This window comes from Pelophylax lessonae (assembly GCF_965119305.1).
Source record: "Pelophylax lessonae genome assembly, chromosome: 4".
Taxonomy (NCBI): Eukaryota; Metazoa; Chordata; class Amphibia; order Anura; family Ranidae; genus Pelophylax; species Pelophylax lessonae.
Genome location: NC_138771.1, coordinates 608,300,952 through 608,422,847, shown reverse-complemented (window position 1 = coordinate 608,422,847; position 121,896 = coordinate 608,300,952). Strand labels below are relative to the sequence as shown.

General features: G+C 45.4%; 1 protein-coding gene across 1 annotated transcript; it reads right to left on the bottom strand.

The window, feature by feature from the left end:
* Positions 1–2,428: 2,428 nt before the first annotated feature.
* On the bottom strand, positions 2,429–86,660 carry PALM3 (paralemmin 3). The gene is made up of 6 exons (XM_082255953.1): positions 86,556–86,660; positions 14,496–14,547; positions 11,709–11,789; positions 9,762–9,883; positions 6,936–7,002; positions 2,429–4,272 (listed from the first exon to the last, which is right to left on the bottom strand). The coding sequence occupies exons 2-6, from the start codon at positions 14,538–14,540 to the stop codon at positions 2,884–2,886; spliced, it is 1,704 nt and encodes a 567-aa protein (XP_082112079.1). The 5' UTR covers positions 14,541–14,547; positions 86,556–86,660; the 3' UTR covers positions 2,429–2,883.
* Positions 86,661–121,896: the final 35,236 nt, after the last annotated feature.

Below are 121,896 nucleotides of genomic sequence, written 5' to 3'. Positions count from 1 at the left end.
GGCTTAGGGCTTGTGTTGATGATTTCAGTTTGAGATGCTTCCAAGATCATCATTGATAGGTGCATTTGACTTGCTGTTGACCTGCATTGCCATAGGCTTGCACGGGAATGCAAAACCCACTTGAAGAGATCAAAGCCTTCCAAACAGACCCTACTGGCCCGGGGACACAGCCCTGCAGGCTACAAACAATACAGTCCGATTATACAATCTCTGTACAATGTCCTTTAAACTGGCCATACTCCTATAAATCTGATTGTACAATATCCTTCAGAATTACCATAAGTATGTAAATTGATGGTCTACCTTAACAACTCCAATTTAGATCTACTCAAGCAGGTCCTTGTACCACATAGTCTTTGATATATCTAAAGTAGATTGTACAGTCAGTTTGTGAGATGCATGGTCAACTTTAGTTTACTATCAACTATGCAAGGCGAGGACCCACCTCAATAATAATCCTTTAAGTTTCTAAGCTAGCAATACACAGCTAGATTTACTCTCATTCAACCCTTGGGTGCTTGCAGGTCATGGTTTAAATGTTAGCTGATTCAGCAGGAGTTGGCCAAACCTCCAGCTGTCTATGACCAGCCTTTGGCTCCTTTCACACAGGTGGACTGATCGGGTCCGCCTGTCAGTTTTTTCAGTAACCCCGACTGGACCACCCATTGCCCCCTATGGAGCAGCGAGAGTCAATGAACATGTGTCCAATGACACCCGATGATATCCGATCCAATCCTTTCCACTAAAAACAGACGGATGGGGATCCATTCCCCATCCTTCTGGCGGATCGGATGGCAGTCGGGTGTAAATGGACACATTACACCTGATCACCCATAGAGAACAGCGGGCTGGCTGCATAAGGTATCCCCCTGCTCAGCGGGGATCAGCAGATAGATTCCCTGCTGAGCAGGTGGACTCCTGGAGGAGTCTACACCATGTCAAAGGGGCCATATCCAGTCTACACAGACAGGCCTTTGCCCTACAATTGTTGGTAGATCTAAAGGAGACTGTACATCTATATTGTAGGTGGTCAGCGTAAAGTTGACCAGGATAGATATACCAAGAACTATGTTGTACAAGGGCATGCTTGATTGGATACAACTATGTTGTGAAAGGATCTGCATGACTGGATACAAATTAAATATATTGTTTAGGTCTTTCCACATACTACATAGTTTTGGTAAAGTTAAATAAAATTGTGCAGAGTTTGTACAATCAGATCCTAATGTGTTTTGTCACCTTAGGTCCGACTCAAAAAGCTGTTCATAGGAGTTTTCTCTGCTTTGCTCCTGCATAAGCTATGCTGTCAGTCAGCATGATGAAATAGAGGAGGGGGCCTAGACATGCTGCTTGCAAGCGTGTTGTGCTCCTGAAGTTATATAATTTGAACATTAAAGTGTATTTAAACCCAAGAACAAAAAATGTAATATATTGCAGCTTACAAGTCCTCAAATGAGGTTGCAGCATTCGTTTTCTTTTTTCCTCCTTATTTTTCACCAGGTGATCCTACCAGTAACATATTTCCTGTTCTAGGGTGACAACACTCACTCACTGTACCATTTCAATGGAGGAGCAGCCTTGACACCCTAGGACAGCACTACACCTCTGCATCTCCCCATCTCCTTAACACAGGGGAGAGGTGTTCTGTAGTTCACATAAATGACTTGGACAGTCCTGATAATACTGCATGAGATAATACTGCAGAATTCACACTCACTGGCTCTCAGGCAGGATCAATCGGTATCGAACAGATATAACAAAACACTTTCGATGGTATATTTAAAGTGGAATTTCACTCTCTCAATCAACATTGACTATTTTTAATCCTTATGCTGCTAGCATTAGTAAATAAATAGGAAAGTATATTATATTTACTTTATATTTAAGTCCTGGTTTCCAGGTCTAGGTAAATGATCTTCTACATCCCAGGCATCATCAGGAAGGGAGGAGGGGTTTTCTTATCTAAGTACGTCCTCCTGCCTGCAAGTCTGGGCTAAGGGCAGATGGACTCCAGGAAGTATATGCTAGATGAATCATAGGCCCTCTGTCAATATGGCTATGGCCAGAAATGCTAGGGCAGGCATGTCCAACCTGCGGCCCGGAACCGCAGGCAATGCAGCCCACTGCCCCCTGACAATTTTTTTTTTTGCTGGGGAGAAAGGAAGTCGAGTCGGGGGCACAGCCACAGAGGTAGCCTCGGAGGGGATCATCCACTAGCTGTGTTAAATTAGTGCTGGGGGGAGGGGGGCGCGGCAGCACGGGAAGGGTGTGGCAGTGTTTTATCACTTATATACCTTAACTAATAGCATATATTTTATATGCGGCCCGAGAAAATTTCTCTACACTCAATGTGGCCCAGAGAAGCCAAAAGGTTGGACACCCATGTGCTAGGGGGTGTTTTTTTAGGGTGATTTTTTTAGCAAAATAAAGCATGGAGACATGGATAGATGGCTGAGTTTGCTTTATATATTAAAACTGAATAAAATAGCTCTTTTTGTTTGTGGTGCTCAGATGCCGCGTAGTTCCGCTGTACCAAAACATAAGGAGGCAAGTAAGAGAAGTTTATTGTTAGGGTTTACATACACTGTAACTTCTCTACCACTGCAACAATAAAATGTATATTGCTACATGGTGATATTTTATGAATAACAAAATATATATTTTAAACCATATAGCACGTTTCGATTAAACGAGTTCTTCTTTAAGAAAAAAAAAAAAAAAAAGGACCAATCCTAGATTACAAATTCTATAAATGAGAGATCATTCTCCTATATAATGTATGTTACAGTTCCCTGACCTATATACACACTATTTATCAAAGCTGGGATTACTCATGAATCATGTTTAGGGCATTTCTGAAACTCTACTGCATCATTGTTCATCTCACATGACCACACAACACTGGCATGTCTTCTTTTTCGTTGGTGTGCTCTTATCCCGTGTCTCGGCCGTGTTGGCTCCTTGGTTGGCATCAGTCTCTTGAGGTTTTCGCAATAGGGGCTGGCTTTCAGGGGCAGTGTTGGTTTCTCTGGTCCCAGGCTGACTGGAGGCTGATGGGCCTTGTGGAGAATTAGAGGAGCGTTGCTCATGTCCTGAGGGAGTTACCACTATGACTTGAGATATCTGGGCTTGGTTACCTTGAGTCTGGCCTTCAGGTAACAGTGACTGGCTAGGAATTTGGTCTGTACATGGCAGTGGTGTGTGTACCTCCTGGTCACTAGGTGGAAGCACCGAGCTCTGATTGTTTTCTAAAGGCATAGAGGCTGAATCCAGAGTCTGTTCCTCAAAATGCAATATGGAGCCCTGATTTAAGCCATCTGGTGTCTCAAACTCTGTGCAAACTGCCACAGGCTTCTCTGCTTCTTCTTGGATGTCCAGTAAAACAGAATGTGCTCTTTCTATCTCCAAAAATACAATCCCTTCATCTGCGGTGTGCCCTTGTTCATGGCTAATCAACATCGAAACTTTGCCTTCCTCAAGATTCTGGCTATCATTGTTTTGCATCTGTGACTCTGGGCTGAGCTGTTCCTTAGATAAAGATGACTGGTCACCATCCTGGTTCTGATGATCGGCTATTAGTTGGTCTCCAAGGTTCACCAGTTTTGTAATTTCATCCAGCAGTGATTCCTTGCCATTCTCGTTAGGTTTGAACACATCGTTGTTCAAGTTTTCCATTGAATGTGAGCCATCTGTAGTCTGACTAACATTTCCTAACTCCTTTGTAGGATTCCTCAGGTTTTGGTCTTCCTGCTCCAAGGTCTTCTCCAGGGAATCCAGCTGCTGGTTTGGAATACTTTGGACTTTATCAACAATATCCCCATCCAGGCTGACTTCTTGAGGATTCTCGCCTGGATCCTGATGTTCTCCTTTCTGATCTTGAAGTTCCTGGCTGTGTCCTGAATTCTGGATTTCGTTTTCTTTATTGAGAATTTCCTGGCTACTATCTGCATCTTTTTGAACAAAACCATCCACATTTTGGCTTGGATGTGTCTGTTTATCATCGGGTTCCTTTGAGTCTGAAAGTTCTACATCCGGGTTGTGTTCGTCTTTATGATTTTCTAATACATTTTTAGATCGAGGAGCTGGGACAGGACGTTCATCCTTCTCTATGCTAGAGGTGGGGTCTTTCTGGGATACAGTGAGCTTTTCTCCATGACTGTCACCTGGTTGGTCAGCTTCTTCTGTAATTGGATGTTCTTTAAGATTTTCGTTTTGATCAACTTGTGTTGGGCTTCTTTCACCATTCACAAGTTCTTTGTGCACCGTAATATCCTGAAATTAAATTTAGGTACATTTCAGTCAAAAGCAAAACAGTTACAAGGCAGGTTTATGTGCCATGGCATTAATATGGTAGGACAGGCCATCATGCTGTGCTAGGTCATATGGCCATACCTCCCAACTTTTTTAGATAGGAATGAGAGACACATACCTGTGTTTACCCGAAAATAAGACCGGGTCTTATATTAATTTTGGCTACAAAAAACACACTAGGGCTTATTTTCAGGGGATGTCTTATTTATTTATGGTATGTAAAAAGACGTTTCATAAAGGGATTGTAACCCTAAAATAAATAAATATCCTGATCCTTTAAAGCATGGTAGACAGCACAGTGCTTGTGTTGTGTCATTTAGCCCTCTTCATGTTCTTCATGTTCTAAAAACCTGGGATAAAATAATAAAATGTTAAAAAAAAGTTCTCTCCCCCTCTCTCCCTGTCAGCTCAGGAGTCAGCATTATGACATTCTGTAATCCCAAAAAAAAACCTTGGATAAAGTCATTGTAAAAATATGTAATCGATTTTGTAAAAAGATTATGTAATGTGCAGTGTGTCTCCTTTTGTAACTTTATTGTGGAAAATACCTTATTTACAGTGCCGCTGGGCACTCACGTGACCCTCCAGAGCTTTACTTTCCCTCTCCAAATACTGCAGAAGGAGGGGCTGAGATCAAGGAAATTTACTAGGGCTTATTTTTGGGGTAGGGCTTATATTGCAGCCATCCCTGAAAATCATGCTAGGGCTTATTTTCAGGGAAACAGGGTATTTGCAAAAGTATGAAGGCATAGGACACCCCCCTACCACGACCCCTTAACCGCTCCTTGCCCTCAATGCACTGTAGATGGGTGGCCACTGTAGGCAAGGTGACGTACCTGTGCGTCGCTGCACATTTCCGGGTTTAGAGCGCGCGCATGCACGTCCCCCCCTCCTGCTGTGATTGTACAAGCAAGTCGGGGCCAATGATCACAGCCGAGGCCTGCTGATCAGCTGTGTGCAATCACAGCTCAAGACTCTGTGTTGGTAAACAATACAGAGCTCTGTACAGAGGAGTGATCTGTCAGTTTCTCACCCATAGTAAAAAGCAGCATACTATAATCACATTACACATAATTAGGCACACATTTAACCCCTTGATCCCTCCAGATGTTAACCCCTTCCAAGCCAGTGTCATTAGAACAGTGACAGTGTATTAGTATTATCACCGATCACTATATTAATGTCACTGGTGATGTCAGTGGTTCCCGTCAGTGTCAGATTACCCGTCGCACTATCGCTGCCCTATTATAAGTCACTGATTGGCCACCATTAGTAGCATAGAAAAAAAAATAACTTAAAAATTACAGTATATTAACCATCATTTGTAGGCGCTATAACTTTCATGCAAACCAACCAATATACAGTTATTGAGATTTTTTTTTAAATCAACAATATGTAGCAGAATATATTTTGGCCAAAAGTTATAAAGAAATTCAATTTTTTAAATTTTTTTATTGGATATGTTTTATATTAGAAAGTAAAAAATATTGTTTTTTTTTTTTTTTAAGTTTTGGTCTTTTTTCGTTTAGATTGCAAAAAATAAAAAACCCAGTGGTGATAAAATACAACCATAAGAAAGCTCTATTTGTGTAAAAAAAATGATATCAATTTTCGTTTGGGTACAGTGTTGCATGATTGAGCATTTGCCAGTTAAAGTAGCGCGGATAGCAAAAAAATTGCTTGGTCATGAAGGGGGTAAAATCTTCTGGAGCTCAAGTGTTAAAGGAAAATTAAAATAGAAAAAAAAAAAAATATTAGTAATCCCCCAGGTGCTTGTTTTTTTTTTTTTTTGTGCAGGCCAGACATTCCTAACTCCACCGCAAGTGTCTAACTGCAGGTTCTGTAGTTATGCATGCCCCAAGAGACTCCTGTGACTTAGCTGATTTTATAATGATACGTATATAATTATATAGGGCTGGGTTCACACTGATGTGAATTGAATGCGGGTTTCCCCGCACCCAATTCGCATGACAGGTGAGTGTGACTGGCTCTCAATGGAGCTGGTTCACACACCTCCAGGGGGGCCCGCGGAGCGCACTGGAAAAAGGTCCTGTGTGTGTTTGGTTCCGATTCAGGTGCGAATAAAGGCAAAAATGTGGAGCTGATTCACCCCTGAAACAGTGAACGGGGATGCACCCGTGACCGCATTAACGTGAACCCAGCCTAACAAAATAAATCTACATGGGATGCCATGAATGATGTAGCAGGACTTAACGTTATACTGTCTTTGTCCCCTACTGGATGTAGTTGGACTGCGTGCCTGGCTGGCTATGTGCGCCAGAAAAATTTTAAGTGGGATTATAGATTTAAAGCTGAACTTCAGGAATTAGCAGCAAGGTGCATGTCACCTCCTGAACTTATCACTAATACATACCTCCTCAGGGAGCTCTGAAGCTGAACCTACTTGTCTCAGTTCCTTCGGCAGCAGAGTCCATGCAGCTGCTATGCCCGCCCTTCCCCTCCTCTTGCCCAATCACAAAAGTCTTTGTATTATGTGAAGTCACCCACAAAATACAAAGGCTTCTGTGAACTGGCATCAGAGGAGAGGGGCGGGCAGAGCTGCTGTGTGTGCTGTACTTCAGGAATAAAGCTTTATACTACTGGTTTAGAAAGATAGATGTTACCTGGACTTTCGCTACTTTCAAAGGCCTCAGTTCTGGGTTTTCCAGATACACCAGTTCTGATTGAAGACTGGAATAATAAAAATATGAGCAAAATAAGTATTTAAAAACAAATTAATAAATTCTATTATTAATAAACATTTCTTCAAACCCTTGTTTCTGAAATCATGGGCCTCAGACCCTACTTACATGGGCCATGACAGCAAAAGTTTACAGGCAGCACAGAGGAAAGGAGATATGCATGCACCTCCTATTACAGCAGGCTGATATAACAGCTTTCTGTAATGCCAGGCTTAGAGAAGAGTGCTCAGTGTGTGTGTGTGTGGGTGGGGGGGGTACACAAGTGATCAGTGTATGAGGGGTGTGGGGGGTAGGGATAGACCGATATGGTTTTTTCAGGGCCGATACCGATAGTTTGGTCACAACATATCGGTATCAGCCGATATGGGCTGATATTTTGTACATTTAAAGTTTTGAAAAATAAAGACAATTTTTGACACAAATCTGGTACTGAACATGTTCCTTTTTGTTTAATGCTTAATGGTTGGCTTGCTGGTACCCTTTGGTGGGTGGCTGGCTGGCTCCTTGTGGTGGGTGGCTGGCTGGCACCCTGTGGTGGGTGGGTGGCTGGCTGGCACCCTGTGGTGGCTGGCTGGCTGGCACCCTGTGGCGGGTGGCTGGCTGGCACCCTGTGGTGGGTGGCTGGCTGGCACCCTGTGGTGGGTGGGTGGCTGGCACCCTGTGGTGGGTGGCTGGCTGGCTGCCCCCTGTAGTGGATGGCTGGCTGGTTGGCACCCTGTGGTGGGTGGCTGGCTGGCACCCTGTGGTGGGTGGCTGGCTGGCACCCTGTGGTGGATGGCTGGCTGTCTGGCACATTGTGGTGGGTGGCTGGCTGGGATTTACTACCACTTTAAGGACTATGATAGCACCCTGCTGGGAACTATGCTGTGCCTGTGTGTAGTGACAAATCATTCCGGTTGCTGCAAGTGTTGCTGAGCCTGTTACTGCCAGTGATACTGCATCTGTTACTGAGCCTGCTACTGCCAGTGATACTGCACCTGTTACTGAGCCTGTTACTGCCAGTGATACTGCACCTGTTACTGAGCCTGTTACTACCAGTGATACTGCACCTGTTGCTGAGCCTGTTACTGCTAATGATACTGCACCTGTCATTGAGCTTGTTATTGCCAGTGATACTGAACCTGGTATTGAGCCTGTTACTGCCAGTGATACTGTACCTGTTACGGAGCCTATTACTGCTAGTGATACTGCACCTGTTACTGAGCCTGTTACTGCTAGTGATACCACACCTGTTACCTAGCCTGTTACTGCCAGTGATACTGCACCTGTTACTGAGCCTGTTACTGCTAGTGATACTGCACTTGTTACTGAGTCTGTTACTGCCAGTGATACTGCACCTGTTACTGAGCTTATTACTGCTAGTGATACTGCTCCTGTTACTGAGGCTTTTACTGCTAGTGATTCTGATTCTGCACTTGGTACTGAGCCTGTTACTGCCAGTGATACTGCACCTGTTACTGCCAGTGATACTGCACCTGTTACTGAGCCTGTTACTGAACCTGTTACTGCTAGTGAAACTGCATCTGTTACTGAGCTTGTGACTGCTTGTGATTACCAATATTCTATAGCGCTACTCTATTTTTTTTATAGTATTCTATACCTGTTGCCATAAGTATTAATAAATTAGTGAGCATCTGTGTTCTGCAAGCAACCTTGTACCGTACTCCTGGTGCAGGTGGGAGCAGAGTCTGGCAGCTAAAGAGGAGCACAAAAGTGAGCAATGGAACAGCAGTGCAGTGGGTGCAGAAGTCAGCAGTGTGAGTGGGGCGCAGGGAGGAGCAGTGTAAAAGTGGTGCAGGAGGGGTGCAGAGATGGGCAGTGTAAGAGGAGTGCATGGGTAATGCAATGGGAAACAGTGTAAGAGGGGTTCATAGGAGTGCAGAGCTAATCAATGTAAGATGGGTGCAGAGATGAGCAGTGGCAGAAGGGGGTGCAGTAGTGGAAGAGGGGTGCAGACATAGGTGGAGGATAAGAGGTGCAGTGGTAAGTGGTGATGTCACTTGCTATTTAAATAAATGCTCAGACAAAGTACCAGCTTTCTGTCTATATTCTGAAAGCAAAAAAAAAAACAAATTTAATGGAAAAGTTTAGGTTTTTAAAAATGATTGTGCTCAAGTTTAAATGTGTTTCTTTGTGGCACAGAAATTAAAGTATTCTTTGTGGGTACATGGAACGTGTGTATATAGCAAGTAGGTTCAGGTTCCAGTTAGCTTTGCCCTTTAAACCCCTTCCACTGTCAGTGCAGCCCTCATTATTGTTCTCCTTGAAGTACCCAGGGTACCCCAAGTCTTTCACAGTCCTACTATAGGAATGACTCTCACAAATCCATTCTTTGTTGGGATCTATCATTTTTATTTTATTTACAATGTTTTTTGCTTTATTACAAATGCAAAATAAAATTAAAATTAGCAGTATACTTGAATGTAAACACATGCATTATGTTTGTGGGGTTTTTTTTATTTTTTTTTATTCGCCCATTGGTATTTGTCTTTGCTGACACTTTGGTAATACAGTAAGTGTCTTCTTGGGTCCCAGTTACATCGTTACATAGTTAGTCTGGTTGAAAAAAGACACAAGTCCATCTAGTTCAACCAATTAAATGGGGAAAAAAAATTATAAAATTTGGTAACAATTTTCCTATTTGGGTCCTCGGAATAAAGAGAACCTCATGCAAACCAATCCTGTGTACAAAGATTTGGGCTCTTGCACATCTATTTTGTTGAACCATGAAATGGTCCATGGACTCACCTTTCCAGCTGTTGTTCGAGGTCCTTTATTTGACCTTCTGTCTCACTCAATGGATTCTCTGCTTCTACTCCTGCTGTAGGAACCAGGCCATCCATCAGCCAGCGATCTCGTAGGGACTTTCTCTGTGGACACGAGAAAAGCAAAAGAGAAGCTCCATCACTGATATCTCTGAGGGAGGCTAAACTAATAGTTTGTGGAACATGGAAGCACAGAAAAGCGGAACAGAAGCTCGAAGGGAACCAGGTACATTCTGAGATTAAGCCCTTTCCGCCCGGCCTTTAGCAGAATGATGGCTGAGCGGGGATCAGTTATCCTGCCTGAACGTCATATGAAGTCCATCAGGATTAACTTGCTCGTGCGCGCCCCCTGGGACGTGCAGAGCGGCGATCAGTGGTGCAGTGTGTCGGAGCAATCTGGGTAAAGAGCCTACAACGTAGGCTCTTTACACCTGAACAGCTGTGACCAATCACAGCTGATTGCAGCAGTAACCAGGAAGTGTCAGTAATTGGCCTTCCTCAGGCGCGAATAGAGGAGAGCTGATCAGCGGCTCTTCTGACAAGGGGGGTCTGCTCTGATAATCAGCGCATTGATTATCAGCGCAGCCCCCATCAGAGGTGCCCATCCCAGATGCCAATTAGTTCCCAACAGATGCCAATCAGTGCCCATCACAGATATCAATCAGTGCCCATCACAAATGCCAATCAGTGCCGATAATAAATGCCAATTAGTGCCCATCAGTAAGGCCTGTCAGTGCCTCCTCATCAGTGTTGCCCATTAGTCTCACCTATCAGTGCCCATCAGTGCTGTCTATCAGTACCCACCATTGCCTATTAGTGACCATCAGTACCGCCTATCAGTGCCCATCAGAGCCACCTATCAGTAACAATTTGGTAACAATTTTTCCTATTTGGGTCCTCGTAATAAAGAGAACCTCAAGCAAACCAATCCTGTGTACAAAGATTTGGGCTCTTGCACATCTACTTTGTTAAACCATTAAATAGTCCATGGACTCACCTTTCAAGCTGTTGTTTGAGGTCCTTTATTTGACCTTCTGTCTCACTCAATTGGTTCTCTGCTTCTACTCCTGCCCATCATTAATGCCTGTCATCAGTGTTGCCCATCAGTCTCACCTATTAGTGCCCATCAGTGCTGTCTATCAGTGCCCATCAGTGCCGCCTATCAGTGCCCATCAGCGCTGCATATCAGTGCTGTCTATCAGTGCTGCATATTAGTGCCTCCTCATCAGTGCCACCTTAACAGTGCCTCCTCATCAGTCCCCATCAGTGCAGCCTCATCAGTAAAGGAGAAAACATACTTATTTACAAAATTTTATAACATAAATGAAGAAAAACTTCAGTCTTTTTTTTTTTTTTATTTATTTATTTAGCAAAAAATAAAAACCCAGAGGTGATCAAATGCCACCCACCAAAAGAAAGCTCTGTTTGTGGGGAAGAAAATGATAAAAATGTTATATGGGTACAGTGTAGCATGACTGCGCAATTGTCATTCAAAATGTGACAGCACTGAAAGCTGAAAATTGGTCTGGGCAGGAAGGGGGGTGAAAGTGCCTGGTATTGAAGTGGTTAAATGGGTTACCAGTTCTGACACAAATGTGGAACAGGCCATGCGCCATGGTGGACATGCAGGAATCTACATGCTCAGAACCCCCACCAATCACGTGTATGAATAGTGATTAAAACAGCTGGGTGTCCTGGCGTGTACAATGTATGGGCTTCTTTTTTAGGGCAGAACCAGGGAACACTGGTCTACTAGCACCCCAGGAAGACATTCGGGTCCATGACTGAGCAAGAAATGGTGACCACATTCTCTGCATGACAAACCAAGGACACCCCTGATGGATGTACAGACAGCTCACACACATCACAAAGGTACAAAATACACACCTGTAATAAATCTCAGAAGAACACCGGCAGTTTGTCCCATTACCTTTAACTGATGCAGTTTGATTCTCTGCTGGTCCAGCTCCCTCTGGATTCTGTCCACCTCGCTCAGGATCCTGCGCTTCTCCTGTCAAAGCAAAGCAGGCAATTAGATCGTATGTCCATCATGTAAAAGGTTTTAGACCCCGTTCACACTGGGGCGACCTGTCAGGCGACCTGGTCGCCTGACAGGTCGCCTGCCATAGAGAAGCTGTGGACCCGTTCTAATAGGAGCGACACAAGTCGCTCCGACTTAGAAAAAGGGTCCGGAGCTTCTTTGGGGCGACCTGGAGCGACCTGCATTGACTTCAATGTTATGAAGTCCGTGCCGGCCGCTCCTGTGAGGTCGCCCCGGCAAGTCGGATCGCCCCAGTGTGAACGGGGTCTTAGGGTGTATTATTTATTTATTACTTGTGTCTCCCTAAACTGTGCGCATCAATAGAAACACACAGCCCTGTAGCCTAGGATGGGATGGAATGTGGAAGAGTTAGAACCTCTGTCATGTTTTTATTATGGCTGGCTGTGTCTCTGCTTGGGAAAATCACTATTTGTCCTTTGGCCCATTGTGACCAAAACAAAAAGGTTTCAGCTGTAACCAGTGACAGGGTGACCTATCAGTAGCAACATCTTTTCCAGTGAAAAGTTTTTTGAGTCACATGTCTAAGTTTTACAGGTACATGCTGCCAGACAGGAATCCAGAAAACACATTAACCCTACATTCACACCTGCGCTCTTTTTTGTTTTTGGTTTTTCAGAAACGCACTAAAGTCCATTTAACATTGTTTCCTATGGTTCATATTCACATCTATGCGTTTTTTAGCCAGTGCGTATTTGGAAATGACCAGGGACTTTTTTTCCCGCAGCAGATTGAGTTTTGTGTGTAATAGACTTCAATGGAGTCGCACCAGAAATGCAAGTGTTGTCTTTTTGATGTGTTTTGCATTTTTTTCCCCCTTTAAAACACTGTATGTAACTGATTGCTAAAGAGCGGGCCAGGAAGCTGGCCGCCGCATCCTTAACAACCGATGAGTCATAAGCTGTCAGCAGGGGGAAGAAAAGAATTGTAGAAAATGATGTGCCCCCACCCAATCCATACCAGGTCCTTTGTGTCTGGTATAGATTTGGAGGGAAACGCCACGTCAAAATTAAAAAAAAAAATGTTGTGGGCCCCCCTCCCCAAAATCCACACCAGGGAGGGGACGATCAAGTTTTGGGGCAGAGGAGGCTCTGTCCCTCCCAACCCTAAAGCACCTTGTTTGGGGACAAGGGCCTCTTCCCCACAACCCTGGGCTGTGGTTGTGGGGGTCTGCAGGCGGGGGGGCTTATCAGAATCTGGAAGCCCCCTTAACAAGGGGGCCCCCAGATCCCAGACCCCCCCCCATGTGAATGGGTATGGCGTACATTGTACCCCTACCCATTCACTAAAAATGTGTAAAAGTGAATAAAAACAGTAAAAGAGTTTTTGACAATTCCTTTATTAAAAAATAAAAAAATAATGTCCCCCGATGTAGATCCATCATCAATCATGATGCTGCCACCACCGTTGGACCCCAAAAAAAACTCCGCTCAGCATGAACGCTCCCGCGGTCTGCCTGCCCCACTGTGTGACATTTCTTAAATAGTTATGGGGCAGGGCCACCTGGTGACGTCACCTGCTGGCACCACCCCTCTGTGCCGTCGGCGGCCCAGCATGCACTGGCCGATGGCGTTTTTACCGTCCCACTCCTTAGCAACCAGCTATATGCAGTGATTTAAAAGGGACATTAAAAAAAAAAAAAACACAAAACGCAAAATGCATGAAAAATGCATGCAAAAATGCATCAAAATGCGGATTTAAAAACACAAAACGCACCTGAAAAATGCATCAACCGTATAGATGTGAATTTAGACCTAAAAAGGCATTGAAAACACACTGAAAAAGCATACCCCGTTTAAAAGCACACCAGTGTGAAGGGGCCCCAAGGGCTCTTCCATATTTACGATGCCCTCTGAAAAGCAATCTGCTTTTGGATCCCTTTCAGGGGGCATTAGACAAGCGGTGGGGAGGCATTATATAATCTTCTCAATGCTTGATTTAATCCTATAAATGACACACTATGGGCTCTTTCGCATTGGGGGGTGTAAAAACAGGTGGCTGAGCTGCAGTTTTACCACACCCTGACCCTTACCCCGGCCGCCCACCCGAATCCTAACATTACAGCTGGTCAAAGTTCCCAATTGAAATCAATGGGGCTCCACCACATCCATGAGTCAAATGGTCCCAGAATGTAAAATTGCTGTTTGTCAATTGACAAAAAAAAGAAAAAACGAGGGGCATCAGGAGGTGACCGTAGCACCATCAGCCTTTGCTTTAAACAAATATCCACCACGGATCACTTTTCAGAGGGCGGTCTGAAAGAAACCTATGTGCCACAATTGCGTGCATAGACTGTGGTTGTGGTGTGGCCCCATAGACTTGCATGGATCACGGTCAGCTGCGATAATGCCTGTGGAATGCGACATGCTAATTTCTGCCGCCATGGCGAAGCACAACACCGTGGCCTCAGCATGCGTACAGCACTGAGCAGCTGCATGTCAGTGTTCAGGGGGGCAGTCAGTGGACAGAAAAAACGCAGCTCAACCACCTGGTTTTACCTCCCCCAGGCTGCTCCAGTGAATGAGCCCTTAGCCTGCCATTATTGCTCTGACCTCCTATAGTGAATCTGTACAGGACGCATGCTGGTGGAATCACTCGCTCTCCTCCTGTGCAGTGGAGTGTTAGCTCTGCAGGACAAATCTGACATGTTTTACTTACCGTGATTCCATGCAGGCGCTGGCTGTAGATCTGAGTCTCCTCCATCTTGACACTGTAGAGGAAAAATAAATATCATGTATGAAACGGTTCGCAGTGTCACCACTTCCTTTCACAGCTTCTTCCTGCCACAAAACTCTTCTATTTACTAGATGTGCACCAGATCTTCTATTTACTCTATGCAGGTGGATTAGAAGACTGTACAGAGCAAATATAATAAGCCCCTCCTCATAACACTAAGCCCCACCCCTATTTCATGTGCCTGTTACCATGGCAGCTATAAGAAGTCGGGCTGTGCTATACTCACGCTGGCCTGCTGAGATGTACTTAACCAGCTGTGCTGGTCACACCTAACTCCCCCCCACAACCTAACTCTCTAATGTTTCCATGGCAACATGCAAAACAACACAAAGAAGGCCTCACAGGGGAATTCTGTCCTACACCATGTTGTTGTCAAACTATACCAAGTTACTGAAGCACTTTTAAAAGACCTTTAGTAAACCTAGTGTCCCTGTAATGATATACAGCAAACAACACTTGTATTGTTATCCGCCATTGCTGTTCCTGGGCATGAGCCCTTCCACAACTCTAAAAGTCACTCACATAGAAGAAATATGAATTCACTGCTTGTGTGTGATAGAGGATGTCACGTCCTATGTAGGGTTTCTCCTCAACTCTCCTATCCCTTCCAGCATGTCCCCAGTGTCTGACCATTTCCTGTAACATGTCCTCTGCCTTTTCCACCATGTCCCCAGTGTCTGACCATTTCCTGTAACATGTCCTCTGCCTTTTCCACCATGTCCCCAGTGTCTGACCATTTCCTGTAACATGTCCTCCGCCTTTTCCACCATGTCCCCAGTGTCTGACCATTTCCTGTAACATGTCCTCCGCCTTTTCCACCATGTCCCCAGTGTCTGACCATTTCCTGTAATATGTCCTCCGCCTTTTCCACCATGTCCCCAGTGTCTGACCATTTCCTGTAACATGTCCTCCGCCTTTTCCACCATGTCCCCAGTGTCTGACCATTTCCTGTAACATGTCCTCCGCCTTTTCCACCATGTCCCCAGTGTCTGACCATTTCCTGTAACATGTCCTCCGCCTTTTCCACCATGTCCCCAGTGTCTGACCATTTCCTGTAATATGTCCTCCGCCTTTTCCACCATGTTCCCTGTGTCTGACCATTCCCTGTAATATGTCCTCCGCCTTTTCCACCATGTCCCCAGTGTCTGACCATTTCCTGTAACATGTCCTCCGCCTTTTCCACCATGTCCCCAGTGTCTGACCATTTCCTGTAACATGTCCTCCGCCTTTTCCACCATGTCCCCAGTGTCTGACCATTTCCTGTAATATGTCCTCCGCCTTTTCCACCATGTCCCCAGTGTCTGACCATTTCCTGTAACATGTCCTCCGCCTTTTCCACCATGTCCCCAGTGTCTGACCATTCCCTGTAACATGTCCTCCGCCTCTTCCACCATGTCCCTGGTGTCTGACCATTCCCTGTAATATGTCCTCTGCCTCTTCCACCATGTCCCCAGTGTCTGACCATTTCCTGTAACATGTCCTCCTTCTTCTCCTGTATGTCCCCATTGTCTGACCATTTCCAGTAACATGCCCTCTGTCTCCTACAACATGTCCCCAGTGCCTGACCATTTCCTGGAACATGTCCTCTATATCCTCCAGAATGTCCCCGGTGTCTGACCATTTCCTGGAACATGTCCTCTCTCTCCTACAACATGTCCCCAGTGTCTGACCATTTCTTGGAACAGGAACATGTCCTCTGTCTCCTCCATGATGTCCCCAGTGTCTGACCATTTTCTGGAACATGTCCTGACTCTCCTCCGGCATGTCCCCAGTGTATGACTATTCCCTAGAACATGTCCTCTGTCTCTTCCAGCATGTCCCCATTGTCTAACCATTTCCGGTAACAGGTCCTTTTCCAGTATGTCCCCAGTGTCTGACCGTTTCCTGTAACATGTCCTCTGTCTCCTCCAGTATGTCCCCAGTATCTGACCGTTTCCTGTAACATGTCCTCTGTCTTCTCCAGTATGTCCCCAGTGTCTGACTGTTTCCTATAACATGTCCTCTGTCTCCTCCAGTATGTCCCCAGTGTCTGACCGTTTCCTATAACATGTCCTGTGCCTCCTCCAGTATGTCCCCAGTGTCTGACCGTTTCCTGTAACATGTCCTCTGTCTCCTCCAGTATGTCCCCAGTGTCTGACCGTTTCCTATAACATGTCCTGTGTCTCCTACAACATGTCCCCAGTATCTGACCATTTCCTATAACAGATTCTCTCTCTCCTCCAGCATGGTCCCGGTGTCTGACCATTTCTTATAACATGTCCTCTGTCTCCTACATGTCCCCAGTGTCTGACCATTTCCTATAACATGTCCTCTGTCTCCTCCAGCATGGCCCCAGTGTCTGACTGTTTCCTGTAACATGCCCTCTGTCTCTTACAACATGTCCCCAGTGTTTGACCAGTTCCTGTAACATGTCCACCGTCTTCTCCAGTATGTCCCCATTGTCTGACCATTTCCTGTAACATGTCCTCTGTCTCCTACAACATGTCCCCAGTGTTTGACCAGTTCCTGTAACATGTCCACCGTCTTCTCCAGTATGTCCCCATTGTCTGACCATTTCCGGTAAGAGGTCCTCCGTCTCCTCCAGTATGTCCCCAGTGTCTGACTATTTCCTGGAACATGTCCTCTGTCTCCTTCATCATGTCCCCAGTGTCTGACCATTTTCTGTAACATGTCCTCTATCTCCTCCAGTATGTTCCCAGTGTCTGACCATTTCTCATAAATTGTCCTGTGTCTCCAACAGTATGTCCTCAATGTCTGACCATTTCATGTAACATGTCTCCTCAAGCATGTCCCCATTGTCTGACCATTTCCTGTAACATGTCCTCTGTCTCCTCCAGTATGTCCCCAGTGTCTGACTATTTCCTGTAACATGTCATCTGTCTCCTCCAGTATGTCCCCATTGTCTGACCATTTCCTGTAACATGTCCTCTGTCTCCTCCAGTATGTCCCCAGTGTCTGACCATTTCCTGTAACATGTCCTCTGTCTCCTCCAGTATGTCCCCAGTGTCTGACTATTTCCTGTAACATGTCCTCTGTCTCCTCCAGTATGTCCCCAGTGTCTGACCATTTCCTGTAACATGTCCTCTGTCTCCTCCAGTATGTCCCCATTGTCTGACCATTTCCTGTAACATACTTGTGGCAAGCACTATTCATATAGTCACTTGGATTGTCTTGTGGACAGTCGGGTTAGGTGGAATTATGGTCAGATAATCATTATCTTCACTACATTGACTCCTCCCTATTAATAATCGTCTTCTTCTGGAGGCAGAATGTCTGGGTGAGGTGTAGTGTAGACATAAATGGTATACTGTATTTCCATAGCACTGTACTAAGCACTAGTGACATCTGCTCATTGTATCCTAGAAGTTGTAGGGTTAAATCAGACTTATGCCTAATACACATGATCAGAAAATCGTAGGAAAAAAAATGCTTTTGAATCGATCATTCGATACTCTGATTGTTAGTACACAGCTTTCGAAAGCTGATCATGACAATTCTGGCAAAATTATTTGAAGGGACAAACATTTTTTTCGTATGACAGCAGAATGAACGATTTTCATTTAATCAGTATGTAGAACCCTTTAGTGTGCTACTAGTGCCAGTATAGGAAAATTTAAGTTTATCACTGATGGTAAGATTTGTGAGTTAGTAACTGGGTCAGGGTTACTGCAAGTCAAGCATGATGGCTCTACAGAGGCAGGTCTCTGGTGCCTCCTTATGGATCTAGAAGCTTGTAGAAACTTCTGGAAGTTAGTGGGCGGAGGCCAGGAGGTCCTGGTCTGTATACTTAAGGGAGTCTGACCAATCCCCATGCAGGCAGAATGTGCTGGGCGGAGTGGATGGATCAGCCCTTAAGTATGGGAGTCAGGTGGAAAATGGAGTGCAGAGGAGACTGTCAGTGGCCTAGGAGGGGATCCCTGATTCTGGGGGAGAGGGGGTTCCGCCCCTAGGCTGGGCTTGGGAAGATCCTTTCAGAGTGAGTACATAAGCACACCCAGGGATTCACAAGGAGAATGTAGCCATCTTTCAGAAGGACAGTGCTGTGCTTAACCCATTCTATCCCTTGCCCTGAGAGATCTTCAGAGCAGCCAGGTGGGCTGGTAGACAAGCAGCCAGGAGGGCTGGTAGTGCCTGCAGGCAGTTGAGCTGGGAGCAGTTCACAAAGGAGAGAAGATACTCCTGCATGCAATTTACAACATATTGTGCTTTTTTTCTAAAGAGGACCAAGAGCTCCTAGCCCTCAAAGGACTTTTTCTGTGGATTCTTGAGGACTGAGGGCCAGTTTACACGACATTCAGTCCAGTGCATTTTTTTCTGAATCAACGCATGAATAGTAGGTTATATGGTTTTCAATGGCAACAAAAAAATGCAACAAAAAAGCACCGAAACGCATCAAAACCACGCATGCAGAAAAGCATGCAGAACGCATCCAGACTGTGTTTCTATGGTGTGAACCGGCCCTATGGGTGTCTAGGAGGGAGAAACAGTCCAGGATCGTTGTTGTGTACAGAGGATGGACGTTGTCCCCATTCATTTTTTATCAGGTTGGGCATCCCATTCATTTTTCATTAGGTTGGGCATCCCATTCATTTTCCATCAGGTTGGGCATTCCATTCATTTTTCATCAGGTTGGGAATCCCATTAATTTTTCATCAGGTTGGGCATCTCATTCATTTTTCATCAGGTTGGGCATCCCATTAATTTTTCATCAGGTTGGGCATTCCATTTATTTTTCATTAGGTTGGGCATCTCATTCATTTTTCATCAGTTTGGGCATCCCATTCATTTTTCATCAGGTTGGGCATTCCATTCATTTTTCATCAGGTTGGGCATCCCATTCATTTTTCATCAGGTTGGGCATCCCATTCATTTTTCATCAGGTTGGGCATCCCATTCATTTTTCATCAGGTTGGGCATTCCATTAATTTTTCATCAGGTTGGGCATTCCATTCATTTTTCATCAGGTTGGGCATCCCATTCATTTTTCATCAGGTTGGGCATTCCATTCATTTTTCATCAGGTTGGGCATCCCATTCATTTTCCATCAGGTTGGGCATTCCATTCATTTTTCATCAGGTTGGGCATTCCATTCATTTTTCATCAGGTTGGGAATCCCATTCATTTTTCATCAGGTTGGGCATTCCATTCATTTTTCATCAGGTTGGGCATTCCATTCATTTTTCATCAGGTTGGGCATTCCATTCATTTTTCATCAGGTTGGGCATCCCATTCATTTTTCATCAGGTTGGGCATCCCATTCATTTTTCATCAGGTTGGGCATCCCATTCATTTTTCAATCAGGTTGGGCATTCCATTCATTTTTCATCAGGTTGGGCATCCCATACATTTTTCATCAGGTTGGGCATCCCATAATAATCCCTCTACCCCATCCATTATTACCCCTAATAAAACAACAAGGCCAGAGACTGACTTCTTGTGTCTGGATGCAAGTGAAAGAATGCAAAGTGCCTGGCTGTGCAGTAATAGGGGAGACAGTTACCAGCAGTCCCTGAGGGGGGTAGTGCTACAAGTACAGTATTCGTCGGAAGAAAAATCAGAGCAAGACCACGCATGCTCAGAAAGAAAATAATACATTACTATACCATACAACACATTACATCACTTCCGAAAGTTGTATTCTATCATACGAGAATTTTCTTTACTGTAATAACCTCTTCATTTTTGATAAGAGACCAGCATGTAAAAAGAAAAAAGGGACGATCATTTCAGATAATCTCATCGCCATAGGCATGGCACAGGGTGTGACGGGTGTGCTTGGGCACACCCTAATTACCCCATGCTCTGCCGATTCTGCCCCATAGGGCCGGTTCACACTATAGAACACAGTCTGGATGTGTTCCGTATGCTTTTCTTCTGCATTGTGAACACAAAAGGTCATCACTGCCCCCGTCTCTCCACCTCGTCCAATCAGAAAATGCTTTGCATTTATTCAGAAAATGCAAATCATTCTCAGAATGGTGCCCGTGCCAAGTGGCCGACCTCCTGTGTTCACAAATGCAGCAGCGCAGTCGCTCAGCACAGGACCTGGAAGCAAGTGGAAATCACTGGGGTAGCGGTGTCAGTCCTGTGTGATGACATGCCCCCTAGGGGCAGCAAGTAAATGACAGGCTGGGCCAACAAGAAAATGGGCATAATGATGAATTAATCTGGGGACAGCCCTGCAACATGAAGAGGGTAAGTAGTCATTGGAATTTTTTTTTTAACCACTTGCCGACCGCCGCCCGACTATATACGGCGGCGGTCAGCCCCTCCCAGGCAAAGTGACGTACCGGTACGTCACTGGCCTGGGAGCGAATAGGGGGCGAGCGCGCGCCGCCGGAGGCGCGCTCCCGCCCCCGCTCGTACCAGAGGAAGCCGGCGCGTGTGACTCGCCGGTCACTCGCGATCGTCGGGCAGAGAGGGAGAAAGGCAGGCGGCTAATGTAACCAAAGCCGCCTGTCATTCTCCCCTGTGTAAAAACACAGATCACTCGGTCCTGCTATGTAGGACCGTTGATCTGTGCTGTTACACACACAGCCACATCCAATGACAATTAGAAGCATGCCCCTAGGGACACACTTAACCCCCCAATAAAGTTAACCCCTTCCCTCCCAGTGTCATTTTTACAGTAACAGTGCATATCTATAGCACTGATTACTGTAGTAATGTCACTGGTACCCCCAAAAGTGTCAAAAATGTCGGTTAAGGGTCCGATCTGTCCGCCGCAATGTCGCAGTACCGCAAAAAAAATCGCAGATCGCCGCCATTACGCGTTAAAAAAAAAAAAACAACAAAAATGACAAAAATTTTTCCTTGTTAGTAAACGCAATAACTTTTGCGCAAACCAATCAAAATACGCTTATTGTGATTTTTTTTTTACCGTGATTTTTTTTTTACCAAACATAGGTAGCAGAAAACAAATTGGCCAAAAATTTTAAAAATTTTAGATTTTTACATTTTCTTGGGGGGGGGGGGGGGGGGGGGGAAATTTCATATAAAAAAATGTGAAAAATATTGTTATTTTTGCAAAATTGTCGCTCTTTTTTTGTTTATAGCGCATGATCAAAAAATCGCACAGGTGATCAAATACCACCAAAAGAAAGCTCTTTGTGGGAAAAACCAAATTTGTTTGGGTACAGCGTCGCACGACCGCGCAATTGTCCGTTAAAGTCACGCAGCGCCAAATCGCAAAATACCCCCTGGTCAGGAAGGGGGTAAAATCTTCCGGGGCTTAAGTGGTTAATACAAGGAGATTAAGGGGGGGGGGGAACCTCTAAAAATATTTATTTATTTAGATGGTGCTTTCCGTTTTCAGAAGAAAACTTTAAAAAACACCTAAAACTTTATTTGCAAGTGGTATTCCCCTCCCCCATGGCAGACATCAGCGTTTTTCGAAACCCAGCCTGATTTTCGAGTGCGGTAGTTTATAATTACAGAAACCACAATGCTCAGATCACCTGCCTGTCCTTTGACTTGGGGAAACACATTAACCTCTGCTGAGCACAATATCAGCCAAGTCACTGGACAGGAGTCCTATACAGAGTCCTGGAAAGGATTCTTTAACCACTTAAGGGCCAGTTCACATGTATGCGATGCGGGAATCGCACAAATACACTGCGGGTTCCCACATCGCACTCAACTCGCAGGCAGTTCACACTGCCATATGCGAATGGCTGGGGGTGTCAATACAAAATTAATGACACTCCCAGATCATTGCAGGGTGAACTGTCAGTTCGGACATGAATCGGATCACATAGGTGTGAACACCCATGCAATCCGATTCTGGTGCGGACCAAACAAAGGGTCCTGTGCGACTTTGGTGCGAATGCGATGCAAATGCAGCCCTGCAATCTGTATGGCTGAATTTGCAACGCACAGACATCGCATGAGATTTGCAGAGCAGTGCACTCCGAATCACATGCGATGTCTGTCATCATGTAGATATGTAAATCGGGAGTAAGGCCTAGAAGGTTTTACCCCCTTAATGACCAGGCCATTTTTTGCGATACGCCACTGCGTTACTTTAACTGACACTTGCACGGGCATGCAGCGCTGTACCCAAATAAAGTTTATAGACTTTTTTTCCCCACAATTACAGCTTTCTTTTGGTGGTAATTGATCACCCCTGCGGTTTTTATTTTTTGCAACAAAAGAATCACAATTCTGAAAAAAAACAATATTTTTTACTTCTGCTATAAAACATATCCAATTAAAAAATTATTAAAATTACAATTTTTTTATTTTTTCATCAATTTAGACCAATTTGTATTCTGCTACATATTTTTGGTTTAAAAAAAATCCCAATAAGTGTATATTGATCGGTTTGTGCAAACATTATCACGTCTACAAACTGGGGGAAAGATTTATGACATTTTAATTTACTTTTTTTTTTTTTTTTTTTACTAGTAATAGCGGCGATCAACAATTTAATTTTTAGCGTGACTTCGACATTGGGGCGGACAGATCAGACACCGGACCAACACTTTTGAGGGGACCAGTGACATTACTACAGTAATCAGTGCTAAAAATATGCACTGTTACTGTAATAATGGCACTGGCAGGAAAGGGGTTAACACCAGAGGGTTAAGTGTGCTCTTAGGGAGTGCTTTCTAACTGTGTGGGGGATGTATTCAATAGATAGAAATAAGGATGAACCTATACCTACCAAATACTATACCTATACCTGAACCTACCATATACTATAACCAACTAATGAAAATCCAAAAAACAAATATATAAAAAAATACATATATAGTGTGTATATACTACAACAGTGTGTAAATTCAAAGCCGCCAGCACCAATAAATGTGTCTCCACATAGAATTGAACAATAAATATCAAAGAAAGTGCAGTGCTCCAATTCTGAATTAATAATAAAAATTCAATTCTGTGTCAATATTTTACAAACAAATTATAATAAAAAAACTAATTTATTCTCTCTTCCTAAAAAATGTGCTCAGTGATCCTTAAAGCGGAGTTCCAGCCATTTCACTCACCTGTCCAACGGTCCAGCGATGCGACCGCCCGAAGCCTCGATCCTCTCCCTCGGCGCCGGCATCACTGCTGTGGGCACGCGGCTGTGACAGTTTGCGGCTTCACAGCCGGGTACCCACTGCGCATGCGCGAGTCGCGCTGCGTGTCTTGATTGGCCGGCAATCTTCTGGGACCTCTGACGTGTCCCAGAAGATTGCAGGGAGGGAGGGGGAGAGGAGAACTTCCGTTCAGGGAGCCACGGCGCTCCGAGCGGAAGTGGGAGCGGGTACCTGTCAAAACTAGGTACCCGCTCCCCCCCCCCAAAAAATGACATGCCAAATGTGGCATGTCAGGGGGTTAGAATATCTAAAGCGGAAGTTCCATTTTTGGGTGGAACTCCGCTTTAATATTAAAAATGATAAAAAAAACTGTGACAGGTTAAAAAAAAAGTGTTAATAAGTGAAAAAGTCCTTCAGTGAATCTTTACTGCATGCATGCGTGTCACTCAATAGATGAATACAGAGATCTGTGTTCCTAAATAGGAGTAACATAGGATCCCTGTGTTCATCCCTGACAGAACAGTGGTCTGCCGTGTTTACATGGGCAGACCATTGTTCTGTCTCCACAGGGAGCGATCGCGGGTGATTGATTGACTTCCCCTCTGGCCAATCGGCGCCTCCACTGTCTGTTACACAAAGTGATGTACAGGTACGTCATTTCGCGTAATAGAGCCGACCTGCCGCAGTAAAACAACAGTGGCTGGTCGGCAAGTGGAGTAAATAAAGCAATTTTTAAAGCTTGTAAGGGTTTTGGGAGCGAGTGCGCGCCGCCAGAGGCACGCTCCCGCGCGGTCACGGACCCCCCCGCGCGTGTGACCGGCGGACCCGATTGTCCGCCGGTCACTCGCGATTGTCCGTGACAGCGGGAGAAAGGCAGGCGGCTAATGTAAACAAAGCCGCCTGTCAGTTCTCCCTGTGTAAGAATGGTGATCAAACGGTTCTACTATGTAGGACAGTTGATCATTGTTCTTACACAACAAGCCACAGCCAATCACAGTTAGAAACACGCCCCTAGGACACACTTAACCCCTCCCTCTCCAATACAGTTAACTCCTTCACTGCCAGTGTCATTTGTACAATAACAGTGCATATGTATAGCACTGATTACTGTAGTAATGTCACTGGTAACCCCAAAAGTGTCAAAAATGTCAGTTAGGGGTCCGATCTGTCCGCCGCAATGTCGCAGTACCGCAAAAAAAAATCGCAGATCGCCGCCCTTACGCGTTAAAAAAAAAAAAACAACAAAAATGACAAAAATCTTTCCCTTTGTTAGTAAACGCGATAACTTTTGCGCAAACCAATCAAAATACGCTTTTTGCGATTTTTTTTTACCAAACATATGGTAAAAAAAAAAAAAAATTGGCCTACAATGTTAAAACATTTAGATTTTTACATTTTTTTTGGGGAATTTCATATAAAAAAATGTGAAAAATATTGTTATTTTTTCAAAATTGACGCTATTTTTTTGTTTATAGCGCATGATCAAAAAATTGCACAGGTGATCAAATACCACCAAAAAAAAGCTCTGTTTGTGGGGAAAAAAAGGACGCCAAATTCGTTTAGGTACAGCGTCGTACGACCGTGCAATTGTCCGTTAAAGTCACGCAGTGCCAAATCCCAAAATAGGCCCTGGTCAAGAAGGGGGTAAAATCTTCCGGGGCTTAAGTGGTTAATGGAGCTCTATATTTATTATTACATATATTCATACCATAACATGGTGCAGGAAAGGCGAGTTCCGTACATATTTTGGGCACCTCCAGTGAATATATTGTCCTTGCAATATGCATGCGGGTGCCAATGTATTGTTAATGATACCCCAAAAGCAGATTGAGATTTGGTTCGGTACATTTTAACCACTTCCATACCGGGCGATTTCTGGCACTCCGCTCCTATATGTAAAAATCATCATTTTTTTGCTAGAAAATTACTCAGAACCCCCAAACATTATATTTTTTTTTAGCAGAGACCCTAGGGAATAAAATGGCGGTCATTGCAACTTTTTATGTCACATGGTATTTGTGCAGAAATTTTTCAAACGCGTTTTTTTGGGGAAAAAAACCTGTTTTGTGAATTTAAAAAAAAAAACAAAACCCTAAAGTTAGCCCAATTTTTTGGTATAATGTGAAAGATGATGTTACGCCGAGTAAATAGATATCTAACATGTCACACTTTAAAATTGCGCACACTCGTGGAATGCACCAAACTTCGGGACTTAAAAATCTCTATAGGCGACGCTTTAAAATTTTTTATAGGTTACCAGTTTAGAGTTACAGTGAAGGTCTTGTTGCTCTCGCTCTAACGTTCCCGGCGATACCTCACATGTATGGATTGAACGTAGTTTACATATGTGGCCGCAACGTACGCATGCATTCACTTCTGCGTGCAAGCACGCTGGGACGGGGACACTTTCATTAATTTTGTTTATTGTTTATTTTATTTTTATTTTTACTCTGTCCCTTTAATTTTTTTTTTTTTAACCACTTTTATTCCTATTACAAGGAATGTAAACATACCTTGTAATAGGATCAGTGAATGACAGGTCCTCTTTATAGGGATCTCTCCTACAGGCTAGAAAGCCTGAAATAAAAAAAACGATCTCAGCTGAATGCTGAGATCAGTGCAGTATTGAAACTGCCAGGCCGGGCGTGACGTCATCACGTCGTGCCTCCGAGAGTCATAGAGACCATCTGGTCCTCGCAGTTTCTATGGTGCACTTTGGCCGGCGGCCGATTCCGTCTCTGGCTCGGTGATCGTACGGGTGAGCCGGTAGAAGCACCGGAGGGCGGCGGGAGGGGGGGGGAGGTCCCCTTCCGCCGCCTGTAAGAACGATCAAGCAGCTGTTCAGCCGCTATGATTGTTCTTCTGGTAAAGGGAATCGCCAGGGGAAAATGATATCTGAATGATGCCTGCAGCTGCACCCATCATTCACATATCCCCACTTAAAGCCTAAGGGGAAGTGGTTAACCGGTTGCCGACCGCTGCACGACTATATACTGCGGCGGTCAGCCCCGGCCAGGCAGAGTGATGTATGGATACGTCACTCGCCTGTCACTGACTTGAGAGCCAATTGCGGGCGGGCGCGCGCCCGCCGTGGCTCGTTCACTGACTAGTCACACTACGATCGCTCCGGTGAAGGGAGAAAGGCGGAGCGGCTTATGTAAACAAGCCGCCCGTCATTCTCCCTGGTGTAAAAATGAAGATCAGACGGTTCTACTATGTAAGACCGTTGATCTTTGTTTTTACACCAATAGCCATGTCCCTATACAGTTAGAAACACGCCCCTAGGACACACTTAACCCCTCCCTCTCCAATACACTTAACCCCTTCCCTGCCAGTGTCATTTTTGCAGTAACAGTGCGTATGTATAGCACTGATTACTGCAGTAATGTCACTGGTAACCCCAAAAGTGTCAAAAATGTCAGTCAAGGGTCCGATCTGTCCGCCGCAATGTCGCAGTACCGAAAAAAAAAATCGCAGATCGCCGCCATTACTCGTTAAAAAAAAAACACCATAAATGACAAAAATCTTTCACTTTGTTAGTAAACGCGATAACTTTTGCGCAAACCAATCAAAATACGCTTTTTGCGATTTTTTTTACCAAACATATGTAGCAGAAAACAAATTGGCCGAAAATGTTAAAAAATTTTGATTTTTACATTTTTTTGGGGGGGAATTTCATATAAAAAAATGTGAAAAATATTGTTATTTTTGCAAAATTGTCGCTCTTTTTTTGTTTATAGCGCATGATCAAAAAAATCGCACAGGTGATCAAATACCACAAAAGAAAGCTCTGTTTGTGGGAAAAAAAGGACGTCAAATTCGTTTAGGTACAGCGTCGCACGACCGCGCAATTGTCCGTTAAAGTCACGCAGTAAAAAATCGCAAAAAACCCCCTGGTCTTTTAGCAGCCAAATCCTTCGGGGCTTAAGTGGTTAAAAAATAGTGTTTGCTCTACATTTTCTGCATTCCAATGCAATTTGCAACCCATTAGAGCTGTCAAAATCACACCACGCCGAAACGCGCGGGAACACACGCATTCCAGTGTGAGAAGGCGTTAAGTGAATTTTTTTACACCGGAACAGTAAAAATATCTTAATTTGACTTGAGACCAGCTTCTTGCAATTCCCTATGCAGCAGAGCTCAGACTGCCCGAGGGAAAAGCAGCACATAAAGTCTATCTGCATAGCTACCAACTGTCGCTGATTTTCAGGGACTGTCTCTGATTTGGAACAAAGTCCCTCTTTCCTCCTCATTTGTCCCTCATTTTGGTCTGATTTTAATTGTTGTTTTAAAAAATGCAATTTTTATCTTTCAAAAAAGTGTTTCCCAGTGCTAAACCTTTCATCCCATTTCTAAATTGCTGCATTTGTAAATTCCAAAAGCCGATATAAAGGAATAGTAGTGGTAAAAAAAGAACTTACGGGTTTCACTAATCCTTTTTTTGTATAAATCTCCTTTAACCACTCCTGGACCGGAAGGATTTTCCCCCCTTAATGACCAGGCCATATTTTGTGATTCGGCACTGCGTTACTTGAATAGACAATTGCGCGCCCGTGCGACTCTGTACCCAAATAAAATGCCCTTTTTTTTTTCACAAATAGAGCTTTCTTTTGGTGGTATTTGATCACTTGTGCGATTTTTATTTTTTGCGCTATAAACAAAAAACAATATTTTCACATTCTGCTATATAGCATTCCCCAAAAAAAAAAAAACAATTAAAAATCAAACATTTTCAACATTTTAGGCCAATTTGTTTTCTGCTACATATTTTTGGTAAAACAAAAAAATCGCAATAAGGGTATTTTGATTGGTTTGCGCAAAGGTTAACGACTGGAAAGATTTTTGTCATTTTTATTGTCTGTTTTTATTTTTTTTTTACTAGTAATGGCGGTGATCTGCCATTTTTAGCGGTACTGCGACATTGGGCCAGACAGATCGGACCCCTGACTGACATTTTTGACACTTTTGGGGTCACCAGTGACATTACTGCAGTAATCAGTGCTATACAGTACATATGCACTTACTGTAAAATTACACTGGCAGGGAAGGGGTTAACATTGTGGGTGATCAAGGGGTTAAATGTGAGCCTAGGGGAGTGATTGTAACTGTGGGGGGGGGGGGGGGGGGGCCGGGGGGCGTGGTTTGTGGAATGACCATAGAGACCTGTGTTCCTATATAGAAGGATCACAGGAGCTCTATGATCATTCCAGAGAGAACAGTCAGATGTATTTACAACAGCTGACCGTTCTTCTCTCTCAGCGGGGAACGATCGCGGGTGTCAGGCGGCAATCGGAGCTGCCTGCCCCATGCATTGGAGTCCCCGCTGCCGAGTGGGGGCGGGAGCACGCCGGCAGCGGCGCGCGCTCTCCCCCTAGCTGCCTGCTCGAGACCGACATAGACCTACGTCGATTTTTTTTTTGTACCCTGAAAGATAATGTCATAATGTGCTAGTATTCATTGCATACTAGCACATTATGATAAACTTACCTGAAAACAAAGCCTTCCAGGGCCGCTCTGTCACCGCTGCAGGCGATCCCATCTTCCTTCCGGGTTCGCTGACTCCGGCTGTGAGACTGGTCGGAGCCGCGATGACGTCACTCTGGCGGGAGCCGCCATTTACAGCACAGGACTGTGACGGAACAGCCAGAGTGGCCGTTCCTTCAGAGCGCATGCACTGATGACGTCATCGGCTGCATGTAAAGTAAATATCTCCTAAACGGTGCAAGGTTAGAAGATCTTTACATTACCTATAGGCAAGTCTCATTATAGGCTTACCTATAGGTAAAAGTCAGAGATGGGAGTTTACTTCCACTTTAACCCCTAAAATCCCTAAAACACCGCATTGCAACCAGGTTGCGTTCAGTGGGGGTGACAGCAGGTATGATTTTTGCATGTGTGCACCCCTGTCTATTTCCTATAGGGGCACTGTTTGGGGGGGGGGGGGCATAAAAAGTGCAAAGTGTTCTCTGATTGGACAAGATGGAGATTGTGACATCTCCGCCCTGCCTCTCAAAATCGTCCAATCGGAGAATGCTTTGCATTCATTGAGGAACAGAAAGATGTTCTTTGAATGGTGCCCATGCTGGGCAACTACACGTGCGCAGTGCCAGGACAAGGTCATCCAGCGCCCAGGGCAAAGATGCCAAACTGCGCCCCCTTCCCCCATTCATGATGTGCAATTCTAGAGGGTCCTACACTCAGTAAACCAGTGTGCCCAGGGCAACTGTCCCTTCCGCCCACCCCTTGTCCTGGCCTTGCACGTGCGTTACCTACCCTCTGCATGCACACAGAAGAGCGTAAATTGGACAAGATGGAGATTGTGACATCTCCGCCCTGCCTCTCAAAATCGTCCAATCGGCAAATGCTTTGCATTCATTGAGGAAATGAAAGATGTTCTTTAAATGATGCCAATGCGCCGAGCAACTACACGTGCGCAGTGCCGGGACAAGATCATCCAGTGCTCAGGGAAAAGATTTTAACTGGCGCCCCCTTCTCCCATTCATGATGTGCAATTTAACACTCAGGCAACCATTGTGCCCAGGGCAACTGACCCTTCCGCCCACCCCTTGTCCCTGCCTTGAACGTGCGTTACCTGCCCTCTGCATGCACGCAGAAGAGCCTAAATCCAGTTTAAAAAAAGGTATTTACTTTGCGATTTATTATAAAATGCATGCAGGGAATAGAAGAGAGCGAAAGGGCAAGTTATTGTACTGACTTTCAGGCAGGCACTCACCTTACACCGCCAGGACTGTGTGTAGCCCCAGGGCAGTGCAGCATGGCTGTGCGTGGGTTAACAGCACGCTGCACATGAACGCCCCGTGTCCCTGCATGGTCCATATCCCCCAGGAATGCGTGACATGCAGAACATGTGACCGGGGCCACACAGGCAGCCAGCACATGATGTACCTGCCAACCTGACTCCTTCCAGCTATGATCAGCCCAAATCAATGACTTACCTCCTGGAGGCCGACAGCCATAGCTGCAATCCTGCCCAATCACGTCCTTTGCTTCATCTTACCCTTTTTTTATAAGCATTTATATACTGGCAGCAATTTACATACTGATCTTTCCATCAGGAGCTTACAATCTAATCTCGCTATCTCCCGCATACACTCACATACACGGGCCAGTTTTGACATGAGCCAATTAACCCCTTGAAGACTAAGCCTTTTCTGGCATTTGTTGCTTACAAGTTAAAATCAGTATTTTTTGCTAGAAAATGACTTAAAACCCCCAAACATTACATATATAGTTTTTTGTAGCAGAGACCCTAGAGCACATGTGTCAAACCCAAGGCCCGCGGACCAAATCTGGCCCTCCAGGCCATTTCATGTGGCCCTCACACCTCTCCTGCAGCTGCAGAAGAGCTCCAGCCGCCAGCCCTCCTCTGGACCTCCTCCAGATCCTGTACTTTCCGCTTTCCAGCATTGCCTCCAGCTTCTTCCCAGCAGCAGCACAAGGCATTGGAGGTGCACTGTGATGTAAGGGAGGCTGGGGGAACCAACTTCTGATGGGGGAGAGGCTCTTGACGTCTTATGTAAGGGTGGGGGATGCTCTGGACATCTAGTCTTACAGATATAACCGGCCCTTTTCAAGGCAATCAAAATGCTGATGCGGCCCACGATTAAATTGAGTTTGACGACCCTGCCCTAGAGAATAAAATGGCGGTCGTTGCAATATTTTATGTCACACTGTATTTGCACAACGGTCTTTCAAATGCAATTTTTTGGGAAAAAATACACTTCCATAAATTAAAAAAAAAAAAAAAGTTAGTCCAATTTTTTTGTATATTGTGAAAGATGATGTTACACCGAGTAAACAAAGCTAACATGTCACGCTTTAAGCCCCCATTCACACTGGGGCGACGCTACTTCGCACCGCGACCTCGGAGCGGCCGCCACGGACTTCGTAACATTGAAGTCTATGGCGGTCGCCTCCTGGTCGCCCCAAAGAAGCTCCGGACCCTTTTTCTGAGTCGGAGCGACTTGTGTCGCTCCTATCAGAACGGGTCCGCAGCTTCCCTATGGGAGGCGACCTGCGGCGACCTGTGAGGCGACCAGGTCGCCTCACAGGTCGCCCCAGTGTGAACGGGGGCTAAAACTGCGTACACTTGGGGAATGGCAACAAACAACGGTACTTAAAAATCTCCATAGGCGACGCTTTAAAAATTGTTTACGGGTACCAGCTTAGAGTTACAGAGGGGGTCTACTACTAGAATTATCGCTCTCACTCTAATGATTGCTGTGATACCTCACATGTTTGGTTTGAACACCGTGTACATTTGCGGGTGCGACTTACGTATGCGTGCGAGCGCGGAGGGACTGGGCACATTTTTTAATTTTATTTTTTTCACACTGTCCCTTTACATTTTTGTTTTTTATCACTCTTATTGCTGTCACAAGGAATGTAAACATTCCTTATGACAGCAATAGTAATGTGTCAGGTATTTTTTTGGAGGGATCGGGGGTCTATAAGACCCCAAATCCCTCCTTTGCACTTAAAAGTATTCAAAACGCCAAGTTTGGCTGTTTTGAATACTGACTTTTTTTTAAAAATCTGGAGCCTTTAAGGCTCCAGTAAACTTGAAGTGATGTCATGACATTGCTTCCGGGTTACTAGATCCCAGACCCGATCAAAGCCGAATTCGGCTTTATTCGGTTCTCCAGCCAGCTAGCGGCATTGCCGTCTGATTGCTTGGGTCTCCCGGGGGGGGACTGTAGAGCCCAGGCAAGCGGAAGATGGCAGGGGAGGAGGGGAGGATGTGTCCCCTCCCGCTGCTTGTAATAACAGCCAAGCGGTTAATCAGTCGCTGTGCTGCCCAGCACTAAAGAGTGTCTGCTTCATCTAGCTTTCTAGATGTGTTTAACCACTTCAGCCCTGGAAGTTTTTGCCCCCTTAATGACCAAGCCATTTTTTGCGATTCGGCACTACGTTAGTTTAACGGACAATTGCGTGGTCGTGCGACGCTGCACCGTAATAAAATTGATGCCCTTTTTTTCCCCATAAATAGAGCTTTCTTTTGGTGGTAATTGATCACCGCTACAGTTTTTATTTATTGCACTATAAACAAAAAAAGAGCGACAATTCTGAAAAAAACTATATTTTTCACTTTCTGCTATATAACATTCCCCCCCCCCCCCCTCCCCAAAAAAATTAAAAAATCTAATCTTTTCAGCATTTTAGGCCAATTTGTATTCTGCTACATATTTTTGGTAATAAAAAAAAATCCCAATAAGCGTATTTTGATTGGTTTGCACAAACGTTATTGCGTCTTCAAACTAGGGGAAAGATGTCATTTTTATTTGTTTATTTATTCTTTACTAGTAATGGCGGCGATAAGCGATTTTTATCGGGACTGTGACATTGTTGCGGACAGATCGGATCCCTAACTGACCTTTTTGACACTTTTGGGGGGACCAGTGACATTACTACAGTAATCAGTGCTAAAAATATGCACTGTTACTGTAATAATGACACTGGCAAGGAAGGGGTTAACTCAGGGGCGATCAAAGGGTTAAGTGTATTCCTAGGGGGTGTTTTCTAACTGTATGAGGAGGGACTTGTAGAATGAGATCTGTGACCCTAAATAGGAGGAACATAGGTGCTCTGTTTTCATGCCAGAGAGAACAATGGTCTGCTGTGTTTACAACAGCAGACCGTCGTTCTCTCTCCACACTGAGCGATCGTGGGTGCCCGGCAGCAATCGTGGCCACCGGCCTCGTGGGTCAGCTTCCCCGCTGCCTAATGGGGCGCAAGCGTGCGCCCCCAGGAGTGCTCTCACCGTACAGGTACAGCGGTTCGCGCAGCCGAGACAGCCTGCTGCAGTATATCTGCGGCGGGCGGTCTGCAAGTAGTTAAAATGGAACTTTAACTTAAAGTAGCACCACCTTTCTAGAAAATCCATCACGTGTGCTCATGCCCGCCGGTCTCTGACAGGTATTTGGTTCCTGCCATAGACCGGTGGCGCACCTGTGCACGCGCTGGAATTTCTGTGCACGCACAAACACCATCAGTTTCTGGTATATGGACACTAGTGACCTGTGGTATTTGGGTACATGTGCAGAAATCCCCCATGCGTGCGCAGATGCACCATATGGGTGCAGGGATCTGCGCATGCGCTGGATCTTGTGGCGCGTCCACCCTTGGTGACACACTGCCTCCTGCGATCAGTGTGACTTAGCACTCCCAGGGAGCAGCGGGGCTCGGCTAGGCTGGAAAGCAGGAAGTGCTGGCTTAACCACTTAAGCCCTGGAGGATTTGGCTGCTAAACGACCAGGGGGTATTTTGCGATTCGGCACTGCGTGATTTTAACGGACAATTGCGCGGTCCTGCGATGCTGTACCTAAACGAATTTGGCGTCCTTTTTTTCCCACAAACAGAGCTTTCTTTTGGTGGTATTTGATCATCTGTGTGATTTTTTGATCACGCGCTATAAACAAAAAAAGAGCGTCAATTTTGCAAAAATAGCAATATTTTTCACATTTTTTTTATATGAAATTACCCCCAAAAAAATGTAAAAATCAAAATTTTTTAACATTTTCGGCCAATTTGTTTTATGCTACCTATGTTTGGTAAAAAAAATCGCAAAAAGCGTATTTTGATTGGTTTGCGCAAAAGTTATCGCGTTTACTAACAAAGGGAAAGATTTTTGTAATTTTTGGGTTTTTTTTAACGCGTAATGGCGGCGATCTGCGTTTTTTTTTTGCGGTACTGCGACATTGGGGCGGACAGATCAGACCCTTGACTGACATTTTTTACACTTTTGGGGTTACCAGTGACATTTCTACAGTAATCAGTGCTATACATATGCACTGTTACTCTAAAAATACACTGGTAGTGAAGGGGTTAACTTTATTTGGGAGGGAGGGGCTGTGTGTGTCCCTAGGGGCGTGCTTTCTACTGTTATTGGCTGTGGCTTGAGCTGTAAGGACACTGATCAACGGATCTACATAGTAGATCCGTGTGATCAGTGTCTTTACACCGAGGAGAATGACAGGTGACTTGTTTACACAAGTCGCCTGACTTTCTCCCTCTCCCCCGCCGATCGCAGAGTGGCCGGCGGACATCGAGTCCGCCGGTCACACGCGCGGGGGGGGTCCGTGACCACGCGGGAGCGGGAGCACGCCTCCGGGGGCGCGCGCTCGCTCCCTAGACCCTCACAAGCAAGCGACGTAGACCTACGTCAGTTTGCCTGTGAGGGGCTGACCGCCGACGTAGATAGTCGTGCGGCGGTCGGCAAGTGGTTAATGAGCGGGGCTTGGCTAGGCCGGAAAGCAGGAAGTGCTGGCTTAATGAGCGGGGCTCGGCTAGGCCGGAAATGAGCGGGGCTCGGCTAGACCCCCCCAAGCAACTATAGATTTCTCAACAATAACCCCCCCACCCCATCCCTCCCTGCAACAATAGACCCCCTGCAACAAAAAAGCCCCTAACAACAACAGTTCCACCCAAGGAACAATAGACCCCCACCGCAACAATAGATCCCCAACAGTCAGCATTAATACACTCTACAGCAACCAGTAATAATAGCCCCTCCCTCAACAGTAGATCCCTCCCAGCAACAATACATCCCCAGCAGCAAGCATCAGCGAATCCTCCAGCACACCACACCCCTGCACCCCTTGCCATTAGATACATTCAGTGCTGGAGGTGCCGGAACTGAGTTCCCCCGCTGAAAAAAGCCCTGCATGTAATGATTTATTAATGACCGAGGTGCCTAATTTGTGCCTTATTTTTTAGGAGCTACAAGAAATACTCCCAATAATATCGAACCTGCCATAAAAGAAACATAGAGGCTGCCATTGCTGACCTCTGGTGAAGATATTAGCTATCATGCTGATCCTCTTGCTTCATTATTAAACATTGATCTGGGGCATTATATATATATATATATATATATATATATATATATATATATATATATATATATATATATTAGAGCTTCAGGCAATAATTCCCAATAATAACAACCTCTCATAAGAGAAACATAGAGGATGCCATTGCCGACCTCCTATGAAAATGCTAGTTGCCTGGCTGTCATGCTGATCCTCTATTATGCACTGATCTGCACTGTTCCCAGGTCAGTGACTCAAACAGTTCTGAAGCCAGGAGTCAGGATAACAGTCAGTCTACTAGAAGTTTGAGGAGAATGTCTGTGCGCTCTCTGGCCATGGCAGACATCCCCGGGTTGAATAGAGTCGGGATTGCTATTGCCTGTGTTGTCGGCTGAGTGGTTTCCTCCTCCATAGACATGAATGTTCAGCCAACCCAAGCCATCAGATTCATAAAACGATATTTTGTACTAATAATCTTTCATTGGTCAAGGTTGCATGTCCTGTATGTCTGATCGCCATCTAATGTCAATAGCAATGGTGATCAACGTTCTGGATGCAGGGGGCCTCAGGTGTGGTCCCTGACATCACCCCTGGGGGTTCAGACAATTTACAGTGTAGGTAATGCCAGTGGCATCGATATGAGGGTGCGGGCTGCACCCGGGTGACACCCACCAAAGGGGTGACACCATCAAGTAGGAAGTGATATACGGCCGTGATGGTGTCACCTCCATCCATGACAGCACACAGAGTGGCGCGCTGGCACCAACCGCATCATTTGCAGGGGCTGGTTTGGGGTGCGCGCCGTCACATGCTTGATACTTTTGCATATACAGTGGGGAAAATAATTTTTTGATCCCTTGCAGATTTTGTAAATTTGCCCACTTACAAAGAAATGAAGGGTCTATAATTTTTATCATTGATGTATTTTAAAGGATAGAGACAGAGGTTGGCATTTTGAGACTTAAAGCAAGCAGTGAGGAAACAACATATCGTCTTATCAATGCCTGTCAAACACCCTCTGAAAAGCAATCCTTTTTCAACCAGGGTGCCCAGGCACCCTGGGGTGCCTTGAGGTTTCTTTAGGGGTGCCTTGGCAAAATGCCTAAAATTTACCCCAAAATTGTATATAAGTTGGTTTGGTGGATAAAACCTTCCTTTTAGGCTCCATGTACACGGGACGTTGTTAAAAGTCCCTTTGAATGCTGGAATTTTTAGGACGTTTGAAACGTCCGTTCGGCCGCGTTTTTACCCGCGTTTAGCGGCGTTTGCGGGCGTTTGCGTTTAGAAGCGTTCCTAGAGGTCAAAAAAATTATTCCCCTTTAAAATGGAAAAACGCGAACGCTAAACGCGGGTCATCGTGTTCAGACGCGTTCAGACGCGTTCGGACGCGTTTGAAACGCCGGGAAACACACGTTCGAACGCAAATAATTGCGTTCTAAAAACAGTCCCTGAACGCAACTGCCTGCAAATGACTGTAAACGACCTGGTGTACATGGACAGATAAGATAAAATGTAGATGGGTTCAGGGGCTTCTGAAAAAAACGCCCAACTGCTCCTAAACGGCCATTTCCAGCGTCCCGTCTACATGGAGCCTTAGTTACACAAAGCCACAGGTTTCCATGGTACACCATTACAACCTTCTAGCTGCCAACCTCCTAAACACCAATGACGTCATCAGTTGATAAGGAGGATGCCAGTTGCCTGCATAACATCCTTGTTTGACCCTCCCTTGCTCCTCTCTTTTAGCTTTGGGGTCTCAAAACTGAGGCAGAAGAGAAACATTGGAATACTAGTCAGTACCAGTTTGCAAAAGTGTATTTGCTTTGGAAGAATAAATTACCTCTAACGTTGGGTGTCCAACATGTATTGATGTTGCTGCATCATGTAAAACTATCAGAAAATTTTAGAATGGGGCACCTCAAGACTCCATATTTTGGAGGGTGCCTCGAGATTGTCCATAATTTTAAAGGGTGGCTTGACTGAAAAAAGGTTGAGAAACACTGGTATAGCCACATATATAAATAAGCCATAACAGTGGCACACTAATAGTCAAAAAGTCCAAAATTATCTTTTATTAAAGCGGAGTTCCAGCCATTTACTCACCTGTCCAACAGTCCAGCGATGCGGCCGCCGGAAGCCTCGATCCTCTCCCTCGGCGCCGGCATCACTGCTGTGGGCACCCGGCTGTTACAGTTTGCGGCTTCACAGCCGGGTACCCACTGCACATGCGCGAGTCGCGCTGCGCGCCGTGATTGGCCGGCAATCTTCTGGGACCTCTGAAGTGTCCCAGAAGATTGCAGGGAGGGAGGGGGAGAGGAGAACTTCCGCTCAGGGCGCCGAGCGGAAGTGGGAGCGGGTACCTGTCAAAACTAGGTACCCGCTCCCCCCCCCAAAAAATGACATGCCAAATGTGGCATGTCGGGGGGTCAGGACTCCCTAAAGCGGAAGTTCCACTTTTGGGTGGAACTCCGCTTTAAGCAATCAGTAGAAAGACAGAAAGTTGAGTCCATCGGTATCTGAAATCATACAATACACAAGCTCCATGAGCAGGGCCCTTCTATTCCTTCTGTATTGAATTGTATTGTAACTGTACTGTCCTCCTTTATATTGTAAAGCGCTTTGTAAACTGGTGGCTCTATATACATCCTGTAAAATAATAAGAATACACAAGCCCTGAAGGAGAAGGATACTACTGCCCAATGGCTAGTAGAACTATAGGCAAAAGTTTTTCCTGGTGCCTCCATGGCAGCATACTAGTGATAGAGCTCCGCCTCTACTCCTCCCTCAGGACCAGTGAGTAGCATAAAAGAAAGGCCCAGCTCCCTGTCCCATCATTCCTACTTAGAGGCAACAAGGTCATTTAGAATTTCTGAGAGTCAGTTTGACATCCCCTTCGGTAAGAACCGAGGCAAGGAGGCCACCAAAAGAACTCTATCGTCATGGATCATCAAGCTCATCCAGGAAACCTATACAGTCAAAGGGCTATCTCCAACTTCCCAGGTGAGAGCTCATTCAACCAGGGCAGTCTTAGCTTCTTGTGCGGCAAGGGCTAACGTTTCATTGGAGACGGTTTGCAGGGCCGCCTCGTGGTCATCACGCCACACGTTCTTCAAGCATTACCGTATCGACCCAGGGTCTCTCACAACCGTTGAGTTCGGCAGAAGAACTATTCAGTCGGCTATGTCTTTGTCCAATTAAAATTCACGCATTCAGCATTACCCAGCCAGACTTTAGGGTGTGCGAGCTGTGCGGCCGCACAGGGCGCCATGGGCAACAGGGGCGCCGTGCGGCCATCACAGCTCGCAGATGATCAGCCGCGGCCGCCGCTTACTTCTTGCTGTGCGGCTGTGCCTCTGTCTCCTAGCTGCAGGGCTAAGCTCTGTATCTCACACAGCTCAGCCTCCGATCCGCCGCCACTGACAGATCCCTCCTCTCTGCAGGGACGCCAGAGGAGAGATCGTCAGCTCCTCCTCCTCCCGCCCCTTCTCCTCCTGGGTCTGCCCCGCCCACACTTTCCGGTGGTGTGTGGGCAGGAAGCTTAAAGAAAAAAAGAAAAGCTGAACAGCGTGAGCCTCCATAGTGAGGTAAGTAAGGTCTCTCTCCTGCAACAAATGTAAGGGGGGCTCTGTGTGGGGGTCTCTGATGTAAGGGGGCCTCTGTGAGGGTTTCTGATGTAAGGGGGGCCTCTGTGAGGGTCTCTGGTGTAAGGGGGGCCTCTGTAAGGGTCTCTGATGTAAGGGGGGCCTCTGTGAGGGTCTCTGATGTAAGGGGGGCTCTGTGGGGGGTCTCTGATGTATGGGGGCTCTGTGGGGGGTCTCTGATGTAAGGGGGCCTCTGTGAGGGTCATTGATGTAAGGGGGCTCTGTGAGGGTTTCTGATGTAAGGGGGGCCTCTGTGAGGGTCTCTGGTGTAAGGGGGGCCTCTGTAAGGGGGGCCTCTGTGAGGGTCTCTGATGTAAAGGGGGCTCTGTGGGGGGTCTCTGATGTATGGGGGCTCTGTGGGGGGTCTCTGATGTAAGGGGGGTCTCTAATGTAAGGGGGACTAAGTTATTAGTGATCATAAAAAAAGAAAAGTCGAAGTGCAAAAAAAAGTGCAAGAAAATGTGTTGGGGGCGCGCCACAGGATTAGGTCGCACAGGGCGCCTGAACACCTAAGGCCGGCCCTGCTCACTCATTTGTCTTTGCTAGTTTTTTATCACTAGTATGCTGCCATGGAGGCACCAGGAAAATGGAAAACTGTATCATACTTACCATAATTTTCCTTTCCTGGTGCCTATCCATGGCAGCATATGCTCCCACCCCTGGTATCCTATATGACAGAGAATGATAAGACAGTGGGCTGGGCCTTTCTTTTATGCTACTCACTGGTCCTGAGGGAGGAGTCGAGGCGGAGCTCTATCACTAGTATGCTGCCATGGATAGGCACCAGGAAAGGAAAATTATGGTAAGTATGATACAATTTTCCGTTTTTTTTTTTTCATTTTGGATGGAGTAAGGGAGGGTCATACTTTTAAGGGTAACCCCAAAACTCACGGGTTTCAGTAACATTTTGACTGTTGAAGCCAGATTGAAAATTATATTTATTTAGACAAACATGTAGATAGGAAGACATGTTTGGAGAGCAAGTCAATCACATTACATTCTGTTGGCTTAATGAACATTGCTCTAACTGGCTAGGGTTCCTAATACAATTTATACATTCTAAAAAGGGTGGAACCTAGCTATCTAGTTTCTTTACGTCACATCTCAGTCTTTGATGACATTCTTTGATATGCGAAATGGACATTTAACATAAATGTGTCACTTCCAAAACTTGTTGGCTAAACAGGTCTTCAAATGTAGAGATAGCAATCTTAACAGCTACAGCTGTAAATGGCTTTTGAATACAACAACTGTTATACAATATGACTTCTCACAAAATATAAATCCAATATATCTGCTTAATCATAAATCCATGTTTGATAATCATAAGTAAATATTTGATAAATAAAATGGCCGCTTCCCTTTTCCTCATCATACCCCTGTAAGGTTTATTTTTGCCATCTGTGTCCCATTGTGAAATTTCCCTTCACTTCCTGTCCCATAGCCAAAACAGGAAGCGAGAGGAAATCCCTAAAAAGAATCTCATGGGGACCCCCAGATTCAGAGAACTAGTGTCCCCAGTGGAAGTTTTCTCCTCTATTATTTTTCTAGGGAAAACCCAAAATTTGGAATTTTCTTTCACTTTCAATGGTAATGGTAAACAGGACAAATAGAGAGGGTGAATATCCCTAATGGGGGCACAGACAGCAATAAAAACTGACAGGTGTTCTAATGCCTCTCCACTCTATCCAAAACTAAAAAAAAGTTTTGCCTATAGTTATGGCGCTTTTCCACTGCATGGAACCGTACCGGTTCGGCACGCTTTTGTGCTTTTCCACTGCGGTACCGCATGGTATAGGGTCGGAACGGTTCGGTATGGTACGGTATAGGTTTGCTTTTCCACTGCATGGAACCGAACGGTACGGTACGGTATGGCTCTGAAAAAACAGTACCTACTCGATTGTGGTTCCAACAGGTACCAAACTGGTACCATATCCCACAATCCTTTGCATGCAGTCACTACTAGCCACTCATTGGTCAGAGAATCACACCCACCCCGTTGTTATCCCACCCACTTAACTTTAGTACTACTTTAGTGGAAAAGCAAACCTATACCGTACCGTACCGAACAGTTCCGACACTATACCATGCGGTACCGCAGTGGAAAAGCAAACCGGGCCAAGCAGGGCCGAGTAGAGCCGAGCCGGTACTAGCCAGTACTTGCAGTGGAAAAGTGCCAATAGACTTTAATGGCAGAGCACACCCCTGGAGCTTCATGCAAAGCTACGTCTCGGTTCCGGAACCACCACTGTTTTCGGGATTCAGGCAGTTGCAGCCTCAAGACACAGGTGCGGAGTGCCAACATGTCTCCCAGGGCAGACAACTTTTCTGGGCCTCCCACCAATAGATAAATATGGCCTCTAAATAGGGAATTACATGTGCAATGCAAAAAGTGAACAAAAGATTGCCCTTTCTAAGCATTCTAATACCTGTGCAGTGAATCTGCTCCTAAAAATCATGGTTTCTTTGTTCCATGGAAGGCGTATCCCTTACCCTGTCTCTGAGCCCTGCTTTATGTATTCCTGGGTGTGATAGCCTGGGGACAAGCTTGATATAGATCCTTGATGTCCAACCTATGGCCTGAGGGCCTCATGCAGTTCTTTGGTACTTACTATGCAGCCCCCAAGCCCCACCAGCAGCTGCCATTGTTTTGAATGCCTAGGGGCATGTTTTTTCCTCTATATTATTATGGATGTCGCTTAGAAGAATATCAAATATGGTGCAAGTACATTTCTAAGAGGCTGCACAGAGCTCTGACTTGTACAGGGACTGTAGTGGCAGTGATATTTGACAGTCTCTTGGGACATATCCTCAGTCTCTGACAGTCTTCTACAGTGTGTCCCCCCTATTCCCCAACCATTCCTATATCAACCCTGTAGTCTCTGACAGTCGCCTTTTGTGTGTCTCCTCTACTATAGTATATCCAGTCTCTGACCATTTTCTGTAGCATTACCCAGTGGTGTCACTAAGGTTGGTGTCACCCAGTGCGGTATAACATGGTGTCACCCATAGTTGCCAACAATTAATAAAAATTTCCAGGGACACTTTGTAGCACAGCTATCAATTACCACACCCATTTCCCTGAAGCTCCGCCCACTCTGTATAATTAATCTCGCCTACTTATCAGATTATAGAGTCTACTCAATATAGAGAGAATTACAGGAAATTAAAAAGGGAATTTCAAACTTAAGGCCACAGTAGCAAAGTTGGAAAAATTCTCCCATTCAGCTGCACTACTTCTGCGTAACATTTATGGGCAGCCCGATTAACAGTTGCTTCCAGGGACAATATAAATTACCTGGGACACGCTCCTATTTGCAGGGACTGTCCCAGGAAAAAAGGGACAATTGACAATGTGTCACCCCCCCTTCCAATCATAGTTTTCCCACATAACACTGTAAAACGGCACTACTTTTGCATATACAGTGGGGAAAATAATTATTTGATCCCCTGCAGATTTTGTAAGCTTGCCCACTTACAAAGAAATGAAGGGTCTATAATTTTTTATTATAGGTACAGTATTTTAAATGATAGAGACAGAATATCAACCAAAAAATCCAGAAAAAATAATAATTGGAGGAAGTAAAATGGTGACTATGACCCTAAGAACACCATAACTACAGTCAAGCATGGAGGTGGAAACATTATGCTTTGGGTCTGTTTCTCTACTAAAGGTACAGGCTGACTTTGCCGCATGGAGGTGTCAATGGACGGGGCCATGTATTGTAAAATCTTGGATGAGAACCTTCTTCCCTCAGCCAGCACACTGAAGATGGGTCCTGGACGGGGCTTCCAGCATGACAATGACCCAAAACAAACCACCAAGGCAACAAAGGAGTGGCTCATGAAGAAGCACATTAAGGTTATGGAGTCTCCAGACCTTAATCCTATAGAAAATTTATGGAGGGAGCTGAAACTTCGAGTTGCAAACTGACAGCCAAGAAACCTTAAGGATTTAGAGAAGCTCTGTAAATAAAAGTGGACCAAAATCCCTTCTGAGATGTGTGCAAACCTGGTCACCAACTACAAGAAATGTCTTACCTCTGTGCTTGCCAACAAGGGTTTCTCCACCAAGTACTAAGTCATGTTTTCCTTGGGGATTAAATACTTATTTACTCACCGAACTGTAATTCAATCTATAGCATTTGTAACATGTGTTTTCTGGATTTTTGGTTGATATTCTCAGCCAGTTTCAGAAACATGTACAATGGTAATATTGTACATGAATTTGAATGGGTCATGTTCAGTGGCAGTACCACCAGTAATGTGATATGCCACCTAATTTTTGCCACAGCATAGGTACAGCCTTGAGCGTCTGTATTTGTATTTAAGTGGGCGTTTGGGGGCAAACTGTGGCTCAATCACCTGCTTTTCCGCCCTCCTGTAGGCAGGGCCTAAGCCCAAGGGACCCAAGTTATCTTGTATATTGTTGTGGTTACCACTTGCGCCTGGCACCACTAGGGTTGTTAGTATGAATGCCAACCATGGCACTACCTACATGGAATTTGCATGTTTGGGTATTCTGGTTTCCTCCCACACTCCAAAGACATGCTGGTAGGTTAATTGGTTCCCGTCTAAATTGGCCCTAGTATGTGTATGTATGAATGAGAGTCAGGGACCTCAGATTGTAAGCTCCTTGAGGGCAGGGACTGATGTGAGTGTATAATACATATGTAAAGTGCTGCATAAATTGACGGTGCTATATAAAAAAATAAATGACAATAATTAAAGGCTGGAGGGGTGGTGGATGGCAGTGGACTGGGGTGACACCATTTTGATGCTGGGAAGAGCCCTATGTTCCTTACTCTGGATACTGGAATGTGTCCTAAAGGCAGGGGTTGTCTCTGCTCTGACCCTACTCACCAGGAACCACTCCCTGCACTATGCACTCTCCGTAACAAGCATTGTCCTGACTTACAACTCACTCCAGGTGTGCTCAAATTACTTTGGTACCCTAATTCATAAGGTCCCACACCAAAATGGCTGCCAAAGATCACCAGAAGTTGAAAGATTAAATTACACAGCTGGCTCCTCCACCAAGGGAGTCCATGAGGGGACACATCCCCTAACAGACTCCACTACATCTGTATAATGACACAGTGCCACCTACTGGATGGAGGGGTTACCTGTACCTGCCTACACCCTGGCTGTTCATGGTAACAGGCCCTTACTGCTTCTTGTATAGTAGGATTTTATTGAAGTGCCCCACTTGAGGAGATTTTTCGTTAGGTTCATCTCCAATGAGAATAAACCCCCTACAGAGTCTTAGATTGAAATAAATAAAAAAAAAATAAAATAAAAAAACAGGTGTTCTAACTCTTACCAAATCCGTCTAAAAGTGAAAAATGCAGCTTAGCCTGGAGTTTACAAACAATGGTCTTATCTGTCTGCGACTTATCACTACAGGCCATAAAATGCCACCTCTGCGTGCTTAATGGTTTTACATGATATGAAACACAAAGGACTGAAAGACAACCTTTACATTCCAAGTCACAGGCCCTCCAGGCAGAGGTTTCCTTGTATCCGCCCAGCCATTGGAAACATGTATGTCTCCCTCCCTTTGTATATGGTGTGTAAACACTTGTTGTGTGACCTTTGCTCATATATAGGAACATCCCAGACACATATTGCTGGTTTTCAGAGGTGAAGGCTTGCATTGTATTCAGAAGTAAGCCAATTACAGTAACATGTGGTTATTCAATGAGGGATCCGGTCACGGGCACTTACAGCAGGACCAAAGCAGAATTACAAACCCTTTATAAGTAGTGCATGCATACTTGCAAATGTGTGCTAGCTTTTATACATATATATATATATATATATACGTACATGCACATATACACATACATACATACACATATACACATACATACATACACATATACACATACATACATACATACATATATATATATATATATATATATATATATATATATATATATATACTGTGTACATATATATATATATATATATATATATATATATATAGTATATATATATATACTGTATCTATGTCATTCTGCAGAGTATGGTCTATTTACTTCCTATGTAACGCATGGCGCAGCAAGACTTAGCATTTTGCACATTATACTGCATTGCACTGCTTTCTTTTTCCCCCCTATTTTTAATTAATAATAACCGCAGCATCTTTGGCAGTTCTAGAAATTCAGACACGTGGTACAATCTATCTTATCTATCATAAATGACACACAGGGGTTTATTTACTAAAGCTAGAGAGGACAAAATTAGTCACAATTCTGCAGAGAAACCAATCCGCTTCTAACCTCAGCTTGTTTTAACCACTTGCTGCCCACCCACCGTCAAATGAAGGCAGAGTGGTGCGGCGCGGCTCTGGTTCTGGGACGCCGTCATATGACGGTGCACCATAACAGCCTCTCTCGTATGCCCGCGGGGGCGCGCAGTGCGGCGATTGTGGTCGCGCCATGTGGCTAGGACACGGCGTGACCCCAATCTTGGTAAAGAGCCAATGACATGGCTCTATACCCATGTGATCGGCTGTGTCCAATCACAGCCGGTCACATGTAAATGAGGAAGTGCCGTTTATCGGCTCTCCTCGCCTCACACTGTCAGAGTGTGTGGCAAGGAGAGCCAATCAGCAGCTCCGCCTCAAAGGGGAGCCTAGGAAAGATCATCAGTGCCCTGATAACAGAAAAATAAAAAAATGTGCCCATAAGTCCCCCCAACCCATGCCCATCAGTGCCCACAATCAGTGCCCATAGTGCTGCCAGTCAATGCCCATCTGTGCCTGCTCATTTGTGCTGCCCATCAGTGCTCATCACTGCCACCTGTCAGTGCCCATCAGTGCCATCCGTCAGTGCCTATCAGTGATGTCCATCAGTGCCCATCAGTGCCGCCTATCAGTGCCCATCAGTGCCACTTCTACAGTAGACAGTAAGAGACGGCAGACATGATACAGGTGTGGCTGGAGACATAATATTTGCATAATCTGCAGCATTGAATGTCCCAATGAGCACAGTGACTTACATCATCCATAAATGGAAGAAGTTTGGAACCACCAGGACTCTTCCCAAACTGAGCGATTGGGGGAGAAGGGCCTTAGTCAGGGAGGTGACCAAGAACCCAGTGGTCACTCTGACAGAGCTCCAGCGTTTCTCTTTGGAGAGAGGAGAATCTTTCATGAAAGCAACCATCTCTACAGCACTCCACCAGTCAGGCCTGTATGGTAAAATGGCCAGATTGAAGCCACTCCTCAGTAAAAGGTGCATGACAGCCCAGCTGGAGTTTGCCAAAAGGCCCCTGAAGGACTCTCAGAACACAGTCTGATGAAACAAAGATTGAACTCTTTGGCCTGAATGGCAAGCGTCATGTCTGGAGGAAACCAGGCACCGCTCATCACCTGGCCAATACCATCCCTACAGTGAAGCATTGTGGTGGCAGCATCATGCTGTTGGGATGTTTTTCAGTGGCATGAACTGGGAGACTAGTCAGGATTGAGGGAAAGATGAATACAGCAATGTACAGAGACGTCCTTAATAAAAAAAAAACCTGCTCCACAGCGCTCTGGACCTCAGACTGGGGCAAAGGTTCATCTTCCAACAGAAAAATGACCCTAATCACACAACCAAGAAAACAAAGTAGTGGCTACGGGACAGCTCTGTGAATGTCCTTGAGTGGCCCAGCCAGAGCCCAGACTTAAACCCAATTGAACATCTCCGGAGAGATCTGAAAATAGCTGTGCACTGATGCTCCCAATCCAACCTGATAGAGCTTGAGAGGTCCTGCAAAGAAGAATATAAGAAACTGCCCAAAAATAGGTGTGCCAAGCTTGTAGCATCATACTCAAAAAGACTTGAGGCTGGAAATGGTGTCAAGGTCCACACAACAGCCACCAAACGGTCCTATGTGGCCCCTTGGGCTGCAGGTTGAACACCAGGGATCTAGAGTCACAGCAATGTGCAGTGCATGTCATACACTGAACGATAGGAAGCGATGCAAATGACACACAAACGCACCCAGGGTGTAATGTCTGTAATAATGTCAGAGGAAAGGCCAGTTGTGTCATGAAAGATTCTGCATGGTCACAACCTTCCAAGATGAAAAAAATGACAAAACTCAGCTTGTTAACATTCTTCAACACATCGTGACAAAATGCTGTATATATGGGAGTTAATTTTTGTACACCTGAACATATGTTTATAATGCATGAGGAATCATTCCGCTTCTCCAGGTGGTGATCATCTGTTTTATGGGCAGCATTTTTGTCACAAATGTTGGGTCATGATCATAGATGTCAGTTTAAAGAGAACCAGTCACCAACAGGTGTTTGTAATAATCCAGATCTCCACTCTGGAATTGCTATAACAGTGCAGCCCCACCTCTCAGAGATTACTTGATTTTTATTTGCTTGTATTCTCTCCCTGTCAAACCAGAAAAATAATGGCCTGGATCTAAGTGGAACTAGGAGGAGGGGGCCAGCATGACTGGGGCGTGCAGAAGAGGTGAAAGTTTAGTGGGGTGATATTTTGAAAGAGGCAGCAAGCTTACCGGATTGGAGGGTCCAGGGTGAAGGGTGTGTTCAGTAGGGGCAGAGAGGAGGGGGAAGCTTGTTGGAGCTCAGTCGGAGCTTGTGACACATCTCCCACCCTCCCTCCCTTGTTTTTGTTTGACTGGTGGGAAGCTTAAAGCAGATTTCCGGGCACAGAATCGTTTTTTTTTTTTTAATGTCCCCCAAACAGTGACCCTTAGACCTCTATACATCCGCTAATTCTGTTTCATACATTGAAATAATCGGTTTCCCAGCATAAAATCTTACTCTATAAAATTTGTGATGAGCGCCGCCATCTTTGTCCTGGATCGCCGAGTCCGTTGTGGGGAATCTTCCCTTCTTCCTGGTTCTAGTGGGCGGAGGCCGGTGAATCCAGCGCAAAATCTCGCGCATGCCCAGTACTATGCAATCGGCATCGCCGTCCGCACTGTGCTCCTCCTAACATCGCGTCATTTCCTGTTTTGAAATAACGCGATGAGAGGAGCGGCCGGCCACCTTCATCACTGCCCATTGCATCCTGGGAGCCACGAGTAAGAGCTCCCAGGACGCATTGCGGGACAGGAAGTGACGGCGCGGGCCGCGGCCGAGGAAGTCGATGGAAAGGTGAGTATATTATCCTCTCTATCCTCTCTAAAAAGGTAAGGAAAAAAAAAAGGCCGGGAATATCCAATTCGGGCACAGGAAAGGATAAGGAAGCGGATGCCTTGAAATCTACAGGCATGATTCTGTGCCCGGAACTCCGCTTTAATGTTTTACTTTTGCAGTACTAAGGGATATGAGTTGGGTTTTGCAATGCGATTAGAGGAGAAGCGTTTTAACCTCAGGCTATGCAGTGGGTTCTTTACAGTAAGGGCTAAAAGACTGTGGAATTCTCTACCACAAATGGTAGTAACTGTGGGAAGTATGGCTACTTTTATAAGACTCTTGGATGTACATCTCAAGGATCATAACATTCAGGGGTATGGGAAAGGAATACGGCCATACACACCTACACAGGTTGAACTGGATGGACTATTGTCTTTATTCAATCTCAACTGCTATGTAGGTTGGGGGATTGTACTTATGTTTAGTCTGTTTTTTTAGGGTTTTGTTTAAACTTTGTCATAGCAGCTGGCAGGGGGTCTATTGGGTCTCTGAAGGCAGTCCTGGTTCAAAATGGTGGAGAATTATGGGTTGGGCCAATCTATGGTATGGGTGTCCCTTCCTATTAATACGTTGGTAACATCTGGATTAAAATTTGGTTGTATTTGATAGTAAGTAAGTGGTTAATTAGTCCCTGAGGCTGTGTAATGGCGGCTGGGGGGCCTTATATGGTGTGGCAGATATAACCGGTTTTCGGAATTATATTGACCTTCAAAGACCTTAGACCTGGCAGGATTATTCTGACTGTGTTAACAGTCATGCAATATACTGAACAAAATGTAATACAACACTTGTTTTTGCCCCCATTTTTCATGAGCTGAACTCAAAGATCTAAGAAAACCGGTATTTATCTGTGAAGAGAACACCTCTCCAAAGTGTCGAATGTGAGCATTTGCCCACTCAAGTCAGTTACGACGACGAACTGCAGTCAGGTTGAGACCCGATGAGGACGATGACCATGCAGATGAGCTTCCTTGAGATGTTTTCTGACAGTTTGTGCAGAAATTCTTTGGTTATGCAAACCGATTGTTGCAGCAGCTATCTGGGTGGCTGATCTCAGACTATCTTGGAGGTGAAGATGCTGGGTGTGGAGGTCCTGGGCTGGTGTGGTTACACGTGGTCTGCGGTTGTGAGGCCAGTTGGATGTACTGACAAATTCCCTGAAACGTCTTTGGAGACGGCTTATAGTAGAGAAATGAACATCCAATTCACGGGCAACAGGTCTGGTGGACATTCCTGCAGTCAGCATGCCAACTGCACGCTCCCTTAAAATTTGCGACATATGTGGCATTGTGCTGTGCGAAAAAACTGCACATTTTAGAGTGGCCTTTATTGTGTTCAACCTAAGGCACACCTGTGCAATATTTATGCTGTCTAATCAGCATCTTGATATGCCACACCTGTGAGCTGGATGGATTATCTCGGCAAAGGAGAAGTGCTCACTAACACAGATTTAGACAGATTTGTGAACAATATTTGAGAGAAATAGGCCTTTTGTGTACATAGAAAAAGTCTTAGACCTTTTGAGTTCAGCTCATGGAAAATGGGGGCAAAAACAAAAATGCTGCGTTTATAATTTTGTTCAGTGTGTATGCATTGAGTTTGTTTTCTTTAATACTGTATTTTATTGGTTTTGGCTATGGCCATTCGACTCCAATGAAGTAAAGTGTCATCTGGTCATTTCAGGTGGGAAAAACTGAATTTTTGTAAAATCTTACCTGTAAAATTCCTTTCTCTGAGTCCTCCGACAGTCGCCGCCTCTTCATATTCGTCACATATGGGGTATTAGACTTTGCTCCGAAGGAGTAGCTAGGCAACAGAATATGTTAACAATAAAGCTTTAACATATCCCACCCTCAAGGGGTGGTCCCCTCAGTCAATACCCTCCTACTTCCTGCAACCATATCTCAGTTTTAGTGGAATAGCAGTAGAGTATACAATCAAACCCCAAAAGAGGGGCGGGGGCGGCGACTGTCGGAGGACTCAGAGAAAGGAATTTTACAGGTAAGATTTTACAAAAATTCCGTTTTCTCTTACGTCCTCCGACAGTCGCCGCCTCTTCATATTCGTCACATATGGGGACGTCCCAAAGCAGTGCAAACATGAGGGGTGGGAAACGCATCCGCGCCGAAAGGCAACGCAGTCTCCGCATCAAAGAAGGAACCTTACCAAAGGAAGGAAACCAGCTGGGCAACAGGAAAAACAATTGCTCAACAGGAGCAACAACCCAGGAAAAGACAAAAAAACCAGGGGATACAAAACTTATCCCAACAGCCAGGAGTCCCCAACAAGGGACCCTAGGGAACAGCCGCACTAAGAACCTTGCGGCCAAAGGAAGCATCCGCCGATGCCTGAACATCTACTTTGTAGAATTTCGTGAAAGTGTGCACGGTCGACCAAGTCGCCGCCTTACACACCTGGGCTACAGAAGCCCCATGACGACAGGCCCAAGACGTACTCAGAGATCTAGTAGAGTGCGCCTTCACAGGCACAGGGGGAACCTTCCCCTGCAAAGCATAGGCCTGTTCAATGGTCTGCCTGATCCATTTGGCGATGGTAGAGGCCGAAGCCGCCATGCCCTTCCGAGGACCCTCTGGAAGAACAAACAAGGAGTCCGTCTTTCGAAAAGACTCAGTCGATTTAAGGTAAACCCTTATCGCCCGAACAACATCCAGAGAGTGCAATCTCACCTCCTTCGGATGTTTAGGCTTCGTGCACAACGAAGGCAAGACAATATCCTCATTAAGATGGAATTCCGAAACTCGTTTCGGCAGAAAAGAAGGATTAGGTCGCAAGACCACCTTATCCAAATGAATAACCAGGTACGGAGACTTGCAGGACAAAGCCGCCAGCTCCGACACCCTGCGAGCCGAAGTGATCGCCACCAAAAAGGCGACCTTTTTGGACAACATAGACAACGAGATCTCCCTGATCTGTTCAAAAGGAGCACGTTGTAACACAGATAGAACGAGATTCAAGTCCCAAGGGGGCAGAGGATCCCGCCTCGGGGGAACCAGATGCCGCACACCCTGAACAAAGGTGCCAACCAATGGGTTGGAAGCCACGGGACGTTGAAACAGAACGGCCAGAGCAGACACCTGACCCTTTATCGTAGCCAGCGCCAAACGCTGATCAACACCCGTTTGAAGGAAAGACAGCACACGGGACACCGAGTACGTGCGGGGTGAAAACCCCCTGGACTCACACCAGGCAAAATAGGCCTTCCAAGTATGGTAATAAACCTTCCCCGAGGAAGACATCCTCGCGTTGATTAAAGTATGAACGACCTCCGGAGAGAGACCCCTCTCCTTCAGGACCTCGGTCTCAACAGCCAGGCCGTCAAAGCCAGCGACTGTAAAGCAGGATGGTATATCGGTCCTTGAGACAGTAGATCGTCTCGAAGAGGCAGACGCCACGGGGCGTCGACCGCCAGATTCACGAGGTCTGCGTACCAGGACCGGCGAGGCCAGTCCGGTGCCACAAGAATCACCGTGTTGCGTTCCGAGTGTAACCTGCGAAGGAACCTGGACAGCAACTGAATCGGTGGAAACGCGTACATCAGCCTGTACTGATGCCACGGGGCCACTAACGCGTCCGACGCGTCTGCCCGAGGGTCGAGCGTCCTTGCCACGAACCTCTTCACCTTGTTGTTGAGGCGAGACGCGAACAGGTCCACATCTGGAAGACCCCACTTCGCGCACAACTTCTGGAAGACAGCCGGATGGAGAGACCATTCCCCCTGATCCAGGGTCTGGCGACTCAGATAGTCCGCCTGCCAGTTCTCCACTCCCGGAATGTGAACCGCCGTTATCGCCGGGACATGAGTCTCGGCCCAAGACAGAATGTCGGCCACTTCTCGAGCCGCTCGGGCACTCCTGGTGCCCCCTTGGTGGTTGATGTAGGCCACCGCCGTGGCATTGTCCGTCTGCACCCGAACCGGGCAACCCTGCAGCCGGTCCGTCCAGCGATGAAGACAGAGCCTTATCGCACGCAATTCCAGAATGTTGATCGGAAGGGAAGACTCCCCCTCCGACCAAGTCCCCTGAGCGGACAGAACGCCCAGAACTCCACCCCAGCCCGACAGGCTGGCATCCGTGGTGATTACCGTCCACGATAGTGGACGAAACGACTTGCCCCCGGACACCAACGGGGACTGGAGCCACCACAGAAGGTTTTCCCTGGTGCGAAGACTCAACGAGATTCGAAGATCCAGAGATTGAGGTCGCCCGTCCCACCTGGACAGGATCTCCGCTTGGAGACCCCGCGTGTGAAACTGTGCGAAAGGAATCGCCTCGAAGGCCGAGACCATCAATCCCAGACATCTCATACACGTCCGCAGAGACGAGTTCGGAACGTCCCTGAGGGACCTGACTTCCTCCCGGAGAGTCCTGAGTTTGTCTTCCGGCAGGAAGACCTTCGCCTGCACCGAGTCCAGTATCATTCCCAGATAGGGGAGACGAACCGACGGACTCAGTGTCGACTTTGGAAAATTTATCGTCCAACCAAACTCCTGCAGAGTTTGCATGGTGACAGACAGGTCCTCCTCCAGACCCTGTCTGGTCGCAGACCGAACCAGAATGTCGTCCAGATACCCCAGGACAGAAACGCCCTGGGCCCTCAATAACGCCAGAACCGGTGCAAGCACCTTGGTGAAGACCCGCGGAGCCGAGGCGAGACCAAAGGGCAACGCCACGAACTGGTAGTGATCCTCCGCAATGGCAAATCGAAGGTACCTCTGATGACCCTCGAATATGGGGATGTGAAGGTACGCATCCTTCAAATCGATGGAGGCCATGAATTCCCCCGGAACCAGGGCAGCTACCACCGACCGCAGGGATTCCATGCAGAACTTGCGAACCCGCACAGAGCGGTTCAGAGCCTTCAAGTCCAGAATCGGACGAACCTTGCCCTCCTTTCTGGGCACGGTGAACAGATTGGAATAAAACCCCCGAAACCTGTCCCGATGAGGCACCGGAACCACCACTCCCTGAGCCCTCAGGTCCCGCACTGCCAGGTGCAGGTCCCGCAAGCGCTCTGGAGACAGTTGAAGATTTGAGGGAAAAAATCTGCTCTCCGGCCGAGAGAGAAACTCGATCTTGTAACCAGATCGAACGATTTCCAGAACCCATCTGTCCCGCACACGGGCCAACCAGGGCTGAAGAAAACCGAGCAAGCGTCCCCCCACCCCAAAACTGGGTGAGGGCGCCCCTTCAGGCCGAACTGTTATGGGCTGCAGGGCCGGATTGGCCGGACTTCTGTTTCCCAGACCAGGGCTTCTTCTGAGAGCCTTGACCTTTGAACGGTTTGCCCTTGTAGTGCGGCCGAAAGGCACGAAAGGACCCCTGAGGGGGCCGAAAATTTGCATGCTTCTTCCCAGAAGCTCCCTTAGCCTTGGGGAAATGGGGCAAGAGAGTGCTCTTACCCCCGGTGATCCCCTTAATCAACACATCCAGGGACTCCCCAAAAAGGGGAGACCCATCATAAGGCAGATTGGCTAAGGTCTTACGTGAAGATTGGTCCACCGACCAACATTTTAACCAAACCAGGCGGCGAGACAACACCGCCACGCTGTGCACACGTGCAGCCAACGGAATCAGGTCCAGGTCCGCATCACACAGATACATGACACCCTGGTGGATCTGATCCACCATATCCAGGGTCGCCGGCGAGGCCGAATCGGCCACTAGGACGCGCCTAAGCATCTGCGTCCAACTTGCGATCGCCTGGGCCGCCATGAGAGAAGCAAACAGAGCCTTAAGCATAGAACCCGTAACAGAATAAGTATGACGGGCAAGAGACTCCAGTCTCCTATCCGTGGCATCACGGAAAACAGGGGAACCCTCTGCAGGAATCGCAGTGGCTTTGTTCAAAACCGCAATTGCATGATCCACTGGTGGAGGCACACACCACCTTTCATCAGTGGCAGGCGAAAAAGGATAACGCAGCTTGAATTTACTTGGTACCGCAAAAGGTTTGCGCAGATCGCGCCATTGATCCTTAACAGCGTGCTGAAAATCAGCATTGCAGGGAAAAACCTGCGGCGTCCTGCGTTTTCTCTGCGTCCCATAAGCCGCCAAGGCAGCGGGGGGACACACTCCGTCCTGCAAACGCAGCGTTTGCTTAATGGAAGCAATCAACTCATCCATGATTGCAAGCTCTTCAGGCGAGCCAGGGGGAGAATTATCGACCCCCTCAACTTCAGCCTCCACCTCAGACCCCACTAGATCAAGAGAGGAGCGGGACCCCGATAAGGAGGCCCCTGCCAGAACTGCCCCATCACCTTCACCCTCAGAATCAGAGGAAAGAGCAACTCTGGGCCTTTTAGTAGATTGAGCAGCCACCAGCATTTGCACCTGAGCAGCAAGGCCAGCCACAATAGTGGCTAAATCCCCCCCTGGGGGGGAAACAGCGGTCCCCTGGCTTTCCACCAATACTGTAGGAAATTTGCCCTCCTGAGAATCCATTGCCCCTGTAATGCCAGACAACCAAGGGTTAACTGCCCCTTTAAAGCAAGCGCGGCAAGCGCAGCCCACCGCACCGCACTCAAGCACAATGAGACCCCCACAGGGAATATGCAAACTGAACACAGGCAATGGATAGCAAGAACAGAAGGATAAAACCTGAGGAGACCCTCGCCGCTGCTGCTGCCTCGATCGGCGTTCCTGGAAAGAGGAAGTGATGCTGCCAGGGCGCTCTATGTAAGCCTATGGAGGCTACAAGAAAATGGCCGCCATGCATGTAAACCATGCGGCCGGAGCGGGTGTAGGCAAAATGGCGTCGTTTGGCGCCGAAACCGCCGCTCCACAGTGCATTAAAACACACATTACATTCCAATATAAGAATACATGTCAGATCGCCGCAGCGATCGCTGTATATGCCCAAACATGCCAAAAAAACATGCCCCACAGCACACAGCTTCTCACACTGCCCAGTCTGACACACACAGTGTCACACAGCTCCCCCCCCCCCTTGCAGCCCACAGCATGCAGCCGAGAGATAGGGAGACAAGCAGTGTGAATAGAGGCAGGTTACACAGTCCCAGACTGACACCCCCCCAGACAGACAGGTCCCCACATAAATACACTTACCTCACATGGCGTGGGGGACCCGCACAGGCGAACAAGCCGCTGCACATGAGGCAGGGAGAGTCGCAATTCAAGACGCACAAAATGGGGGTTCAGAAACCGCACAGCGTCCAGTGAGGTAGCCACCTCACCAATCATCCCTGCACCGAACAGGGATGGGTCGTTCACCATGCCAGGAGCGTTACCTGGCTGAACGCTCGATGGCAGACTGGGAAGCCACTGACCCACGACCTGCGACCAGGGGGATCAGCCCGAGACCCAGTCCGCATGATCCTCTTCGTCCGAAGAACTAACTAACGCTGACAAAATAACAGCTAATTAAAGGTAGAGAGAAAAACTCAAACAAAATATTAAAAAGAAGAAAGAGTCTGGGACAGAAAGTCCCAGCACAGAGAGAGCCAGCCACTCCTGACAAGCTAGACATTAAAACTGAGATATGGTTGCAGGAAGTAGGAGGGTATTGACTGAGGGGACCACCCCTTGAGGGTGGGATATGTTAAAGCTTTATTGTTAACATATTCTGTTGCCTAGCTACTCCTTCGGAGCAAAGTCTAATACCCCATATGTGACGAATATGAAGAGGCGGCGACTGTCGGAGGACGTAAGAGAAAGGAAGGTTTCTTGTTCTATGGTAATACCTTTTTTCAGTGGTCCTCAACTCCGGTCCCCGGGGCCCACTAACAGGCCAGGTTTGCAAGATAACTAAATTACATCACAGGTGATCTCATTTGCTGCTCAGTGATTGCAGTATTCTAGTCTGCATCTCCCCAAGGTAATACTCAAAATCTGGCCTGTTAGTGGGCCCCGAGGACCGGAGTTGAGGACCACTGTCTTATTTAACCTGAGCCTCGGCACTCTACAGGTCCTTCCATCAAGGTCAGGGTGTAAGGCCCTACTTGAGCTCAGTGCTGGTAACAGATACAGAAACACTGTAATATAACATACAGTGCTGTCAGCATTACAAGAAGGAAAATTAAATGCTTTGGTCTCCTCCAACAGTGCAGACAGAGTCAGTTATAGGTAGAGATGGGCTTTGAGTTGCCAAGCGCCCGATCCCGCCAGGAAGCCGACACTGCACTCCGCTAATCCCAGGCACTGAGACATTTCCCGATTCGTAGGTGCACAGACCAAGAAATGTCTCAGTGCCTGTGATTAGCGGTGTGCAGTGTCGGCTTCTTGGCGGGATCGGGCATGTGATCATTGGATTACAGCCGCCAGCCATAATCACTGTCTTCTCCCAGTGGGGACCGCTTCCCCCGTCTGCCCCCGCCAGGAACAGACAATGGCTCAGCAGTAAGGCTTCCCCTTTCAACACCGTCTGTGTTAATGGAGAAATTGCGTGGATTTCTTTCCTGCAACCACGGAAGAAGGTCCACACAACAGCTACCAAAAAAATTTGCACAGTCTTTGGGCTGCCTTAGGGAAGGTATTAACCGTCAGGTTTTTTCTTTTTGCCATCACTGGGAAGATTTCCCTTCAGTTTCTGTTCTATAGGCAAAGTTATCACTGAGGTCACCAGAAATGGTATCGTCATTGGAAGATATCCCCTCTATTCTTGTTCTGATGACAACCCAAAATTTTGGATTTTCTTTCACTTTTACTCACTGGTGATAATGCCGATCAGGATTAGGGATAGACCGATATGTTTTTTTCAGGGCCGATACAGATACCGATACCGATATTTTGGTCACAACGTATCGGTATCGGCATCGGCCGATACGGGCCGATATTTTGTACATTTAAAGTTTTGAAAAATAAAGACAATTTTTTACACAAATCTGGTACTGAACATGTTAATTTTTGTTTAATGTTTAATGGCTGGCTTGCTGGCACCCTGTGGTGGGTGGCTGTCTGGCACCCTGTCTGTGGGGGGCTGGCTGTCTGGCACCCTGTGGTGGGTGGCTGGCTTGCTGGCACCCTGTGGTGGGTGGCTGGCTGTCTGGCACCCTGTGGTGGATGGCTGGCTTGCTGGCACCCTGTGGTGGGTAGCTGGCTTGCTGGCACCCTGTGGTGGGTGGCTGTCTGGCACCCTGTGGTGGGTGGCTGGCTGTCTGGCACCCTGTGGTGGGTGGCTGGCTGTCTGGCACCCTGTGGTGGGTGGGTGGCTGGCTGGCACCCTGTGGTGGGTGGCTGGCTGTCTGGCACCCTGTGGTGGGTGACTGGCTTGCTGGCACCCTGTGGTGGGTGACTGGCTGTCTGGCACCCTGTGGTGGGTGGCTGGCTGTCTGGCACCCTGTGGTGGGTGGCTGGCTGTCTGGCACCCTGTGGTGGGTGACTGGATGACTGGCACCCTGTGGTGGCTGGCTGGATGACTGGCACCCTGTGGTGATGGCTGGTTTCTGGCACCCTGTGGTGGGTGGGTGGCTGGCTGTCTGGCACCCTGTGGTGGGTGGGTGGCTGGCTGGTTGGCACCCTGTGGTAGGTGGGTGGCTGGAACAGGAGCTGTGGGTGGCTCGCTGGTACAGGGCCTGTCGGCAGCTGGCTGGTACAGTGCCTGTGGCTGGATGGTACAGGGCCTGTGGGTGGCTGGCTGTCTGGCACCCTGTCTGTGGGTGGCTGTCTGTCTGGCACCCTGTGGTGGGTGGCTGGCTGGCTGGCACCCTGTGGTGGGTTTGTGGCTGGCACCTACAGGCATCATCCTGGTATCATTCTTTGCAGCGGGCGATTCTCTACAAAGCAGAAGTGATCACTTCTGCAGGTGGCGGAAGGGGTCCCACCCCCCTCCTGCCGCCGTCTCTCCTGGGCTCTCTGGTCCCATCACGGAGGACGGGAGCAAAGGTCGGTGGCAATGGCTGCCCTGTACAGAGAGATAGGAACTGACGTCATTCCCCCCTCTCTGTAACCCTGGAAACTGGGAGCGATGAGTAATTAGTCACTTCTGGTTCCACCCCTCTGTTTACCTGGCCACCAGCGACCAGAGAAGCAGCCAATTGGACCGATCTCAGTCTGATTGGCTGTATGGGGGGGCCAGGGGAGAGATTTGGGGTCTAACAGACCCCAAATCTCTCCATAAAGAGGACCTGTCACGGCCCATGCCGTGCCATGATGTTATTCATCTCTTGGGATAGCAATAAAGTTAGTACAAAAACAAAAAGTGTAAAAAAAATATAAACAAAATAAATAATAAAAAAAAATTAAAGCACTCCTGTTCCACCGCGCTTATGCGTAAATGCGAACGCATACATTACTCCCGAACGCATGTGTAAACAGTGATCGCACCACACATGTGTGGTATTGTCGCGAACGTCAGAGCGAGAGCAATAATTCCAGTAATTGTTAACCTGTAAAGGTGTTTAAAGTGTCGCCTATAAAGAATTTTAAGCACCGTAGTTTACCGCCATGCCACGGGCAGATGCAACTTCAAAGCGTGACATGTTAGGTATCTAACATCGTCTTTCACAATATACAAAAAAATTGGGCTAACTTGACTGTTTTTTTTTAAATTGATGAAAGTATTTTTTGTTTTCCAAAACAAATTGCGTTTAAAAAAACCGCTGTGCAAATGCTGTGTGACATAAAAAATTGCAACACACCATTTTATTCTATAGGGTTTCTGCTAAAAAATGTATATATATATATATATATATATATAATGTTTGGGGGTTCTAAGTAATTTTCCAGCAAAAAAAAAGTAGATTTTTACATGTAGGAGCGAAGTGTCAGAATAGGCTTGGGAAGGAGGTGGTTACAAACAAACCAGCCATTCCACATAGTGCGATTTCACCTAGGGCCAAACCCTCCTATAAACAGAACACCTGTTCCCCGCTGGAATGAACTGACTTGCAATGTTCAGGTCATGGCCTGCTGTAATCCACACAGTGTGATTTCACTGGCATCTGGACTGACAGGGCCGTAGAATCCAGCCAGGGTGATATTCCGGGTCATTAGAAGGAAGATGACATTGTGTCATTTACTAAACCCCACACACCCTGTCCTGCTTGGGGCATTCTATAATCCCCAGACACACAATGCCGAAACGCCAGATTAATAAAACTCACAGAGCAGCAGGAAGTAACAAAACTTTAATCCCGGCCTAATCCTGACACTCCATCCCTCCGTAGAGTGCCAGACACAGGCCCATACACTGCGGGCCAATCACTACAAACCCATTACAGCAATACATGTCCTGTGTGTGGTATGAATGCTATTATGGCCTTCAAATAATGTATATTATATAATATTAGAATTGTATCTGCTTTACATATCTTTAATAAGATTTTTCTAGATTGTCCTACTAGTATCAATCGCAGCCACACAGACAGTCTATTGTTTTCAGTTGGTTGGATCTGACTGGTAGACTTGCATTGTGAGGGGGGATCGGTGGTACAATCATTGTATAACACTACTGAGAAGGAAGCAGGACCTGCATATGGAATGTATGCACTGCTATACTCTGAGCCACCCTGCTCTGTACTATGTGCTGTATGTGATATACTCCAGGCTGTGCCAGACTTTACACTGCTATATATGACATCCTCTGAGCCACCCTGCTCTGTACTATGTGCTGTATGTGATATACTCCAGGCTGTGCCAGACTATACACTGCTATACATGACATCCTCTGAGCCACCCTGCTCTGTACTATGTGCTGTATGTGATATACTCCAGGCTGTGCCAGACTATACACTGCTATACATGACATCCTCTGAGCCACCCTGCTCTGTACTATGTGCTGTATGTTATATACTCCAGACTGTGCCAGACTTTTCACTGCTATATATGACATCCTCTGAGCCACCCTGCTCTGTACTATGTGCTGTATGTGATATACTCCAGGCTGTGCCAGACTATACACTGCTATACATGACATCCTCTGAGCCACCCTGCTCTGTACTATGTGCTGTATGTGATATACTCCAGGCTGTGCCAGACTATACACTGCTATACATGACATCCTCTGAGCCACCCTGCTCTGTACTATGTGCTGTATGTTATATACTCCAGACTGTGCCAGACTTTTCACTGCTATATATGACATCCTCTGAGCCACCCTGCTCTGTACTATGTGCTGTATGTGATATACTCCAGGCTGTGCCAGACTTTACACTGCTATACATGACATCCTCTGAGCCACCCTGCTCTGTACTATGTGCTGTATGTGATATACTCCAGGCTGTGCCAGACTATACACTGCTATACATGACATCCTCTGAGCCACCCTGCTCTGTACTATGTGCTGTATGTGATATACTCCAGGCTGTGCCAGACTATACACTGCTGTACATGACATACTCTGAGCCACCCTGCTCTGTACTATGTGATATATTGGATATACTCCAAGCAGTGCCAGATTATACACTGCTATACATGACATCCTCTGAGCCACCCTGCTCTGTACTATGTGCTGTATGTGATATATTCCAGGCTGTCCCAGACTATACACTGCTATACATGACATTCTCTGAGCCATCCTGCTCTGTACTATGTGCTGTATGTGATATACTCCAGGCTGTGCCAGACTATACACTGCTATACATGACAAACTCTGACCCATCTGACACTGTACTATGTGCTGTATGTGATATACTCCAGGCTGTGCCAGACTATACATTGGTATACATGACATTCTGAGCCATCCTGCTCCGTATTATGTAATGTATGTGATATACTCCAGGCTGTGCCAGACTATACACTCCTATACATGACATTCTCTGAGCCACCCTGCTCTGTACTATGTGCTGTATGTGATATACTCCAGGCTGTGCCAGACTATACACTGCTGTACATGACATCCTCTGAGCCACCGTGCTCTGTACTATGTGCTGTATGTGATATACTCCAGGCTGTGCCAGACTATACATTGGTATACATGACATTCTGAGCCATCCTGCTCCGTATTATGTAATGTATGTGATATACTCCAGGCTGTGCCAGACTATACAGACTATGGCAGACAGGTTTACTTTATTTACCCAACAACAGTTTTGGAGGAAGACTCGGGAGTATATCACATATTTGCCTTGAGTTGGTTCAGGCTCAGTGCTGCCTGTGGCCGTAGCAGTTGGTAATAGATAAACACATCCCGTCCTGGCAGGCTTAGTGCTCATTGTGAGGAAGGTAACCTGAGAAGAGGTAAGCAGGCGGGAGGGGAGAGGCTGCAATAGAGGAGCCAACAAAACATGGAGGGAGAACAGCCAACAACAGACAGAGGAGCTCTGTGCGGGCTGTAGATATAGCTGCACTACAAATCCCAGCAAGCCAAGCCAGGAAACCCAGACTGGCTCACTTCCAAGAATTCAAGGGACATTTCATCCAAAATGTAGGAGCCACTTACACCGCTGTTACCCTAATGAGCATTACTTGTATGGATGTGATGCGGTGGCTTTCATTGTGCACCCTGCCAGCAGACATGTGTTGCAGTGCCATGCAAGGAGAGGCATGGTCCTGCATTGTGGTGTGGCGTTTTGTCAGAGTGCCGCATGTAGCGTTACCGATGCGTTTTGGTGCATTGGCAGCAAATTTTAAATGGGCCGGCTTAGCTAACCCTGGTTTTTGCACAGCATAACGCACATCAATACACATGAGTAACGCAATGAACGAGTCATTCTGCTTTTCATTAGTAAAGCCTGGACAACTAAAGCCCAATATTTTTTAGTTTTGAACGAAGAAGGGTAAATGAATGCTGTCTTCATGAAGAAATTTCCTCTCATCCCTCAAGTTTGTCTGTCATCTGGACAGGAAGTAATGGGAAATCTCCCTGATGGGGGCACAGACATTTTTCTCACTATACTAAAAAGTGCATTTTTATTACTCTCTGTCTCCTCGTCGGAGGGATTTACCTGAACATCCTGTTCCTACACCCATCACATATACAGAAATCAGAGAGATCCTCTTCCTACTTCCTGTTCTGCCCGACACCCAAGAAACAGACAGGAAGTAATGGTATTTTTCCCTTATGGGAGCATAGACAGCAATGACAGTCTACATTTTTCTCACTATACTAGAAAGTGTGTTGCTATTACTGTCTGTCTCCTCGTGGGAGGGATTTACAGTGGGTACGGAAAGTATTCAGACCCCCTTAAATTTTTCACTCTTTGTTATATTGCAGCCATTTGCTAAAATTATTTAGGTTCATTCTTCTTCCTCATGAATGTACACATAGCACCCCATACTGACAGAAAAACACAGAATTGTTGACATTGTTGCAGATTTATTAAAAAAGAAAAACTGAAATATCACTTGGTCCTAAGTATTCAGACCCTTTGCTGTGACACTCATATATTTAACTCAGGTGCTTTCCATTTCTTCTGATCATCCTTGAGATGGTTCTACACCTTCATTTGAGTCCAGCTGTGTTTGATTATACTGATTGGACTTGATTAGGAAAGCCACACACCTGTCTATATAAGACCTTCCAGATCACAATGCATGTCAGAGCAAATGAGAATCATGAGGTCAAAGGAACTGTCTTAAGAGCTCAGAGACAGAATTGTGGCAAGGCACAGATCTGGCCAAGGTTACAAAAAGATTTCTGCTGCACTTAAGGTTCCTAAGAGCACAGTGGCCTCCATAATCCTCAAATGGAAGACGTTTGGGACGACCAGAACCCTTCCTAGAGCTGGCCGTCCGGCCAAACTGAGCTATCGGGGGAGAAGAGCCTTGGTGAGAGAGGTAAAGAAGAACCCAAAGATCACTGTGGCTGAGCTCCAGGGATGCAGTCAGGAGATGGGAGAAAGTTGTAGAAAGTCAACCATCACTGCAGCCCTCCACCAGTCGGGGCTTTATGGCAGAGTGGCCCGACGGAAGCCTCTCCTCAGTGTAAGACACATGAAAGCCCGCATGGAGTTTGCTAAAAAACACCTGAAGGACTCCAAGATGGTGAGAAATAAGATTCTCTGGTCTGATGAGACCAAAATAGAACTTTTTGGCCTTAATTCTAAGCTGTATGTGTGGAGAGAACCAGGCACTGCTCATCACCTGTCCAATACAGTCCCAACAGTGAAGCATGGTGGTGGCAGCATCATGCTGTGGGGGTGTTTTTCAGCTGCAGGGACAGGACAACTGGTTGCAATCGAGGGAAAGATGAATGCAGCCAAGTACAGGGATATCCTGGACAAAAACCTTCTCCAGAGTGCTCTGGACCTCAGACTGGGCCGAAGGTTTACCTTCCAACAAGACAATGACCCTAAGCACACAGCTAAAATAACGAAGGAGTGGCTTCACAACAACTCCGTGACTGTTCTTGAATGGCCCAGCCAGAGCCCTGACTTAAACCCAATTGAGCATCTCTGGAGAGACCTAAAAATGGCTGTCCACCAACGTTTACCATCCAACCTGACAGAACTGGAGAGGATCTGCAAGGAGGAATGGCAGAGGATCCCCAAATCCAGGTGTGAAAGACTTGTTGCATCTTTCCCAAAAAGACTCCTGGCTGTATTAGATCAAAAGGGGGCTTCTACTAAATACTGAGCAAAGGGTCTGAATACTTAGGACCATGTGATATTTCAGTTTTTCTTTTTTAATAAATCTGCAACAATGTCAACAATTCTGTGTTTTTCTGTCAGTATGGGGAGCTATGTGTACATTCATGAGGAAGAAGAATGAACCTAAATGATTTTAGCAAATGGCTGCAATATAACAAAGAGTGAACAATTTAAGGGGGTCTGAATACTTTCCGTACCCACTGTAACATCCGGTTCTGTCTGACACCCATTACATATACAGAAATCAGAGAGATGCTCTTCTTACTTCCTGTTCTGCCTGACACCCAAGAAATAAACAGGAAGTAATAGAAATTTTCCATCATTGGAACATAGACAGCAATGACAGTTCTACATTTTTCTCACTATACTAGAAAGTGTGTTGCTATTACTGTCTCCTCGTGGGAGGGGTTTAACTGAACATCCTGTTCTGTCTGAAACCTATCACATATTCAGAAATCAGAAAGATTCTCTTCTTACTTCCTGTTCTGCCCGACACCCAAGAAACAGACAGGGAGTGATAGAAATTTTCCCTAAAGGGAACATAGACAGCAATGAGAGTTCTACATTTCTCTCACTATACTAGAAAGTGTGTTGCTGTTACTTTCTGTCTCCTCATGGGAGGGATTTAACTGAACATTGGCTCCTGTCTGACACCCATCACATATACAGAAATCAGAGAGATTCTCTTCTTACTCCCTGTTTTGCCTGACACCCAAGAAACAGACAGGAAGTAATGGCAATTTTCCCTCAAGGGAACAGAGACAGCAATGACAGTTCTACATTTTTCTCACTATACTAGAAAGCGTGTTGCTATTACTGTCTCCTCGTGGGAGGGATTTAACTGAACATTGGCTCCTGTCTAACACCCACCACATATACAGAAATCAGAGAGATTCTCTTCTTACTTCCTGTTCTGCCCGACACCTAAGAAACACACAGGAAGTAATACAAATTTTCCCTCAAGGGAACATAGACAGCAATGACAGTTCTACATTTTTCTCACTATACTATAAAGTGTGTTGCTATTACTGTCTGTCTCCTCATGGGAGGGATTTAACTGAACATCCTGTTCTGTCCGACACCCATCACATATACAGAAATCAGAGACATTCTCTTCTTACTTCCTTTTTCACTTGACACCCATAAAACAGACAGGAAGTGATGGGAACTCTCTCTCTCATGGGGGCACAGACAGCATTGGTTTTCTGGAAGCTCTACGTTGTTCTAACTATATTAAAAACTGCATTTCTAATACTCTCTCTCTCCTCATGGGAGGGATTTAAAGTGGAACTGCACTGCAACTGAGCCCCACAAACCAAAAATGCTATTTAATACATTGTTAAAATTCTAAGCAAACTCCCTCATCCATCCATGTCTCCCTGCTTTATTTTGCTGAGAAGTCATATTGAAAAACACGCCCCGGTATTTCTGGCAGTGACCATCTTGGTCAGCAGGGGCGTCGGGCATGGTGCAGGAGCTGCAAGCATGGTGCAGGTAGTGCAGAGGCTGTGGGCATGATTCAGGGGCTGCGGGCATGGTGCAGGAAATGCAGGTGTTGCGGGCATGATGCAGGGGCGGCGGGCATAGTGCAGGAAACACAGGTTGTGGGCATGGTACAGGAGAGGCAGTGATGTGGGCATGATACAGGAGATGCAGGCCTAAGGGCATGGTGCAGGAGTTGCAGAGGCTACGGGCATGATGCAGGGGCTGCGGGCATGGTGCAGGAGATGCAGGGGCTGCGGGCTGGGTGCAGGAGTTGCAGAGGCTGTGGGCATGATGCAGGGGCTGCGGGAATGGTACAGGAGAGGCAGTATTGTGGGCATGGTACAGGAGATGCAGAGCTTTGGGCATGGTACATGAGAGGCAGTGCTGTGGCATAGTACAGGAGATGCAGGGCTGTGGGCGTAGTACAGGAGATGCAGTGCTGCGGGCATGGTACAGGAGAATCTGTACCGTGCCCTTTGGCATTACCCTTTGGTGAGGCACCTGTACTATTACCTTTTGGTGAGGCACCTTACATTTTAAAATGGCGCTGCCCGTCGCCATCATGTCACCGCGCATGCGCCGTGTGCCACATAATATCTGAGCGTGTACGGGCTCTCCTGAGCGACGGTGGCGCATGCGCAGTGCAAATGTCGGCCTGGCCACAGCCGTTTTTTTTTTACAGGTCCCATTGACTTTTTGCCAGCCCCAGAGCAGGGGACTTGCCGGCCTACCGGGAAATTTCCTGGTATCCCGGCAGGCCAGTCCGGCCCTGCCAGGAAGTCTGCACAGATCAATGAACACACACAGCTGTGATCCCCACACTGAAATATGCTGACTCTTGACGGTACACGGCTTTTGTTGGCTGTGTGAATGAGGCCTAAGGGTTGGGTAAGGTTTGGATGGGATGTGGAGGGTATACAACCTCTGCCATTTTATTGTTGTCCGTGTCCCCATTGGAGGGTTTCTCCCTTTTTTTTTCTCAGTGACTGGGCAGGAAATGATGGGAAATCTCTCCAATGGGGACACAAACCGCATTAAAAACACTTTATTTACAATAAAGTAGTAGTGCAGAGCCAGAGGGTTTTATTGCTGTATCTTCCAGTCTATACAGTTTTTGTCTGGAACAGGAATGAGGAGAATCCTCTCCAAGGGGGTCACAGGTAAGAACAAAAACCAGTCATGACTTCCATTTCAATGTAAAACATATTGTGTTGCCTTTAAAGCTGAACTCAAGACAATCCCCCAGTTTTGCACAGTTGTACAGGTTCCTCCTAAACCAATTGCTTATCATAGTGTGCATTAGAAGCTGCAGCAAGCCCTGCCTCATTTCCTGGCTGGAGGATGTCCATCATGATCTACCTCTTTCCTCCCTAGCCATGTTAAGGGGGCATTGCCAGCAATTTCATAATGAATGGGCTGCCTCAAACTCCAGAAAAAAAAAAGTTTCATTTGAATACATTTCTCATTTGCCACAAAGGATATAAATCTACTCTGCAGCAAATATTTTACTTTGTAAAAGTTGCAGTGATATCATCACTGTGCTGTACATAGTCTGTGCAGAGAGGAGAGCTGTGGGAGGGGCCCAGGAGCTCCACCCACTACAGGCAGCCTGCAGAAAACTACATGTCCTGTTACACCAATGTGTAAGATATAATATAATGCATAGTTATGGAAATGTCTCTATATTTGGTTATTATACTGCCATCTTGTAGTTATTTGGGTTGTTGCACTTGCTATCTGTCTATCCTTTCTGTGTTCCCTCCCACCTGTGCTGATTGCTGAAATTCCTCTTCCTGCTTCTTTAGGCTTGTGGGAATAAAGATGGCCACATCTGTCTAGGCCTTTATACAATCTGCTCACATCCAGGAACACATTACCATGTTTTGACCTGAAGATACCATCTTTCAATCATCTGCCACTTTTTGTTGCCTGCTATACCTACTGCTTGTAATAAAACCTACATGGATGGAAAGAAAAGGTGTCTGGTGAGTTCAGCTATCTGATAACGCTTGTCCGTAGTGATTGCATCTGCTTATACAGGCAGGGAATATGTCTCAGCAAAGGATAAGTCACTATTACAATTGAAGTCAGAATAGTACAGGAAGGGGCGGGGACAAGACCAGCCACCCTGCACGAGGAGAGAGCACAGCAGTGAGCAGTCTGTATTACAGGAAGCTCCTGCACAGAGGGAAAGTCTCACACTGGATTACTGCACAGATCATGAACAATCTATCACAATAAGCCCTCGTCCACATTGAACGCAGCTTTGAAATCGTGCGACTTCATCTGAACTCGCAAGATTTTAAAGCCGCATTACAGTCCGACATTTGAGTTCATGCACAGATGTCTATTGAAGTCACCCCTGAAGTCGCCAAAAGTAGTGCAGGAACTACTTTTGGAAATTGGCGCCGCAAAAGTCAGCATTGCACCAATTGAGATGGTACCATTGCGGGCAATAGGACTACAATTTGAAAGGGAAATTGACCTGCCAAATCGAGCCGATGTGAACGGGGGGCTAACAGTACCACAGATGAAAATACCAAATATGGATGGTCTGATAGACAGCTGCAACTCAAATTTTTGATAAAATCAATAGGAGCAGAGCAATATTTAGTGTGAGTAGCACCGATCTACACTCCACCCTGAATAATCTTATATACAAATATTAAAGTGCAAATACAGGAGGTCACAATACAAAAATATCAAATAGCAATAAAAATGTTTAACCATAAAACATAAAATGTCAATGTATTAAATATATTTTCTATAAACCCTACCAATTGTCTGGATATATACAACTGTGCAAGTAGAAAAAAAAAGTACAAGTGCAAAATGCTGAAGAAGATGTGCAAACTTCAAAATAACATCTCTGGGCTCCCAAAAAAAATAAAAATAAAATGAAAAAATGAAATTCAATATAAAAAAACAGTTTCTCTTAAAAGTAATATGACTCTACTGTGAGGACGTCGCATGACGAAATGCGTATGGCGGGGCATGTCAATGCGCATGTCAGGTCATGCAGGCAGTCCGTAGATTGACCGGAGACGAACAACTAACATAGCTGAGCGTGTTTACCTAGTGTAGGGTGGACACTTCTAACATGTGAGTGACTATTTCTGACATTCGTTGCTTACAAGTTAAAATCAGTATTTTTTGCTAAAATATAAATGACAGTACTTATATATATATATATTTTTGGCAGAGACTCTGGAGAATAAAATGGCGGTTGTTCAAATGCAATTTTTTTGGAAAAAATACACTTCACTGAATTAAAAAAAAAAAAACTAAACAGTAAAGTTAGCCCAATTTTTTTTGTATATTGTAAAAGATGATGTCACGCCGAGTAAATAGATACCTAACATGTTTTGCTTTAAAATTGCGCACATGTGGAATGGCGACAAACTACGGTACTTAACACTTCTGGACCTGAAGGTTTTCCCCCCTTAATGACCAGGAAATTTTTTACGATTCGGCACTGCGTTAATTTAACAGACAATTGCGCTGTCGTGCGGCGCTGTACCCAAATTAAATGTATGTTCTTTTTGTTCCCACAAATAGAGCTTTCTTTTGGTGGTATTTGATCACCTCTGCGTTTTTTTTTTTTTGGGCTATAAACAAAAAAAGAGCGACAATTCTGAAAAAAAAAAAAAACAATGTTTTTCACATTCTGCTAAATAACATTCCAAAAGAAAAAAAATAAAAATCTATTTTCTTTTCATCATTTTAGGCCAATTTGTATTCTGCTACATATTTTTGGTAAAAAAAAAAAAATCACAATAAGTGTATTTTGATTGGTTTGTGCAAAAGTTATCGCGTCTACAAACTAGGGGAAAGATTTATGTTTTTTTTTTTTTTTACTAGTATTGGCGGCGATCAGCGATTTTTAGCGGGGCTGCAACATTGCAGCGGACAGATCGGACCCCTAACTGACATTTTTGACACTTTTGAGGGGACCAGTTACATTACTACAGTAATCAGTGCACAAAATATGCACGGTTACTGTACCAATGACTCTGACAGGGAAGGGGTTACCCCAGGGGCGATCAAAGGGTTAAGTGTGAGCTTAGGGGGTGTTTTCTAACTGTGGGGGTGCGGGGGTGGGCTTGTAAAATCAATACATAGTGTTGGGCTACATACTGGATGATAAAATAACAAAGATTCTCCTAACAAAGGAAAAGGTCGAGAAAATCACGGAGGCGATAGTATCTCTGATAGGAGCCAAATTCATGACCATCAGGCGGGGCATGGCAGTGATGAGACTAATGTCATCCTCAATTCCGGCCATCACCTGGGCACAGCTCTATATGAGGCCTCTACAAAATCACATCCTGGCCCGATGGGATGGCAACCCATCATCCCTAGAGACCAATATTTTGGTTCCTCGTTTAATCAAAAGAGCGCTCCAATGGTGGCTTAACCCACTGATTTACCTCAAGGGACACAGATGGATGCAGTCCAATCTGGGGCAGATCACTACGGACGCAAGCACTCCGGGATGGGGCGCACATATGGCGGATCGTTGTGTACAAGGAAAATGGACAAGGAAAATTGGTCCCAACTAGCATCCTCAAACGTGAGGGAATTAAAAGCTGTAGAGGAGGCGCTAAGAGCATTCCAACCAGCCATTCAGGACAAAGATGTCCCGATTCAGTCAGACATCACCACAACAATGGCATACCAGACAAGGGAGAACAAAATCGACTCGTCTAATGAGTCTGACAGAAACGACATTGTCTTGGGCTGAGAGAAACATCAGATCCATCTTCGTCATACATCTGAAAGGAATCGACAACATGCTGGCAGACTTCTTAAAGAGGTTGTAAACCCTCTTGTATAACTTTTACCTATAGGTAAGCCTATATTAAGGCTTACCTATAGGTGCTATAAATATCTCCCAAACTAGCACCGTTTAGGAGATATTTACAGCGCAAACTGCCGATGACGTCATCGGCGCAGGCGCTCTGAGGGAACGGCCACCCGTGCCGTTCCTTCAGAGCTCAGTGCCGTGTACGGCGGCTCCCGCGCGCATGCGCGGGAGTGATGTAATCGCGCCTCCGGCCAATCAGATGGCCGGAGGACGCGAACCCGTAAGCGGGACGGCAGGACATGTCGCCGTCCTGTCGCTGAGGTGGCGGCACGGCGGGGGCTTCGTTTTAAGGTAAGTACTGCATAATGAGCTAGTATGCGATGCATACTAGCTCATTATGCCTTTCTCTTTACAGGGCTTTTTTTTCTCGGATTTTTTTTTTGAGTTTACTTCCTCTTTAAGTCAAAAAGCCATAAAACAGACAGAATGGTCCTTAAATCAAGCAACCTTCTCATGGATCACTCAAACCTGGGGGGTACCCGAGGTGGATCTGTTCACATCAAAAATAAACTCCCAAAATTCTTCTCCCTGAACCCCACAGATGGAAACATAGGTGTAGACACGTTCAACTAAAATTGGGTGTATCAGCTTTGTTATACATTCCCTCCAACTACCTTAAGACCAAAGGTAGTACAAACGATCAGAGAATAAAGGGCGATAGTGATACTTATTGCACCCCATTGGCCCCAGAGACCATGGTTCAATCACTGGAAGAATCTCAGTGTTCGACCATATCTATTGCTTCTAGACATGATGGACCTCCTAACGCAGGGGCCAGTCAACCACACGAACCACAAGGTCATAAAGCTCTCGGCCTGGTTCCTGAACAGGGGGAGGCTACAGAGGAAGGGTCTGTCGAACAAGGTTATAGACACCAATTTAGTCAGCAGAAAACCTGTAACCAGAACCATCTACGAGAAAGTGAGAAAAAAGTTTGTCTTCTGGTACGGGAGCAAAGGAGACCCCCACAAGGGGACAATTCTAGTAATCTTAGATTTCTTACAGGAAGGAGCAGACAAGAACATTTCCCATAACACTTTGAAGGTCCAAGTGGCGGCCCTGTTGTCCTGCCTAGATATCTGGCTGGCAGAAGACCCCCTCATAAGAGGATTCCTTCTCTCGTTAAAAAAAAAGCCAGACCCACAAAGTTCACCAGAACCCCGACACGTGACCTCTCCATGGTACTTAACCACTTAAGCCCCGGAAGATTTTACCCCCTTCCTGACCAGGGCCTAGTTTGCGATTCGGCACTTTATTCGGACAATTGCGCGGTCGTGCGACACTGTACCCAAATTAAATTGACGTCCTTTTTTTCCCACAAACAGAGCTTTCTTTTGGCGGTATTTGATCACCTGTGCGATTTTTTGATCATGCGCTATAAACAAAAAAAGAGTGACAATTTTGCAAAAATAACAATATTTTTAAATTTTTTTTAATATGAAATCCCCCCCCCCCCCAAAAAAAAATGTAAAAATCGAAATTTTTTAACATTTTATGCCAATTTGTTTTCTGCTACATATGTTTGGTAAAAAAAATTGCAAAAAGCGTATCTTGATTGGTTTGCGCAAAATTTATTGCGTTTACTAACTAAGAGAAAGATTTTTGTCATTTTTATTGTTTTTTTTTTAACGAGTAATGGAGGCGATCTGCGTTTTTTTTTGCGGGACTGCAACATTGCGGCGGACAGTTCAGACCCTTGATTGACATTTTTGACACTTTTGGGGGTACCAGTGACATTACTACAGTAATCAGTGCTATACATTTGCACTGTTACTCTAAAAATGACACTGGGAGGGAAGGGGTTAACTTTATTGGAGAGGGAGGGGTTAAGTGTGTCCTTAGGGGTGTTACTCTTACTGTGATTGGATGTGGCTGTGTGTGTAACACCAGAGATCAAGGGTCCTACATAGCAGGACCGAGTGATCTGTGCTTTTACACAGGGGAGAATGACAGGCGGCTTTGTTTACATTAGCCGCCTGCCTTTCTCCCTCTCCACCCGACGATCGCGAGTGACCAGCGGACATCGGGTCCGCCAGTCACACGCGCGGGATGCTTAGGGAACGAGCGGGGGCGGAAGCGCGCCTCCGGCGGTGCGCGCTCGCCCCCTATTGGCTCCCAGGCTAGTGACATACCGGTACGTCACTTTGCCTGGGAGGGGCTGACCGCCGCCGTATATAGTCGGGCGGCGGTCGGCAAGTGGTTAAAGGATTCCTCTCTACACCCTTTGAACCATGGGAAGAATGCTCAGATAAATACCTTATACTAAAAACAGTTCTCCTAGTGGCGCATGTGTCAGCGAGAAGAGTCAGCGAAGTAAAGGCTCTATCTATGATTGAACCTTATTGTCTGATTCAGATGGATAAAATAATCCTCACCCCAGACCCAGCTTTTCTACCTAAAGCCTCTTCAACGTTCCACAGAACACCGGATGTGGTTATCTCCTCCCTTCCAGGTTGGATGGATAGCAAGAAAAGTGATACATACAACAAGCTAGATGTAAGGAAAATTCTAATAGCTTACCTTAAGAGAGGACAAAGAATTGGCAAAAAAAGACCACACTATTCGTTTTCTACGCAGGAGTCAACAAAGGGAATTCACAATGGAAGCCTCCTTCCTTCTTTTTATTTCCCACATTGGATGTTATGACATACAAAAAGAGATACAGATTGATGCCTATTTCGGCAGAAGAGTATATTCAGTGATCGCTGGTTGCGATTTGGCTTGTGTGCTGGTTTATAATCTGACCAGCCTATCCTTCTGGTGAGTTGGATTTAGTGAGATTGGTGACAGATCTGGAAGAAATACACAAAGCACACCAAGATTATGGCTGGGTTCACACCTGTGCGATGACAGACGTCGCATATGATTTGCACCGCATTGCTTTGCAGATCATATGCGATGTCTGTGCGATGAGATTTCACGATCATTAAAGCAGGAGCAACAATTCTAGCACAAGACCTCCTCTGTAACTCTAAACTGGTAACCGTTAAAATTTTTTAAGACATCGCCTATGGAGATTTTTAGGTACCATAGTTTGTCGCCATTCCACAAGCGTGCACAATTTTAACCACTTTAACTCCGCTCACTGTGCCTCTACTGCGGCACAGTGGCTCGTTATCGTCCAGCGACAACTCCTCCCCCTGTAGGCGCGCTCCCGCTGTTTTCATTCACAGCGGGAGTCGGGCCAGGGGAGGAGCAGCGGCGATCGCCGCCGCTCTTCCCCGATCGTCGGGGATTCTAGTTTGAAGATCCGCCCGCCTGTGTAAACAGAGCGGGCGGATCTCCTAAGTGACAGGGAGTGACAGATCGGAGTGTTCAGCATAGCTGAACATGCGATCTGTCCCTGACTCACTCAGTCACCTCCCCCCCCCACACGTCAGTAAGCACCAGGCATACATTAACCCCTCCCTCTCCAATAAAATTAACCCCTTCCCTGCCAGTGTAATTTTTACAGTAACAGTGCATATTTATAGCACTGATTACTGCAGTAATGTCACTGGTACCCCCAAAAGTGTCAAAAATGTCAGTCAAGGGTCCGATCTGTCCGCCGCAATGTCACAGTCCCGCAAAAAAAATCGCAGATCGCCGCCATTACTCGTTTAAAAAAAAAACACCAAAAATGACAGAAATCTTTCCCTTAGTTAGTAAACGCAATAACTTTTGCGCAAACCAATCAAAATACGCTTATTGTGATTTTTTTTTTACCAAACATAGGTAGCAGAAAACAAATTGGCCAAAAATTTAAAAAAAATTTGATTTTTACATTTTTTTGGGGGGGGGATTTCATATAAAAAAATGTGAAAAATATTGTTATTTTTGCAAAATTGACGCTCTTTTTTTGTTTATAGCGCATGATCAAAAAATCGCAGAGGTGATCAAATACCACCAAAAGAAAGCTCTGTTTGTGGGAAAAAAAGGACGTCAAATTTGTTTAGGTACAGCGTCGCACGACCGCGCAATTGTCCGTTAAAGTCACGCAGTGCCGAATCGCAAAATAGGCCCTGGTCAGGAAGGGGGTAAAATCTTCCGGGGCTTAAGTGGTTAAAGCGTGACATGTTGGGTATCTATTTACATCATCTTTCACATCATACAAAAAATTGTGCTAACTTTTTTTTAGTTCAATGAAGTGTATTTTTTCCAAAGAAAAAAAAAATGTAAAAAAACGCTGCGCAATTACAGAATGACATAAAACATTGCAACAACCGCCATTTTATTTTCTAGGGTCTCTGCTAAAAAAAATATCAATAAAGATTGGGGGTTCTAAGTAATTTTCTAGCAAAATCTATTGATTTTAACGTGTAAACAACAAATGTCAGAAAAAGGCCTGGTCTTGAAGTGGTTAAAATAGCACAGTGCTAAAAAAGAAAAAAAAATGGCCTTGTCATGAAGGGGGCAAAACCTTCCGGAGCTCAAGTGGTTAATCGAATATTAACACCCGCTGCAGATCACAACTGCAGTGCGTTTTGAACGCGGTACAGCAAACACACACAGAACGCAGGTTTCCTGCACCGCGTTCTGGTGTGAACCGGCCCGTAATGCTAAATGTATCTAGTTGTGAAGGTTCTAGTGAAAGTCACCTATTTATAGTTTTGTGCACCAGCAATTTAAATTTTTTTGCAAAATGACAATAATAATTTATACATATGTGCTATAAATGACTTCAATGCAGTTTAAGTGCCGGTTCACACTACCGCAGCACGACTTCGGGGGCGACCTGTGAAGTCGCGTGCACCGCGACTTCGGCGCGACTTGCACAGACTTCACATAATGCAAGTCGCTCCGATGTCGCCCCGAAGTAGTACAGGAACTATTTTCTAAGTCGGAGCGACTTGAGTCGCTCCTATTAGAACGGTTCCCGTAGCACAGAATGGACCGCGACTTGTCAGGCCGACCAGTCGCCTGACAAGTCGCGGTAGTGTGAACCGACAATTATTATTTTATATCCAGTAGAGATGTTTTGTGATTACGCTGTATTGCTGGGCACTCAGATTTCTTTAATAAACACTTGCACACATACGGTGGGACATTAGGAATGAACAGAACAATGTTTAAATTCTATAGGTCCTGCATTTCCAGAAAATATATGGTCTGGGGAAGTCTTTCAAAAAATTTCTCTCTACAATTCAAGTCTTTAGCGTGTATGTATAAAATAATAAAAAGCCCTGGCCATCTCATGCGCCAAAGTGGAGGCGGTGCCCGGCAGTAAACATCTAATCGGGCTTCAATAACAGGAACAATGCTGGGGCAAATTACCGTCTATCTCTTTATCTCTTTGGTTGGGTTATATTCAGATGCATGCCAAAAAATCAGTACTAGACTTATTTTTTCTTGGACCTTGCGGAAAAAACCTTAACTGCCTAGAGCTGTTTATAGACAGTCTGTAGATTTCTGTTTGTCTATCCTGTTTACTCAAGCAAGATTTTCCTAAGACTCCATTCACACTATGTCGGATCCGACTTCGGGGCGACCTGTGACATCGCGTGCAGCGTGACTTCGGCACGCCTTGCACGGACTTCACAATTAATTAATTAATGTCTATACAAGTCGCTCCAGGTCGCCCCGAAGTAGTACAGGACCCTTTTTCTAAGTCGGAGCGACTTGTGTCGCTCCTATTAGAACCGTTCCTGTACTACACTATGGGACGCGACGGACCGCAACTTGTCAGGCTGACCAAGTCGCGGTCCAAGTCGGATCAGTGTGAATGGGCTGTAAATGTAGACACATGTATATGACAAAAGGTGAAAAAATTTTTCTTTTTTTTTTGCTAAATGTATGTATTTTTTTTATTATTATTTGAACATATTTTACAGCAGCCTTTCTAAACCAGGGTTCCATGGAACCTTAGGGACCCTACAGAGGTTCCAAGGGGGTTTCTTGAGTAGTGAGAAGTGGCAGACTGATCTCCTGCCTACAATGACCACCAGTCTTGAGGGGAGGCATCTCCACCGATCACCAATGTTAGGGTGGGCTTACTCCACTAACCCCTCTCCACTATCCACAAATGTTAGATGGCCCTTTTACATTGATCAGCAATATTAGGGGGTCATATCCACTGACAACCACTATTGGGGGGCTTTCTCCACTGAACACTTACGTTAGGGGGGGGCTTTCTCCACTGACCACTTACGTTATGGGGGCTTTCTCCACTGACCACCAATATTAGGAGGGCCTTCTCAACAAACCACCAATGATAAAATACCCTTCTTTACTGACCAGCAATGTTAGGAGGCCCTTTCCCACTGATCACCAATGTTAGGGAAGGGGGAGGACCAATATCAGTGAGCCCTTCTCCACTGACCAGCAATCTTCAAAGGCCCTTGTCCTCTGGCATCCAATGTAAGTGGACCCCTCTCCACTGCACATCAATGTTAGGTGGACCTTCTCCACTGACCACCAATGTTAGGTGGACCTTCTCCACTGCTCATCAATGTTAGGTGGACATTCTCCACTGACCACCAATGTTAGGTGGACCTTTTCCACTGCTCATCAATATTAGGTGGACATTCTCCACTGCTCATCAATGTTAGGTGGACCTTCTCCACTGCTCATCAATGTTAGGTGGACCTTCTCCACTGCTCATCAATGTTAGGTGGACCTTCTCCACTGCTCATCAATGTTAGGTGGACATTCTCCACTGCTCATCAATGTTAGGTGGACCTTCTCCACTGCCCATCAATGTTAGGTGGACATTCTCCACTGCTCATCAATGTTAGGTGGACCTTCTCCACTGCTCATCAATGTTAGGTGGACCTTCTCCACTGCCCATCAATGTTAGGTGGACCTTCTCCACTGCCCATCAATGTTAGGTGGACATTCTCCACTGCTCATCAATGTTAGGTGGACATTCTCCACTGCTCATCAATGTTAGGTGGACCTTCTCCACTGACCACCAGATCAAAAAATGGGTGGAATCGTGTTCACGTACAGCCCAAGAAGAAGTAGCATAGAAATAGAGAAATTAAACAAAAAACTGCACTTGGGTCTATTAAATATAAAACAGCTGCTGCACATATGCTGTATAAAACATAAAAACAGTATAAAATTGAAAAGCAGCGCTATATAAAAAGTCCAGGTATAGGTATGGTCCAGCTGATTGGAAGCTTGAAGCGCCACCACCACCAGAGAGAGAGAGAGAGCAACCCAAATCACACTGCCGCTTACAGTCCCACTAATAAAAGAAGGCTCAAAGGTTCCACCAAACTGCTCCTCCAGAAATCCTCAGCGATTCCAGGATCAAGCCAATTAGGTGCGACTCCATACAGATGATACAAGGCAGACTGATCACTCATATATACCAGAAAAAAGCAAAAAAGAAAACCATAGTGCAACACCTAATGAACCACCATTTAATTTCCTTATGGCAAATGAATGCTTACAGGTAATAAGAGTACCGCCAACGAGATGACCGCTGCTTCACTCCGTAGTGACGTCCCGCCCGACGCGACGTTTCGTCCAATGTTAGCCTCGCCCCGGAAGCGGTCATCTCGTTGGCGGTCAAACATTTCTGGCAGATAAGCTCTTTTTACTCTTATTACCTGTACGCATTTATTTGGCATAAGGAAATTAAATGGTGGTTCATTAGGTGTTGCACTATGATTTTATTTTTTGCTTTTTTTCTGGTATATATGAGTGATCAATCTGCCTTGTACCATCTGTATGGAGTCGCACCTAATTGGCTTGATCCTGGAATCGCTGAGGATTTCTGGAGGAGCAGTTTGGTGGAACCTTTGAGCCTTCTTTTATTAGTGGGACGGTAAGCGGCAATGTGATTGGGGTTGCTCTAACTCTCTCTGGTGGTGGCACTTCAAGAAGACCAATCAGCTGGACCCTACCTATACCTGGACTTTTTATATAGCGCTGCTTTTCAATTTTATAGAAATAGAGAAACTTAGAAGAATAATAGCAGAAAAAGACCAAGTAGTCCATCGGGCCTGCCCCTTTTTTTATTTTTTTATTTTATTTTTTTCATATAACTCTGTTTTTCCAAATTATGTTTGAATGTAATTACTGTTAACTAACTCACTACATCTGCTGGAAGTCTTTTGAAAGTATCCACTACTCCTTTAGCAAAATATTACCTTCTAAGGTGAGTTTGGAACTTTCCTCATAGTTGGAGGCCATGCCCTCGTGATCTTGACCTTCATATTGAAAGCATTGCACACAGACATATGAAGGTGTTATCCATATTCATTGCACCGTCCTAATCTTGTATCTTGCATCCCCTGACATTACACAATAACACAGGTGCAGCGTTGGGGGGGGGGGGGGGGGGGTGCGGTTTGCGGGGGGGGGGGGAGTGTGCTGGGACAGAGTGTGGAAACTCCTGACAGCGGTGAAGTGATGAATAGAAGATGGAGAATGGCAGAAATGTTATCACTGCCTTCGCTAACAAAAACATTGCAAATTGTTCACATACCAAAAATACCAATAACAGCAGTCTACTGCGCAACACTCCTACAAATTTACAATGTCAATAAACATTGAAACACAGCCAATACCCTCTCCGTGTGACACCAATGACTAATTGATCAACTTAGGTAATTAGGCAGTGATGGCTTTAACAAACAAACAAGAATAAAGCTGGAAGACTTTTCACCCAATGTGACGAAGATTCAACCTTTACGGGATGCAATAATAATAATATGGTCAGAATAAAATGGCTTTCCTGAAGACTATGGACAGGACAATTTTTTTCCAATACAACGAAGATTCAACCTTTATTTGATACAATGGTAATATGATGAGAGTGGGATAGTGATCCCAGAAGTGACGACACTATAGATCAGGGGTTGCCAGATTTTCCAAGCAAAGGGCCAGTTTATTGTCCTTCAGGCTTAATGGGGCCCAGACTGTGGCCAGTGAGGGTAAACCTTGATTCATCATCATTTTGAAAGGGAGAAATTGTGCCTTATTATCAGTGGGAGGACTGTTGCCCCATTGATGGTCTCACTGGAAGGAATGGTACTCCATCATTGGGGTCAGGTGGAGAAATAGAGCCCCATTGTTGGTATCGGTGGGAGAAATAGTGTGCCATCAATGGTGTCAGTGGGAGGAATGGTGGCCCATCATTGATGTCATTTGGAGGAATAGTGCCCCAAGGGTCAGATACAGGTAAGCAAAGGGCCACAGTTTTGAGGCCACTGGTATAGATGGACAATTTGTTTGCCCAATACAATAACGATCCAATCTTACATGGTAGCTGAGGTTGAATAAAGACAATAGTCCATCCAGTTCAACCTGTGTAGGTGTGTATGGCCGTAATCATCTGTCATACCCCTGAATATTCTGATCCTTGAGATGTACGTCCAAGAGTCTTTTTAAAGTAGCCAAACTTCCCGCAGAAACAACCTCTTGTGGTAGAGAATTCCACAATCTTGTAGCCCTAACAGTAAAGAACCCCCTGCGTTGCCTGAGGTTAAAACGCTTCTCCTCTAATCGCATTGTATGCCCTCGAGTCCTCATGCAATCCTTTCGACTGAATAGCTTTTTTTCTATGCTGAGATCACCATTGAGGTATTTATAAATTGCTATCATGTCCCCTCTCAGGTGTCTCTTCTCCAGGGAGAATAAATCAAGCGATTGCAGATGCTCTTCATAATTAAGGTCCTCCAATCCCCTAATTAGTTTAGTTGCCCTTCTCTGGACTCTCTCCAGCTCCAACACATCCCTCCTGAGGACTGGCGACCAGAACTGGACAGAATACTCCAGATGCGGTCGGACCAGAGTTTTATAAAGTGGTAGGCTTTAACAAGATACAATTAGAATGTAATGGGTATACTAGAGACTATAGACGGGAATATTTTCTTAATATGATGAAAAGCAAATCTCTATATGATACAATGGTAATACGATGATAATGGAATGGTTATCCCAAAGATTACAAGATTTCAGACTAGGCAATTTTTTGCCCAATATGGGAAATATTTAACATTCATCATATAATACAATAGTGATAGAAAGAGAGTGCGATGGTAATCCCAGACAGGACAGATTGTTACCTGTTACGGTGAAGATTCAACCTTTTGTAAAATAAAATGGTGATCTCATAGATTGGGATAACCATACGTTGAACAAACTGTTGCCTGATACAGCGAAGATTCAACTTTTATAAGAAACAATGGGGATTTCATAGGTTGGAGAGACTATAAATAAAAACTTTTTTGCCTGATACAATGAAGATCTGACCTTTGTAAAATACAGTGAGACTGGGATGGTAATCCCATAGATTAAAGAGTAAAGATGGGACAAATTTTTGCCTTATACAATGAAAATTCAACCATTCTAAGAGACAATAAAGATACAATGAGAATGGGTTGGCAATTGGAGAGACTATAGATGGGCAAGTTTTTTGGATCATACAGTGAAAAATCAACCTTTTATACGATACAGTGGTGTTATGATGGGAATGGAACAGTGTTCCCAGAAGTGACAAGACTATAGATGGACAATTTTACAATAAAGATTAAATCTATATAGGATACAATAAAAATGGAATGGGTTTACTAGAGACTATAGAGAGGAAAGATTTTCTTAATACGATCTAGAGTAAACCTTTATATCATGGGTGTCCAAACTTTTGGCTTCTCTGGGCCACATTGATTGTAGAGAAATTTTCTCGGGCCGCATATAAAATATATACTACAGTTAAGGTATATAAAAACGCCGCCACGCGCCCTTCCAACATGTCCATCCAATGCAGCTTCACCAGTGTGTGCCAAGCCAATGCAGCCTGATCAGTGCCCATCCAATGCAACCTCACAAGTGCATGCCCATCCAATGCAGCCTGATCAGTGCCCTTCCAATGTAGCCTCACCAGTGAGTGCCCATCCAATGCAGCCTGATCAGTGCCCTTCCAATGTAGCCTCACCAGTGAGTGACCATCCAATGCAGCCTGATCAGTGCCCTTCCAATGTAGCCTCACCAGTGAGTGCCCATCCAATGCAGCCTGATCAGTGCCCTTCCAATGTAGCCTCACCAGTGAGTGACCATCCAATGCAGCCTGATCAGTGCCCTTCCAATGTAGCCTCACCAGTGAGTGACCATCCAATGCAGCCTGATCAGTGCCCTTCCAATGTAGCCTCACCAGTGAGTGCCCATCTAATGCAGTCTGCAATGAAGAGAGAGGAGAGCTGCTGGATTACACAGAGCAGGGATCTCCCGCTTACCCGGCGACCGCTGTCATACGAAGTCCTGCCTTCTGGACCGGCTCCTATGATAGACGTCAACAATGTGCTGTCTATCATTGACAGAGGCTCAGAGGCAGCCTCTGCCTACAGTTAGTTGGAAGCCGCTGTGGCCATGCCCCCGGTTCGACTTCCTTCCTCCCCAGCAAAAAAATAATAATTGTCAGGGGGCAGTGGGCCGCATTGCCTGTGGTTCTGGGCCGCAGGTTGGACATGCCTGCTTTATATGATTAAACGGTAGTACAAGGATACATAATTAAAGACTGGGCAATTTTTACAAAATATGACGATTATTCAACCATCTTATGATATAATAGAAATAGGATGGCAGTGTGATGGTGATCCCAGAGGTGATAGATTGGACACACTGTTCCCCGATATGGTGAAGATTCAACGTTTAAAAGATACAATAGGGGAATGGTGAACCCATAGATTAGGGAGAGTACAGATGGGACAGTTTTTTGCCCAATATGATAAAGTTTCAAACCTCATATGATAGTGATGATATGATGAAAATGTGACAGTGATCGCATAGGTGAAGAGACTATAGAGGGAACAAATGTTTGCCCGATATGGTGACGATTCAACCTTTATAAGATACAACTATGATATGATAAAACAGGGACAGTGAATCCACAGATTGGAAAGACTATACATTTTTTATCTGATACAATGAAGAATCAGCCATTGTAAGATACAGTCAAAAATACAATGAGTCTGGGACAGTGATCCCATAGATTAGGGAGACATTGGGATTCAATGAGACTGGTATTGTTATCTCATAGCTGGGGATAACTACAGATGGAACAATTTGTTGCCCAGTACAGTGAAGATTAAACCTTTATAAGATACAGTGGGGATAAGATAAAACTGGAATTGCGAATCCATACATTGGGGAGACTACAAATGGGACAGTTTTTTGGCTAATGAAGATCAAACTGTTGGAAGATACTTTAAAGATACAACGAGACTGGGGTGACGATACCATAGATTGGGAAGACTTTAGATGGGACAATTTTTTTGATATTTGACAAAGATCCAACCTTTATGAGATACAATGATAGTACAATGAGACTTGGATGGTGATCCCATAGCTGGGGATAACTACAGATGGATCAAATTGTTGCCCAGTACAGAGAAGATTCAACCTTTATACAGCGGGGATATGAAAAAAACAGGAGAGTAAATCCATAGATTGGGGAGGCTATAAATGGGACAGTTTTTTGGCTGATAAAATAAAGATCCAACCATTGGAAGAGACTCTAAAGGCCCGTACACACGATCCGAAAATCGGACGAAAAATAACGCTTGTGAAAAGATCGGACGATAATCTGATCGTTAGTACACAGCTTACGAGAGGCGATCACGACATTTCGCCCGATATTATCCGGTCGTGCAAGCATAAAAATTTTGATCGTATTATAACACATCGTACGATAATTGTATTATCAGTATGTTGTTCGTCCGAAAAAAATGGTGAGCAGTAGACAGCGCATGAGCAGTAGACATAATTTCCCCTCACACGCTACAGCGTGGTTACGCATACCGGAAGCTTTTGAATCATCGTCCGAGAAAATTCGTATCGTAAGTAACCTCTCCCATTTGCGAATATAATTGAGAGTTCCTAGCAACCAAACAAAAGCGGACGGAGCGTCGTCCGATTTTCGGATCGTATGTACTGGGCATAAAGATACAATGAGACTGGGATGATGATACCATAGATTGAGGAGACTTTAGATGGGACAATTTTTTTTTTTCGCTCTATGAGAATTCAACAATTTAAAAAAACAATAAAGATCCAATGAGAATAGGGTGGCGATTGGGGAGACTATAGACAGGCAAGTTTTTGGCTCATACAATAATAATTTAACTTTTCTAAGATACAATACTGATACAAGACTGGGGCGGTGATCCCGTAGATTGGGTAGACTAAAGACGGGACAATTTTTTAGGTGATAGGTTACAACGGTGATGCAATGAAGATTCAACCTCTACCTACGGTAACATGCTTAGAAAAATACACATGGACACCATTTAAGATGAAATATTTTTTTCTGGAATACTGATCCTGGTTGCCATTCTTTGTGCTAGTTATATAGCCACATTTGTCACCGCAGCTTCAGAGCCTCCATCCACTCTGTTATTGATAACATTTGTCATTAAACAGCATCCTTGAAAGTCAGTTCAGGGATCGGGAGCATGGATCTCCCCACTGGGGACAAAAGCCGGTCCTACATTTAGCAATTTGATGTTTTTGGTTCGATTTTTTTGTTAAAATTGCCAAATGACCATAAACATAAAATGATGGTTTTGATCCATTGCAATAAGAAAGGATCAAAATTGCCTCAATCGAACCTTTTGATCAATGACATTGCTGCAGTTTTGATATTTTTGTTAACAACCTGTATTGAAGCTATCATTTTATTTCCCAGTTCAACCAAACAAATGTAGGTGGTCCATCAGACTCATGGGTGGTAGATTGGTTGGTGTTAGACAATCAGATTTAATCCTATTCTCGATTCCCTGTCAATCAAATGTGGTTCAAATTGCCTGAAAAATGTGCTAGCTTAAGGAATACAGAAAATAGGTGGGTGGTTTAGACTATCTGCACCCACCCAAAATGGAAATATCGGTTTAGAGTGGTATGACCTTCTAATACACCAGACTACCATTCCAGAGCTCCTCAAATAAAAACACAATTTATAACCGCCAGCCAACTGCCACAACACTTTAATAATCCATAACCACAGAGTGACACGTTATACTGTGAAATCAATCCGGCTGTGTACTAGAGGTGTACAGCTCCACTACGTGCCCTCTGCATGCCAGCCATGACACACACGCGCTGCCACCATACGCCAAGCTGATGTCATACACTTCCATATAAATAGCAATTTCTGTTACATTATTGGGTGTTAATGAATGACATATGGGAGGGGTGTAATTATCTGTCTGTCACTCGCTACAGGTGTGTGCAAGAATACAGGGTGTGCTGGATCATCATACAGATATATAATGCAAGATGTCATATAGAAAACTATGATAGACATACATGTATAGACTCCTGACTTTCCAAATAATAACCCCTCACAAATAGAACCGGATCCTACTCATAGATAATACATGACCCCCCCACCCCCACCCCCGTACACTCCTTCACAAATACAACCAACTAGAACCCCCCACCCCCAATCCCCCTTCACAACAATGTTCTCCCCCTCCCATCCCAGATAATATCAAATTCCTGTATTCCAATCCCAGATAACACCAGACTTCTTGTACTCTCCCACCAGAAGATAATACCAAAACCCCTATAACCCCTATTCTTAGATAACACCAGATTCCTATACCCCTCTGAACCTCCACCCTTAGATAATATCAGTCCCCCTGTAACCCTCAATCCTGGATAAAACCAGACCCCATAAACCCCCTATTCCTAGATAACACCAGACCCCCTATAGCCCCCACTCCTAGGTAAAACCAGGCCCCCTATACCCCTACTCCTAGATAACACCAGAACCACTATACCCCCCACTCCTAGGTGACACCAGAACCACTACCCCCCCCCCACTCCTAGGTGACACCAGAACCACAACCCCACTCCTAGGTGACACCAGAACATCTATCCCCCCCCCCCCCCACTCCTAGGTGACACCAGAACCACAACCCCACTCCTAGGGAACACCAAAACCACTACACCCCTCACTCCTAGGCAACACCAGAACCACCACACCCCCCCCCCATATCCCCCATTTCTAAGTAACCACCCACTCCTAGGTGACACCAGAGCCACTATACCCCCCCCCCCCACTCTTAGGTGACACCAGAACTACTATACCCCCCCCCCACTTCTAGGTGACACCAGAACCACAATTCTATATAACAGCAGAACCACTATACCCCCCACTCCTAGGTAACACCAGAACCACTATGCCCCGTTCTTAGGTAACAAAAGCCCCCCCCCCCACACCCCGCACTCATAGATAACACCAAAACTGCTATACCCCCACTCCTAGATAACACTAGACCCCCTATACGCTCCCACTCCAAGATAACAGCAGACCCCCTATACCCCCACTCCTGGGTAACAGAAGACCCCCTAAATCTCCCACTCCTAGATAACACCAAAACCACAACCCCCCCCCCCCCCCCCCACACACACACACACACTCACTCCTAGGTAACACCAATATCACTATACCCCCACTCCTAGATACCACCAGAACCACTATACCCCCACTCCTAGGCAATACCAGAACCACTATACCCCCACTCCTAGGCAATACCAGAACCACTATACCCCCACTCCTAGATACCACCAGAACCACTATACCCCCACTCCTAGATACCACCAGAACCACTATACCCCCACTCCTAGGCAATACCAGAACCACTATACCCCCACTCCTAGATACCACCAGAACCACTATACCCCCACTCCTAGATACCACCAGAACCACTATACCCCCACTCCTAGATACCACCAGAACCACTATACCCCCACTCCTAGGCAATACCAGAACCACTATACCCCCACTCCTAGATACCACCAGAACCACTATATCCCCACTCCTAGGCAATACCCCCACTCCTAGATACCACCAGAACCACTATACCCCCACTCCTAGGCAATACCCCCACTCCTAGATACCACCAGAACCACTATACCCCCACTCCTAGGCAATACCAGAACTACTATACCCCCCATTCCTAGGCAACACCACACTCCCCATCCCCCCCACTTCTAAGTAACACCAAAACCACTATATCCCCCATTCCTAGCTAACAGCAGAAACACTATACCCCCCACTTCTAGATAATAGCAGAACTATTATAACAACCCCCCCCCTCCCCCCAATTCCAATATACACCAGACCCCATGTATCTCCTCACCTATAGATGACCCCAGATTCCCTATATTCCCCACTATACCCTCTGTACTCCATTGCAGACCCCCTGAACTCCTTGATAGTATATGCTTCTTCTACTCCTGAATGTTCTATGAGTTCAGCCCAGCACAGAGCCCCCCTGTCTGTGCCACTATCCCATACCCATTCCCAGGGTAAGAGCCCCCAAAGTGTTGTCTGAGCCCCCAATTTTTAGAATCAGAGCCCCCAATATCAGAATCATTTTCCCCTATGATCGGAGTCTGAGCCCACAATTATCAGAACCAGTGACCCCCTACCGCTATGACTGTAGTCAGAGCCCCCCTATAATTGTAGTCAGAGCCCCGGTATTAGCGGAGTGGTGCCCCGTGTCTCACCTGCTCTCCGGGCGGTGTCGGTGCGGAGAGTGATGGCAGGGATCGGGACTGGTCGGGGAGGGAGGAGGTGACACCTGAGCTGGTCTCACCGGTTCCAGGACTGGGAGGGAGGAGGAGGAGGAGGAGGGGGAGGGAGTATAGGAGCCATGAATGTCCCTGCTGTCCTCCGCTCCCCGCCTGTCATCACCGACCCACCCGACTGCCTGACTGTGACTGCATGCATCCCACTCATCACCACCTTCTATAGAGAGCCGGGCACCGTGCCATCCTCTACCCACTCTGCATACAACTTACTACACTGTACTGTGCTGTACTCATCATCATCTTCCATCATATAATATATTATTATCATATAATACTATATACTGCACTGTACTGTACTCATCATCATCTTCTATCCATCATATAATATATTATTATCATATAATACTATATACTACACTGTACTGTACTCATCATCATCTTCTATCCATCATATAATATATTATTATCATATAATACAATATACTACACTGCACTGTACTCATCATCATCTTCTATCCATCATATAATATATTATTATCATATAATACAATATACTACACTGTACTGTACTCATCATCATCTTCTATCCATCATATAATATATTATTATCATGTAATACAATTTACTACACTGTACTGTACTCATCATCTTCTATCCATCATATAATATATTATTATCATATAATACTATATACTACACTGCACTGCACTGTACTCATCATCATCTTCTATCCATCATAATATATATTATTATCATATAATACAATATACTACACTGTACTGTACTCATCATCATCTTCCATCCATCATAATATATATTATTATCATATAATACAATATACTACACTGTACTGTACTCATCTTCTTCTTCCATCATAATATATATTATTATCATATAATACAATTTACTACACTGTACTCATCATTATCTTCCATCCATCATATAATATATTATCATATAATACAATTTACTACACTGTACTGTACTCATCATCATCTTCCATCCATCATATAATATATTATTATCATATAATACAATTTACTACACTGTACTGTACTCATCATCATCTTCTATCCATCATATAATATATTATTATCATATAATACTATATACTACACTGTACTGTACTCATCATCATCTTCTATCCATCATATAATATATTATTATCATATAATACTATATACTACACTGCACTGTACTCATCATCATCTTCTATCCATCATATAATATATTATTATCATATAATACAATATACTGCACTGTACTGTACTCATCATCTTCTTTAATCCATCGTATAATATATTATTATCATATAATACAATTTACTACACTGTACTCATCATTATCTTCCATCCATCATATAATATATTATTATCATATAATACAATTTACTACACTGTACTCATCATTATCTTCCATCCATCATATAATATATTATTATCATATAATACAATATACTACACTGTACTGTACTCATCATCATCTTCTATCCATCATATAATATATTATTATCATATAATACAATATACTACACTGTACTCATCATCTTCTTCCATCCATCGTATAATATATTATTATCATATAATACAATATACTGCACTGTACTGTACTCATCATCATCTTCTATTCATCATATAATATATTATTATCATATAATACAATTTACTACACTGTACTCATCATTATCTTCCATCCATCATATAATATATTATCATATAATACAATTTACTACACTGTACTGTACTCATCATCATCTTCTATCCATCATATAATATATTATTATCATATAATACAATTTACTACACTGTACTGTACTCATCATCATCTTCCATCCATCGTATAATATATTATTATCATATAATACAATTTACTGCACTGTACTGTACTCATCATCTTCTATCCATCATATAATACAATATACTACACTGTACTGTACTCATCATCATCTTCTATCCATCGTATAATACAATTTACTGCACTGCCTACATAGTACACCCTACTGCTAATCATCTTCTATCCATCATGTCATATATTGTTACAATGTGATACAATTCACTGTACTGCATGGTACTGCTCATCATCTTTTTTTATACCCGGACACCCAACTACCTACCACTTACTTTTCAGTTCATACACATAGATTAGTATTAAAGAATACTTACTAGACTGCATTGTACTGAATATTGTTTCTATATACAGTATCTCACAAAAGTCAGTACACCCCTCACATTTTTGTAAATATTTTATATCTTTTCATGTGACAACACTGAAGAAATGACACTTTGTTACAATGTAAAGTAGTGAGTGTACAGCTTGTATGAGTCCCCATTCACACTAGCGCGACTTGTCAGACGACTTGGTCACCTGACAAGTCGCGGTGGGTCGCCTGCCATTGATTAGCACAGGACCCGATCTAATAGGAGCGACACAAGTCGCTCCGACTTAGAAAAGGGTCCTGTACTACTTTGGGGCGACCTGGAGGCGACCTGCATTGACTTCAATGATATGAAGTCTGTGCATGTCGCGCTGAGGTCGCGGTGCACGCTGTGCACCATGACTTCACAGGTCGCCCCAGCAAGTAGCGTCGCCCCTGTCTGAACGGGGTCTAACAGTGTAAATTTGCTGTCCCCTCAAAATAACGCAACACACAGCCATTAATGTCTAAACTGTTGGCAACAAAAGTGAGTACACCCCTAAGTTCAAATGTCCAAATTGGGCCTAATTAGCAATTTTCCCTCCCCGGTGTCATGTGATTTGTTAGTGTTACAAGGTCTCAGATGTGAATGGGGAGCAGGTGTGTTAAATTTGGTGTTAATAACTCTCACTCTCTCATACTGGTCACTGGAAGTTCAACATGGCACCTCATGACAAAGAACTCTCTGAGGATCTGAAAAAAAGAATTGTTGCTCTACATAAAGATGGCCTAGGCTATAAGAAGATTGCCAAGATCCTGAAACTGAGCTGCAGCATGGTGGCCAAGACCATACAGCGGTATAACAGGACAGGTTCCACTCAGAACAGGACTCGCCATGGTCGACCAAAGAAGTTGAGTGCATGTGCTCAGCGTCATATCCAGAGGTTGTCTTTGGGAAATAGACATATGAGTGCTGCCAGCATTGCTGCAGAGGTTGAAGGGGTGGGGGGTCAGCTTGTCAGTGCTCAGACAATACGCCGCAGACTGCATCAAATTGGTCTGCATGGCTGTCTTACCAAAAGGAAGCCTCTTCTAAAGATGATGCACAAGAAAGCCCGCAAACAGTTTGCTGAAGACCAGCAGACTAAGGACATGGATTACTGGAACCATGTCCTGTGGTCTGATGAGACCAAGATAAACTTATTTGGTTCAGATGGTGTCAAGCGTGTGTGGTGGCAACCATGTGAGGAGTACAAAGACAAGTGTGTCTTGGCTACAGTCAAGCATGATGGTGGGAGTGTCATGGTCTGGGGCTGCATGAGTGCTGCCGGCACTGGGGAGCTACAGTTCATTGAGGGAACCATGAATGCCAACATGTACTGTGACATACTGAAGCAGAGCATGATCCCCTCTCTTCAGAGACTGGGCCACAGGGCAGTATTCCAGCATGATAACGACCCCAAACACACCTCCAAGACAACCACTGCCTTGCTAAAGAAGCTGAGGGTAAAGGTGATGGACTGGCCAAGCATGTCTCCAGACCTAAACCCTATTGAGCATCTGTGGGGCATCCTCAAACAGAAGGTGGAGGAGCGCAAGGTCTCTAACATCCACCAGCTCCGTGATGTCGTCATGGAGGAGTGGAAGAGGACTCCAGTGGCAACCTGTGAAGCTCTGGTGAACTCCATGCCCAAGAGGGTTAAGGCAGTGCTGAAAAATAATGGTGGCCACACAAAATATTGACACTCTGAACCCAATTTGGACATTGTCACTTAGGGGTGTACTCACTTTTGCGGTTTAGACATTAACCTCTTTACGACCGCCCGCCGCAGATGTACTGCGGCAGGCAGGCGCTCCTACGCAAACCGCCGTAACTGTATGTCGGTCACAAGTAGGAGGCTAGGGGGCGCGCGCACACAGCACTCGTCAGCGGGGAAGCCGATGCAATGGGCAGGCGGCTCCGATTGCCGCCTGACACCCGCAATCGTTCCTCGCTGAGAGAGACGAGCGGTCGGCTGTTGTAAACACAGCTGACCGTTCTTCTCCCTGGAATGATCATAGAACCCCTGTGGTTTTTCTATATAGGAACACAGATCTCTATGGTCATTTCACAAGCCACGCCCCCCCCCACAGTTAGAATAACTCCCCTAGGCTCACATTTAACCCCTTGATCACCCACAATGTTAGCCCCTTCCCTGTCAGTGTCATTATTACAGTAACAGTACATATTTTTAGCACTGATAACTGTAGTAATGTCACTGGTCCCCCCAAAAGTGTCAAAAGTGTCAGTTTGGGGTCCGATCTGTCCGCCGCAATCCCGCAAAAAATCGCAGATCGCCTTCATTACCACTAAAAAAAAAAAAAAATTAATAAAAATGACATAAATCTTTTCCATAGTTAGTAGATGCAATAACTTTGGCGCAAACCAATCAAAATACGCTTATTGTGATTTTTTTTTTATCAAAAATATGTAGCAGAAAACAAATTGGCCTAAAATGTAAAAAAAAATAGATTTTTACATTTTTTTTGAGAATGTCATATAGCAGAATGTGAAAAATATAGATTTTTTTTCAGAATTGTCGCTATTTTTTTGTGTATAGCGCAAAAAATAAAAATCGCACAGGTGATCAAATACCACCAAAAGAAAGCTCTATTTGTGGGCACAGCATCGCACGACCGCGCAATTGTCAGTTAAATTCATGCAGTGCCAAGTTGAAAAACGTGACCTGGTCATTAAATGGGCAAATCCTTCCGGTCTTAAAGTGGTTAATGACTGTGTGTTGAGTTATTTTGAGAGGACAGCAAATTTACACTGTTATACAAGCTGTACACTCACTACTTTACATTATAGCAAAGTGTCATTTCTTCAGTGTTGTCACATGAAAAGATAGAATAAAATATTTACAAAAATGTGAGGGGTGTACTCACTTTTGTGAGATACTGTATAACTTGGATATCCAACTATTCCCAACTCTCTAATCATTTCTAATATTGTTTTTTATGTACACTACTGCTTTATATTCCCTATTTATATTATTTGTTGTTACTATATGATAACATTTACTACACTGCATTGTACTGCTCATTGTCTTCTATACATAAAGTAGCTGGGATACCCATCCATCCACAACTATTCACATTCTACGTTGTTACTATACGTCATTTACTTATACTGTCTGCATTCATCATACTTCTCATCATCATCTTAAAGCGGAGTTCCGCCTCCCCCTCCAAAAATTAAAAGTCAGCAGCTACACATACTGTACACATACTGTAGCTGCTGACTTTTAGGCTGCATTCACATGTCAGTGTATGGATCGCGGGCAGAATCGCCGCAATTCCGCCCGAGATCCGGAGATCATTGCAAATCACGGGACGCCTGTGCGCTGCCCGTGATTTGCAATAGCACCCCAAACGCTGAGCGATGTTGCCGCGATTTCCGCCTGCCGAAGCGCGGTAACATCGCGCAAAAAAAATCGCGGGACGCATTACGCTCCAAAGAAGCTCTTGTACTTTTTTGGGCGTAATGCGTCCCGCGATTTTTTTTTTTTTGCGCGATGTTACCGCGATTCGGCAGGTGGAAATCGCGGCAACATCGCTCAGCGTTTGGGGTGCTATTGCAAATCACGGGCAACGCACAGGCGTCCCGCGATTTGCAATGATTTCCGGATCGCGGGCGGAAGTGCGGAGATTCTGCCCGCGATCCATACGCTGACATGTGAATGCAGCCTTAATATAAGGACACTTACCTGTCCTGGAGTCCAGCCATGTCGGCACCGCAGCCAATGTTTCCATTGGGTGTCGGGTGCTGCCGCCTCCATTGCCGGTGAGGGAACCTGGCAGTGAAGCCTGGTGGCTTCACGGGCGGGTCCTTACTGCGCATGCGTGAAGTGCGCTGCGCATTCCTATTGGCTCGGCGGTAGGGGAGGGAGGAGGGGTCCGAACTTCCGAGGGACAGCGCCGCGGCACCGTATCCCAGAAGTGGGGAAGGGTACCTGTCAAAAACAGGTACCCTTTTCCCCCCTCCCCCCTGAAAGGTGCCAAATGGGGCACCGGAGGGGGGGGGGAACAACAGAGTGGAAGTTCCACTTTTGGGTGGAACTCCGCTTTAATAAATCTGGAACACTAAGCTATCTGCTACTTACTATTCCTATCATATACTATTAGTTGTAATAAATGAATATAACTGATTCATATATTATATTGCTAATGATCTATCATAGAGAATCTCAATATCCAGCCATCCATAACTCGCTTTTCATATCAGTTGCTGATTTTATTACTATAATTTTCTATGACTTCCTATACACACTGAAAAGCAAATGCAGTCATCCTTTGTCTACATTCCCTACCCACCCCCCAGCACAGTCCTCTGCAGCCAGCAATAATAGATTCCCCTTGGCAACAATAGACCCTAGGCAAAAAATACCCCCCCCAGCAAAAAGATTCCCCCTCCCCCAGCAGCAATACACCCTGCACAGCAATAATGGGTTACCTGTGCCAGCAACAAAATACCCATCAGAAACAAAATAACCCTCCCAGCAACAATAGATTTCCTCCGATGTAATGAAACAGTCGATCTCCTAAAAGTCAGCATCAATAGACCTTCCAGCAGCCAGCAACAATAGACTCCTCCCTCAACAGTAGGGTCATCCCAGCAATAAGTGCCTCCCTAGCAACATAAGAACCCCATCAGCAACAATAGATTCCCTGACAACAACAATAGTTCACCCAACAACAATAGATCTCCCCAGCAAGAATAAAACTTGCTAGTAACAATAGAGTATATCTCTCAGCAGCCAGCATCAGTAGACCCTCCAGCAGCCAGCAACAATAGACCCCTTCCTTAAAGGAGTTGTAAAGTCAAGAAGGTTTTTTTTTGTATCCCAATACATTCTATGCATTAGGATAAAAAGTCTTCTGTGTGTAGCAGCCCCCCTCCCACACCCCTAATACTTATCTGAGCCCCCTCTCTGTCCAGCGATGTCCACGAGTCCCTTGGCCGCCCTGGGACTCTCTCTCCTGATTGGCGGAGATACAGCCGCGGTACCAATTGCTCCCACAGCTGTCAATCAAAGTCAGTGAGCCAGCAGAGAGGGGGCGGGCCAAATGGCAGCTCCATGTCTGAATGGACACACAAAGCTGCAGCTCAGCTCGGGTGTCTCCATAGTAAGCTGCTTACTGTGGGGGCACTCGATAGGAGGGAGGGGCCAGGAGCACCAAAGAGGGACCCGAGAAGAGGAGGATCGGGGCTGCCCTGTGCAAAACCAACTGCACAGAGGAGGTAAGTCTAAGGGCTCTTTCACACGGGCGTTTCGATCAGATCCGCCTGTCAGTTTTTTAAGCGGATCTGATCGGATGCCCCATTCAGCACTATGGAGCAGCGGATGTCAGCAGAGACATGTCCGCTGACACCCGCTGCCATCCGCATCCGATCCTGTCCGTGAAATCCGGACGGATGGAAACCCTATTTTTCCATCCATTCAGGGATCAGATCGGATCAGATGAGAGCGGACAGACGGTCTGCTCTCATCCGATTCCCCATACCTCCCTCTCCAGACTGCAAGCGGAGACGGAGCTGTCATCCGCCAGCTCAGCGGGGATCCCATTCAGGGATCGGATCGGATCAGATGAGAGCGGACAGATGGTCTGCTCTCATCCGATTCCCCATACCTCCCTCTCCAGACTGCAAGCGGAGATGGAGCTGTCATCCGCCAGCTCAGCTGGGATCGGCGGATCGATCTCCGCTGAGCAGCACGGATCCGCCTACGGAGGCGGACCGTGTGAAAGAGCCCTAACATGTTTGTTATTTTTATTTGTTTTTTTAAAACGAGACTTTACAATCACTTTAACAATAGATCCCTCCTGCAACAACTGAGCTCCTAGCATAATAAGATCCCTCCAGCAAAAATAAATCAGTAACAATAGACCTCCCCAGCAACAAATGATCACCCAGCAACAACAGATTCCCCAGCAGCCAGCATCAATAGACCTTCCAGAACCCCCCAGCAGCCCATTCAGCACTGGAGGTGCTGGAACTGCATTCCGCCATGTTCCCACTGAAAAGAAGTCCTGTCAGTAACAATCTTATAGCAACATCCCTCTGACTAAAGCTTACTGTTCATGCAAAATGCTGCTATTATTATTATTATTATTATCATAATTATTTTTTATTTTTAAGGGAATACAACTATACAACTTGCCGTACATTACCTTGCTAAGGATCTCCTATATATGACTGCAGCACCCGGTATACGTATAATATATAATGTTCTGGCATAGAATATAGATGCATTTTATTATTCATGTCTGAGCGTTTCTCCACCTTTTTTTTAATCATGCCCCTCTTTAAAAGTATGCAAAATCTTAATGCACTTATGCCGTCTAAATTGTAAAAAACATAAATGTTGATTTACCTATCAACCACACACAACCACCTCCATGAAATTACCTTTCTCATCACAGGCCCCCGCCTCCCTTCACATCGGGGGTCCCCATCAGGTCTGACCCATCCCCTTCTTTCACATCTGAGCCCCTCCTACAAGACCCCCATCACATCAAAGCCCCCCCCCCCTATACATCAGGTGCACCCCTCACATCAAAGTCCCCCCATCAAATGAGAGTCCCTCCATCACCAGAGAGTCCCCCCCCCCCCCCGGATCACAGGGTCCTCTCATTTATCTCTGATCCAGGGCAAACTTGGTCTCCTCTACTTGCAGTACTCTGGGGAAACCCAAAGGGCACCACAGGGTGCCGCAGCACCCTGGTTGAAAAACACTGCATTAGACTAGTAATGATCTTTATTATACTGCTAATGTTCTTATAAAATGAAACATTCCACCACCACCAGCTACAACTTCATAATCTCATAAAATTGTGTTACCATACACGTTCTGCATACATTATAGGGATAATTATCTTCATGATGCTGCTAATGGTCTTCTATATATAACTGCATACACCGAGCTATCTATAACTCCATACTCATAATTCTGGTAATATTGATATAACTTTCAGACTTATTACACATACCTGCATACATTATAGAGCTAATTATTCTCTATGTAGAAATTCAGCATTCCAAAGTACGGATCTTATGATTCATATCACTATTATTAATATCACTTCCTATGACTTACTCTGCATACATTATACTGCTAATTACCGTATCTCCTATGTATAACTGCAGCACCCCACCATCTACAAATCACTATTCATATAAAGTGCTATCATTATTATTATAGATATGTAGCAGGATTTCCAGGCAATGGGCCTGATGTGGGTCTGCCATTGTTACCGGTGACACCTTCAGCCCATTTAGGCTTAATACCCATGTGTGAAAGTTGAGACAATGACCATTTCGGCATCTTTGGTTTGATTTGTTTATTTGATAATGGGGATGGGAGAAGGGAATGAGTGGGATACTCCTCTGGCTCAGCTGGGTACAACTGGGACACTGTACAGAAAAATGCCTGTTAGCGTTGTCTTGACGCCAGCTGGATGCCGACCAACGCTTATTGGCGCTTGAAGTATGCTGTCTTGCTAAACTGTGCTAGAACTTGACTTTGAACTCTCTGGTAAACTCAAAAGATCCTGAACTGTAGTGAGAGCTGACTCTTGACACTCCGGTAAGCTCAAAAGTCCGGTGAACAGCTCCCTCCAGCCCTTCACTGACTGAGGTAGCTCCTTGTAACTGCTTGTGCTGCTGCAACTCGTAACTCTGTACACTGCACGCTGTACACTTTAACTCTTCAGGGCCCAACCGCTGGCACCCCCTCTACACTTCAGGGTCCTATCACTAGGCACCCCCTCTACACTTCAGGGTCCTCTCACTAGGCACCCCCTCTACACTTCAGGGTCCTCTCACTAGGCACCCCCTCTGACACTTCAGGGTCCTCTCACTAGGCACCCCCTCTACACTTCAGGGTCCTCTCACTAGGCACCCCCTCTGACACTTCAGGGTCCTCTCACTAGGCACCCCCTCTACACTTCAGGGTCCTCTCACTAGGCACCCCCTCTACACTTCAGGGTCCTCTCACTAGGCACCCCCTCTACACTTCAGGGTCTTCTCACTAGGCACCCCCTCTGACACTTCAGGGTCACACTGGCACCCCCTTTACAGCTAGCTAGCTCCTGGATCCCTTGGACCTTCACCGGAGCGGTCCCCTCTCAGATAGGCAGACCCCCAGGAGTAGTTCACAGTACTCACGAACTTGGAATGCTTTCCGAAAACTGGGCCCCCTTTGCTCCTCTTGTCTGCGGCACACCGAATCCTCTCTGCAGCTCAGCTCAACTCTCTCTGTCCACTCAGGCAGCCACCAGAGACTCCCGATACTTCTGACAGAAGGAGAGACAGCCGTACTCTCCCTCCTGGGACTCTGCTTCCCACCAAAGACGCTGGATCATCCACTCCCCTCAAACTTATACCCACTCCCAGAATCATCTACGGCAGAATCTGCCTTCCTGGGGTAGATACAGGCCTGAATGTACCACTGATTGGGTTTCCTCCACTGCCCAATGAGAACCCTCTCATGGAGCCAGTGGGGAGACTCCCCTCCCAATGGCAACACCTGGGAGACATGACAGTCCAGCTGAAAATCATGGCCCTGCTGTTAGGCAGCCAAGGCCCACTATACTTTTGACTAGCACCTACCTTGTAGGGTGCTACAGATACAATTTACTACGCTACCTGCGTACATTAACCACTTCTGGATCAGGCCTTTTTCTGACACTTGTTGTTTACAAGTAAAAATCTTTTTTTTTTCTACAAAATTACTTAGAACCCCCAAACAATATATATATATATATATTTTAGCAGAGACCCTAGAGAATAAAATAGAGATCGTTGCAATATTTATTTTATCACACCGTATTTGTGCTGCGGTCTTACAAACGCAATTTTTTGGGGAAAAAATTCACTTTTTAAAGTTAAAAAAAATGAAACCAGTAAAGTTAGCCCAATTTTTTCTATAATGTAAAAAATAATGTTACGCTGAGTAACATGCACATGCACACGCTCGTGGAATGGCGACAAACATTTATTCTTACAAATTCCCATAGGTGACACTTTAAAAATTTCTACAGGTTACCAGTTTAGAGTTACAGAGGAGGTCTAGGGCTCAAATTATTGCTCTAACGATCGCAGCGATACCTGACATGTGTGGTTTGAACACCATTTACATATGTGGGGGCGTGACTTGCTTATGCATTTGCTTCTGCACACGAGCTAACAGGGACGGGCGCTTACATTTTTTTTTTCCTATTTATTTTATCTTTTATTTTTACACTGTTTTTAAAAAACAAAAAACTAATTTTGATCACTTATATTCCTATTACAAGGAATGTAAACATCCCTTGTAATAGAAATAGGCATGACAGGACCTCTTTAACCACTTTAGCCCCAGAGGATTTGGCTGCTCAAAGACCAGGCCCTATTTTGCGATTCGGCACTGTGTTATTTTAACGGACAATTACGCGGTCGTGCGACGCTGTACCTAAACAAAATTGATGTCCTTTTTTCCCCACAAATAGAGCTTTCTTTTGGTGGTATTTGATCACCTGTGCGATTTTTATTTTTTGCGCTATAATTAAACAAAAAAGTGCGACAATTTTGAAAAAACAACAATATTTTTCACATTCTTTTATATGAAATTCTCAAAAAAAAATGTAAAAATCAAAATTTTTTAACATTTTAGGCCAATTTGTTTTCTGCTACATATTTATGGTAAAAAGAATCGCAATAAGCGTATTTTGATTGGTTTGCGCAAAAGTTATTGCGTTTACTAACTATGGGAAAGATTTATGTCATTTTTATTGTTTTTTTTTTTAAACTAGTAATGGCGGCGATCTGTGATTTTTTTTGTGGGACTGCGACATTGCGGCGGACAGATCAGACCTCTAACTGACATTTTTTGACACTTTTGGGGGGACCAGTGACATTACTACAGTAATCAGTGCTAAAAATATGCACTGTTACTGTAATAATGACACTGGCAAGGGAAGGGGTTAACACTGTGGGTGATCAAAGGATTAAATGTGTACCTAGGGGCGTGTTTCTAACTGTATGGGGGATGGGCTTGTGAAATGATCATAGAGATCTGTGTTCCTATATAGATGGATCACAGGGGCTCTATGATCATTCCAGAGAGAAGAACGGTCAGCTGTGTTTACAACAGCTGACCGTTCTTCTCTCTCAGCGGGGAGCGATCGCGGGTGTCAGGCGGCAATCGGAGCCGCCTGCCCCATGCATCGGAGTCCGAGTGGGGGAGGGAGCGCGCCACCACAAGCTCGCCCCTTTTCAGCAGGCGCACGACAGATGTAGAGCTACGTCGGTTCGAGCAGGAGGGCTGCGGCGGGCGGCCCGATAGCGGTTAAAACATAGCACACTTAGGCTGGATTCCTACTTATGCGAATTGGATGTGGGTTTCCCCGCATCCAATTCGCATGACAGGAGACTGTGACCAGCTCTTAATGGAGTCAGTTCACACATCTCTGTGGCGGCTGCGGAGCGGATTGCACAGGGGTCCGGTGTGTCTTTGACTCAGTTTCTGGTCAGAATTCAGGCAAAAATCCAGGCCCGATTCATCCCTGATACGGAGAACAGGGACGCACTGGACCCCTGCTGTGAGTCCCACAGGGCTGGCCTAAGACATTGTGCTGCCTGGATCCAAGAATAAATTGCTGCCCCCCCAAAAGAAAATCACACCCACCAAGAGACACCCACATCCATTATGTGGTGGGGCAGGGGGGGTTCAGGCAGAGGCAGGTGGTGGTGGGGGGGGGGGTTCATTCAGAGGCAGTGGTGGTAGGGAGGTTGTGTCAGAGGCAGCTGTGGTGGTAGTGGGGGTTTTAGTCAGAGGCAGCCAGGGTGGTGGTGGGGGTTTTAGTCAGAGGCAGCCGGGGTGGTGGTGGGGGTTTTAGTCAGAGGCAGCCGGGGTGGTGGTGGGGGTTTTAGTCAGAGGCAGCCGGGGTGGTGGTGGGGGTTTTAGTCAGAGGCAGCCAGGGTGGTGGTGGGGGTTTTAGTCAGAGGCAGCCGGGGTGGTGGTGGGGGTTTTAGTCAGAGGCAGCCAGGGTGGTGGTGGGGGTTTTAGTCAGAGGCAGCCAGGGTGGTGGTGGGGGTTTTAGTCAGAGGCAGCCGGGGTGGTGGTGGTGGTTGTGTCAGAGGCAGCTGTGGTGGAGGTGGGGGTTTTAGTCAGAGGCAGCAGTGCTGGAGGGGTTTCAGACAGAGGCAGTGGTGGTGGGGAATGGATCAGTGGCACTGGCACTGGCACTGGCACTTACTTGCTCTCAGTGTCAGTCGCGCCTCCAGTGATGCCTCTTCCAACATGGTGTCACACTGTTGGCTGTCAGCTGACTTTCTCCTCCAGTTTCCGCCCCCTATTTTGACATGGCATCTATCTGCAGCAATAGGGGAAGCCACGAAGAGGATGATTTGGCCGAGTAGGGCGGGCATGCCCCCCACAATGACGGAACATCAGGACCCAGTCGCAATAGTGAATGTTGCAACCCTGGTAGTTCCGCCACTGTCTTAAGCGACAATTTGCCGCCCCTCTCAAAGTTCCACCTGGGTCCAATGTACCCATGGTAGGGCCGGCCCTGGAGCCGCATCCGCATTAGGTGTGAACCCAGCCTACATGTTAAACCACTTATTCTAGCCTTTGATAGATTATCACTCAGCATGGACGCATTAGAACAGGGTCAATCATGCAGCAGCAATGTGTGTGGCTGTGCCGATGGGAGCTCAGGGAAGCGGGCAGACTGGTGGCTTCTATAGCTGCAAGTAAGAGCAACTAGCTTTCAGAATAGCAAGGATATGTTGGAATGTAGCCGGGCCACTGCACATTTTAGGGGCTCTGCCCCATTTGTCAAGCTTGGCAACACTTTGTCAAGCTTGACATTCCTTTCCCGTCCAATTAGAGTATGCTTTGCATTCATTGAGAAAATACAGAGCATTCTCTGAATGGTGACTGTGTCGAATGGCTGTCCTCCTGTGTTCACAATGCATCATTCACTCAGCATGGAACCTGAAAGCTAATGGAGATCAGTGTAATAGCGGTGCCTACTACAGTGATTTCCAGCATCCACGGGTTTCTCACTGGTGAGGCACATACATATGTAGCACCCTCTTAGGTAGGTGCTAGAGAGAGAGAGAGAGAGAGAGAGAGAGAGAGAGTATAGTTTTGGATCGTTTCTGCTTACCAGAGGGATTTCCAAGTAAATCTATATAGTTCTCTGCCTACCAGAGAGCAGGATCTGCTAGTGAGGTCTGCTCAATGTGCTCCGGTGCAATTCAGTTTGAAGTGTTTCACATTGGTCCAATAGGGAGGCATATTGGACAATGGGAGGAAACCTGACAAATGAGTGCACATGCATTTACTACAGCACTGGTAATTGGCAGAAGAAAGTGCCTCAGTGCATGCTGGGATACTGTATAAATGGCAGAAGCACATGTGCTTGGGGTCTTTCAGCTGGAGAGCAGAGTCCAGGAGGGAGAGGGCGGCTGCCTCCTCCTCTGTAGAAGTTGCCATGCGGCCTGAGGTGGTTGACCTGGGGACCTTAAGAGCTAAAGAGGAACTGAACCCTGAGGTCCTGTAAAGCTGACTGGAAGGGAGACACTGGAAGGATCTGAATCTGCAGACAGTGAGTACAGATCTTTGTCAAGGCGCCTGACCTGAGGGGGCCACCCCTACAGCTAGAAGAGTCAGTGGACGGGTGTCAGTAAAGGGGATGCTAAAGAGTGTTCTGAAGATAATGTAGTTTAATAAAGTCTGTTGCTGGAGAAAAAGCAAGGAGACTTAACCCTTTCCATACACGTGGCAGTATGGTCAAGCAGTGTGACTGCTTCCACAAGCAACCTGGTGAGGCCAAGTGAGAGTTGTCCTTATCAACTGTATATAGTTCCAGTTGGAGTAGCCCACTATTCCTTTCTCCAATCCAAGTTTCACAATAAATACCAAAAAACAAAACCCCTGGACTGTTTCTGAGTAACGAGCCACTGGGATGAATGTGTGAGCTGTACCCTAAGTGGCTGTGTGCTGGTAATCAGAGGAGGCCCAACAAGCCATCATACAGCAAGCCCTATGGGGACAGTGCTACACATACTTACATGGGTACAAGCAGGATCAATATAATTATGTAAAAATATCTTTTTTTTTTTTTTTTGGAATTCCAACACGTATAAATGCAAGTAATATATGTGGCATTGCATGCATTTTTTCTGGCAGAAAGGTCCAATGTAGCTATGAGTATATTAATTACGTTTGTGTGCATGAGTCCTAAAAGAATAAACTACAGCAGCCAATCACATTCTGTCCATTGCTTAGTTGAAAGAAAAAATTGGTTGCCTAAAGGAAGGAAAGAAAGGAAATTGTTTAGATTGCTCTTAATTGTGCTTCCCTAAAGAGATAAAATCTGGTGATTTTTAAGGTTTTTATTTAAAGTATACCTTAAGGCAAGACTTTTTTTTATACATTTTGGATAGAGTGAAGAGGGATTAAAACACCTGTCAGTTTTATTATTTTTTTTGCTGTCTGTGTCCCCATTAAGGAGACCCCCCTCTCTATTTGTCATGTTTACCATTAGCATTGAAAGTGAAAGTAAAAGAAAATTACAAATTTTTGGTTGTCCCCAAAAAAGAAATAGAGGGGAAATCTTCAGTTGGGGACACTAGTTCTGGTGACATCGGGGGGGGGGGGGGGGGGATGTGGGGCAAAAAATTCCATCATTTGCAGGGATTTCCTCTGATTTCCTCAGCTATGGAACAGGAAGTGAAGGGAAATCTCTGAAATTAGACATAAATGGCAAAAAAAAAAAAAAAAAAAAATTGGACTGGGGTTATAACCCTCCCTTGCTCTATATGAAAAAAAAGAAAAAAAGTTTTGCATATAGTTCTCATTTAAGGCATTTTTCCATGTGGATTAAGCTTCAGGCATTTGTTCCCTGAACTGGGCAAAGGGAGGTGAGCAGTTCTACACCAATGTTTCTCAAACTTTTTTTAGCCGTGGAACCCTTTACAAGGCAACCCAGTCTAAAATGTAAAAAACATAAATGGTACTTCTCATCAGTGAGGGACCTGAGCCTAGAACAATGCATACAACCTCCATGAAGACATTAACCTCTCATCAGTGAGGGACCTGAGCCTAGAACAATGCATACAACCTCCACGAAGACATTAACTTCTCATCAGAAGCCTTTTTCACATAAGAGGTTTCCCCCATCATATCGGAGCCTCCCCATGACTTTAGAGGTCCTCATTATGTCAAAAGTTCCCACTTCACCACTACACTTTAGAGCTCCCCCCCCCTCATCATATTGGATTCGTCCCTACACATTCATGAGAGCCCCCTCCCATCACATTAAAGTCCCCCATCTAATCAGAGTGTCCTCATCGTAACAGAGCCCCCCCCTCCCATCACCACAAATTTCCCCCATTACAAAGTTCCCAAATCACACAGTCCCCCCCCCCCCAGTCACACAGTCCCCCAACAATCGGTGAGCCCTCCTAACACACTGTCTCCCCCCCCCCCCCCATCACAGAACCTCCCCCAATCGCATAGTCCCCTCTTCATCTCAGAGCCCTACTGTTTGGCTTCAGCAGCATGGTATAGGGTGAGATCTTCTCCTGAATGCGGGGGGTGGCCCTGCATACCTAGATATGAGTAATATGTTACCATGGTGCGGGTAAGCCGGCTGCCATCACTCTAGCAACGAATGATGCCATGCTTCCTAGCCCTAGAGCATCATTGGTTGTTATGGTGCTGGCAGCTCCAAGGGAACTCTATGCTGATCCAGGGCAAACTGGGTCCCATGCTTGTTGCACCCCGGCTAAACCCAGATGGACCCCAAGGTGCCGCTGCACTGTGGTTGAGAAACCCTGTTCTACAGGAGGAGGGAAATTCTGCGGGCACAAAAACATGCAAACACGGATGAAAAACACACATTTATAGGCACTCCTATTGAAGTGTATGGGGACAAAAATCCCTGAATATGCTCCAAAAAATCATATGTACTTTTCTAAGTTCAGGGTGCATAGGTGTGCGCAGCCTATTGTCACAGGGAGGAGGTTCTGGTGGTAGGAGGCAGTTGTTTAGGAGCATATTACGTTACGCCCTAAACACTGGTGTAACGTGTTCCTAAAGTTAAACCTAACCTTTATTATAATGGGGCATTTACACTGGCCACTGGCACCCCCAACCACCCACCTGGTGCCACATCTGGATAATACTAATGCACATGGGGAGATTAGAGTGTGCCCAGGCACACCCTGGCACACCCCGTGCGCCCGCCTATGGTAGGGTGTAGAGTGCAGGGTGACAGAGCGTACAAGTGTGAACATGGACAGTAAGAAAGAAAGGGATTCTGTATGCTGAGCGCAGCCAGGCACAGGGAAATAAACTGCTAAACGCTGAAGTGCCAATAGGGGGCTGATGGTGACATCGCTATTGTGGTATGGCCCCTTGTACCCAAAGATGGTAACAGGAGTTAAGCCCCCTTACACACTGGCCGAATTTCGGGAGACATCGGCCTGTTAAAAAAAAAAAACGGCAACATTCGGCACGTGTGTTTGGGACGAGCATGCTGGAAAACCAGCAGCCAACCGACTCCCAATTAGTGCTCTCAGCCAATATTCTATTCCCATAGTTACAGCCATTCCAACATGCAAAAACTAATTTCAGGGAGGTGGCAATGCACGCCGCGGCCCCCTCCCCGTTGACCCCCTAGCCCATATGACTTAGGCAGGCAGAAAATGCACGTATGAACAAGGACATGACATATTATGACAAAACACAACTAGTTATTAAAAAAAATATTGCAACAATTTACACACGCAAATGCACATACCTTTTCTACTTATTTTGCAGACTGCTGGTGGTTACTGCTGGTGGTTAAAGCTGGTGCGGTTATTGCTGGCAGTTACTGCTGGCGGGTAATGCTGGTGGGTACTGATGGTGGGTAGTGCTGGCGGTTACTGCTGGCAAGTAGTGCTGGCGGGTACTGCTGGCAGTTACTGCTGGTGGGTAATGCTGGCGGTTACTGCTGATAATTACTGCTGGCGGGTAATGCTGGTGGTTACTGCTGGTGGATAATGCTGGCGATTACTGCTGGTGATTACTGCTGGCGGTTACTGCTGGTGGGTAATGCTGGTGGGTAGTGTTGGTGGGTAATGCTGGTGGGTACTGCTAGTGGGTAGTGTTGGTGGGTAATGCTGGCGGTTACTGCTGGCAGGTACTGCTGGCGGTTACTGCTGGCGGGTACTTCTGGCTGTTACTGCTGGCTGGTAATGCTGGTGGGTAATGCTGGTGGTTACTGATGGCGGATAATGCTGGTGGGTAATGTTGGTGGGTAATGCTGGTGGTTACTGCTGGCGGGTAATACTGGTGGGTAATGCTGGTGGGTACTGCTGGTGGGTAATGCTGGTCATGACGTTGGGTACTGCTGGAGGAAGCAGCGGCTGCAGTAGAGAGCAGAACCGCTGCTTCCTGTATGTACATTTCATATCACAGAGCCGTAACTATACAGGAAGCAGCGGCTCTGTCACTGACTGCAGATGTCCTAAGTCCTTGCAGCAGCTGGGAGATTGCACAGCACTTGCAGTTGTCCGTGAGCCGCCAGCCAAAGGTGGGAGACGGCCACAAGTCGCGGGAGACTTGGGATGTCTGTAGTTAGCACAGCGGCTCTGAACGGAGCTTACATTTTTTTTAATTCAACCCACACTCATAGTGTGTACCAGGCTTTAGCCCCGGTTCACATTTGTGCGATTGCGGGGATCGCATGTAATTCGAAGCGCACTGCTTCTAAATTACATGCAATCTCATGTGCGGTGTGAATTTCAACAATACACTTTGTATGGCTGAATTCGCACCGAATCCGCACTAAACTCGCACATGAGGCTTTTTTTTATTCGCAGCAGAATTGGATCGCATAGTGGTTCACACTAGTGCGATCCGATTCTGTGCGAACTTATAGATCGCACTGCGATATGCGATCACAACTGGGGGTGTCGTTAACTTTTAATTGACACCCCCTGCGTATTGCATATGGCAGTGTGAACTGCCAGAGGTGCGGATGCGATGCGGGAACACGCTGCATATTCGCAGCGTTCCCACATCGCACAAATGTGAACCGGCACTTAGTGCCTGAATCTGTCTTGATATAAGCCTATCATAGGGATTCATAAGGTGACAACGTGCATTACAAACTCAGGGATAGTTCGCCAAAAGATTTTAATTACAGGACAAATCACTCAGTGTTAATCCATGTCTCTGGTTAGGTTCACACTAGTGCGATGCGGGAACCACAGCGATTCCTGTGCAGGTTCCTGCATTGCATCTGAATCGCAGGCAGTTCACACTGCTCTCTGCGGCTGTCAATATAAAGTTAATGGCTCCCCCAAATCGGTAGGCAGAACGCAGTGCGAACTGTGGAATTGGATCGCATGCGTTTGAACACCAATGCAATCCGATTCCAGTGCTGACCAAAAAAAAGGGGACCTGCACCATTTTGGGGCGAATGCGATACAATTTCAGCCATACAAATGATATGGTGAATACGCATCGCACAGACACAGCATGTGATGTGCACAGGAACGGGGTGCAAATCACATGCGATGTCTGCAATCGCATAAGTGTGAACCCAGCCTCCAGCTAAATGGGCTGCCTTACCGCAATGCATGTTAATGTGCAACAAAAAGAACTAACTTGTATTCAGTATTTTGGCCTGAGGGTTAAGGAAGCTCCAATCAACTGTCCTTCACTGTCTGTCAGCCAAAAAATTCACCCTCATTACTTTATATTTATTTACACAGCAAAAAAACAAAACGTTACAATGAACATTAAAACACTACACAAATATTGATCAAATACACAAAAATGGCACAAAACAAAAATACTAAAGAAATTAAATTAATTATACAGTATTTATATAGTGGCACCACTTTGTGCAATGCTTTACAAGCTAAATGGAAAAAATACAGTTCCAGTACAAAGCAATACAAGAGGGCCAGTGCTCATCAGAGCTTACAATCTAAAAGGGAAGGCAAGTAAACACAAAAGGTAATACCTATGAGGGATGAGTTGAAGAAAGAAAAGTTCAGTTTTTAGGTAGAGGCAGGATAGATGAGTTTTCAGGGATCACTACAGGTTGACAGAGTAGGAGAGAGACAGGATGATTAGGGTAGGGAGTTGCAGAGGTTGGGGGAGATCTAGGACATGCCTTCCAACTTTTTGAGATGGGAACGAGGGACATCTATTAGCAAATCGATGTAGGTATAGCACACACTCTACCCACACCCCTTTAACCACTTAAGCCCCGGAAGATTTTACCCCCTTCCTGACCAGGGGGTATTTTGCGATTCGGCACTGCGTGACTTTAACGGACAATTGCGTGGTCGTGCGACGATGTACCTAAACTAATTTGACGTCCTTTTGTTCCCACAAACAGAGCTTTCTTTTGGTGGTTTATTCGATCACCTGTGCGATTTTTTGATCATGGGCTATAAACAAAAAAAGAGCGTCAATTTTGCAAAAATAACAATATTTTTCACATATTTTTATATGAAATTCCCCCCAAAAAAATGTAAAAATCAAAATTTTTTAACATTTTTGGCCAATTTGTTTTATGCTACATATGTTTGGTAAAAAAAATCGCAAAAAGCGTATTTTAATTGGTTTGCGCAAAAGTTATCGCGTTTACTAACAAAGGGAAAGATTTTTGTCATCTTTGTTGTTTTTTTTTAAACGCGTAATGGCGGCGATCTGCGATTTTTTTTGCAGTACTGCGACATTGCGGCGGACTGATCGGACCCTTGACTGACATTTTTGACACTTTTGGGGTTACCAGTGACATTACTGCAGTAATCAGTGCTATACATATGCACTGTTACTGTAAAAATACACTGGCAGTGAAGGGGTTAACTTTATTTGAGAGGGAGGGGCTGTGTGTGTCCCTAGGGGCGTGATTCTTACTGTGATTGGCTGTGGCTTGAGCTGTAGGAACAATGATCAACGGTCCTACATAGTAGAACCGTATGATCAGTGTTTCTACACAGGGGAGAATGACAGGCGGCGCGCGCTCACTCCCCAGAGCCTCACAGGCTAGTGACGTATATATACGTCACTTTGCCTGTGAGGGGCTGACCGCCGCAGTATATCTACTTGCGGCGGTCGGCAAGTGGTTAAAGGACAATTCTAGGGGGAAAAAAATTTGTTAAAGCGGAGTTCCAGCCACAAAATCATGCCTTTAGATTTTATGGCATCCGCTTCCTTATCCTTACCTGAGCAAGAATTGGATTTTCCCAGGTTTTTTTTTTTTTGTTACTTACCTTATTACAGAGGATAATATAATCACCTTTACATCCACTTCCTCCTTCCTCGCCCGCGGCCCGCGCCGTCACTTCCTGTCCCGCAATGCGTCCTGGGAGCTCTTACTAGTCGCTCCCAGGATGCAATGGGCAGTGACGTAGGCGGCCGGCCGTTCCTCTCATCGCGTTATTTCCAAACAGGAAATAACGCGATGATAGGCATCCCTATACTATGCCGATCGCATAGTACTGGGCATGCGTGAGATTTCGCGCTGCATTCACCGGCCCCTCTCCTTCTCGAACCAAGAAGCAGGGCATTCGTTAACACAGCGGCTTCAGGGGAACCCGGACAAAGATGGCGGCGCTCAGGAGACTTTTTATAAAGTAAGATTTTCTAATTGCCAATCGATTATTATACTGTAAAAAACAGGATTACTTGATGTATGAAGGAGAGGGGGGGGGGGTGACAGTTTGGGAGGTATTGATAAAAAAAAAAAAACGATTCTGTGGCCGGAACGCCGCTTTAAACCCACAAGTGCTTTTTTTTTAACCACTATTATTCCTTTATATTGGCTTTTGAAATTTACAAATGCAGCAATTTTGAAATGGGATGAAAGGTTTAGCACTGGGAAACCTTTTTTGAAAGATAAATAGTGCATTTTCTATACAACTATATAGATCAGACCAAAATGAGGGACAAATGAGGAGGACAGAGGGACTTTGTTCCAAATCAGGGACAGTCCCTGGAAATTAGGGACAGTTGGGAGCTATGGTCTAGGAGAAGTCCTGGAGCTGGAGAAGATGATGAAGGATCATAGCAGGAGATCTTGGGAGAAGCTTATGTGATAACTGTGTGTAATATCACAGTTTATGTGATTTATGATTACAGTTTATGTGATATTTTGAGATGAGGATGGTGATGTAGCTGGGGGCATTGTTTTGGACGATTTTATACGTTTTTGTATTTTGAATTTTAGGGGCCCCACGCCGGTTAAATTGAATGTAAAGTCTGTTTTTTAAAAAAATAACAAACATGTTATACTTACCTCCTCTGTGCAGTTGGTTTTACACAGGGCAGCCCAGATCCTCCTCTTCTCAGGTCCCTCTTCGGCTGTCCTGGCCCCTCCCTCCTGTCCAGTTCCCTCCCAGCAAGCAGCTTGCTATGGGGGCACCTGAACCGAGCCGCAGCTCTGTGTGTCCATTCGGACACGGAAATGCCATTCAGCCCCGCTCCTCTCTCTCCTGATTGGCTAACTGACTTTGATTGACAGCCGCAGAAGCTAAAGGCTCTGCAGCTGTGTCTCAGCCAATCAGGAGGGAGATTCCCGGACGGCCGAGGGACTCATGGACATCGCTGGACAGAGATGGGGCTCGGGTAGGTGTTAGGGGGGTCAAGGGGGGTTGCTACACATAGAAGGTTTTTTATCTTAATGCATAAAATGTATTAAGATAAAAAAAAACTTCTGCCTTTACAACTCCTTTAACCTCCCTGGCGGTATGATTCTGTCAGGAATTCTGTTCCAAAAGCGGTACAATTCTTTTCATGGAAATTTGGCGTTATGTATTATAGGCCTACAATTCTTAGTAATTACTGACTTAAACCTGACCAAAACAAGTCTCTAGTAGACATCCCAGATGTGATAAATTTGAAACACAAACAAGTGAATTATAATCGAATCAATAATATTATTTTATTATTTAATATATAATATATATAATAAAATTATATTATTGATTAGATTATAATTAATGCTTTATATATTATATATATATGTGTGTATATAGATATATATATATATATATATATATATATATATGTGTGTGTGTATATATATATATATAAAACGCATGAATTATAATCGAATCAATAATATAATTTTATATATATTATATATATATATATATATATGTGTGTGTGTATATAGGTATATATATATATATATATATATATATATATATACACACACATACATATATATATATATATATACACACACACATATATATATATATATATATATATATATATATATATATATATATATATATATATATATGCATATATATATATATATATGCATATATATATGCATATATATATATATATATATATAATATAAAATGTGTTATGTGTTTTGTGCAACGTTTTTTTTTTTTTCTTTGAATTTCCCTCCCTAGTTCCGCTCCCATGCAGCATTGCTGCTGCAGGAAACGGAACTAGGAAGTCCTCCTACCGACAGACGAGCGGCGGAGATCTCGGCTGGCGGTCACAGCAATGAGAGCTCATCGCTGGATCGCCAGGATAAGGTAAGACACTCCGCTGCGCTGTCTGCACTGTCTGCACAGCTCTGCCCATTGACCCCGAGCGTGACTCGGGGATACCGCTAATAGCAGAAAATTCCTACCCCGAGTCATGCTCGGGGATACCGCTAAGGCGGTTAAGGACCCCGCGACAACGGATTAAAATAATTTTGATTTGATCTTGAAAGAAAATGACAATGAAGCTTTCAGAAATGAAACAACTTAAAGAAACAAGAATTTTACATTAAAGATTCTAAAGAGAAAATAATGTTTTAACCACTTGCCGACCGCCGCAAGTACATATACTGCGGCGGCCAGCCCCTCCTGGGCAAAGTGACGTATCGATATGTCACTCGCCCGCGAGCCAACAGGGGGCGAGCGTGCCGCCGGAGGCGCACTTTCCGCCCCTGCTCGTTCGCTGCCATCACCGCGTGAGTGACCGGCAGCTCCGATGTCCGCCGGCCACTTGCGATCTCCCGCTGGAGAGGGAGAAAGACAGACGGCTGATGTAAACAAAGCCGCCTGTCATTCTCCCTGGTGTAACTGCAGAGATCATACGGTCCTGCTATGTAGGATCGTATGTCTCTGTGGTTACATCAAAAGCCACGCCCCTTTACAGTTAGAATCACGCCCCTAGGGACACACTTAACCCCTGAATCTCTAATAAAGTTAACCCCTTCCCTGCCAGTGTCATTTTTACAGTAACAGTGCATATGTATAGCACTGATTATTGTAGTAATGTCACTGGTACCCCCAAAAGTGTCAAAAATGTCAGTCAAGGGTCCGATCTGTCCGCCGCAAAGTCGCAGTCCCGCAAAAAAAATTGCAGATTGCTGCCATTACTCGTTATAAAAAAAAACAATAAAAATGACAATCGCTTATTGTGATTTTTTTACCAAACATATGTAGCATAAAACAAATTGGCCTAAAATGTTAAAAAATTTTGATTTTTACTTTTTTTTGGGGGGGGAATTTCATATAAAAAATTTGAAAAATATTGTTATTTTTCCAAAATTGTCGCTCTTTTTGTTTGGGTACAGAGTCGCACGACCGTGCAAATGTCCGTTAAAATAACGCAGTGCCGAATCGTAAAATAGGGCCTAGTCATAAAGGGGGCAAATCCTTCCGGTCCTAAAGTGGTTAATAAATGATGCATGCGTGATGTGAAATAAACAAAATTACCCTATGTATGACCAAAGAAACTTCCCATAAACAAAAAAATAAGAAAGAAAAAAAATTTAATTGTTTTTGTAAGTAAGGCTAAAAAGTTGAATTATACCTAAACAGTTCTAATTGAATTACCAGTTCAATTAAAGGCCAAACAGTTCAATTTGCCCTGTCTGATCAAAATCAATTTATCCAAAAAAAAAACACTCCATGATCAGAATTTAAAAGACAGAAATAATTACAGGGCCAGATCTTGAGTGCCAGAGATTGTCCCTGGAAATCAGGAACAGTGGATGTCTTTGTGTAAGTCGGAGTGTGGCTAAAACCAGAGCAGGAGGAGGTGAGGGAAGGCGGGAGATAGCAGCAGACAAGGATGGATTGAATTGCTTTGCATTATTCATCTCTTGTTGGGTATTGATCCTTCCCCACCTCTTTCCTGACTGCGCAACTTTGGCTCCCCAGAGATGGGCACAACCATACAGCATACAGAACCTACCCCCTGCCCTGCCGCACACAGAGATCCGCACCTTCCTGGAAGACAAAACCTATTACAGAACAATGATTGCCAATTCCTGACAATTGTACAGAATGGTCTATTGTGATGTTAAAGAACAGGGCTGGGCTGGCGAATGCCAACTCTTCCTGGTACAACAATAACAGACAAGGGGGGGTCCAATATCTATAGTAATGCCAGCCTTTGCTGCCAGACAAGACTTTTCCCTATAGTGACAAGTCAAAGGTCTGATTTTATTCTTTGACCTGCATGGGGAAATGCATATTATAGGTAATAGATTGTAAGGGTGTAGTAGGAGTGTACATACTTTGCTATATTGAGAATAAAAGGTTTCACTAACGCTTTTAGCAAATGTCCCTATCTGATGAGGATGGGACTTTGGGACTGCACAGAGAGCTGCGATTCATTAGGAAGGAGCATATTTCTCCACCCCAGTTATATCCAAACAACAGCATCATCTGTCAGCCTGTCATTGATTTGTACAGGTAACTGACTGTATGCAAACGCATTTGCCTCCCAGGCAGAGGAATACACTTCTTCTGGATGGTATACGGCCCCCTGGGCCTGCTTGGATGAGCCCTAAATGCCTATTACCACATGTGTGTTATCATGTGTTGCATGAAGAAAGCCCTTTGAAATAAATGGCGGCTAACCCACCCTAATCCCAAAAAATGTTAACCACTTGCCGACCAGCCGCCGTATAACTATACTATACTATATATGGTGTCAGGTTCCCGCGAATCACTGTACCTGTACGGCGGATTCTGGGGGCGCACATGCGCACCTATTCGCCTGCCAGGAAGTTGATCCACGGGGCCGACGGCTGCTATTGACGCCGATCACCTGCGATTGCCGCCGAGCACCCGCGATCGCTCCCCGTGAAGAGAGAACAGCCATCTTCTGTTGTAAACACAGCAGAACGTTGTTCTTTCTGCTATCAACACAGAGCTCCTATGTTCCTCCAATTTAGGAACTCTGTTTTGATTTCACAAGCCCCCCCACAGTTAGAAAACACCCCCAAGGCTCACATTTAACCCTTTGATTGCCCCTGGCGTTAACCCATTCCCTGCCAGTGTCATTAGTACAGTAACAGTGCATATTTTTAACACTGATTACTGTAGTAATGTCACTGGTCCCCCCAAAAGCATCAAAAGTGTCAGTTAGGAGTCTGATCTGTCCTCTGTGAAGTCGCGTCCCGCTAAAAATTGCTGATCGCTGCCATTACTAGCAAAAGAAAAATAAATAAATAAAAATGACATAAATCTTTCCCCTATTTTGTAGACGCGATAACTTTTGCGCAAACCAATCAAAATACGCTTATTGGGATTTTTTTTTTTTACCAAAAATATGTAGCAGAATACAAATTGGCCTAAAATGATGAAAAAAATTTGATTCAAACATTTTTTTTAGGAATGTTATATAGCAGAAAATTAAAAATATTGTTTTTTTTTTATTTTTTCAGAATTGTCGCTCTTTTTTTGTTTATAGAACAAAAAATAAAAATCGCACAGGTGATCAAATACCACCAAAAGAAAGCTCTATTTGTGGGGAAAAAAGGACATCAATTTTATTTGGGTACAGCATTGCACAACCACGCAATTGTCTGTTAAATTAACGCAGTGCCGAATCGCAAAGAATGGCCTGGTCATTAAGGGGGGAAATCTTCCGGTCCAGAACTGGTTTAAAGCATCACAACACGCTACCATAATCTGCCATGCTTTGTGGTGAGCTACAACATAGGTGTAGCAAATCAGCACAACTTCAGGTGCTACTTGGCTGGCATCTGTGCCACTTCATGCACAGATGTCTATGTCTATGCAAGTCGCACCTGAAATCGCAAAAAATAGCGCAGGAACCTTTTTTTCAAATTGGTGCGGAACCGCAAAGTCGGAGCTGCACCGATTTGAATGGTTTCATTGCCGACAATAGGGTGCGACATGTCATGTGATTTGGAAGTCGCACCGGTGTGAACAGGGACTTATTCAATCTGTTAAACTGTAAATTTCTAAGTTTTATTTACAAGAGAGAAACAAATTATATCACACATAAAAACATTTTATACATTAAAACTAGAATGCATGGGTGAAAAAGAATGTAATTTTAGGTCACATACAGTTAGGTCCATATATATTTGGACACAGGCACAATTTTCATACTTTTGGCTCTCTATGCCCCCACAATAAATGAAAACAAAACAATCCAAATGAATTTGAAGCGCAGACTTTTAGCTTTAATTGAACGGGTTGACCATAAATATAAAGTACACATTTTAGAAACTGCAGCCAATTTTATACACAGCCCCCCCCCCCCATTCCCCCATTTTCAGGGGCTCAAATGTAATTGGACAAATGAATACAAATAAAAATAAAAAATACATAAAATGTTAATTTTTAACATTTTGTTGGGAATCCATTACTGGAAATGACTGCCTGAAGTCTGGAACCCATGGACATTACCAAAGACTGGGTTCCCTCCTTTCTGATGCTTTGCCAGACTCTAACTGCAGCTGTCTTCAGTTGTTCTTTGTTTGTGGGTCTTCTGCTTTTAGTTTTGCCTTCAACAAGTGAAATGCAGGGGGTGAAGTTGCTGGGGGATATTGTCTCTGGTGGGGAGCTGTGCACCTTTGATGCCCTGAAGGCGCGTTATGATCTTCCAAATGGGTATTTTTTTCGCTATCTTCAACTTCGCCATGCGCTTGTGGCACAGTTCGGTTCCTCCCGAGTTGTGATTAAAGCTTCAGCTCTTGAAACGGCGATACAAGCGGCGGATATGCGGAAGCCTCTCTCAGAATTGTACAAGGAATTGTTTGCTATCGCTCCACCTGCTGTACGTAGGTGTCGGGAACGCTGGGTAGAGGAGGTACCTGACCTGGATGGTGATGACTGGGATGATATGTGGAGTTCACCCTTCGCCTACCTGGTCTCTGCGAGGGACCGCCTGATTCACTTTAAATTTCTGCATCGGATTTATTACACGCCGGCGAGGCTGGCACGTATTTATCAGACGGCCTCGGCGGAGTGCTGGCATTGTTCGCATTCACCGGCGGATTTCAGCCACGTCTTCTGGGGGTGCCCGGTGGTCAAGGACTATTGGGCATCCGTCTTAGCTTGCATTGGGGAGGTGGTTGGGATTCCGGTCCCCAGCTCCGTGGAGGTTTGCCTCTTGGGGTTGGTGGATGGCTTAGCCCCCGCGAGGGCCGTTCGTACTCTGGTCAGTCTACTTCTTTTCTATGCTCGCAAGGCTCTGCTCTTACACTGGAAAAGTCCCTTGGCTCCAACGATCCTCTTTTGGAAGGGCTTAGTTAATAAAGTGACTCCGCTCTATAAGGCTACGTATCTCAGTAGGGGATGCCCCCGCAAGTTTGATAAATTGTGGAAAACACGGATAGACTCCCCGGCCTCGTCCTCCGTTGCTCAGCTTTAGTGTTATGTGTGCTGCTGTTCAGGGTTGTCTGGGGGGGGGGGGGGGGTGGTGGTCATGCCAGTCGGTGATATTCTCATGTTCATTGTGTTCTTGCTGCATGTATAGAAGTCTCTCTATTTTTTGACTAAGCCATGGGGTTGCTGGTTGTGGGCCCTGTACTGAACTAATCTATCTGTTCTATGACCTTGCTATTTGATAACTGGAGCAGACTTGAGGGGTATCTTTATTATTGATGGAAGCTTTGTTTTTGCACTGGACATGCTGGGTGGAGCCTGGAGTGGGGGGGGGGGGGGTCGGTGGGGGGAGGTATGGGGGGGGTTTGACCTGTTGTCACTGTTTGTGCTTGTTGCCCTGCGTGGCACTGTCTTGTCTGTTTTTCTGTGCAAAATTTCAATAAAAATAAATTTTCAAAAAAAAAACAAGTGAAATGCATGCTCAAATGGGTTGAGATCAGGTGACTGACTCAGCGATTGCAGAATTTTCCACTTAGTTCCTTCAAAAGCTTCTGGGTTGCTTTTGCAGTGAGTTTTGAATCATTGTCCATCTGTACTGTGAAGCGCCGTCCAATCAACTTGCTGCATTTGGCTGAATCTGGACTGACGGTATCTGTCTAAACACTGCAGAATTCATCCGGCTGCTTCTGTCTTCTGTCACATCATCAATAAACACCAATGACCCAGTGCCACTGGAAGCCATGCATGCCCATGCCATCACACTGCCTCCACCATGTTTTACAGATGACATTGTGTGCTTTGGATCCTGAGCTGTCCCAAGCCTGCTCCACATTTTTTCTTCCTGTCATTCCGGTACAGATCAATTTTAGCTTCATCCATCCAAAGAATGCCTTTCCAGAACCGGTCTGGCTTTTTTAGATGTTTTTTGGCAAAGTCTAATCTGGCTTTTCTATTCTTCAGGCTTATGAATGGTTTGCACCTTGAAGTGAAACCTCTGTATTTGCTCTTGTGAAGTCATCTCTTGAATGTAGACTTTGACAATGATACGCCCATCTCCTGGAGAGTGTCCTTCACTCGTCTGGATGTTGTGAATGGGTTTTTATTTACCATAGAGAGGATCCTGCGATCATCCACCACTGTTGTCTACAGTGGACATCCAGGCCTTTTTATGATGCTGAGCTCACCAGTGCGTTCTTCTTTCCTCAGAATGTACCAAACTGTTGATTTTGCCACTCCTAATGTTGCTGCTATCTCTCTGATGAATTTGATTCCTTTTTGAAGCCTTATGTTAGAGAAATTAAGAATGCCTTTATAATCATTTATGTATAAGGCTGACTAGGACTCCATTTTGTTCTGCTTGAATGACCAACTCCTTTGAACGCATGATTTAGGTTCAAAGCAATAGTTTCTAAATGTAAATACCAAACTCAACTCCAGACCTTTTACCTGCTTAATTGATCAGGAAATAACGAAGCAGTAGCCCACACCTGGCCATTAAACATCTTTTGATTCAATTGTTCAATTACTTTTGATCCCTTGAAAAAGGGGATGGCTATTCTTAATTCCTAAACCCTTCCTCCGATATGGATGTACATACCCTCAAATTAAACCTGAGAGTGTGCACTTTCAATCCATATCCATTATATAACTATAGCTTGAAAATGTTTTGGTAAATACCTGAAAAAATCTAAAATTGGGCCCTATGCCCAAATATTTATAGACCTTACTGTATGTTAGGAACTCTTTCAACACTTATTTACGATTCAAAGTCCATAAGAGATATGGTGGTGAATATAGATGATTGTTGGCTTGTAAACATGGGCAGTAATGGGGGATTTCCTCCAGATGGTAGATGTATGTATTACATATTCACAGATCAAAGTCCAATTCTTCACACACAGTGATCTAAAAATGTCAATCCTTCTGAACTACAGTATATCCATAGAAATCATCACTAGTATCGTTTTAAAAATCAATACCAATAAATACACATGTGCATGAAATATTATATATATTGGCATGACATATACAGTATATCATATATATAGACAGAGCATATACATTACATCACATACATAGACATTATATTACAATATATCATGTATATAGACACAATTTATACAGTAAATCACGTACATAGCATGACATTAAAGAATATCATTTATATACACATGATATATTCAGTATATCACATATATTGACATGACATTACAGAATAATATATAAAATATAAAAAATATAACATAAAATATATAAACATGACATATATAGTATATTACCTACATACGTAGATATGACAAATTTAAAATATCACATAAACAGACATGACATATATAGTATATTACCTATATAGACATGACATATTCAATATACAGTATCTCAGATGTTTCCAAAAGGAGCACTCAGCTGGCACCTCTCATCATATATTTATTATTATCTACAGGGCTTAACCAGAGCGGAGATTGGGTCCTGGTGGAATAGATTCTTGGGATAGGCTCTTTCTCTCATCTGTTCTTTGAAGATCCTATTTCATAGAGCACTGAGCCACTCTTTATAGGTCAGGGGGTCTCATTGGATAAACCCCTAATGGGCAGGAGATGCAGCTATTAGTGTCTGACCAGCAAGGGTACTGGGATCCTTGACGGTATTTAATCAAATATCCCTCTCTCATCCCTGGATCAACACTACATTGTACCTGGAAATATCTTCTGCCATGGGTGTCACTAAGTTTGGGCAACAGGGGCATGTTCTCCAGGATCCCTGGTGCCAGCGATACCTGTACATTGTTCCATAGCCACAAGTTGTATCACCCAGGACTATAAATAAACACCTGCATAGCAGTATTACACCCATTAGAAGCCCCAATCTACAAATTCTATGTGTCTGCCCATCATAGGCATGCACAGAGAGCCTATTTACTGCATGTGTTGCTGATTCCCCCTATTGCCTGGGCTTCCCCTCATGTTGCGTCCCTCTTCCCCGCAGTGGTGCTGGCATCCCTCCTCTCCTCTCCCCCCGACTCCTGTTCCAGAATGGAGAGTGGGCTGGTAAATATATCATTTTATGGCCCCTTACTTTTCTAAATGAACACAGTGATCACACTCATTCACTGTGTTCATTCATAACTGAAGCATAGTAAACTGTGTTTACTAGACTTCCATTTGTGAATGAACAGGAAGCCGCTCAGCACAGAGCACTTCCCATTCATTCACTGTCCAGTGCAGCTGAGGCTGCAGAGAAAAGCTTGTTTTAGCTTTGGGGTGCACACCCTAATGCAATAGGCTGCGCACACCTATGCTGCCCATTGCGATCACACCCAACATTCTTCATGGAGAACAACCGGTGTCACTTCATTGCTTAGGGCAGTGTTTCTCAACCTTTTTTTCAGTAAAGGCACCCTTTGAAATTATGGACAATCTCAAGGCACGCTCTAAAATTATAGACAGTCTTGAGGTAGCCCATTCTAAAATGTAAAAAACTATTCCAATAGTTTTACATAGTTACAAAGTTTGTGAGGTTGAAAAAAGACATCAGTCCATCCAGTTCAACCTATGATGTGTGTGTGTTTGCTGTTAACGGTACATTGTATACCCCTGTATGTTGTGGTCTTTAAGGTGCCCATCTAATAGTTTTTTGAAACTATCGATGCTCCCTGCCGATACAACTGTTTGTGGAAGAGAATTCCACATCCTTACTGCTCTGACAGTAAAGAACCCCCTACGTATTCTCAGGTTAAACCGTTTTTCCTCTAGTTTTAGTGAGTGGCCACGTGTCTTATTGTATTCCCTTTCTCTAAAAAGTTGGTTCCTTATGCTAGGGTCGCCAGTACGGTATTTGTACATTGATATTATATCCCCCCTCAAGCGTCTCTTCTCCAGAGAGAACAAGTTCAGTGCCTATAGTCTTTCCTCATAGCTGATGTCCTCCATTCCCCTAATGTGCCACAGACCCCCTACCAATATGTGATTTCCCCAAAAAATTCACCACCGCTGTGTCATACCCCCCTACACCACCACTGACACCCCCACCAATATGTGATGTCCCCCAAATTCCCCACTGCTGTGTCATACCCCCCACACCACCACCAATATGTGATATGTGGGGGCGTCACCGCTGTGTCACGCCCCCACCCACGAAACCACAGACTCTGTGGTGAATTGTGTGGTGTCGGGGGTGGGGGCGTGACACAGCGGTGCTGAATTTGGTGGGGACATCACATATTGGTGGTGGTGTGGGGGGTATGACACAGCAGTGGGGAATTTGGGGGACATCACATATTGGTGGGGGTGTCAGTGGTGGTATGACACAGCGGTGGTGACACCTCTTCTGTGTCATACCCCCCCCCCCCACACTGACACCCCCACCAATATGTGATCTCCCCCAAATTCACCACGGTGAATTTAGGGGAGATCACATGTTGGTGGGGGTGTCAGTGGATGTGGTAGATAGCTGGGCTTGCCTTGAACAAAACTGCTGTACTGTACTGTATTCCTGTTATTATCTAGTCACTGACCTCACTGATGAGGACACCATAGAAAGCCAGCGCCGCCGGGCCCCTCCTCCCACGGAAGCAGCGCTGGCCACCGGGCTCCTCCTCCTACTTCTATAGCACTGCCCGCCGGGTCCCTGCCCTCCTCCTACTTCAATGGCATTAGCCGCCGGGTCCCTCCCCTCCTACCACTTCAATGGCATTGGCCGCCGGGTTCCTCCCCTCCTCCCACTTCAATGGAGATGGCCGCCGGGTCCCTCCCCTCCTCCCACTTCAATGGAGACGGCCGCCGGGCCCCTCCCCTCCTCACACTTCACTATAGCACTGGCCGCCGGGCCCCTCCTCCTAATTCTATAGCGACTGCCGCAGGTCCCCGCCCCTCCTTCATTTCCATAGCGCTGGTCACCGAGCAGCGGGCCCCGATAGCCCGATGTTGTCTGTGAGACAACATCGGGTGAATTAGTGCTGTGCTGGGCGGCGGGTTCCCTTCCCGGCCGGGCCCACCTTCCCAGCCGGGCCCTCGGACCAGGTCCGAAATGCCCGCCCGCTCAGTCCGCCCCTGGCCCCAGGTCCTTTTCCATCTTAGATTCACCCAGAGGTTTCCCCCCTAGTGAGTAGCTTGCTTTCTGGTTTCTGGCACCCAAGTGCATTACTTTACATTGTTCAACATTAAACCTCATCTGCCATGTAGTTGCCCACCCCATTATTTTGTTCAGGTCCGCTTGTAAGGTTTCCACATCCTGCAAAGAAGATATTGGCATGCTTAGTTTAGTATCATCCGCAAATACTGAGATTTTACTCGATATCCCCTCCTCTAGATCATTTATTAATAAATTAAATAGGATTGGTCCCAGGACAGAACCTTGGGGGACCCCATTTTCCACACCCGCCCAATCCGAGTACTTCCCATTAATCACCACCCTCTGGACTCTCCCCTGGAGCCAGTTCTCTATCCATGTACTCACCCTATGGTCCATACCTACCTTCCTTAGTTTGAACAGTAAGCGTTTGTGGGGAACGGTGTCAAAGGCCTTTGCAAAGTCCAGATACACCACATCCACAGGATTACCTTTATCTAAGTGGCAGCTCACTTCATCGTAGAAGGTTAATAGATTGGTTTGGCAAGAACGATTTTTTATGAATCCATGCTGATTACTACTATTAATACCGTTACATAGTACTATATCCACAAATGTGGAGCACCCAACGTTAGAGCTGATTTATTCTTCCAAATCCAATACACTTTTGCACACTGGTACTGACTAGTATTCCAAGTTTTCTCTTCTCCCTCAGTGTTTCTCCATTGCTCAGCTAATGTGACCCCAGTGCTGACAGGTAGGGGCAGGGGAGGGCTATTGGTTGTTAGGATGCTGATGGGTAGAAGGTCATAATGGTGGACAATGAAAGCCTGTGGCTTTGTGTAACTAAAAGGCAGGCTTCATCCATCTGCTGGCTTGTATACAATTTTTGGGCACTTTTTAAGCATTTTGCCAAGGCACCCCAGGATGCCTGGGCACCCTGGTTGAAAAAGGCTGGGTTAGTGTACCAATAATAGAAGCACCCCTGTCTCCCTTTCATCTGGCTGAGCACTTCCAAGGGTAGGAATTGCAAATGTTCATGTGACCTCAACAGATGAGCTTAACCCTCAGGGGTACCTTTACCAGTCAACCCCCCCCTGAGTAACCGTCCCGAAGGACGTTGCAAATATCCGCCCTCTCAGGACACACAAATGCAACCTTTCAGTCTGTAGAGACACACTTCAAACAAAACGACAGACACTGAGACATTACTCCTGCCTCCCTTGTTGTTGGGTATCCACTTGCAGCTGAGCTTACCCCTCAAGAGGTCACCTTAACCAGCAACCCCCTGAGTAACCCGTCCCAAGGACGTACATCCACCCTAGTGTCGGGCAACCTCCTTTTGAGTCCCAATCACTCAGGATGGATTGTCTTTCAGTCTGCAGAGTCCCAATCAGCCTGGGTGGCAGACATTGAACAAACAATATACAGCCAGCAGAAATCTTACGGCAGGTTAATAA

What these genes read in the sequence shown, in the direction of transcription:
- PALM3 (XM_082255953.1), bottom strand. Translation starts at nt 14,540, where the DNA reads ATGGAGGAGACTCAGATCTACAGCCAGCGCCTGCATGGAATCACG. An exon ending in AGCGCCTGCATGGAATCACG is followed by an intron (nt 11,790 to 14,495) that starts GTAAGTAAAACA and finishes TTGCTTTGACAG; the next exon opens with GAGAAGCGCAGGATCCTGAG. An exon ending in CTCGAACAACAGCTGGAAAG is followed by an intron (nt 7,003 to 9,761) that starts GTGAGTCCATGG and finishes TTATTATTCCAG; the next exon opens with TCTTCAATCAGAACTGGTGT.